The sequence below is a fragment of the Manacus candei genome, unplaced genomic scaffold (assembly GCF_025592945.1).
Source record: "Manacus candei isolate 608988 ecotype Guabito, Panama unplaced genomic scaffold, ASM2559294v1 h1tg000027l, whole genome shotgun sequence".
Taxonomy (NCBI): Eukaryota; Metazoa; Chordata; class Aves; order Passeriformes; family Pipridae; genus Manacus; species Manacus candei.
In genome coordinates, this window is record NW_026138075.1 from 3,055,260 (window position 1) to 3,199,438 (window position 144,179).

Genomic DNA, 144,179 nt, shown 5'->3' on the forward strand with positions numbered 1-144,179 from the left:
AAAAAAGTGTTGCTTCAAGGACAACCTGTTGTGCAGAGTTTCCACTTTTTCATTGCTTTCTGTTGATGCCATTGAACTTCATTTAAAAAAAAAAAAAAAGTCATGGTCTGAATTTGCCCACACTGGTATGACAACGATTAATTGCTAATTCTTTGTCCTCTCATGGAGTTTATTTATGGTAGGCAACTGATAAAGTGACAAGAACTACATGCCTCTGATTTTTAAATATCATTTTGTTCCCTCTGTACTGAAGATTCTTTTCAAGCCCAGTACATCACTCAGTGAATCACTAAACATACAAGAATCTTAGGTCCACACAAAATTTTCAAAAAATAGGTGTAACTAGCTTTTGTACTTCAACTTTCCCCCAGTTCTGTTAGGGACTGGTGTTGCCCTTCTGGTAACCAGACAAATGTCTGGGAATGTCTGTGATCTTTAGAATATAGAATTTCAGCTCCACTGTATTTGTACAAAAGCCAATTCTGCATTTTTCCATAAGACATAGAAAATGTCAAAAGTCATAAGGCACAATGACAGGTCAGAATTAGAGTTCCTGCTACATTATTTATACACATTTAAGATATGCCACAGCAATTGTCCTACATAAAGAAGCTCAAGAAGCTTCTACTTTTAAAGGTCTTCAAGTGGATATTTACATGATAATGCTTGTGAGGACACAGTAGGTGTGTTCTGCTAGGAAAACCTCCTTTCTGCAACTGGCAAGAAGTTTTTACAAAATGTTGTAGGAACGTCTATGAAGTTGTTGTCATGCAGTCAGAAAAAAAGAAAACCCCATATTTTAAGAAGGTTTTATTCATTCACATGAGACTCTAAGGCCATAAATGGCGGTTTTATTCATTCACATGAGACTCTAAGGCCATAAATGGCTCTGCCATGCTGTATGCTTCCATTGGTTCCAAAACTGCTGCATATATTTAGTGAATTGGCCCTTTCCAGTTGCTAGTGCTAGTCAAATCTGACCATTTTTTAACTAAAAGGGGAAAAATTAATTTTGTTTAAATAGACCCCTAAGCTGTGGTCCCCAAAATATATGTTTAGGATCTATCTTATCAAGTCTCTTCTCTAAATTCCAGCAACAATGTAAAGGCAGTGTTTGAGACACACAGCCTTAAAGAAAGTTATGCCAAAGCATTTGAACCACGGGGATTTTGATTCAGCAACAACAAAGATGAATATCCATTCCTGCCTGTTAGTGAGCCACCAGAAGTTTTCTAAAGAAGTTAACTTCCTTGGAGAAAAGCCATAGACTTAAACTGGATAGTAACAGGATAATCTCAACTAACTGAAAGGCATGGATGATGGTTTCTGTGACTGCACAGTAAGGTGGAAGTATCAGACTTTCAGTACATGGGTGAACCTCCATTGTGTTGTGAAGGTATCTGATCATCACTGCCCAAGCAGCTTCAGGGACACCTCCGGGGTTGCTGATCAGCTCTGTAGAGATTGTGCAATATGTCCAGCACGCCTGGGGTTGAGCTTCCTGCATTGTCTGTTGGAGCCTCTGTGAATGGAGACCTGCAACCCCAGAGACTCCTGCTCTCAGATGATCTTGAATATGACCAGTAAGAGTGAGAAGCACTCAGAAACAGATTCATTATCCTTGTTGATTGTTTTGGTCAATTCTTACTGAGTTGTGAAAAGCAGACAAAGGGATCACCTTTATGCTCTTGAAATGTATGTGGTGAGGACAGGCATACATAAATTCTGCCAACAAAGTTAATTTCCATTTTTTCTGCTTTAGTTCTTCATGGTGACCTGTAAAAAAGTCCAATGGGCAATAGAAAAAATACCATGAACATGAGGGAGATGGTCTTATCAATTAGTTGTTCAAATATTTGTTCTTTTTTTCTCCAGTTTTTTGTCAAACAAATGCAAATCAAAATCACATTATTTGAGTGCAATGTCTTGTATGTCATTCTGTATTATTGGTCCTATTGTATTTCTTTAGTAGGACAGAACACACATCAACTACTATTTGCAGGTTTGGAGATGTATGTATTTGTTACATCTTTCTTGAAAGGCTTGAAAATAAAAGTATTTTCATTTAGCTTATTAACATTATGCAAATGACAACATAACTAGTCTTGATTTGCTGCCGCTACCTTGGAAATATTTAAATATTATTATTACTTAGCTCAACCTTTCAGTTTTATCTCTGAAATTTATGCTTTTCGGCTCAATTTATGCCTGTCAACAAATAATGATCATAGATGTGAGCTGGTTCATAATCCAGAGGTACTAGGTTACAATGTGTTGCCATGGAAACTGTGTTTTATTGCATTTTCTCTACTTGATTTAAGACATTTGACAATCATAGCAACTGTTTGCCTGTCTTCCCATATCATAAAATATTCAAAAATACAAACAACCAATGGGGGACTTTCACACGGTTCTTAGACCTCACTATAAAAATAAAAAAGAAATTACAACCTTATATTTAATAGGGACCTTTTGTGAATAGTTTATCTCACAGAATGTCAAAGAGTGTTGGAAAATTCAATCAGAGGTTAGTCATCGAATGGACCTGTCTTGCCTGTGGCTCATTTTGTTTATTGCATCATATATCTTTTATGATCACTGGGACTTTAGCCTGAAACAGCATTTTCTTTAACAAGAGCCATGTTTCCTCTAACGTTGTTTATTGCATCTGAAACATTACTCTTTGAAACCACAGTATATTTTCAATTGAGCAAAGGTCTGTAACAGAATACAGCATGTCTGTGTTTATTCAGGATCCGAGTAAAAAATATCCCAGTTCATGTAACATTAATCACTTTGCCAATGTTCAGCTGAGGTCATTGCCACATTCCTAGCAGTATTAAGCCAAGTCAAGATTAATCACGTACATTAAACCCTGCAAGGAAAGCACGTGCAGCAGATCTGAAATTAGACATTTGGTGAAGGACTAAGAGAGCACTGTAACAAAATATGTTACAGGGCTGTAGCAAGCTTTCAGAATGATTTGAGATTTTTCCCTGCTATGTTCTTGTCAGCTCATCTATATCTAAGGCTTTGTTGTTGTCTCCTTCATTTAACCCATTTTTAGAAGTACTAAATAAAACCACTAAAATCCTTTCCAGATCATATGAATTATTCCCCCCCCTTTTTTTATTTATTCATATATTTTAAAAATAAAAATGCATTAATATATTCTTACGTAACTCATATTTGGCTTCTGGGATTTTTAAAAAACAGGTAATAAATTCCTGCAATATTTTAGGGAAGTTAATAATCAAGTAGTATTTTAAATCAGTTATCCTTTCATACTTTCTCTTCTTTCTGTATGTGCACATACGTTAGTACCATAAAGCTTTGCATTTCATGCTTATGTTGCTGCAAATGTAGGAGATGCTTTTTACACTATAGCTTAATGTTCTACAAGGTAGACTGTAACAATTCCTTTGTCCATTCTTGTAAAATTCCATTAAACATTCATTTTCACTATGTTACACAATCAGAAAAGGATAATTGAAGCACAAATAATTTTCACTGAAAACTCCAAAGAGAAAACCCTATTGTGACATGAAGTTTGCAATCAGTTATCTCTGTCTTGAGAATATATTGACAGGTCAAAAAGACTAGATTAATGTTTTTAAAAAATTAGGGAACTACAACACTGGACAAAAAAATCTGCCTTGGATGAACTGGTGTGTCTTTCCATATTTGGATATAGGTCTCATACCTGCTGTAGAACTTGGGAATGAATTCTGTGGGGCACAATGTTTCAGTAGTATGTAGAATACATATTCTGCCGCAATAGCAGGGATTCGTATTTCTTGTACAGTGCCCTCTCCAAACCCACACTCTGGTGATCTCTTACAAAACAGCTAAGAATTCAATGATTTTGACTGTGCTCCTAGTTCTACCACAGACTTGATACACGATATTTGAACTTGCACTTGTTCATACTATCTGTCTATCTAGCAGTTTGTCTACTAGATATCTCTGTAATATTTTGGGCTTCTGTTTCATATTCTAAAAGGGTGTTTATGATAAATAAACCAAACCAAATCTTTGTGGAAAATAAAAGGTAAGAAAACTTAAAAAAAAAAGAGAAGTGTTAGTCTCCCTTTTCTCTCTTTTGCTGCCAAAAACTTAATTAATGCAAGTTAGAAGTCAACTGACAGGGCTTTGCATGCCTGCAGTGCCACATTTTCTCTGGAAATCAGTTTACCACTGGTTTTATCCCAGACTAAAGTCACAGAATCATAGAATTATAGAATATGTTGAGTTGGAAGGGACCCATCAGGATCATCAAGTCCAGCTCCTGGCCCCGTACAGGACACCTCAAGAGTCATACCATGTGCCTGAGAGTGTTGTCCAAATGCTTCTTGAGTTCTGTTAGGCTTGATGCTGTGAACACTTTCCTGGGGAGCCTGTTCCAGTGTTCAGCCACTCTCTGTGTGAAAAACTTTTTTCTAATAACCAACCTAAACCTTTCCTGGCTCAGCTTCATGCCATTTCCTCAAGTTCTGTCACTGGTCACCACAGAGAAGAGATCAGTGCCTGTTCCCTCAGCTTCCCCTCATAAGGAAGTTCTAGATTGCAATGAGGTCTCCCCTCAGTCTCCTCTTCTTCAGGCTGAACAGACCAAGTGACCTCAGCTGCTTCTCAAAAGGCTGCCCCACCAGACTCTTCACCATCTTTGTGGCCCTCTTTTGGATGATCTCTATCAGCTTAAGGTTTTCTTTCATATTGTGCCACCCAAAACTGTCCCAGTGCAGAGCAGAGCAAGACAATCACCTCCCTCGACCGGCTGGCGACGCTTTGCCTGACGCCCCCCAGGACACAGTTGACCCTCCTGGCTGCTGCCAGGGCACTGCTAACTCATATTCAACTTGCCATTTGTACCAGTACCTGTCCCATTGGCTTTAGATGATGCCATAGTATTATGTAGGGTTGGAATTATTACCACAGTTAAAGTTCCATCACCATAACAACCTGACAATGTTTTTCTGCGTCTTTTTTTTTGTGTGTGTGTGCGTGTGTCCTTTTTTTTTTTTTTAGTGATTGATTGATTAATTGAATGCCTGATACCCCATTATGGATTTGGAATAAATACTAAGTCTATATCAGTCCTAAGAGTTGGGATGCCTTTTAGAGATATTTATCCATGCTCAGCTTTAGAGATGAAGAGACAAAATGAATGTCAACAATGTCACTAAACAGTTCTGGTTTTGCTAAATTCACTGTGGAAACTAAGAGTGTTGAGATCCTCTGTGAAAAAATATGAATCTGTGGCTCCTTGTGTGCCAGTGAATGCATCCCAGATTGCTGCACTGAGTGCCAAGGAAGATAGAGCATGAAATAGTCCTCATGGGTGAGTCCAGTCAACAGATAAACAGCCTGCCTGAGGGCAGTAGTTATAACATGGAAAGAAATCAGGTCACTTTGTGACACACTTCACCCCCAAGTCATACCAAGATTTATTTTAGATTTCTAAGATTTCTTACAATTTTGAAACTTTCTGTAGTCAATAGCCTGGGCCTGAATATTCTCTGTGACTTTTCAACCATTTTTATTCCAAACCATTTACCACCTTCAGCTCAGCTCATCATCTATTACATTTGTTGATCTAACAGCCAAACCTTCCTAGTCTGCTAGGAAAGCCAGTTTATTTCTTCCTTTCATTTGCTTAGGATTTCCCAAGCGTCCATGAGTTCCACCTTGATTTTTTTCCTCTTTTTTTTTTTTTTTTTGAACTGAGGAAGCTATTGCAAAGTATACTGCTGTGAATTTACAGCACAGTCATTCTTCTGCACTTAATCCCTCATAGCGCTGCTGCTCTAAGGACAGAGGCAGATCGTTTTTTACTGTAGCCATGCCAGTAGAAGGGGTTTCTATCCCTAGGGACTGAAAGTTTTTACCTGTTCTTCTGAACGAGATGTTTTTGTGAGTATGTCTCAGCCTGCTTTGGGAAAAAAAGAATGGGACTGGGTTATGTCTAAAATGTGGGAGGGTTTTTTTGTGGGTTTTTTTGCAATTTGACCCTCAGATCTGGTGATGGCAGGTCTCTGTCCTTTGGTACAGTGAGATGAAATTACATCAAATCCAATTTGATGGTTTACTGCAACTAAAAGGAGTGGTCTTACTCTGTTCAGGCCTCCATTTCCTCACACTCACTCCCACTACATGCTACCACTGACATCTTTAGAGGTGACGCATCTTGTCCTCTGACTGCGGAGTGCGCTCATTCAGTTCACTGAGCCAGCAGCAAAGTAACCCCACAAAACAGTCAACAGTTTTTGTTGGCTTAACAAACTCCACTGACTCACTTAGGGGTCAAATGAGTGCCAGAGCTGTGCAATGGAGAGGATGAGACCACACAACTTGAAGGGTTGGAGAAAAAGTGGGAAAACGGGGCCCTAGAGAATGGGACTGCCCCTTTTGGCAGCAGCTAGCAGTTAGAGCAGCTGAAGTGTCTGTGTGACCTGCACCCTTGCCACGCACAGAGGATGCCGACATGAGAAAATGCAGTAGTGTGCTGTAAAGTCACCCCCCCCCCCCCCCTGCATACTTTGCAGTAACTACACTTGATCCATAGGTCTTTTGTTTTGTGTTTGTTCTCCAAATTCCCTCCCTTCAGGCAGGTAGGGGAAGTAGCTGATCTCTTTAGCATACCTATTGTCTGTCTAAAGTACAGTCATCATGTTCAACAAGCCTCCACTGTAACGAGTCTGGGAGAGAGAAGACACAATGAGTTGTACACCCATTTGCCAGGGCATTCGGAAATACAGCTAACCTGCAAGCTCACCACACAGAGCAGAAATCCTAAATCTCTCCCATTCATCCCATCGTTGCATTATGTCAGAGTTCAAATTACTAGACATTGATTAGGTAGGAGAAAAGTTTGCCAGAAACTTTTCTGGCTGAATGCACATACATTGCACAGCAGAACATGTCGGGGCCCTTATCTAACTAATTCTGTAATTAACAGACTTGCCCTGTTCTGGAGAGATCAGCCTTTTTGTGAGCACAAGTAATACCAGTGACTGGAACAGAAAATGTGGGTTCGAATTAAATTTTCAGTGACCAGTTTTGACCTTATTCCCTCTAGTAATTAGCAAGAATATTCTACTAGAATCAATGGCTTAACAACAATAGAGGCAGCTCGAGGATATGACTATTGGGCTGTAAACAACCATTGCAGATGAAATAGAATTATTTTCTAAGTCTATTGCGACTTGTTTATCACTGTACTCCCATGTCTCTTCCCAGAAATATTAAATATCACCTCTTCCAGTAAAGAGCCGCCTCTAAATCACTTCTTCCTAAGTGGATTCAACTACTTAAACAGTGGGGAAAATAGTTTTGCTAATTTGCCTCATTTTGGTTGGAATGATCTAGAGACTCTTCAGCTTAAGGGGGAATACGACATACCAACCCCAGGCACAAGACAGGCTGTACCTCTTCCACTGGGACAGCGATTGGCTGAGTAAATGTCCATCTCCATTGCTGCAGTCTCCCAGGGAGATGACCAGTGATATTTTCAGAGTAAGAAACTTTTAAGGAGCAATTAGATATATATTGGTTAAGCCATTGAAACATTTTTTTTCATTTTAATGATCTGCATCTGGAAGAGGATGTAAATTAGTAATGGCTTATCAAATTTTACAGTTGAAGTTATTTAAAAAGACCTCTGAATAGTATGTGATTTAAAAATTATATATATGTATGCATATATAGAGAGTCACACAAGCACACACACTGCAGGAAGAGCTCAAATCAGCTTAGGATTTTTTTTTCTCTCATAAAAGAAATGGTTCACACATGTTATCCAGCTTGAAAATTTCCAAGAGAGCTGATTGCCAGAAATTATTTTATAATTTATGGTGCATTCTTTCACTCTATATTTGGTTTTGTTCATATGGAGTGCTCAGTGCAACACAAAGGTCTGTAGAGGTTTGGAATTCTTAGATTCCTCCTGAAAGCTTGCTATTAACAGAGCCTGCTTAAAAGAACTTTTCCATAGCTGCTGGATGTTCCTGAAATGAAAGATTTCAAGGAAAAAAACAAAACCCGAACAAAAAAACCAACAGAACCGGAAACAAAACAAAACATAACAAAAAACCAAACAAAAAACCCAAACAAACAAACAAAAAAACCTGCCCAAAAAAACCAAACAAAACCAAAAACCAACCAACCAACCAAAAAAAAACCAAAACAACAACAACGAGAAAAATCCCAAACCAAAACAAACTTAAAAAGGAAAGGACACTAATTTTCCTCATTCTGAGTAGGAGGTATAATGTCTTTATAAAGTAATAATTAAAAAAAAAAAAACAAAACAATGACTGGTGTCTTATCTGGACCTTGCAGCTGTACTTCCCAGTTTTGCATTAGCAGTGTGTGTTCTAAGGTTATGAAAAACCATGAAAATTGCAGCTTAAGAGGAATTTTATTCTTTTTCCTAGGATTTGATTGAAACAGACAGCTACATTTTGTGTATATATAATTAGGCAGTAAAATAGGCTTTGAAGGCAGATTTCTGTTTAGTATGTGAGTCACACGCACAACAGTCTTTCATTCAGCAATGAAAGACTGATCTTTTTAATGCCTCAACTCACTCAACATGTTTTCTGAATGCTACATCTTGCAGGAGGGAAAATAAAAAAAAGGAGAGAAGGGTAAAAAAATACCCACCAACAACCCAAGCAGCTTTAAAGCCGTATTTCTCTACTTCTTTCTATTTTTTCCTTGTTTCCCCAAATGAAAAACAGTCTGAAAAGCCAATCTAGCTAGTCTGTAGTGATTTAACCTTATGACAAACTGATTTTTATCGTCTTTCTTTCCAGATTGTTGTCCAGGGCAGCATTGAATGCTGCACCAGCTCTAGGCGTATCTAATCCTTCTCATAAAAGGCCATTGTGGTAGTTAAAACTGAGACCAATGGCTTTTTCACTCTCCACATCTCAGCTCTCCAAAGTAATGGCAATGGGGTCTTCTCTTCATGTTTTTCTTTTCAGATGCATAATTTCTCCTTTTAATAAGGCTAAAACAGAAAGAAATAAAAGGAACACAATCACTTTTTCCTCAAAGCTCTTTCTATAAATACCCTCTGGAGAACTGAACTTAGGAACAATTATTTGTATTCTGAGTTGTTGTGACACTGTATGAATATAGCGAAGAACTCGTGGAAATTTCTGATCATTATGAAGTATGTGAACATATTAAAATGTTGGGCAAATATTACTTAGGGCTACGTATTTTCTGCTTAAGGTCATGCTTTGGCATTGTTCTTCATCCTAAACCCCGTGGAACTATTAATATGATAAGGGCAGTGCTCAACACTCATACTTATTTCTTGCAAAATAATCAAGTAGAAGCAATTGTCCACTTTTTTTCTGCACTTGCAATACATTCTTGTCAACAATATTTTCCCCAAAAAAGAACCTCTATTTTTAACAAAGAATAACCAAGAAGCGTAGACAGCAAATATTCTCCAAAAAAAAGTGCATTTCCCTGTTTTGATTTGTTTGTTTTTTTTTTTCCTTGACCTCAATGCTAAATGTTTTCATTAATAATATGTTAACAGATTATATTTCAGAACTAGTTCACCATTCTGAGCAGCAGTACAAGAGAGAGTTGGCCTGCATTTGATTACAAATTTTTATTTGACCTCAGGGGAATGCTTTTAACCAGCAAAATACAGTGTTAGATGAAAAGATTTACAACTAGAAACAGTTCACATGAACTCGTTTCTCCAAATAAAAACAACTTCATTTTAATACACCTGATTAAAATTAATGTACTTACAGATATATTTTAATATCACCATTAAAATTAAAACCCAACAACACTGTTTAAATGCTATAAAACTTTGCTTTGAGCAAGATATTAACACACATGTTTTAATTCTGAGGGCATTACATTTGGGTACTTATAGAAGTGTAAAATTAAAAGGCAAAATTTTATAATAAAAATCATTTTAATCATAATAATAATTTAGCCATAATTTAATCCTAAATTTAAAATCTAGAGAGAAAGAGAAGGAGTGTACTCTGCAAAATAATATTCCATGATCCAGAATATGGAATAGTTCATAAGTATCCTTGTCTTTTAAGTACAATTTGGAAATCCTCTGGACATTTTTTATAAATACGAGCTACGATACAATCTGCAGAAGCAGTGATCCTCACAGAATTTCTTCTAGATTCTTTTATAGTCTCTCTGTGGGAAGATGATTGAAACAGCACTTCCGGCTCCAGGACACCACAGAAAACCTTAAGGTCCAGAAACATTCCTATACATCTCCAAGGGACTCAAGATTTCTTCCACTGGAATCACAAAAAGTGCATCAAGTCTTTCTTATTTCTACATCCGCAGGCAGTTCAGGGATCAAGACAAAAAGTCTGCTGCCGTCTTTGCTTAAAGGGTTTGAAAGCAGAGAGCATCTTTACATAAGACAGATAAAGCTGAGAGTCCTGTGTGACTCTTGGGACTTGTCATTCTTTTCTCTAGTCCCAAAGAAGAGAGTAGTTTCAGTCACTGGAAGCTCTGCTTTAATAGTAGCTATTTGCAGTACATGTCTAAATCTAATGCAGATGTTCTTAATCACATTACACTTGATCTCAATATGCTTAACAAACACAGTCCTCAGGGCACCCTGTAAGGTAAGTAATCACTGTTACATGAAATTACAAGCGAGGAAGCAGAAGCTCTGTAATGAGAAGACCCCCAGGTTTCAAAGTCCAGATTGTCAGCAGCCAAACAGATCACCTCTGCCTTGTTGTCTGACACAAACAGTGCCAGCTTGAGCACATGTCACTGCTCTAAATCAGACATATATGATACATTCAGTTTAGCTACAATCACAACTTTTTTCCCTAATAAGAAGAATGATCAAGCAGGTATGATGATGTTTGTTACTTTCTTGTACCACAGCTGTTGTGTGTAATTGATTCATGGTTGGGCTTCGCAAACGAAGATTTGGGAAGGGCTCTACCCACCTTTGTTGCAAGCGTGTTGGTGGCTAAAAAGGCCAGTACGAGATAGACATGTCCAGTTGCAAAAGGCACAGCAGAAAGACTCCTTAGATGGTATATTCTTGCAAGGTACGATTCTTTCTGTGTTGTTTTTTCTCCTCAAGGGTGATCCTGCATGGTTTCTCAAAAGCATCAGCAGCGTTATAGACGGTGTGTCTCCAGACCTCCCAATTGGAGGCCAGAGTAGACCAGTTATGTTGATCAATATGGCCAAGGCTGAGATGTTGTTTCAGGGCTGGAAGTCAGCTTAAAGAAGACAGAACTTCTCCATCAACCAGCACCTCAGGAAGTCTTCCTTCATCGCCATATCACCACTGACAAATCAGAGCTCAAATCAGTCCAGAAGTTTAATTACCTAGGCAGCCTCATCTCCTCGGACAGTAAGATTGACAGCGAGATAGAAAACAGGTTAGCAAAGGCATATAGTGCCTTCGGAAAGCTTCATAAAAGAGTTTGGCGAAATAAACACCTGAAGAAAAGTACAAAGATCAGTGTTTACAGAGCCATAGTGCTGTCTACTCTCTTATATGGATCTGAATCGTGGGTCATCTACCACCACCACCTGTGACTCCTAGAACGCTTCCATCAACTCTGTCTCCGTACAATCCTAAACATCCACTGGTCAGATTATGTGACCAATACATCTGTTCTAGAACAAGCAGCAGTTACAAGTATTGAGGCCATGTTGATGAGAACACAGCTGCGCTGGGCAGGGCACATCTCCAGGATGAAGGACCACCGCCTCCCTAAGATCTTGTGCGTAATACCAGCTAAGCTTCATGGCCCCTGTTGTCATACAACTACTTCTTACTCTGCGCATTGTTTGGAGATTTTTTTATTTTTCTCTTTATTTATCAGGCTTCTTCTCTTTTTAAATTAAACTTTTGCAACCATGCCTCTGCAGAAAATATCTAAAGGCTGGATGAGTCATCTCAAACTTCAAGAATACAGTTCTCTAATGTTTCCGGTGGCTCCTTAGAGAATGTAAACCTTGAAAGCGAGTAATGTATTACCTGACAGTGTCTCATCATCCACTCAAAAACATAGCTGCATTATTTTTCGCTAAGGAATTCAGGATGTTCTAACGTTCATGTATTGCATTAGTTACCATTGCAAGGCAAGATGGCCAAGTCACAGGACCATGGTCACATGCACGACACAGCTGAGAACAGACTGCCCCAATTCCCCATCCTCCACAGTAATGAGATCATTCTTCCCTTTTTGTATTTACACTGTCCTCTTTATTGTCTCCCTCACTTGGTCTCAACCCCTCCCCCCTCCTTTCCTACTGTCTTGCTCCCTATCTTCTCATGTTTCTTTTCCAGCAGGTCCTTTTTTGTGCAGTTGACAGAAGGAAGCGCTCTTTGTGTTTCTCTCCTGCCTCAATACAGCAAAGGAAACAACAACAGACCAACAAGGACAGTCAGGAAAGTAAGAGGGCACAGTTGCCTGCTCTGGTACACGCAGACACATTCTTAGGGATAGTCTCTCCACTTGCAGCTCCAGTAGCCCACATACTTACTTTGTTAAAATGCTTCTCATCCTGATTATCAAGATCTCTCTCAGGAATTTTTCTTCTTCCACACTGCTGCAGTTTTTAATTCTACCAGGTGTCAACTCCCAAATACATTCTGATAACTTCTTTGGTGAGTTTTCAAGGCTCATTCCTCTTCAAGCTCCTTTCTGTCAGAAATCTAGCAGGATGTTTCCTCCTTCCTCCCCTGAGGATGATATACCTAACCTTGGCTTTGAAAACTTTGAGTCATTCCTCACTTTGCCGGACATTCCACACTCTGTGACTTAGTCAACTTTATCTTGTTCCTTGTATATGATATCTGATCTTATCTCTGGTCTTTTCCTTCTGCTTATCAAACTTTATGCTTCTTGTTCTTCTTTCACATTGGATAAATCCCTCTCAAACCCACTTCTCCTACAGACTCCTTATGCCTAACTGGCTATTTCTCTGCAAATTCCATTTCAAGACTCACCTTTCCTCTCCCTGGCCCATGATTCCTAACCTTTTCTCTAGTAAAACAATCCGACCGTGTTCACTAAGCCTCAGTTTCATTTCCCCATGCTCAGTAGTTCTCAGAAAATCTGGAGTACGGCACTCGTCACTGTCCTTCTGTATATTTTTCACCTTACCACAACTATAATGCTGCCCTACTAAAATACCGAATATCTGCATCCATAATTTCTATTACAAATTATAATTGGCTGTGAAACACTAAGCTATAGAGTGCTAAGACTATGACAAAAGACAAGTTTTAACATGTATTGCCCCTTTCTTATAGCACACTCTCTATTATACAAGAAATACTTGTTTTTAATATTATCTGAATGTTTACACAAAGCACTACATAAATAAATATGCTGCTTAAATTATTTGACTATAAATTGACTATCTATACAGTGAACCAGAGGCAATACTCATCTCTGGGTAAAAGGTTTGTAGTTCAAATTCTACAGTAGAACTTCACAGAACTGTTAAGTTACAAAATAAAAAAGACTTACTAGGTCATTCATGCCAAAATGGAGTAATTCCCCATAGTATTTATTTCTAGGCTTTTTCTCAGCCTAATTTTCAAATCCTAAACCATGGGATTTAAGAACTTTGGGATATTATTTATTTCACTGATTAGCACATTTCAATGTTAGGATATTTCACTGATTAGCACATTTCAATGTTAGGATTTTCTTCTTCTCTTCTCTTCTCTTCTCTTCTCTTCTCTTCTCTTCTCTTCTCTTCTCTTCTCTTCTCTTCTCTTCTCTTCTCTTCTCTTCTCTTCTCTTCTCTTCTCTTCTCTTCTTTCTCTTCTCTTCTCTTCTCTTCTCTTCTCTTCTCTTCTCCTTCTCTTCTCTTCTCTCTTCTCTTCTCTTCTCTCTTCTCTTCTCTTCTCTTCTCTTCTTTCTCTTCTCTCTCTTCTCTTCTCTTCTCTTCTCTTCTTTCTCTTCTCTTCTCTTCTCTTCTCTTCTCTTCTCTTCTCTTCTCTTCTCTTCTCTTCTCTTCTCTTCTCTTCTCTTCTCTTCTCTTCTCTTCTCTTCTCTTCTCTTCTCTTCTCTTCTCTTCTCTTCTCTTCTCTTCTCTTCTCTTCTCTTCTCTTCTCTTCTCTTCTCTTCTCTTCTCTTCCTTTTCTCTTTTCCTGTGCTCTCAGAGGAATAGTTTCTACACTAGTTAGTGTAGTATTAGTTTGCCTTTTACACTCTTCTCTCCCCCCAAATAAATACACACACACAGAGACTCTTTCATAAATCGTTCTCTCTAGTTGCCAGTTGCCAGGCCATTTTTGTCGCTCTTCAATAAACAACATAGCGGCACTTTGTTTCATACATAACCTATATTTATGTGCTGAAACATCAGAGACACTGACCTCTAGATTAGATATTAAAGTGAGACTCCTTGGAATACACAGATAAATATAAAAGAGTCTTCGAACTGTTCTAAAGAAGAAGGAAACATTGTTACCATTACCAAAAAAAGAAGTGGTATCAGAAGTACCTGCCAAGTGTATAATGACTCCTCTGTACGTTTGTATCACCAGTTCCCACACTCTGGTCTACGGATCACTGGCAGTCAGCAATGCTGTCATAAATTACCCACAATTAATCCGCAGAGCCACTAGTTTGCCCACTTCAATTAAAAGTTCTCCATAAGACTGTGGGTTAGGTCTGATACATTCTGAGGGTTCTAAGGATATGCTAATCCAAAATTTTTGGATGAGTACAATTTCCAGTGTACTATTTTCAAATCTGCTGTGAGAAACCCTTTATGTGCAAAACGTTGTTCGAGAGAGAAACGCCACTTATTGTTTACCCAATTAGTCTAACAAATAAGTCCTAACAAGAAATAGATTTTTTTCCTCTCTTTAGTGTAAAAGTTGAAGAGAAAGAGAACGATGGTTCTGCAGACTCGTCTGCAGACATGTTGTTTGTAACGTCGAGACTGGAAGCACATACATGTACCCGTGCTCCTGCAGGAACAAAGGGGTGCAGTAGAAAGAGGTCGAATGAGGGAAAGTAATTAAGGCTGTGCTGCAAATGACAGTGGGATTGGGTGACATTTTCAGACATCAGTAAATTTAACACTAGTGATCTTAAAGTTCTTCCTATTAGCGCTAAAGGGGCCCCGGCGAGGACTGAAAACAGCCCTTCCCGAAGTTGTCGGTGGACAGGCACTGGCTGTATCCCGCGCTTTACCCGGGAATCCCGCCTGTGGACACAGGTGCCCCGGGCCGCCGGGAGCGCGCACAGCGGGAGCGCGCGGCCACCGCCCGCTCCACGCCCCCGCCCCCGCCCAGCCAATGGCAGCCCGGGAAAGCGATTTCTGGCGCGGTGATTGGGCGCTGCCCGTCGGGCGCCCGGAGGCGCGAGTGGCGCGCGGGCCGCCCCGGGAGAGCGGCGATCCCTAAGGACGAACGTGGGGCTAAACCGCCCGGCAGGGAAGGGTAAGGGCTCTGCACCCCTTCAGCTAAAAACAGACACGTTTGCCGGCAATTTTGCACATGCCTAGCAAGATTAAAAACAAAACAAGAACGAAAGGGGGGCCGGGGAGGGTGGGCGTCTCTTCGGGATTATTAGCGGTGTGCAGCTGCACCAATTAGCGCCGGATTTCCTATTTTAGACAAACATCACTAATTTATTAGCCTTCTGTCTGTCTCGTAAAAGGTACAGGAAAACAAAGTTGTAATTTAATTTGCCGAGCAGGTAGAAACTAAGTCGAGAAAACTACTAAATAATGCAGCGGGCACTGGCCGCTTTTTGAAATACTGACGTTTTCAACCTGACAAGACAATGTGAGTTAAGTGGTCTTTTTGCAGCCGCTCCTGGGAATCGGCTGCTGCAGTCTTCGGGCCTGCGAGCAGTCTTCGTGATTTCTGCCACAGAAATGGACAAATAAAACCCTGCTTCGGTAATCATACAGTACGCTGGGCAGGCTCCTTCCCTGTAGAGTCATACACAAAAGCCAGGAGGGAGAAGGGTGAGAGGGGATGCTCCCCTCCGAATTTGTGATCTGAGGAGGTTTGTAACGATATTTTACCCATCAGTTGTCATCTGTGGTTGAAGAAGCAGCTCTTTCACTGACCATTGCTTTCGAAAATTTAAATGATGGTGTAAGGCAGATAAAGCAGAGGCATTTTTGCAATCTCTCCCAGTGACTGTTCCTTGGCTAGTTAACAGACCATCTATTCAGAAACAATTTTCTTTGGGCTGAAATTATGTGCTGACCGTAGCAGATCACTTCCCATAATACCCCTTCCCCCACCCAATGCTAAATACAAACTGTCTCCTACTCACTGTATAATAATGTGAAAATGACTGTAATTTTGCAGATGAGAAGCAGCCCAAAGTGAAACGTGTCTAAACAGAGGTCGATACTGAAAAATCAGGGCCATTACCTACATCTCAAAAATACATACAGTAGAGAAACAGCAATAGTGATGCACGACTAAGTAGACTAAAAGAAGTAGGTTTGGTGTTGCTGATCTTAAAAATTTTGCTAACCACTGAGTGACATTACCCAAGAGTTATCCCGGGGAAACAGCGATTTTCGATACCTTGTAACATTATGCATGCTTATTCCCCCACGAATTGCAAACGCTGTGGCCCCTCCCTGGCCGGAGGCTCCCAGTGTCTCCAGCCTTCTCCGCTGCCACACCGGCTGGGAAGCGGCCCCTCGGAGGCCCTCCTTGAGAGTATCCTTGGGTTGTCTGAAGGCCCGGGCGGGAGGGCAAGGATGTGTTCACTGTTCACACCTCCGCATTTTTTGTTTCCGCTACACACAAGCCGTGCCCTTTTTTTTTCCCCTTGTCCCCTCCCCCCTTTGTAATGGCTTAAAAATGTAATGCGATCGAGGGCCTCCTTGACAATGAACTTATCCCTGCTAATAAACTCTTCGTTATCAGAACGCTCAGAGGATCGGGAGGGCAGCCTTTCCTGCCGAGGCCCGTGGTCGTGGTGATCTGGTGGGTAAGGCATGGTCGGGTGCCACACCACGGGCGGATTTTACCCCCACACGGCTTGTTTCACGTTCTGTAAAGCCCTCGCTGCGAAGCAGGTTCAGGGAGGTTTGCTCCTCCGGTACCTCTCCGCTAATCGCCCCTCGGATGGGAAGTGTGTAAAACGGGGGCGCGAACGCGCGTGCTTTGCTCAGCTGGATGAGGTCCAAAGGAGGTATTTTGTCACCCTGTCATGGGTGTGCAGGACATCGTAAATGCCACGGTTTGACTTTTCGCCGGAAACCTTGACTTGGGCAACGCGTGCGTTTGGCAAGAAAAACATCCCGTATCGATTTTCACAGGGAGATCAGTCCCAGAGAGATCAAGGGAAAAGGCGGGAGGGGGGAGGGGGGAGAGAGGGAAAAAAAAAATAGACCGTGCTTAAGTGTATGAAAAGGGACAGGGTGCCTGCGGGGCCAGGGGCCGTGTCCCGTCCCGTCCCGCCCCGCCCCCCCCCCCGGTGCCCGCGGGCGGCCGCCGCCCCCACCCCACCCCCACCGTCCGCGAAGGGTTAAACGCAATTTAACGCAGTGGTGTAGCATAATGGCTCCCAACGTAAACAAAAGGAATGATTAAGGGGGATATTTTCGAGCTACACAAAGCCCGATAGGGAAGATTTGTGTTACTAATTCCTGTGAAAGGATGTTCACGTGGTAGTTATAGGGTCGCTGGCATTCACACTTCAGTGCGTGCGGCAGTAAATCAGCAGTCTGGAAACAAAAGGGTTATTTTCTGCTCCCCCTCCTTCCGAAAAAGGGGGGGGGGGGTAAGAAAGGAAGAAAGAAAGAATAAAACCCGACCTGCCTAACTTAAGCCATATTGTAAAAACGAACATGTAATAAAATACGTGAGGAGCTGTAGAAAGTTGATGCAAGAAAGAGGGCTGATTCGAGAGCAGAGCAGCGGCTAGGTGCCCCCCCCCAAGCAGAGGTGGGGGTGCTGCCCTGCCCTGAACCTCCCCTCAGCCCCTTCCTCCAGACACTGTTTGCTTTTCTCCTCCACTAAGCACGAAAATAATCGCACATGTGTATCAGCAGTCCTCTCTCGCTGGCTTCAAGCTGTTATAATCTTGAATGAGGGGGCATTTAAAAATTATGACTGAGATTCTAAATTGCCTCTTTGAAACCGGCACAGAAAAATCATTCATCATCGCTTCGAAAACTGCCCTGAAATTAAATTAAAAAGAAATGAGGGAGTCTTCCTCCCGACATGTGAGTCTTGGCAGAGCTACTCTCCACCTTGGTTTTCTATTTTTTTCCTCCTTCCTCCCGCTCTCTTTCCTCTTTTTTTTTTTTTTTTTTTTGTTCCCCCTCATTTTTTTTTCTCCTCTCCCTAAGCCCTAAATGTTATACAGGATAATTGAAATGGGAAACACGATTTGCAGCTGGCTGCAGCGAGGAGGCTGCCGGCTCGGTGTAGGCTGAGGGCTCCGTAGCGAGGGGCTGCGGGTGTGTGTGTGTACGATGTGTGTGTGTGTGTACGAAGTGTGTCTCAGCGAGTGAGTGCCCGACGTGCGAGCGAGCGAGTGCGTGTCTCTGTCTCTCGCCCTCGCCGGCAGGCAGGAGGAGCGGCGGGCCAATCGGAGGGCCTGGTTTCATAAAAGCGGGGTTCTGATTGGGCGGCAGGGAAAGGGCATCGCGAACAAAGAAAAGTCCCTCTCAGGTACCGCGCGGAGCGGAGCTCCCACTCCCCCGCCTCGGCCGCTGCCGTGGGGGCAGCGCCCCTGTCCCCTGTGAGCGTGTCAGCCTGTGAGGGGACAGACACACATGCCGTTTTTTCCTTCTCTGCCCCGTTTTTATTTTGTTTTATTATATTTTATTTTTGTTGTTTTAATTTTGTTTCTAGAAAGAAAGGAAGGTTCATGGTTATTTGGTGCTCTCTTCTTCCAAACACAATAAATCTGTTGAAGACATTAGATTTTTTTTCCTAAAATAAAAAGCGGCTGCAACAAAAACACACTCAATGCAGTTAGAAGGAAAAGGTCAACTCGATCCAATACAGACCGTAAGTACGGTTGCGTGGTGTGTCTATAGCACTTAGAGGGGATTTTTTTTTTCTCTGCAAAGGGGAGTGTTAAAGAGTTTTGGGAGTTAACTAGGGTTCTTTGGGATTTTTAAAAGAGAAAAAAAATAAATCCCACAAACAGGGTGAGTTATTTGAGGGAACTGAGGGCGAAAGCAGTGTAGCCACACAAATACTTGACGGTGCACTTGGGGGGGCGTTAAAGCGTAGTGCCTTTTTGGGATTTTAACTAAGCGGGGGGGGGGGGGAATAAAAGTGACACCATTACAGACAACCCTGTATAGCTCCCCCGCCCCCCTCGGTCCCGAGAGCACGGCGCTCGCTCGCAGAAGCGATGGGGCACCGACAGACGGGGAGGCACCTCGCCAGTCACACGGAGGCACCAGGAACGCGAGGCTGAAGCTGGGGGGTGCGTGTGTGGGGTCGCCCGTCGGTGGCTGATGCCTTGGCCGATTCCAGCGCCGTCTCGGTCTCCCTAGACCCGAGGCGCGGGGAAGGGAAAGCCCCGAGGTGGCGGCGCCCTCCGGGGAGACGGCGAGGGGCTCCGCGGGGCGTTCCTGGGGGGCAGCCCCGGGGCTCCAAGGAGCTGCCGCCGGCCCGGCGCGGGGGCGGCGGTGAGCGGCGGGGCGGGCCGGGTGTGCTGCTCGGCGGTCAGAGCCTCGCCGGGCCCGCCGGCCGCGCTCGGCTCCCATCTTGGCGGCGGCCAATGGAGCCCGCCGGCGTCACATGACGCGGGCGGCGCGAGCGGGCGGCGGGACCCGCCGCGCCTCCCCCACACCCCCCGCTCCCGCCCTCCCGCCACCGGCAATTCATTACGGCTTTTAGCTTCCCATCGCCGGCTAATTAGAAATACTAAGCTAAAGCTCCGAGACCGTCTGACTTGGGGAAGGGAGGGTGGGAAGGGGGGTTGGGGGGAGGAAGAAAGGATAGCGGTAGACTGCGAGGTTTGCCGAGACAATAAGGTGGGAGCGATCTGTCCTGACAGAAAGGTCGTCTGCTTTATCTTCTCGGACTCTAATTACTGAATTACTTACCGCATGACTGATTAGCCCAAGCTCACGGGTTTTTCGTTGTTATTATTTTTTTTTTTTCCCGAGACAGCAACTCGAAATTCTGATGCGTGCCTGTGCTTTTTTTTGTATTCCTGTTTTTAAAAAGAGCTGATCTAAGGCTGGAAGGGGGAGGGAGGAACGGACGGGGACAGACACCCCTCTCCCCGAAATCTTACCCCTGGGAAAATTTACTTCGTTTGAGAGCACGCAGTCCTTCCTCCCCTCCCACAAAATGTTTTGATAACCGGTTTATCAGATCAGTGATTCCCCCCTCCCGCTCCTCCTCCTCTTCCTCGCCCCCCCTCCCCCTCCCCCACGTCCCCCGCCCGTTTCCCCTCAAGTTACTTCAAGAAATCAGATCTGTCAGGACGGGCGAAAAAAATGCCACTTCCCAACTAACAGGCGGAATCCAGCCCAGATTTTCAGTCCTTTCTTCTTCTTTTTTTCCTTCCTCCCTTTCACTAATTTATCCCGATGTTAGCACATTCTGTCTTGTAACACCCGGGCGCCTGTAGGTTTGTTTCATGGGATCATTACTTACTGATCAGGATGGCTCCCGGGTCCGGGGCTGAAGACGGAGTGTGAAGTTGGGGAAACATTTTTTTTTTTTTTTTTAAATTACTGTGATGATTATTACCTCTCGGTGCTTATTCAGGAAAAGCAAACAAACAAAAATCTGGTCCTTGATGCTTCACTTCTGAATGTGAAATACTACCTACCAGCTGGTAAAGTTGTGAGGCACAGCATTTTTTTTCTTTTTTCTTTCCTTTTTTTTTTTTTTTTTTAAACAAGGAGGAAAAAAGCCTAAACAAACAAACAAAATCAAAAAAGGACTTCTGATCCGTGTGCCAAACTAGGGGGAGATATGTTATTGACCGATTTATACTGGCTGAGATGATACTTGCTTTCTACTTCTTGATCACTTGCTCTTTAAGTAAAATGAGGCACAGAGTTGTTGCTGAGACGAGTGGGAACAGCATTTTGATTTGCTGGTTTAATTAAAAAATTATGAAGGATTAAAGGTAAGCATTATGCATATATATATGTATAAATATTTCGGCAGTCGACTGTAAAAGGGAGAGATCCCTTTAAAAATCGTTTTAACTAAGCTTTGTCAAACACACACTCATTTGCGGTCACTGAGGCCACCTTGGTGCAGATCACTTAAAGTGTATGTCTTAATCAGTTTCCTGTACAGTCAGTAATACTATATTTAACAGACCTAACAATTTTGTGACCTAGGAGTACCTTAGAAATGCTTTTAGAACTGTTATCTTAAGAATATTTTTTAAAGGAAATTTTTATTTCTTCTCTTCTTTTTAACCTATGGAGTTTAATATTTTCCAGTAAACATTTGTGTTTATAGGTTGTTGTTTTTAACAGAAGCTGTATCGTGGCAAGGAAAATGAGGTTTCCCACTTCCCTTAGCGCTCTCTCCTCCCCCTCCCAAGAGATTAAGTGGAAGAGGGGTAAAAGATAATATAGGAGAGTCACAAAACTTCAAGGGTCTGGTTTAAAGCCACAAAATCCATGGAATGCAGTGAGGAGTGAATCCGTGTCCTTCCTTTTTTCTCTTTCGTGCCTAGGTGGTGGTCCAAGGGGTTAGATTACAACATGTGCTCCAACAGCTAGGCACCACTTCTAAGACTGTATTTCCTGAGCTTTGTGGATTTGAATCATGTAGTTAATTTTTTCTTTCTTTTTCTCTTTTTTTTTTTTTCTTTTGTGGGCATAGTTTTTTAAGAGAGACTGAATGTTGGTATACAACTAGATTAAAGATACTCGGTATAAAAGCATCGCAGTCACTGCCTCAGGTTTAGCAAACTTAAGGAAAGAGTGTGGCAATGGTGAAAGATTTTGCTTCCCCCTACCTTACTCTTTTTTTATTGAGTCATGTTTTATTCTGGTAAAACCTAGACAAGAACTATTTGCCTTTTTCCCTCCTCACAGGACAAGGTGGACGTGGACTGCACGTTTTGAGCCTAGACACACCTGAGGGAGGAAGACAAGAGTTGAACTTAAGAGAGAGCCCAACGGAGATAAACGAATGTCCCCACATCTCCAAAGGAAAGTTCATCAGATTTTTACTCTAGAGATCTCATATTCAGGATGTCATTGAACACTTCCACTGCAGGAAAAGGTGTGGATCCAAACGCAGTTGACACTTATGACAGTGGCGATGATTGGGAAATCGGTGTTGGGAATTTAATAATCGATTTGGACGCCGATTTGGAGAAGGACAGACAGAAATTTGAGATGAATAATTCTACTAATACCACCAGCAGCAGCAACACCAGCTCCAAGGATTGTGGGGGTCTGGCTTCCAGTGGGGCTAATGCTACCTCAGCCTTAGCTGATGGCCTAAAATTTGCTTCTGTTCAGCCCTCTGCTCCCCAGGGGAATTCCTCTCACAAAGAGACTAGCAAATCAAAAGTGAAAAGGAGTAAAACTTCTAAGGATGCTAATAAATCTCTGCCTTCTGCTGCCTTGTATGGGATTCCTGAGATCAGCAGTGCTGGCAAGAGGCAGGAAGTCCAAGGGCGCCCTGGAGAGGCAACTGGCATGAATTCAGCACTGGGTCAAAGCGTGAGCAGTAACCCAAACGGCAATAATAACACCACCAGCAACACCACCACCATTGCCTCTTGTGGGAAAAACAAAGAGGAGAAACCAGGTAAAGCCCTGGGGAGCAGAGGCTCCAAGCGGGATAAAGATGCAGGAAAATCCAGGAAGGACAAGCAGCATGACCTACAGCAGGGCCACCCCAATGGCAGTGGGGGTGGCAGCAGCCAAGTTTCCTCTGGGCACCTCTATGGCTTTGGGGCCAAGGGAGGCAGTGGTGGAAGCAGCAGCCCCTTTCACTGCACCTCCTCTGCTGTGGGGGAGGTGAGCAAAAGTACCCCGGATTCAGGGTTAATGGGGAACTCTATTTTGGTAAAGAAGGAAGAGGAGGAGGAGGAGAGCCACAGGCGAATCAAGAAATTGAAAACAGAAAAGGTAGGACAAAGCTCCTCTCCACCTCTTCTGTGTTTCCCTGTGTCTATAATAAGTGTCCCATGACCGTGCGTCTGGCGCCTGTGTCCTTCTCTCTGCTGTGTATTTGTAACATGCATCTGTTCTTCCTCTTTTCTTTAAAAAATCCAAACCAAAACCAACCCAGAGACCTCTTCCCTATACAGAAGACACCATGTTTTCAGTGTGCTGCTCTTCCTTATGATTTCCTCTCCCTGTCCTCAGACTTGGAGAATGTTTCTCTTTTGTCTGTTCCTTTTGATTGCACTCACCCAAAAGGAGAAACCCCGAGGTGACCCCGACTTAACTGGCCCCAGTCTTAGCAGAAAGCAGCGGTACCCGTGGGATGGCATGTGTTCTCAGGCTGGGGTGTGCATAGCTCACGCTCCAGGAGCAGCAGGTCTTGTATGTGCTGACTCTCTTCCACAACACTGGCAGGCATTTGTGGCTGTTCCTCTCCCAAAGTCTAAAGGAACCCCTCTCCCTTCTCTGACCCACTGTCTGGAGCTGAGATTGTGCTTGGGGGAGGAAACAGGAGGTATCAGTGGAGACCAAGGCTCCGCTGTTGCCCTTTGTGGAAATGCAGGATGCTTATCATGTTGAGGGGTCCTGTGGTGCAGGAGCCCCAGAGGCCCCAGAAGCTGGTGTAGCAGACTGGGAGGAAGGAGCTAGCAGACAGGCGGTGCCTCTCATCTTCCTGGAAGGAGGATGCTGGGAGGAGGGAAATGCACTTTGTGCTGAGATATGTGTGTGCAAAACAGCTTTTGGAACAGAGGGGTGCAGTTTGTCTCCTGTCTGGGGGAGTTTTCCTCTCTGAGCTGTGCTGGCTCTTGGATTTGAACTACTTGTTTGTTGAGTGGTCGAAATGTATGAAAGAAATCAGACGGGGGTGTGTGTTTTTATTCCTTTCTATTACATTACGAAGGATGCTTTCTGTAAGAATAGATGGCCATGACTCTATTCTCTGGGAAGGGTAGAGGGAGAGCTTGTTGTCTTTTGTTAACTGCTGGTTCAAGGAGATTCTGGTGTTGGTGGGAATTGTTCTGTCCCTAGGGCAGAAGGCATCTTCTGGGGGACCTGAGGGTGACTGGTTGCCCAGGATTACAACTTCAGTGAATTCTACAGGTTGTTAAACAAAAGTAACCTGGTCTGCCTGAAAAATAAAGCAAACTAACACCTTCCAAACGAACAATCTCAGGATGTTAGAGTGTAACTGTATTGTCAGCTGTTGGTCTTAAATTACCTGCTTTTACAACTTCCCAGCGATGGGAAAACTTTTGGGTTGGTGTTAACTGGCCCGCATGTGTCTGGGAGGGCTGAAGGTCTCGGGGGAAAAGTTATGTCTTTTTACGACCGGGATACTGGCTTTTTGTATTTTGGTCATGTTGGAGTTTTTGTAATACTAAGTCGACTAGAAGATTAGATTTGGGTGTTTGTGACACGAGATATTTGTTAGTACTAGAAGATAATTTCAAGGGCTTTTGTTCAAGGCGAGGAACAAATTAAATTTTATATTGTATGCATATTATTGCTTTTAAGATAGCATATCTGTGGTTGAATTTGAATGAGCCTTGTGACCTTTTCTAAATGCAGATGAGACAACCAGATTGCTGTGTTATTCATGTGTACGTTTGTGCTTTGATTTATGAAAAGTGCTGTTCGCGGTGGAAAGGTGTCCTAAAATCTCATGGTCTCTTTATTAACTTAGTACAGTAGGCATTTACTTCTGTTGCCAATAGTCTTCAAATTGCAGTTCTCTAATCTGTTTTAACTATCTAGATAAATTGCCCTAATCCGGTCTTCACAATGGCTGTGGTTAAAGAGTCAGAGCCATTTGATTGGATTCAGTGGCTGCCTGGAATGTGGGAGGTACTGCCCTTTTGCAACCTCCTTAGCCTTTTAATCTCTCAGCCAAATGTTCACATTCAACAATTTTGTTTAGCTGGCAATCTGAACATTTCAGTATCTCAAAGGCTGCTGCCATGGCAACAGAGATTAGAGGGTGGTGTGGTTTCTCCCGTTTTTGTGTTCTTTCAACTCTATAGTCACACAGGAAATTGTATGAAGAATCTGTAAACGTACGAGTAATCTTATGTGCAATGTAAATGGGATGGCATGCAAATTTAGAGCAAACATGTATGGAGCCGGGTTCAGCGTCAGTGTACACTCTGTGTGTTGTAGATGTCTCTCCAGGAGGAGGTCTGGAGCTTGCATTTCCAGCGACAGCCACTGCTGTTGGCACACACTGGCTTTAACAGAAGCTTTGCACATCAGAGTCGTGCAGCCTTGGCCATTGTCTGGCACAATGGTGTGCTTGCTTTCTGTCTTAAGTAACATCCCTTAGCGTTTTTCCTACCCAGGAATGTTCTCTTTTAGACGAACAGTAATGTTAATAATACAGCTTGTTGCTGACAATGGTTGATACCTGAAGTCCAGCTAGTGGCAATATTAGTGACACTCGAGTGTTTTATGTTTGTTGTTATGGCTTTTTTTTCCTCAAAATGATTAATAATCATTAGGAAGATATTTTTAAGGGGTTTATATTCCCGAAGTGTTATTGCTTTGACTGTTTATGCACTAGAACATACCTGATGTACTTGAAAAAAGCACTTTGTGTCTGTATTTCTGTGATTTTCAAGCATGCATGTTAAAATCAATTTCCAGTTATCTTACTGTTGTGCAAGACATGCCTTGTAAATTTGGAAGTTTCCTCTTAGAATCAAATGAGTTCATGCCTGCTGATTCAAAATCTACAGGTTTTTATATGTGGTGTGGAATATAATATTGCATTTGTTTACTATTTGTGAAAAGCTTGGAACAGATTCCCAGGAGTTGTAGTCACTGTTTAGCTTTCACAGCATGCTTCAATGTCTATTTTTAGTCTATTTATTCTGTTTCCTTGCTGCGGAAAGTCATGTAAAACATGATAAATTGGATCTTATGAAGCCTAATTAAATCAATGACTGTGTTCTGCTGGCTCTTTTATGCGGAATCCGCAAGTATGTTGTAAAAGTCGCCACTCCCCTAATATGTGGATAAAGTCAAAGTATGCTAAGATATTTGAGCTATATTTGTGCAGTCCATTTTGTGGTTAAGCCACCAGTGACATGTCTGAATAAGTAGCTTTGACAGGTAGGCTAACCACTCCTAAGATTTTTGGTGTTAAAACCTGTCTCCATTTTCCATTTCTCATCCATACCATTTTTAGCACAGTTAGTGACTGTTTGTCAGCATGAACTCTTCATCTGTTTCAGCTAAGTTTTTCTGTATTTTTAACAACTGTTATATTGAAAAGTGTTCAGGGTATCTACAAAAACTGCTTTGTGTGCATTGTGAGGAGATTTTGGGATTCAGTCACAGTTTGAGATATGGGAAAACTGTATTTGGTATGGGAAAATCAGTATGTTTACATTAAAATAGTACAGAAGACACAAAGCTGTAATTGGAGGGGTCTAGTTACACTTCTAAATGTATCAGTGTAGTGATACTCCAGGATTGAATTTTTCTCTTTTATTAGCTCAGTGCTTCTCATTAAGACTGCATTTCTCATTTGAAAGTTGTCTTCAACAAATTAACGTTCTTGGCTTGTATTCTTTCATTCTTTATTTTATTTTCACTTTTTTTTTTATTTAAATGCAGGATTTGAGGGTGTTTTGCACTTCATCGGGAATCTCTGGGTGCATTTTCCTGTTGATGTAAATTATTTAAGTACATGCTTTGATTAATGATGTTATGGAGATATGTTTTTCATGTACTTTTCTTGCCGGTCTTGTGTGTAGTTTATTCACTGTGAAATAAAAGGGCAGGGAGGTCACTTGCTGTAATTAAAGAACAAAGTCTATTGTTGTTTGACTGCAAACTGTTTTGAAAGCTACATAAGGGATTTAGCTGTTAAAAACATTGATAACTATGGATGTCTAACAATAAGCACAGCTCAAGGTTCTTAAAGTTCTGTAGTGCTGTCTAGTAGTGTGACGGTGCTTTTTGAGCTGGGTGAAGAGGTGTTGCCCTTTGGCTGAGGAAAGCTTTCCGTGCGAACTTGCTGACCTCTGCCAATATGTATGACCAGGTCTGCTATTGAATTCCTGTGCAAAGCAAGAGTTAGCGTAGCACAATGGAGGCTGGTCTAGAACATCTATCAAATCAAGTAGGGAAGCCGTCTGATAACCGTACTCGGAACCACTGGAAAAATATTTCATTTTGGGCATTGGTAATTTTACAATTTTAATAACTTCATAAATACCCAGTAAAAAGGAAAGGATTGATTGTCCAGATGTCATGAGGTTAACCATGTTCTCCATGTTAAAGGGCTTTCCTGCAAGACTGTTTTAATTATAGCCATATAAAGACTTGTTTTTCCAAAGTAGCATTTTATAGTCCAATAAATGAAATGTATGTTAAAAGTGCTAAGCAAAATCTCCCGTAACCATAGAGGTGTTCAATAACCAGATTCAAGTAACATGGAAAGTACCATCTGTTCCTAGTTTTCAGCATAAGCCCAGGAATTGAATAGCTGAGATTTGTTAGTATTTTTCAACTTTCTTTCTTTTTTTAATTATTATTATCATTATTTTAAAAAGTTCACCTGGCACTTTATAGAAGCTTTCTGAAATGCAATAATACCGGAGAGACTGTGAAAACATGTGTTCGTACATACAGTTAACCAGTACTACTTTCATTTAAAGAGATTTCCAGAAGCCCAGTCATTGAAAAATTTATAATAGTGAATCACCTCCTGCAGGCAAACACAATAAGGGTCAGCTCTTCAAAGGTTTGACTGTTCAGGTAGAATCTGATTTACTGTGTCTTTCCTTACGAAGTAAAAGGAGGGGGAAGGGAGGAACACCCCCCCCCAGAAAAAAACCCAAAAATACACCAAAAAACAAACTCTCAAAGGATAACTTTAGCAAGCTCTTATCAGTCACCTAATTGCATACGATAAAACCATTGACTAAAATTTTCCATGTATATTTTTCTGCTCTTCAGAGAAGTGTTCTAGAATTGTTGATATGGAGAAAATTACTCTTTTAGAGATAACTTGTTCTAAACTGCTAGGCAATGAGATTCTTGGCTGCAGCCTATGAGCCCTGGATAAAATGCCATCCGGCCTTTGTTTGAGGTCTTTTACTGAAGCTAATGACTGGTCTTGTGCCGCCCTGAGATAAATGACATTATCTCTGAGTGGTCTGACAGGAAACAGACATGTTAATGGTGAAGCTGCGGGGAGGATCTGCTGTATCTCTGACAAAAGAGTAAAGCTTGGACCCCTGGTTGTGATCATTAACACAGAATGCATTCCAGCTTCTTCTACGACGGCCTTCATAATTGGAAAGCTATTTTATCGACAACAATGTAAATCATAAATGTGAAATGTGCAGATTTCTTGCGTGCTAAAACTCGTGCCATTTTTGTTTCCTTTTTTTTTTTACCCATAAGAAATGGATGATCTCTGTAGTACTGACATTTCTGGGAGATCTTGGGGTCCGCTTTCTGTTAACTGGACACATCCTTTGCATGTTGAATGCAGGTTACCCTTTATGTGCTCTGTGTTAACCATGTGATTTGCATTTCTGAAAGTAGGTTAAAAGAATAAAAACACCATTGAAATCTGTTTCTCCACATTTCACATGGTTATTGGTGCATGTGGTATTGAGCAAGTATTTTACAAGGATCATCAGAAATATCATCTTGGAGGTACAAACATTTCAGCTATCCTTCAGCTGTGGTTCCATTTTGGATAAGGACATATATTTTGAATTTCTGTTACCCACTCTTGAAAAAGGTTAGCTTGCTTCTGCAGGAATTTAGGCAGCTTTGTGTCATTGCCACATGGTCTGTGTTTCTCAGATGTAGTACTCACTTTTTGAATGGCATGTCAGCTACATGTTGCAGATTTATTTCATGATATATAGTTGGAATTGCTGATTATAATAATGAAGTTTTAGAGCCTACCCTGCTCTGAGCTAAGATACTTTGTACAGATGATCCAACAGCCAGGTTGGATAAGCATAATATTTATGTAATACGCTTAGCATTGTACTAGCTTTGTATTGTACCTATATGATGTTCTAATGTACATGGTGATATATTGCTGTGTTCCCTGAAAGGGTGGAAAGGTTATCTGACTTCTTACCTGTACTTATTTCTTACAACAGAAATACATCCTCCCATGAGTCCTCAGATAGGGTCACACCTGTGGATCTGTGGACGCAGTGACTTCAGTTGTAGGGCTGGCCATTGTTTTTACTAAAAACTAGTGTTTGATTTAGTGTGTTTACATGACAAAGAGTTTTTTATTTCCTAATAATCACAGAAAATACATGGATTTTTTTTTTAAAAATGTGATCTGTACGTAACATTCACTGTTTGATGAAAGAGAGCAAAATGGTCTTCCATGGAAATGACTGATCATGCATAATTGCAAAAAGTAAATACCTTTTTAACAATCAACAAAGGTAGTTTAAACGTTTTTACTCCTTTTGCACCAGAGCGTTTCTGCCTAGTGCAGATCTTTTGCAATGCAGCCTTTCATCAAAGTGAACAATAATGCAAGCTATCCTTCTTTAATTTGCTTAAAAATATGTTTGAAACATGGTAATTTTAATAAAGATGATTACCAGTTTTCATAGCAAGACTTGAGGGGCTTTCTTAAATTAGATTTTAAATCATGAGATTTTTAAAATTATTATTACATTCTTGAATTAAACCCACAATTTACTGAAGGCCATTTGGGCAAATAGGAAGGTCAGGCAATGACTTTTGGTTGTGCTGCAGGATTTCAGTAAGCGCTCTCTACTGCACTTCCTCTTTCAATTCTTACAAAGCGGTCTTGGCAATTGGAACAAGGCCTTTATATTTGAATGAAAGTTGCAAAACTACCCAGAGCCACTGGACTGATGGGCAAGTTCTTTGCCATTTTTGTTTTCTTTTTTTAAAAAAACTGAGAGAAATATCAAGAGGGTGGGAATAGGTTTCCTCTGATGCCCCTGTTTGCATATACATGTACACATCCATAATATATATGCTTACATATACTAAGACTACTTGATTAAACAACCTAAGTGAGCACAGGACAAGTTGCATGGAATGAAGGAGGATTGATAACTGTACAGATAGGTTTTCCAGGTCTAGGGTCAGTGTGGCACCGATTAAATTTTTAAAATCTAATCAAAATAAAAATAAAATATTGCCTTTAGTGACAGAGATTTGTAATATGTCTGCTTTTACTCTAATTTGGCAAATACTGCTAAATCTCAAGATGAAAGGATGAACTTCTCTAGCATCCTCCTGTATGTAACATCTACTGGGAATTAAATAGGAAGCTCTTCGTTTCACTAATTTTGATGTGAAAATGTGCTACATTGAATTATATGTCCTTCATGATAAATCTTCCTCAGCCGATCTTCAGAAAAAGAATACCAAATATTTGGTTCCCTTCTCCTGGTTTCTGAGTCTCCCTAGCCTAAATCTTATTGTGTGCACAAACCCAGCTTGGCCGAGGTGTTTGTCTCCTGAGAAACTCTACCAAATAATAATGTAAGGAAAGAGACCTCATGACGATGTTTGAAGCAGATGCCAATAGTGGCATGTGAATGCAGTTTTTGCAGTCAAAAGAGCAAACTAAAATGTATTGATTGTGGTTACTTGGTGTTTTCAAAACACTAGTATTCTAGTAGTTGAATTGTCATGTTAACCAAGAAGCAGATGGCATAACACCAGAGAAGTGTATTTTTACTTAAAGAAACTTTAGAGGTTTTGATGTGTTTTCTTTTCCTCTTATTTCCCTGATGGCTTTTTTTTTATTGAAGAGTAACATGAGGAGACCTGGTAGCAATTTTATTGCTTTCCCATAACAGTTTGAAATAATAGCTTGGTCTTTGGTTGCCAGTCAAATTTCTACCAGTCAGCTTGATTCTGTTTTTTATCATGTGGCAGTGGAATATAAAAAGTATATGTTTGTAGTTTGCCCTCAGAAACCGGCTCTTTTTTTCATGCTTCAATTAGCAACAGAAGACTAAGCTCCAATTGGTCACACTTTTGTAAACTCCAAGGGCTTGCTTTCTTCATTCTGATAAAAGAAGGCGCCAAGTTTAGGCTCTGTTTCCCAGGAAATTTCGAGGCACATCTGGCCTCTTTAACTGTGTTCACTAGACAGTTTGATTTTGCACACATTTAGTCATTTGCATTATCCATTGAATTAATTCAGGGGTTTTGTTAAGCCCATCCCCCCCCCCAAATACAAGTTCATGCTATTCAAATGCCACCTTTATTGATGAATTTCATTGATGCTATGCTGAACTGTGGTAGAAATAGGACTGTAGATACCACAGTTGCTTGTTACGTAAGCACAGCTTTTACAGTTTTCACCACTTCCCTCAAGCAGTAAGAAGAGTGAAAAGCAACTTGTAATCTCCTTTCTCATAGTGTGTAGGGCCAGACCAAATTATTTTTGGATTTCCTGTCACCTCCTTGGCTGATTTCTGTGGATGGCTTATGTTAAAAGCAACAATAATGTTTGAATTGGAAGGGTTTGGCCTTTGGGTTTTCATTCTTCATGGAGAACTGTTTATTTGAGTGTGGTTCGCCACACTACATGGATAGTACTATCAAATCTGTGCTTTATTATAGGCTTTTAGCAGTAAAGCAATGGCAGTAGTTGCATGTTTCGGGGTTTAATGTTCTTGCCAACTTTTCCTTTTTGAAGGAGAGAAATGAAACTAGATCTGTATCTCTTCAACCAAAGGTAGTAGTTAGAAGCAAATACAATTAGAAATGGACCTCATTACTCCATTGAACTTTGTTTTGCTGGCAGGAGTTTTAAATCCGATTTAGTAAATGTTGAGGGATTTGTTCTGTTAGTTTGCACTGACGACAAGGATCTAATATTCCAGGAGTATTTATGGATATAATGAACATATTTGACATAAAGTTTTACTAGTTAATGCTAGGCACTATATGTTGAATTGCACTAGAGTTCTGGAATTTGAAGAAAAAATACTGCTGCATTTTGAGAACAGTGAAGGTGATTGCTCCACACCCTGTGTTACTAAAAAACCTAAATTCATGTTCTTACTCACTTCAGCCAGTAGTAAGGTGCAGCTATGTAGTAGTGCTGCTCGTTGCTGTTCAAGGACAGGATTGTATACATGTTTGTGTGTGAATATATATCAATATATGCTGATGGTGTATATATATATATATACATACATATATATATGTACATACATACACATGAAAAAAGAGCTGCTACTGTTTTATAAATACAGCAACTGAGTTTTGGCTAATAGTTTTATTTACATTTCATGTCCAGATCTTTTAACAGTCTTTCCTGTGACGCTGCAATGGATGCCAAACACTGAAGGAGAAAGCTAGCAGCTGTTTCCATTACAGCATTGGTACATTAGCCTCTGCACTTTTCATTTTATAATCTCCTCCAACCTTTTCTAATCATGCTCTAAAAAGGCTTTTGCTCTCCTGCCTTTGATTTATCTGTCTGCAGGGTTCTGTGTTATTCTTAGCTTTAAAAATGTAAAATCTGTGTGATTTTTTTTTCTCCTACGAGCTTAAGGCTTTGACTCTTCCTCACACTGAGCAAGGGCTCCTTTCTTAACTCAAGTAACTTGAGTTGTGTCAGTGTAAGTCCTTACTTGAGGTGAATCCAGGTTACAAAACAGGGCCCAGTATGACCAATTTGATTATTCTTGTAGCAACATGAGCCACTGTATGAATTATATTTTTTTGCACACCATCCGAGTAGTGTTTTGTTCATTCTTGCTCTTTCCTTCACCATCTCTCTGAAAATAATTGTTTCATGGCTGTATGCTCTTATTGCTGAGATATGACTGAAAACTGCGTGCAGTACAGTAAGGCACATTCATTTTCATCTAGTACCCGTTTATTGCCTTGAGCACTGTAAATCTGTCAGCTCTTCACGATGCTTTCACCTCTTTCTTCATTTGCTCCAGCTTCTAGTTTGACAATGTTCCCCTGAGGCAGAGTTCTAATCTGCTTTCAATTAGTTGCAAAATGTGACTCAAATTTCCACATTATGGCTGCTGTTTTACTTGCACGAACACATCTAGAAACAAATTAATGTTCTTGAATATTTATTTTTGAGCCTTCAGATTTACTCTTGGGTGGAAAAGTTGCAAACTATTTTTAAACTACCTCCAAGATTTTTATTTTTCCTCAAACTGAAATATTTATTAGAAGTTTAAAATGCCTCTTACTGGTTAATTTTTACAAAACCTTTCCAGCTGGGTAGTAATTACTGAAGATACATTGATAAAGTTAACAATACATATAGTTAGTGCTTAAATTTGGATGTGATTGCTGTGCCAGTTTAGGATAAGAGACACTTCTCTGCAGTGTTAAGCACTGTTTATTTATTTATTTATTTATACCTTTAACTAGTTTTTCAGGACGAACATACTTACCTGACACCTGTCTGACTGCTATCTATTATCTGCAACTCCAGAAGTTGGCATTTGGCTGAGGGGGGTGGAAACAGACTGATGAGTCTTAATAGGTATAGCTAATTAAAAGCTTTTTGTGTGTCCTTTTGTATATGTCTGTGCTTGTGTGTGCATGAGTACATGGGTGTACCTTTAAAATCTTATATATAAACTGAATTTTAAGTGGTTTTCTGTGGTGTTCATGTTCCTACGAGCAGCTGCAGTAGGAGTATGGCCTCTGATGTTGTATTCATTGGGGAAATAGTGAAATTTTGAGTGGAAAGTGTGGAAATCAGGACTAAAACACTGAGGAGAAGATGAATCTAAGTGGAAGTCTGAACTTCCTTATTCAGGCAAAACTAGCATTAGAGGTTCCATGACAATTCTGTTCTATTACCTATCCACCTCTAATGCCTTATGTCTGTAGTTGCCTATACAAACACAGAGTATTTAACTGAAATATAACAGTAGCTAAACTTGTAAGTGAAAATCTTTATGGAGATTAGCACACTAAAGCTTGGCAGATTGATGTCAGCATCTGTAATAGACTTTGAATAGATTTGTGGAATTTTATTGGAAGTATATTTCTTAAGTTGAAGTTGCTAAGTACTTCTCATTTCTAAATGCGATTTACACCTGTAAATTTAGCTTTTCATTTACAATAATTCACCTATTTATAGACATGTTTAAAAAAATATTTAATTGTCTTTATTGTCCCACATTGAGGTGGTAGCCTGATAGCCCCATGCTGTATGTATGAGTATCTGCATGATGTAAAGCACTCACATGCTGTGTTTTGGTTTGTAGTCCCTGAGAACTTATTTTCTACTAAGAACAAAAATGTAAAAATAGAGATAAAGGAGAATTATCTTGATGTTATTTTATTTTCTCTTGAGTCATGAATGACTCTTTAACTGCAGAGATGAAAAAGCTAACATGTTATTTATTTTTCTAAAGGTTTTACTTACTCTAATAGACTCCTGTGATTCATAACATCATTCTGTAAAGAAACAATATTTGCAAACATTGTGAAATACTGCAACAGCATGACATTTTTTTCTCATGCAACATCAAAGCGTTTGAGGTTCAGCTTTGTAGCCACGGTGAATTGCAGTTCCTGTAATTGTCAATTTTTGAGAAAAAAGTACACAGACTATTAAAATTCAAGTGAAATGCATGTATTTGTAGCTTACAATAGGTGACTTAAAGACATCCAGAGTGAGTAACCAAGCCAATATATTAAAAAAACAGCTCCACACATATGCGTACATACATATACACACGCAGCCACAAATTATTAATTTTTCAGCCAAAAGCCACAGTGCTTCAGAGAAGCATTAAATGCTTTTGTTGATAGCTTATAGTTTTATAAACTCTAAATGAGCTTATTGCCTTTTAACCAGCACTAAATAATAGGAGAACCTATGAGCCTCCACATTGGACACCAGCCAAGCAGCCAAAGAAAGAGAGGGGAAAAAAAAGACAGAAGTGAATGGTTTAATTGTAGAGCAAATCATTTGTTTACAGATTAAGACCTATTTGGTAGCTAAATCCTATGGACAAGGAGGTGAAAGAATCAGGCACTAAGGTACAGGAAATGAGCTTTATATTTTCTGACTAAGTCCTGCTATTTTTGCTTCCTCCTAAAGCAGAGGAGACAAGGAAAAAATGAATTGTTTAACAGCAAAGACTGCTGAACAAACTGCACATATTAAGTAGGAACAAAAGGGTGGGAGAAGGGAAGTGTTGCTGCACTTTGGTGCTGACAGGAACCTGACAACTGGAGCTGCTTCCAGCTAAGGGGCACCGGTTGTGGCAAGAAGAGCTGCCCTATTTTGTTTTCTGTCTGAATGGGGTGGGGGAGAAATGCTTCTGTTAATCTGAGCAAACATAATACATTTTCTTGAACCTCCTTCCCCAATATGCAGTTTGGCTTGCTCACTAGAACTGCCCCACCCTTTTTTTTTCCTTCTCTCTTTTTCTCCTCTGTGCTTTTTAAGAGCAAGTTTTTTAAATAGGCCTTTGTTTAAGTATCATAATTAATTAGTTGACAGTTCAAATGGTTAGGAAGTGCTTGTGGTTTCTGCTTTATTGTTGTACAACATTTTTTTAAAGAGTCGCTTACTGGTGGCCTGTAAATTTGAAGATATCATTTTCATGAGTCGTTAGTTTTAAAGATCAAAGCCAAGAAAGCATTATAGCAGAAGTGGAGTAACCTCTGCAGTAAACATTGTTTAAGCTTTTTCAGTTGAACTTCCTTTTTTCAGTAATTTATAACCTTTCAAAAATTTTATCTTTTCTGTTGAATTTTCTGTGGCTTATTCACTGTAATTTTTCTCATGAAGTGCTTAGCAATGCTGTGCATTGTTTCTTTTCATATTGCTTGATTGAAATTCACTGACAGTATATAAAATATTGCTCTCTGCTTATGCATAAACAAATATAGACAGGGTTGCCAGTAGGTTATGCTATTAAAAATATTTTTCCCTCAAATTGTAGTCTACCAAAGAGTAACCTTAAGAACAGTGCTTTTCTTAATAGCATGTTTCTTTCTTTAAATTTAGTTTCTGCTGCATTTCTAGGTCACAAGAATGAGAGAGAGTGCATAGTGAAGTGCATGTAACTGTATTCCCAAGGAACAGGTCACTTCCCCCGTTGTATTTAGGCACAGAATCTGGTTGCTTCAAAATGAGTAGCAACATGAGCACTAACATCTCTGCAAGGAGAATGCTGCCATGAAAGTTATGTAAGAATTGTGTGTTTTATATGTAGTCTAATTATAAACATATTTTTGTATGTTTATGTCCTTCTGTACTCTCAATAGGCTGTGAAATGATTATTTCTGTTGGAACATTAAACCAGACTATTATCTGATACCTGTTTGGTAAAATGAGCATTGACATATTTTAAGTGATTGAAAGCAGTGTTCTATGGCCATTAAAGAACTTTACGTGCTGATATTGTGATTTTGTTCACATCATACTTTAAAACCTGTATAATGTGACTAGCAAAACTATAAACTCAGTCTTTAATAAGAAACTTGCAATAGGAAATTTTAAAGCACAAGTATATAATTTTATTGTTACTACTTCTAACAGATACATGAATGGTCTTCATACCGCAAGTTAAAAATTATAACATTGAAATAACAGGTGAAGTTTCATAAATTCTTAAGACAAAATTATTATTTCTTTTTTGTGGGGGAGGGGATGTGAGTAGGCAAATTCACTCCAAGCTAAGTCTTCCATTTTTGATCAACGTAGTGAAGTATGTAATAGAAAGTTAAGGGATTACTTCAGCAGTAGCACCACAACCAAATGCCTTATAGACGTAATGAACTTGTCTGTATCCTTGGTAGAGTATAACCCATGATTAAGCAATGTTGCCGTGATTGTGGCTCTCAGTAAATTCAAAAGGAAATTTGCAGTCTAAATTAACAATTTAAGACAAGGAAATTATTTAATCTCAGAATTTTGGAAATTTGATACAGGTTTAATTTATTTTTTTTTATTGTTGTTCTTGTACTGGAAGCCAAGAAGATGATTAAAGTCTGAGAAAAAGGAAGTTGCTGACAATTTAACTCAGTAAGTTAACAATAGTTCTGGATAATATGGTGGCATAAGAGCTCCTTTTCCTTATAATTATGTTTAGCATCTTTTAATCCTTTCAGGAAGAACCACGCAAATACAATATTACAGTCAGAATTGAATGTGGAGTGAGTGGTGTAACTTGCACTAACAAATTTCAATATTTTAGAAGGAACAAACCTTTCTTAAGTTGAAATATAGAGGTGAGAGTACAATTTCCTCTGTCTTATTTGGCCTGCATTTTTATTGCCCATAGGTGGTTTTGATCTGATCTTGACACTGTGACACAAAAGAGTCACTGTGTTTGCTTTTCGTGAAGAAAAATAAGCTCAATGAGAAGTGCAATTCCTTTGTGGTTCATTCTTGTACTTTTAGTATTTTCAGTGTTTTGACTTAGAGAGGGTCATCTGATCTGGCAGTTGAAAGTCTACCAGTTTAAAGTCTACTAGGTTTTCCAGGTAATTAGGCTAATTTGTTTTAGTCATTACTAAATTTGTAAAGCATTCACTAACAGGCCAGGCTATGATCAGGGAGGAAATACTTGTTACTTTCAGATTAAGTGAATGTCCTTTTAAATTGCAGCTTTATTTAAAGTTAAACTTATAGCCCAGTTTAGAGTTGAATTTCTGCATTCATTGGTTTGGGGTGCAGTAGCAAAACACCATTACAAGTCTTTAAAGTAGGGAAACATAATTTCTTAGGATGGTTTAAGTCAGGCTGTGCTTAGAGGAACCAGGACTTCAAGACTAACTCCTCTTACAGCACTACAGAAATTCTTTGATATGGCTTCTCCACTGTGGAAATGGGCTGTGGTAAATCTTGTTTTCTTCAGTTCTGGACACAAAAAGTCACATTTTTGCTCAATTCTCCCACAAAAGGTTTTGCACAGTGGTCTTACAAAAGAGTGCCTGCAAATGTCTTGGCTATACCTTAGTCTTTGCATCTGGATAAGCAGTGAAACTGCACTTGTGAAATGTGTAGGAGTGGAGCAGTGCCAGGACAAACTGGAAGCTGATTACCAGAGCATACCTCAGCCTGCAGGTATTGGTGAACAGTTTTGTTAGGTTTCTGAAAATGAAACTTGAGCTGTAATCTCACTCAGGGTGCTAACAGCATCTACCCAGAATACTATCAATAGTCAGCACTGATGTGCATTTCTACAGGGTGGGCCTTTTCTTATCCTGCTTCAAATAGAGGTCCTGGTGATCACAACAGTGTGCTTTTTCATCCCAAATCGATTGGGATGAAAGGTGAGGCTACATGGGCAATGAGAAGGGAAAGGCAGTGATCTCCAGAATAGGTGTGATGGGGCTGGTGATGAGTAGCTAGGCTCATTTCAGTTTACCTCAGCTGCAGCTGTAAAAGGTTATGTGACTACAACCTATATGTATTGAGTTTATTTGAGCATTTAGTCTAACATTTGCAATCTCCTGGAAAAACAGAGCAATTTATTAAAAAAATAAACATCACTGCCTGCTTTCTTTATGAAGGCCATTACATCACATTACGCATTATGTGTAATTATTTCTCCTCCTTTCAACAGGATGAGTGATAATTCTGACTTCTGCTTGCATTTGTGAGATACCAATTTCTTGCCTTTTAATCGTACATTGTTGTACCTTTCTAATATTTTCCGCATCTTTTTTCTCTATTCAGTGGTAGTAGAAGAGGGGGGATATAAGGAGAAAAGTTTCCTTAAGACCCTCCTGTTCATTTGATAAATTATATAAGTAGTCAAGTCTCTAGTTCTCTGGTGTACGCTGTCAGTTTCCCCTGTTTTTTCTGTGGACTTATTAACTGGTTACCAAGGAGAGAAAAGTATTTCCAAATTAATAGGAAAATGTGTTGTGAAACCGCAAAAATGTACAGAAGTCTCCAGGGTAAGCTCTGTATCTGGAATGCTCTCTCAGGGCTTTCCTTTTTAAAAAGCTTTAATTAACCTGAAGGGACAGTGCTTGTAGAAACCTCATTGCTGAAATCCTTGTCTCATTTACTGCCCTGCTTTGGATGTCTCCACCTCTTTGGCACCATTTCATTAGCACCATTTGAAATTTCTTACCTGGCTGTCTGGTGGTTCTGGACCATAACTAAGAATATCACAGCAAGAAGGACAGAGTTTTCAGGCATAATGGTATGAGCTGGAACTTAGTCGCTTTGTGTAAATGAAGCTTACTTAGATAAGATGAAAATTCACCCTTCAGTTCTTCAGGGGAAGCTTTTTTTTTTCTTTTGGAGTGAGGTTAGGGTAGGAGGAGGTTGAGCAACATCTGTCATGTGGTCAGAAGGAGGGGATTTTTTGGTGGTTTTGTTTGTTTGGTTGATTGGTTTTTTTGTTTTGGTTGGTGTTTGTTGTTTTGTTTGGTTTTGGTTTTTGTTTTTTTGTTTGTTTGGTTGGTTGGTTGGTTTTGGGTTTGGGTTTTTTTGGCCACACTTTGTACACTTGCCACTAGACTTTGGAAAACCTTTTTTGTAGCTGGCACAAGGCAGGAACAGCCTTGTCTTTATGGCATGTTTGAGTGCTAAAGAGTTTTTTGGTCCTTCGCTGGTCTGTTGATTGCCCTGTGTACCCAGTGAAATAGTTAATGGTAACCTATGGAAATATGTAAGCATTGAATTCCTTTTGCAAGTATTGCAATTTGACAAATTCTGTGTTTATGTGCAAATCTATGCTGTTTAGGGATCCAGGTGTGACTGTGGAAATGGCATTTTGTTCTTCCACATTTAATGTACATTAGCTAGCTTTCTCTAAGCTATTCCATGATGAGAAATAAAAAGGTACCTCCTTGTAAAGGAAGAGGAAGCAATTGTAAGCCTTTGGCAAGGGATGGACAGTCTCTCCACGAACTGTGTTACCCACTTGAAGTCATGGCACAGAGTGACTCTTGGCTTCCTTGTCCTTCTGTGGCCCCAGCCAGATATTGATGGTGCTGTGTTTAATGCTGAAATGCAGCTTCTCAGTAACCATTATAAATCAACAAACATTTTGTGTGTTCATTCCTCTTAGGTGTGTTTTCACAGTGCAGAGCAGGCTATGCCACTGATTACCAAAGAGTTTGGTTTTTTTTCAGTATGCCACCATTTTCATATAGATGCTTATGTTTGTGGTAACTTGGATTTCAAGCTACTTTCTTCTCAGCAAGAGAAGCCTAAGAAACACAAGAGATATGTATTGATTGTATATGCACTGAGGGCTGAAAGTAAAACACTGTCCTGGTTACAGTTAACCTCTGGTTGAACTCTTGACAGCCTAAAGTGGCACCATTCACATTTCTTTCAGAGCTTCCTCTTCCAAATTTGTACATAAAGATATGGTGGGAGTTATTATGCTGATGACAGATGCCATTTACAGTGCAGTGGAGGGCTAGCTTGTTTGACCTGTCCTGAGAAATGTGCTTTAGGTAGTTGTAGAGACAAAGATATTTAATGTGTGAGGCAAACAAGCACAGTAATGACAGCAGTTACCAGACTGTTATATTTTGTCTAGCCTAATTAATGATCCAGATAGTTGTTTTAATACTAAGCCACAGATATTTATTGTGTAGAGAGCCATAGTTGCTTCCATAGGACTAAGCTTGAAATAGTGTGCATAATTGGAGTCACTATTGTGGTGTGATGCGTATGGCTATAAATCTTGTGCATGCAGAAGGGGAAGGCTATCTTTGGTTTACCTACTGTAGTGGGTTTCTGTGGCTCGGTTTTGGTAGCGGTGTGTGTGTGTGTGGGGGGGGGCTACAGGGGTGGCTTCTGTTAGAAGCTGCCAGAAGCTTCCCCTGTCCCATGGAGACAATGCCAGCCAGCTCCAGGATGGACTTCCTGCCGCTGGCTAAGGCCGAGCCAATTAGGAGCAATAGTAACACCTCTGTGATAACGTATTTAAGAACTGAAGATTGTTGCACAGAAGAAAATTCCAGCCAGGGAAGAGCAGATGAGAACATGGGAACGACAATGCAGACACCAAGGTCAGTGCAGAAGGAGGGGCAGGAGGTGCTCCAGGTACCAGAGCTGAGGCCCTGCAGCCCCTGGTGCAGACCATGGTGGGGCAGCTGTGCCCCTGCAGCCCATGGAGGAGCCCATGCTGGAGCAGGTGGATGCATGAAGGAGGCTGTGACCCTGTGGGAGGCCCGGGATGGAGCAGGGTCCTGCCAGAGACCTGCAGCCCATGGAGAGGGAAGCCCACACTGGAGCAGGTTTTTCCCAGGTAGGACTTGTGGCCCCTGTGGGGGACCCACGTCAGGTCAGCTCATTCATGAAGGACTGCACCCCATGGAGGAGTGACCCACGGGACAGCAGTTTGGGAAGAGCTGCTGCCCAACGGATGGACTCATACCAGAGAGGTCCATCAGGGCCTGTTTCCCGTGGGAGGGACCCCACAGGAGCAAGGGAAGAACTCTCTCCGAGCAGCGGCAGAAACAACTGACCGTAACCCCCATTCCCGGTCCCCCTGCACTGCTGGGCGGGAGGAGGGAGAACATGGAAGGAGGGTGGGGGGAGGTGCTTTTAAGATTGTTTTATTTCTCCTCTTTGGCTCTTATCCTATTAGTTGTGGGAAATAATCGGTTTTATTACAAGCAAATGAGCTAAACAAATCACTAACGTAGGAGTTTTTCTTTACTAACCTATCAGGCGTATCGCGGAGTTGTAAGACGCCGGATTCGGCATGGAACCGGTGTCAGGGAAACATGCAGACGGGAATAGGGAACTGTAATATGAATATTGGTAAGGAAACCCCTTATACCACATGGCTGGTCCTGGGAGCCCCCATGCTGCTGGACACTCCACGTCCCAGCAGGACACAGCCAATCAGGGAGAGGGGAATGCCTCCTCTATGAGGTAAACAGGGCTGAACCCTAAGAATGTTTAAAAAGCGGGACTTTTGAATTGGAAGGTGTGTTCCTGGGAATCCTGCATGCCTAGGACACCCAACACGTGTTGTAATTAATTTTTCCTTTTCGTTTTATTCTTTTTGTTTTGCAAACTTTTGCTGTTTTTCTAAATTTAATAAATGAGATTTCTCTCACATTAGTAATAAATTTAAGTACTATCCCCACTTTGAGTCTGTTTTGCCCGTGAAGGTAATCAGTATCTGACCTCTCCCAGTTGTTAATTCAACTCATGAATCCTTAGCTGTTTTTTTTTCCTCTCTCCTCTGTCCAGTTGCAGAGGGAGAGTGAGAGAGTGGCTTTGGTGGGTGCCTGGCGTCCGACCAGGGTGAACCTGGTACACTTACAAAATCTGTGATTAATCTACTGCATAATAACGTTGCCTTTGATTATCAAACAGTTTCAAAGTATGGTGACATAATGTTTGTTCACAAGCTGTTAACTTTCTGAAAAGTCACTGCATCTCAGTTAATTAATTATGTTTATAGGATCAGTTCAATAAGTAAATTCTTCACATTAATTAAAACGTGTTATAATCTTAAAATACAATTATCTGACCTTTTAAAAGAACTGTTCGTGTGCTACTCCGTGCCACTGTTATAATGAATTAGAAATCAAAATCTAATAATGAGTACGTTTTTTCTCTGATGAAACTAAACGTGGAGATCTTTTCCCTATGTGTCACTGCTGTTACAGTCAAAGGTGTTGTCAGTTTTAAATTTTGAATACCTCCTCCTCAGCATGACGACTCAACCTTAAGGGGAAGGTGGGTCGTCACACTTAGTCATCACCGCTGAATAGAGTTATTTTTGATTGTAACTTTACAGATTAGCAGTTCCTTACTTCCCATATTGCTTTCCAAAGCACGGGGTAGTCTAAAATGGCTGCAGATTATGATGTATGGCTGCTCTTGTGAAGCTGCAGCTGTGAATCTCAAAGAGGATGTAACCATGCAGAATCGCTCTTTTAGATGGTCATTAGCGCTGCATAAGTACAAGCCTCTTTTTCAGATAGCATTTATTCTTCACGGTTCTTCTACTAGTATGTGATGGCAATGTCATTTGCCAAGCATTGAATAACAATGAATGTTTTATTGAAGTACAGTATTCTGAACCAGTGCCTTTTTTAAGCTGTTTAAGTGCTTAATTTTCGTTCGACTGCTCCTTTTCATGCAAATGGGAGTGTAGCAGAAAAAGCCAATACATCCTCCTCCCTTGTGCTTACGTGATGTATTGGACAAAGCTGAAGGCTTCTGTGTGGCAGAAGAAAACACAGCATAATTTTTCAGTTATCCAGTGGCATCCTATCGTATTCCAGTTTCAGTCTCTTTTCTTCACTTTTTTTTAGAACATACACGTCCCCCCCAAAAAAATCCCCCACCGACCAAAACAGAAATCTTTCTGTGTGATACTAAGGAAAAAACTTAGTCAAGAAACAGTCTCTTCCTTGCTTCTAAAAGCCCCCAAACAGTGGGAAGACTAAATACAGTATTCCTTTTTTGGGAATGAAAAATGTAACTGGATCTAAATATTTCAATGCATGGTTATTTCATTCTTCTTCCAAGTATCAAAAAGTACTTGGAGGTATTACAAGTTATTTATGAAGGGCAGGTTTTTAATCTGGTTAGCACCTACAACTATGGTAAGATTTTTTTTGAACAGGCTATCACCTACTTTTGCCATTATGAGAATCTGAGGGGAAACTCATGCGCCTAGTGTGCTTTGTCCTTTTGAACACCTGGCCCCTTGTTTTGATTTGTGAGCTGTATTGAAAATCTGGCATCAGTTCTGGGCTTTAAGTTCTAATTAAATAAAGTACACAATCTGGCCATAAACTTCACAATACACTGAAGGAAGGAGAGGGAAAAGAAAGCTTCCTCATTTTATAGTCAGTGAAATTGAGATGGCAAGATGAGTTATTGAAAATGTATTCAGTATTTCAATACTGAATATTTCAATACTGAATAGTTCCTTCGAAAGTGTCTTCTAGAGCCTAAATATAGACCAAACCAAATAAGTCTGGGATCTCAGAATTCCTAGCTTTTAGAACCACAAAACAAGGATGACGTTATGGCATGAAAATTAGCCGTGCCATGCCATAGGAATTGACTATCCATTCCTGTATTGTAATCAGACTCTTTAACATGATTTGGGAATGTGAAAAGATATTCACTTCTTTCTGGGCAAAACTACAGATATTGTGTTCTTTCTATGGAACAGCAAACAAATACAATTTAAGTGCCACAGTACTAATTTTAATGAAACCCATAATGATTTCCTTTAATTATAAACAGTATTGAAAGCAAGTGTTCAGTCTTCAGAAGATACTCAAGTTAATCCAGTGTAGGGTAGCTTAAATACATATTTCTTTGCTATGTAAGAGTGAAGAGTTTTCTATATCATGCCTATTGAGATCAAAGAAGCTTTTGTTTATCTGATTCTTTTTGTCCCTTTTCCTCTGCGGCGAAGCTAGGTTGAAACATAAAAATGGATATGAAGTTCTTTGGTTACATTCAAAGATCCACTAATTCTGTGTCTGTGTCTTGGATGTCTGTGTATACTCTTTCCAATGTCTCTGTGTGTGTGTGCCTTTTTTCTCTGTCCTCCCACAAGTAATGCATCATCAGGTATCTTTGATCCAGGCTCTTCTGGTTGGCCATTAGTCATATTAATTTCTCAGTAATAAAGAAAGCTTTGTTCTCAATGCAGTTTTAACAGTACAGTATCAAGGTCTGTCACATACTCATTGTTGATATCAAAGAGACTTTGTGAAAACATGTAATTTTGCGAAAATACAAACTGAGTTATATTTCACCTTTTGTATTTGAGCCAGAGAAAGGAAAACTGACTAGGTTGGTTTTAATGTCCAAGAGGAGTGAAATTCCAGAAGCAAGTAAAAACAATGGCAATAAAATTTAACTTTTTAATTTTCAGTTGCCAAAAATATTAGTAATAATACAAGCAAGGTCACTTAATTTTTAATTTGTTGATATTCCTTTAGTGTATTTTACTATTCATACAATTTGCTACATTTTCTGATGGAGTAGCTCCCTCAAATTGAAAAATAAACATGCCATTAATTTCAGCATGTGAAAGTAGTGTTTTGGACCACTTTGTTTGCAAAGTGGCTTTGAGCTAAAATACTGTTTACATACATATTGAGAACCGTTCTCAACTTATTGCACTTTTTAGGTTTTATTGTAGTACGGTACTTGCTTTAATCCATTTAATCCATCCAAGACTCAGTCCAGTAAGAAGGAAAAGAAAAGTAGCAGAGGTGTAATAAACACTGATTTAATTTTTACAGCACAGTATATTATAGAACTATAAAATTGTGTGATTAGCCAACTCATTAACACTGTCTTAAAGCAAGTAATGTTTAGAGCTTGACACAGTGCTGAAAACCTTTCTAATAGTAAATTTAAAAAGTATTCAGTGTTGCTTGGAATTAAGATCGTGCTGCTGTGCATTATCAGGAGCTCTGTATTAGGGCTGTCATCTGATTATTCCATTCTAATGCATTCCCCATTTTACAGCACTCCTGTCTATACTGTTTTGACACTTCCTTGAGAGTGGTGCCACGCAGAACCTGCAGAGCACTTGTACAGGATTGCCACCAAAAATAACTTGATTTGAGTGCTGCCCTCCACTTTATAAAAGGGTTTCTTTTCACTTGTTGTTTTATCCTGCATTTCTTGGTAGTTACTTAGGAGGTATAGTAAGAGCCAATCTAAGAGACATTGCAGCCAGCTAAAATCTCTGTTTTTCTGGTAGGATCCCATTGATCCAGGGACTATGTTGTTTATGTTCTTAAATTTTTCAATGATGATTTACGAGAGATCTAATTGCCTAGTATGAGACATCTGAAAATTCCTGGATTTTTGTGCGTAGATTGTTCGGTGCTTTCTGAAAATGTTGTCTTTAAATCAGAAACTTAAAAAATTGATCCTGTTTTGAGCAGTCTAAAAATAGATAAACAGTCTCTTTTTTTTATTTGGTAGATACTGGGAGGTCACTGCTGTCAAACTTACCTCATGTCACTTTGTGCATTAAGTCCGACATTTGCTATTAGTTTGTAATAGTGCATTCAAATTTGAAAACAATGTTAGAGAATGCTTGGAAGACAAATTTCCTGTCTCAACCAGCTTAACAAAAACATGGCCTCAGAATATTTTGGGGTTTTTTTCACCATTATCAACTGTACAATGGTTGAATCACTCTCTTGTTTCATGATAAACTTAGGAAGTTACTACTTTGGAAGAGATCTGCCTGATAAATGTTTTCCCAGGTTAGCTTTCAAGCACTTGAATTGCAAAATCACTAGTTCACAGAGAGTGACAGAAAGAGGGAACACACTGACATTAAAAACTTGAGATGTTTTTGGGTGAGGCTCATAGCATGGTGTTCTTTCTTGGGTGTATATCACAGAGAGTCTTTTAGAACAGTAGATATACTCCCAAAACATGTCTAGTGTAAGAAAAAATATATTTCTAAAATTGTGTCAGTTGTTAAGCTGCAGGTGATAGATCTTTAAGGACCTGGTGTGTTCCAGGCATTGCTTTTGCTATGGAAAAATAAGTGCAAACCTAAGTCAGCAAAGGACTCTCCTACACAGTATTAAGCTATCAAACATCAGTTGTGCTTAATCAAGTGAGTTTAAGATGTTTCATTTCTCTAGTAGTTGCCATCTCCATGGCTGTGCTGTTAGAATGATTGTGTGAGTCTTCTGTCCCCTTCCATGCAAAGCATACACATAGGTTGTGGTTCCACTTCTGAAACCGATTTCAGACTGAACTATCTCTGTTGCGTTTTCCCATGGACCTTTTTTAATTAACTGGCATGTCAAAATGAATACCACCAAAGTGTGAGACAAGTTGTGGGATTTTATTCTGTCCAGATACAAGTTGTCCACAGATGCAGTAACGCAAGGAATGATTAAAACTGTACTCTTAGTTAAAATTGTCATTACAAGTGTCCCTGAAGCAATAAAGCTGTGGAAGCCAACATTGCCATGGTTGCTTGAGCAAACAGTCTGGGACTGATCTCTCTTTGCTCCAGCTGTTTACTAAAGGGGGAGTTCCACAGTGTGAATCTGGTGCTTGAAACACTTCCTGCCTGTGTGTGCTTCCTTGAGTAGTTAAGACTCTCTTAGCTGTGTCGATTTGACAAACAGTGCGCCATCCTTCAGTAGGATGTGTATGTGTTACATTCCACCTAAGAACAAGTGAAGGAAATGAATGTCTGGAAGACGAAGTGGGTTCATCTGAAAACAGAATATGTATTGTGGAGCTGTGCCTAAAGCTACTGGCTCTGGAACAGCAAAGACAGTTGACAAGGTTTCTGCGTCTTGCTTCCTCTTTGCTCAGAGGTTGATTACTAGCAGTAACTGAGGCAGCTTGTATAAAGGGAGCTCTGGAAAATCCCCAAAAACGAAGTTCTCTCTTCCCTTAAGTACACAGTATTGGTAGAATTGAATGTGGGTTTTTTGCAGCCATTCTCTAAGACCTCTATTTTTAGACCCTTGAGTAGAGACCAGAGAGAGTGGACTCTCACCGGCCAGTGATGGGATTAAACTCTCCAGTTAAACTTGCTGCATTTAAAGTGCCAGCAACAAGTTGTTTGACATCCATCTTTATAGGCATGTTTACTTTTGTGCAGAGGAATAACTGTTGCCTTTGGAGTTATATTCTCGTCTCATTTCCATTCATTTATATGTAAGAAGGGTCAACCACCCTGCATAGAAGTCAGTAAGAAAGGCATAATTTTGGGATTTTTTTTCACACATATGAACACCAAAATGAACCTGAAGATAAATTGGTAGTATTTATACATTAGTTTTTCAAAGTCATTAGCAAAACAGAGTAAATGGATGCCTTGAAGGCTACCTGCTTTGTAAATAGTAAATAGCTCTAGTTTTGAAGGAGACAAAAGTCATCAAGCACTTCTGTGCATGCATGTTCATTTCCAAATATCTGAGTAATAGTTACAGGATTGATACATTCAGGAAAGGAACAGATAGAAATTGTCGCCTTTGTCCACCAAATAGAGCTTTTCCAGCCTTTCACAACTTCCCATATGTTAATGAAAAACATTTTCTGAGAAATTGGCAGCTTCATGCTTTGTAGCTGATGCCAGCTTTTTTCATGGACCAGTTCAAGGCAGAGCAAAGGGAAAAATGCCTTGTTTTAGTGCATGAATTACTCTGACAAGCTTTCACATTGCCCCTCCTCTTATTAATATTCTTTTTGATGTGAGCTTGTAAAACAGAGGATTGGCTGTTAATCTCTGGGATCTCAAGGGCTTTTGGCAGTGGCCCATAATTGATGTGTTCACATGGCTGTTGTCTGACTACTAATGATTAGACAGCAGTGTTATCTCCCAGCTAAATCAGTGTTGCTTATAAATCACACTTGATAAACTGCAGTTTCATTTCTTCAAAGGTTCTGTTCATGTCTGTATAGTTTGATACAAGTGCCAGAGCCATTTCATGATTTCATGACAGCTTAGATTAAGTTTATTTTTTTGAACAAGACATTTGAATTTCTACCAAGCATAAAAAAGTGGTGTTTGTTGTTTTTTTTTTTCTTTGTTATGAGCTCATTATGCAGTGGATAGAATAGAGAGGATATGCACAGTTAGGGCAGAGCATAGACTGGAAGGTGCAAGTAACTGGAGAATATAACACATGAAAAGTGAAATACTTGAGCTGCTGATTTCTTTTGCTTTTATTTGAACAGAAAAGGAGCTTCTTTTGCTGCAGGTGTTGATCACGCTGTTACACTATAAAAATAATCTATGAGAGTGTAAGAAAGGACATACTGAAACACAAGGTGTTTTCAAAAATGGTGTGTGGGATTTTCTGGGTGAAGTGAGGTCCTTTGCTTGCCTGCATTGTTTCTCAGTAAGACAGGAATGATAAGCCCTTACTCTTCAAATATAAACTTTTGTCTGTGTTTCGGTTCCTAGAGAACATGCTAGTGAGGATCTCAAGGTACTAAATCTAAATCACTAGTGAAAAATGTTGTTGAGATAGGGACATGAGAACAGAGATCTCAAGCGACCTCATTCTAAGCCACTGAAGGGACAAGATTTGGCTGGCTGTTAGGTAACCTGTAATCAGATAATTTCATGTTGATAGTGTAGATGCTCTCATGAAAAAGAACTACGAGAACACTAAATCTGGGTTTCTTTACTGAATGGCAAGTGAGTAAGCAAATTTCAAAGGTATTCCCTGCTGATTCCAGTTCTTGTATTTGCCTTCATACTGTAAGATTAATCCATTAGTCTCATTGTTAAGGGTTATTGAACACTTTGCATCAGTATTGTGTTCAGTTTAGAAAAAGGAAAAAAACTAACACTAACCTAGCAATTTGGAGGAAATGACAGTTTCCTCCTCATAAGGATTCTTTTCCTTTTAAGAATCTTCACTGTACGTGTATGATTTTCAGAATTTTTTTTAGAGCTCTTATTTGAAATGCTAAGTGGTAAAACAACCACTGCAGTACAAATGCTGCCTGTAGTTAAGGTTGAGTGGAACTACTTTAGATTAACACCAGCAAAGGTGTACACCAGTTGAGAGGGGAAAAAAACCGAACCATATATTGTCTTCCCTGAAGATAATGTAAATACATCAAACTGCATTTGAGAATTAAGATTTTATTTTTAAGTATAGATATCCAGCAGTAGGCAATTTCAGGGAGAGCTAAACACTAATGCTTCAGCTCTTTTTTCAGTTTGAAACAGGTGGCCAGGCCCAAAAGAGTTAACTAAGAAATTTGGGCCTGCTACCAAGCTACCAACATCCAAAACGATCTGTGCTTGTTCTGTTCTACTTACTGGACCAAAGCTTAAGAGAATAGTACAAGAACATGTAATAGACTTAGAAGCAATAAATTAGAAATACAGCAGGATCAGGTAGACATTTGAATAGAAGAAATAGGCTTGGAGCCAGGGCCTTTTCCAAGCTTCAGTGAGCGGGTCAAGAACAATGGAAAAGAAGAAGGGTCAAGCTGAGGAAGATGAGTTATTGACCCCTGCCCTATGGATGAAGATAGGAACGACTCCTCGAAATGGGGAGCCAAGAGAAGCACTGCCCCAAACTCCGCCTATACTCTACCTATTATTAATATGTATTGATAGATGTTGTAATCGTTTGAATATGCATTTAATCACATCTGAAAATTGTATAAAAGTGCTGATTTTCTGAGGAGCCAGTGAGCAAGTTTGTCCAGCACGAGCTGGCTTGCTCCCAACGTTGAATAAACAAATACCTTGCTGCTTAAAGATAAAAAGGTCTCTGAGCAGTTTCTTGGACCGATTTTTCGGATTCACTTGAACTATCACAGTGAAAAGGAAAGCTGAAAGGTCATTTTAGAGGTGTTTCCTTTAGTGACTTGCTAAATAATAATGTGTACATCCCATTCTTAAAAGTAATAGTACTGTCTTGTCTTTTAAATAAAATTAGGACACAATATTGTACACTTCGTACTGTTTGTAGCTAATACCGTAAAGTTGGTCTAAGTAATATAAAGAAAAACTAACTGATATGGGATCTGTACCCTATCAAAAAGCACAAGCCAGAGACGTATATACAGGAATATATTAGCCAAAGACCCACCTGTCTTGCCTAAAAAACCTTAGGGCTAGATAAATTAAAAATTTTAAGGTCTGTAGATGCCAATAAATATGGGGCCATCAAGTCAAATGCTCTGTTTTCAGAACACGCTAAAAACGTCATCCATAAGAATCTAGTCAGGCAAGTAAAAGCTTTTGGTATACATAGAACAAGAAAGTTCAGTTCATTTCTGAAGATGATAGAGGTTCTTTGACAAGCTTTTGGAAGAAAAATTAATAGTTCAGTTGATTTTTCCCAACAAAATTTTATTGAATTGTGGGAGAACAGCCTGAGTCATAATGTGCGCAACTTCGCACTTGCAAAGTGAGTGGTTGGCAAGTGGCTAAAAGGCAGTTGGCATGCAGAAAGTTAAAAAGGTGCAGGGAAGCCATTTCTCTTCAAGAGTTTTTTTTGCCACTCTATTATACATTGTGCATTCTTGGAAAAACTCTCAGAGTAATATTGATGAAAATTTGTAATGAAACTGTTAAATAGTGCAATCAAGTTAACCATTATCTTCCTATATACAATTAAGAGTGAGAAATTTTACCTTGGTCGTGTGGTGTCTTGATATGTCATAGAGCAACCATGCCTTCTTTCTTAGGTCAAAGTCTCACACTTGATAACAATAAACATTGGAAAATGCAGGATAACATTTATTTGTAATGCTGTGAAATTTCCATAAGAAAATACCTTATCTATTTTCAGGCTCAGAACTCTGAAAGGTTGAGTGTAGCAGAAACTTTGGAAGAAAAGGAGGTGATTGTCATCTTTAAAATGAAGGTTTTTTTTTTCTTTAAAATAAAAAGCTCCTAAAGGGTCACATAACTTGAAAGAGCAGTACCCAGCCCTTACCAACAATGCCTTGATTTTTGCCATATTCAGTTGCGTGACACTGACAGATACTGGACAGCATCTTAATCACGTTCTGTCTAATCCCAGACAGTTCAGAGAAACTCCTTTTTTGACTGTCCAGAAAAATTCATTTCTTGACTGTGGAATACACTGTACCTCTCTACACAGGGCAGGTATCTTGAGAGAATTTTAGTACTTGTTTATTTTATATCAAAGCATGCTGACCGACTGTAGAAAAGTTTGGAAGAACAAATTGAAGAGCTGACCAGAAGAAATCAGGATTCAATTCAGAAAGGTGTTCTAGAGACAATTATCTCAATGAACATGATTTTCTTGGGCTGAATGAGAAAAAATGTCTTTACTAGAAATGTGCAGGTGGTGATCTGGGCATCCTCCCAGGACTCTGCCAAACATTCGAGTTGACATACAGTTTTTCACAGGCGCAGTCTTGGCAGAAGGATATCACTGGCAGCTGTCAAATGCTAATCTTTCTCTCAGTAAAATGGGTGAATGGCTTTGGGAAATCCCAAGCATCTGAGCTAGAATAGGAGATATAAGAGAGGACAAGGAAGTTTTCTTGTCTTTCGTTTAGCACCATTATGCTGCATTAGACCCTACTCAAAGCTTTGACTTTTCATCATGGTCTTGATTGTATATTAGTGTTGTCCTAAAAATAAAATATTAACATTGTCATGTTTGTGGAGGTGCTGCAGATACAATCTCTTAACATCTGAGGAGATTTGAAGGTCAATATGTAGGAAGAACATGTAACTGTGGAAAGATTAGGAGTTTGCAGAACTGTGAGTATTGGTTAATGCAGCTGATGCAGGTGACATAGAGTATCTTGAGTACAAGGGGGATTTTTTCCTTGTTCCATATACTAAAAATTTATTAGCAAGTAAGAGTTTTAAGTGGATATTTTTTTGCTTAATAACAAATGTTCAGAATATTGAAATCATTCTAGACATGATGATTTGCTGCTTTACTAGGAAAAATAGTGTCAGTTTCTGTTAGTGTGTCTTTTTGCTCTCTCCTACTACTCAGTTGATTGGAGAAGTTATTTTTAAGAGTAAAACATACTTGGAAGCTCCAGTTAGATGCTACTTGTGTCAATCAGTTCAACACAATTACACATTAGGTTTCTTGTCTATAATACGATATTTGTAAACCATAAGCTTTTATTATTATTATTATTGAACATATGTTTTTTAAGTCTGAAATTTGTATGCAATTTAGGCAGTGTAAATCTTCTTCATCTTTCTTTTGTATTTAAGCTCCTGTGATTCTCAATTAAGTTGACCAAAATAAATAACATTCTTAGTACTCTGACCTGCCTGTATTTTGAATGTAAGGTTTGTAATGGATATGTCTGCCCTATGACAGAAATTCTTTTCTGCATCTATGTGTTGTAGTATTTCTTTCTTATTTTCTATTCATGCCCTTCATGCCACTGACCTTTTTTTTCCCCAAAAAATTTGATGTAGAACATTTGAAGAAACAAAATATAATTTCTGTTAGGCATGGTGTCAAAATGCTTCTAAGATGGTGTCTAATGTGACTTTATATGTGAGAAATACTGAACTGAGATTAAATTGAGATAATTCAACTGAAATGGAGATTCTTCATAGGGTTAATTTGTGTTAAATGGTAAGAGTATGAAAGAATAGCATTGGTTTTTAGAGGTGTAAATTCTTTATGGGGCAAGATTTGTAACAAGAAGAGTTTTAAAGATCAATGAGATGTCTAGAAATGCAGACACACTGCTGAGCACACAGACATTTTTTCATGTCACATTCTCCCACATTTGTTTTCTCCTGAAGTAGTTTCATTGATTTCATTAGAATTACTTCTGATTTATGATGCTGTGCATGAGATTACAATGAGGTCTTCTGAGGTCACTGTTGCTTTAGAAAATTGAAGTAGAGGCAAGCATACCTTATGTAAAAACAAGCTAGTCTTCCTTTCACCTTAAAATCTAGAGAAAGCAATTTGTAGGAGATAAACCATACAGGGCTGAATTCCTTTATTTCCTGTTTTCTTTTTCAGACATAGTGATTCTTAGAAGTATTAATTATAATTCTAAAGAACTCGTCAATGTCATTTTCAAGGTTGGAAGTTTCTTACTCCTTTCATGCTTTATGTTGGTGTTTTTTTAAAGGAAGGATTTAGTTTTGCAAAGGGTCAGGCTTTGTTTTTTGGGTAGATCCTATAATAGGATTCTGATCTTCTTTTCACATCCTTTCTGCTAATGCAGATGTTCCCACTGAGAATGCTTACAGCAGATTTTTTTTCTCAATTTAAAAAGCAGTACTTTCTGGGAAGGGCTTATGCCTAGCCTTAAACCTGCTCCTCTGCCTTTCTCCAGGCTGTGTATTGCTAGATGGATTAAATGGTTGTTGGCGTGTGCAAAATCACCTGGTGGGTGACACTGCAGTAGTGTATGACCCCATTTGGTCTTAGATTGGTAGACTATGTCATGGTTGAGATGTATCTTCAAAGACATACCTTGATTAAATCAGGAAAGTGAATTTTGATAACCAGAAATTGATTCCAGCATGTAGAGTGCCTGAGCAGCTGAAGGAGAACCTTGTTTATTAGAAAGTCTTGCCTATTTTTAGTTAGAATGATATTTCCTTTCCCTTCCATGTGCTGTTCCTCATACTGACTAATGTTATGCATCCACCAATAGATTTTTCTTTTTTTTTTTTTTTTTTGTGAGTGTTCAGGTAAAGGAATGCTCCATGGAGCAGTGGCTACATTGCTTGGCACGCTGTCTTCATTTTCTGTGAGCTTTCTGCTACTAAGCATCATAGCTCTCTGATGCAGTTAAACACTTGGCAGCAGAAAACTGTCTTGAATAACACTGCGGCCTTGTAGCCTTTGTCAGCAGTCAGTTCTCAAAAGCTCTTGGAATTACGTGAAGTAAATATTACTTGAATATTTCTGTCTTTTTGTGCTCCTTTAATTGTGTATATAAGGAGAGCATCTGTGTAAATAACTTTCCTCAGATTCAGATTTTCAGTCTCATATTGGAATATCTTGTGTGATAAACAGCAAGGCTACTGCTCAATATGCACCAACACCTGGGAATAATAATGAAAAAATAACAGTGAGAAACTGCAGCACATCTGTTCTTGACATTAACTTTCCTCAGTTTAACAGACTGCCACCACCAGATGTTAGTCTTATGTGCCTTTTTTCCACTGGATGTTGGGGGCCTTCCTGCTTCTCTTTGTCTCTAATGGCTTACATCAGTGCCCTTTGGAGAATTCATGAAAACAACTGTGTCACCAGAATGATCGCTAGGAACCACCGCTTTGCTGTGCTGATGTTATGATTATCAAACAACATGGGATAACATTAAAACATGGTAAAAATTGGAGCAATATTTAAGTTTAGCATATTTTTTTTCTTGTGATTAAGGCCGTATTTGTGTAATGAACATGCACCTCGGGGACAGTAAACGTCCACTTAATTCTAGTGTTTTAATTCACAGAGAAACAGCCCCTTTTAGTTCAAGAGCCACTCTTCGACCTTGTCCTCAATGTTTCTAGTGGAAAATATGAACATTTATTAGTAGGTCTAAATAAACCAGAACTGAGCACAAATATTTGTAACAAAGAACTTAATAGGATACACTGTTAGATCCATGCTTTCTTTAGCTCCCTCTCACTGTTTATAATACTGAGAAAATGAAAAACACATCTGCCAATTTAGTCTACATCCGTTTAAAACATTGGCTAGTTTAGAATGACAATAGCAAACATTTTGGAGTTTTTTTCCCTCTGGCTTTGTGATGGAAGAATAATGTTGCATGTGTAGTAGGAGGTTTGCACAACTTAACAAAACTCCATGTAAACTATCAAACAGACCATTCATCAGCAGTTCTTGGGTTTATAAATGGATATGGCTTAGCTTTTCTCAAGTGCTAGGCTCCATTTACCTGCCAGTTACAGATCCAGATTCTCTTCTCATTTCAAGTAAGGTGTCTTAAGAACTCCTCTAAATTCTGCCTGGGGTACACGCTGACCCATTTCGTTGACATAGCATCATTACACAGTCAGTGCCAGGGAGCAGGGCTCTGTGCCATCCAACCATGTGCTTCCACTTGGCATCAGACAGCCAGAATCTGTGTAGCATAGAATCAGTGTCTCCCCATGCTAGGCATAAACAGTTATGGTTTTGTGTGATGCGCACCATTAGATATTGCAAGTAACAGCTGCTCCTGGGGGCCAGTTCATATTTGACTTGCTCGAGTGCGTTCAAGACTGCTCTGCAAAGCATTCTGCCTGTGCTTTAACTCTGCAACTCTGTTGGTATAAAGAGAAGAATAAAGACACCATTGCTTGACTGCAATGTTCTTATGCTGTAGGAACTCTGCTTTAATCAGTTTTGATGGTATGCTTTTAGTATTCATATTTTGTTTTGGTTTCAGTGTTGTCTTTTTTTTTTTTTTTAATTTTTCTTTTCTTTTTTTTATTTGTTTTACCTGAAGATTTAGTTCTCAATAAAAAGAAACCCCTCTAAATGAGGACTAGTTTGGACAAGATTGTGGTTGTAGGTCACTCCTCTCTCCTTCCTAGTTCTAGTGTAATTGAGATTGAAATCCAGGCTGGTCATACAAAGATCATACAAAACATTTTTGCTATGTTCTTGGTAAGTATTTAGCATGCTTAAGACTTGTGTGCACAATTAAAAGCCTTGGCTCTCAGTTCGTATGTATGAATAATGCTCAAAGCAAAGAATTGTCACAAAGGGCAATAGTAACAATTGTTACACTTTTAAAAAAGTTCTTCTAATTTGATTTCCATTTTATTTTCTCATTATGATGAAGTGAGCTGATCTGTGATATGAAAATTTTATAATACAAGGATGATACTCTTTAGTCTGTCCTTCTCTTTGTATCCCCATTTTGCTTTACAAGAAAGCAAAATCAACTTTCATCTACTTTAAGATACATTAGAGGGAAGCCTAGATGATGTACAGCGAGTCATTATGTCTTTTCTGTTGAGTCTACTTGTGACATCCAGTCTTAAAAACTGCAGACTTGAAGATGTGATCATCTATTTGAATGCAGCTAGAAAACAACCATTTAAAAAATCATTAGATTGAAGGGTGATTTCTTTGTGTGATGTCTGTGATCCAGTGGGCCAAATAAACATGAGTTTTAGGTGGTTTAGCTGTTTGAATGGGCACACTTATATCCTCATCTAGCTATCTTTTATGTGGCAAAGGACCTTATGCCATAGTAAAACACTGAAAACTCTTGGGCCAAATCTTTATGCAGAAAATCTGCTACTAAGTATACTGAAGTCATATGGGAAAGATAACTTCTTTAGTTCATATATAGATACTGTCTCTGTGCACTGTCTGTGTACAGACTGCTTGTCTGGCAAGTTGTATTTTTTTAAATACGCATTTTGGAAACTCTGAGAAATTAGATGATTTGGGTAGATTCTTATAAAAGTCCTCATCTGTTATTTCAAGGAGAAAGATGTAAACGTTGTGTGTAAGCTGTTAGGTGGGTGATCCTAATGTATTTTAAATGATTGGAAGACAAGAGATTATATTTGCTGCCATATGGATATTAGAACTGTTTCCACTGCTAATTTCCCTATGATGCACATGAAAGAATGGCATTTATGTCTTTGTACTGTCTTTATAAATGTTTTTTAAAATAGAAAATGAAGTTTCCAGTTGGCAAAATTAATTTCCATCCACAAATCAGTCTCTGTCAGCAACAAGAGAAAAGTGACCTTAATCTTTGTTTTAAAAATTTATTATTATTTTGTGCTAGCAGTCTATGACAACAGGGAATAGTCTAGTAGAAACTTAGCAAGTTGTCTTGTTAAGCATGATAGATATTTTTGTACTAAATTTTTCATGTGCAGCATTTGGTCTGATGTCAAAAAAATTGAACTCATAAGACTGAAATTACTTGTGATAGACCAAATCCCTGCATACAGAAATGTAGTCTCAGCAAACTAGGCTATTACTTTTTTTTTTTTTTTTTTAACTCTCACAGCACCATTATAGTAAGTTTGTCTGTTGTTTTCAGGTTGATCCCCTGTTTACAGTGCCTGCACCTCCACCTCCGATTTCCAGCAGTATCACACCTCAGATTCTGCCTTCCTACTTTTCCCCATCTTCATCCAATATTGCAGCACCAGTCGAGCAGCTTTTGGTACGGACTCGTTCAGTGGGTGTAAATACTTGCGAGGTTGGAGTAGTAACAGAACCTGAATGCCTTGGACCCTGTGAGCCTGGGACCAGCGTGAACTTGGAAGGAATTGTGTGGCATGAAACTGAAGAAGGTAAATTGTTTTTTCCACTAGGTTTGTCTGTGAGATATGTTAAGAAGGAGGAGACTCTGCTGTATGTGCCTTGGTGCTAACTAAAGGCTTACTAGTCTGTTGGGGTGCCATTGTGTACAATGGCAGTCACAGCTTTATTAAGGCTCACCTAGTGAGTTTTTTTTTTAAAAACAAATGGCAGGTTTTTTATTATTTAAAGCAACTGTGTTTTCCAAATGACCTACCATGTAACCCAAGCTAACAATAGAATTGTTTCCTCTTGCTGTATTAAGAAAAGCATATGAAGAAATTGCTAGTAAAATAGCATAAATGTGCTATTTAAATATACATCATGAGGGTGTGTATATGTGATGGGAGTGGATATATGAATATGTTAGATGAAAACTTAGAAAGTTGAATATTTTGGAATTCAGACACTATGATAGGAAATGCCACCATTACATAAAAATAGAAGCCCCAGAGACCCCATGGAAATTTAAGTTGATGTGGTTATTGTTTGCATTTTGGTTATTTGAAATATAACAATTTAAGATGAAAGCATTCTTGCTTGAAGAAAAGTGTTCCATCTGGTGAAGAAGTGCTATTTAAACCAGAGTGATTTCTTTAATATCCTTTGAAGGCATTTGTCCAAGTAGGAGTGCTGGAGAGCTTTGGTTAACACTAAGCATTGATTTGCTATGAATTAGAACAAAGTAGGAAGAGGATTATGCTCTGATATGCAGATTTTTCCATTTTGGTTTTCAAAAGCTCATTATTAAAATACCAACTTTCTCCTGCTAAAAATACTGCATGTGTACACTAAATTTCTGCAATTATTAGTTTAGTAATAGCATATGTCTCCATTTATACCTGTCTGAAAGTCTTCCTGTGATTTTTCTTATGTTGCTTTTGAGGGTTATTTAATTTTTAGTGATCTACCTTCCTCAACAGTGAAAACAAGATTATTTACAAAATCATATAATGACAGAATACAGCACTGTAATGCTTCATGATAAATCCTGACATGCTTCACACCATATGCAAAATGGTATTTGGTCCTTTGCAGTGATATATAAGACCTCACCAAAGTGCTCTGCACTGTCCTTTCAAAAATCAATAGAGTCAGATTTACTTGCTTTTATATGCTTTCATCCATCCATCTTTCTCTCTGTGTATGTCTACAGCAGATTCATAAGGCAGATTGATCCTTTTAGATTGTTTTTAAAGCACAGTATAAATTCTGTTTTAAAATATCCCTGCAGAGATGACTGCCCTTAGCAACTGCAATCTTCCTTGACTGGCCTGCATTAACCAGAGTTGGAATGTGTGGGCGTTAACTATGTTGACATGAAAGAGCAGTAGCTGTTAATAGTGTTATTCTTGCTGAATAAACTAAACTTCTGACCCCCACTGAATTTAAGAAGCCTTCCTTGCGAGTGGTTTGGCACCAGAAATGAAGTATTAAAAAAGAGTTGCATTCTGGTCAGGATAACATTCCATTTAGCAGTATCTCATCACTCTACTGGTTTAAAAACTCTTGTTAGTTAATGGGAATTAACTACCTCAGCTTTTTCCTAGTTTGTCTAAAAAAATTTTCTGAAACAACTCAGTTCAATGATGGCATGCTTGAGCGAAACAGTTTTGAATGTGCCTGTTTTCACAGCTTTACAAATACTGTTTGGCAACACTGCAGCTATGAGTGACTACAAATACAGATAAAAAGGGATTCTAAAATACTCTAGAAATATAGCTAGAATGTAGTTTAAGAGACTGAAGATAATTGATATGATTTCATATTGTGTGGTTGGTACTGTGCTCTTTGTGTTTGACTGTTTCAGACCCTGCTGACTGAAGAAAATAACATAAATTTGACTGTTTATTCCCAATGTTCACAATCAACACTGCATTATGAAAAATGAATTCCTAATGATCATTTTTGCATTTTAATTAGGTTTTGATGTTTAGGGCACACATATATGTATATATTTAGCTGAATTCAAATTTTCTGACATGTTCGTGAAAGCACTAATAGCAACTTGCATGAAGCCATTTCTGCCAAATTCTAGGAAACAGGGTGCAGATGGGTCTTCTATTCATCTTTAAGAGAAAAAAGATTATCAGATATTCATTTACTCTAGTTATGATATTGATTTTAGGGCAGAACATGACCTTTCCTAAACTGGTGTAAATTCAGATTACTCTAACTAAAATCTTTGTAATTAGGCACATCTAAAACCATCTTGATGTTCATAATGACCAACTAACATACAAATTTCTTCTATGATGTTAATATGTTTCTATGGTGTTCACTCCCTTTACTGCTTTTGAAAACTTAATAAAAACATGTATAATCTGACGTTTCTCTAGCTGGCTATATATCTGATAGCTTTTTAACATAAAACAATTCTAGAAAGCTAAGGTATGAAAATTCCTAATCTTGGCTTGTGTTTTGAGATATTGGAATTGTTCTTTCTCTGGTTTAGCTACTCTGTGTAAAATGAGTTGTGAGGTGGTAGGAATAGGCTTGTAGGATGTCTGCATCTGTGGCATATAAGAACTGTGAACCTAATGTGCTGCTGAGCAGCCTTCATGTGCTGCAGCAACTAGGTGTGGGAATGCAAATACAGACAGGATGTGGTGAATCACAGCTTTTACAAAAAGAATAATAGAGTGAATGTAGAAAGATCATAGAATCGACCGGATTGGAAAAGACCTCCAATATCATCAAGTCCAACCCTTGATCCAACACCACTGTGGTTACTAGACCATGGCACTAAGTGCCACATCCAGTCTCATCTTAAAAACCTCCAGGGATGGTGAATCCAGCACCTCCCTGGGCAGCCCATTCCAATGTCTTGATTACTCTCTCTGTAAAAAATTTTTTCCTAATATTCAACCTAAACCTCCCTTGACACAGCTTAAGACCATGCTCTCTTGTCCTAAAATCAAATAGTTTATGTAGAACTCATTATTAGCATAGATGTAATATATACTTCATAGAAGAGAAGGCATATACTGAGAATTTATGTTATGAAGGTATGTGAAATAATGACTTTTCTTTTAGGTGTGTTAAACAAGTAGTCATATTCTGTTGCATTTGTTCTTTGAGGTCAGAAAAAGGAGTATATTTGGATGTACTAGTCATATTTTTAAGATAATCACTCCAAGGGAGGGGTAGGGGAAGAAAATAATTTTGGATTTCAGACGAAACTGTGGAAGATTAAAAAGAGCATTGTTACTACAACTCTTTACATTTATTGCACACCCATCTATTCAGTTAACTTGATTTAATAAATCAGACCTTTTTTTCCAGGGTGTTTTAATCCTAAAATGCTTAGAGGAAAGCTGGCATCTGAAGTCTGTGACATTTAATTACAAAGGTTGGTAACCATAGCTGGTTACTCATATAATTGACTGAGACTGCTGGTTATCATGTGGGTATTTCTCAGTTGCTCTACTAATTTCTACATGTGTATACTGTAGGCATTGTCGTCTGCATAACAATCTTGTTTGGATATAACTTGATAATGTTTCCAAAGTGAAGTTAATGGCGTTAAAAAAGAGCATTGAAGGAACTAGCTGAGGTTTCTCTATAGCAGAGGAATAAAAAATTGTTATAGGCAAGTCAACTTGAAACTGGCAGGTGATGCGGATATTTGACACCAGAAACCATGGTGCTGTAAAAGTCCTTCACAATAAGCAGCTTGGTAGTGTTAATTGGAGTGTGTATTTTGGTTTGTTTGGTTATGTTGATTCTCTGGGAAACAGCTGCTAAAAGTCTGTATTGTTATAATGAGAAAAAAGGTTTATCTAGGATCGGGTACTTACTAAATCATGTAATTACCTTCTGGGAAAACAGATTGAAGAGAACATTAATTGTTTCTTACTGCCTGGAGGAAAAAAAAATGACCCAGAAAAAAAGGGAAACTGCCAACAAACTTTCTGAATTGCTTAGAGCTCACTTTTTGGCTTAGCTTGCCCTAGGTCATGTCCTGTTTTTGGTTCTACATCAAGTAGTAAAGTCTACCTTTAGAAGTGAGAAGCGCTAGTTCTGATGATGTCTTGTTTTCTTGAAATCTGTGTAGGAGACAGCCATCCGTCACCTTGCTGCCTTTGGGTGCAGAACAAGCTGCCTACGTGCGGCATCGGAGTTCTCTCGTTGCTGCACTGACATTCTTCCTCTTTTTGCAGTTTCGGGTACAACCTGCTTTTGTTCAGTAATAAATAATGGGGAAATTAGTTGTATATTTTAAAGGGTCATCTTATTGGGGTTAGCTTGTTGACAAATACAGGAAACAGGAATCTTCTGGATCTCAGAAATCTCAGATGGGTTCATCTCCAGGGTATTCCAAATTTATCATAGCCTCAGTTCTGACACTATTTTGCAGAAATTTTCAGTAGAAAGGAGAAGGCTTTGATGACAAAGAGGCATGCTGATACTTGTGTGTATGGCTTCCCAGCCTGCCACTTTTGCAACTAATATGCATAGATGTTTTGAAAACATATCTATTGCACAGAGCTGATGTGGATTCCTTCCTGCCTTACTATGTGGCCTTAGTTTTGCAAAAACTGCTTTAAAAGAATGGTCTGTTTTGAATGTCTTTGGTTAGATATGCATTTGTACATGTGTATATGAGTAAGGGTGTGTATATGTCAATAGAGACAGAATTAGAAGAATGAGAGGTAGTCTGACAGCCTTTTATTCCTGTTAGCCATTTTTGTGGTTTAACAACCACATTTTCTTCCTTTCATAAATACAAAGGCATGATGAAACAATGAAACTTGTAATATTGAAAGCCATGTCAAATATGTAAGGAAACAAATGTAGATATTAAAAAGTTTTAAAAAATCTGTTTTATCAAAGAACATTACAACAATTCATAGAAATTCAGAGAAACATGATTAAATCACAACTGTTGTCTTGAGCTCAATCAAGGTTTATTGAGAGAGGCAATATCCTTTATTAAACCAAGTGATACAGTTGTAAAAAACAGATACTCCTTTAGACAGGGTGCATTTATATTCTCTCCTTTCTGTGTGATCTAGACCATTGCTTGCTGTGTACAATGAGTGGAAGTTTGGTCTTATTAACCACCATATTTAGTTCAGAATTGAAAGACAGTGGGTATATGTATATGACAGAAGCATAAAGTTAGACATTGTTCAAAAATGAGGCTTTGTTATGTCCATGTTGCAGAGAAGTGGTCTGTGGAGAAAGTAGTGGTTTTTGGCTAGCTACATTAACAGAACACTTAAAACACAGCTATTTTCTAGTGTCGTATGAGTCATCTGCTGACCCAGTATCAACGTCGACCAGTATCAAAATGTCATCTATTCAGAAAAAGCCTTTACATGTATTTATATTTTGAGATGTTTTGTTTAATTTTTCCTCTTTCTACTGTTTGTGATACCAGACCCAGTAAATCAATGGATTTAAGGAGACTGAGATACAAGATTCTTTATAGACTTAAAGGCACTTGGAGTCTGACACCTAGTACGCGTTACACAGAAACTAGTAACAGAAGAGAAATGGGCTGAATCTCACAATGGGAAGCCACACTCTGGCATAAAAAGGTTTGTGGTTTATGGAGGCTCTATGTGCCTTACAAAAGGAGTCTGGAGATTGCACTTTAGTACACAGACTATCTGAGAAAAGTTTCAAGAGTTTAATGTTACAGGATTCAGACTGCAAGACGGATTTAGCTGTAGTTAAAAATCTCAACAGCATGCCCGACCTTATCAGAGTATTTAGGGACATGTTTAAGGACATAAATTCTGACATTGTCCTGTAACTAGCTTCTGCACCGTTTCTCATGAACTTCTTTGAAGTATACAGTGCTGGCTGGTGTTTGAGGTAAGGAGTGCAAAAATAGACTACAAGTCTGTTTCTATCTAAAGTAAATGAAGCAAATGGTAATTTTAGAGTATCCACAGAAGCCCCTCAAATGGTTTTAAGCCACTGGGACTAACTATGAACCAGGTGCACATGGTTGTGATGTGACTCTAATGAGTTGCCATGAATCAGCTGGGCTGTGGTAACCAAACCTTTGCAGGCTCTTTGTTCATAGCAAACAGTAGATAAATCATGTCAGCGTAAACCCTCTCAGTGAAGAAGAAATGTAGAACAGGTTATGGATGGTCTCTGCTGGTAGAGGAAGGGAGATATGTGTCTGATAGGAAATATTTTTACTTCCTTGAGTTTAATTTTGATTCTTTTGCAAAACACTTCTTTTTCCAAAAATGTTCAATTAGTCATTCATTTAAACATAAATTTAAGTTTAAAGCTGTTTGTCTAGGTAATGGAAAGCATCACAGATTAGTGAAGATCTGTAAAAGAAAAAGAAAATAAAAGAAAAAAAAAAGAGTTGAAAGCAGAACCACTGCTATTTCTTAGTCCGGCAGAGAGATTATGCTAGCTCATCACTTCTTCCATTCCTTCCTAACACCATTGATTCAGCTTTCTGAAGACTGCAGACCAACCCTGGAAGAAAATCACTTAGGAAATTTGTGCTGTTAAATGTTAAATTTGGTATTTAAATGTCAGTGTTCCTTCTTGAACATAAATGCACCACAGGGTCTAACTAGTGCTAGTCCTTCAGCTTTGTTTAGAGAGGCTGCATGTCTCTATTACATGGAAGGATGTGAAATTTGTTTACTCCCTAGTGCTTCTCTTGTTGCTTCACTCTTAGGAGTACTGATTTAATGCTAAGCAGAGCATAGCCAGAGTACAGTCATGATAACTGACCAAAAATATCAGAAGTGTCGTATTTACCCTGGGTAGTAATGGCCAGCTTATCTAAAAGGACCTTGCAAATGCCATATTTTACAAACTCAGTGAGAAACTGGGTGCAATTCTCTTGGTATAACCCAAAGCAGAGAATGAAAAAACTTAACAAATTCCAGACAGCGCTTACATAAAACTGTGGATATTACCAGACTGCTACAGAGGAAGACTCCCCGTGCTGCTTGTACATACATAGAAAATTTTTCCTTTTACAAACAAGCATATGGGAGCAGGGAGGGTGCCTAGAAAAACGAAGGAGGATAATTGAGATTGGAAACATTTGCTTGGGGCTATTTGAATGTGAAACTGAGCCTGCTGGAGCAGTGAGGTTATGAACACTGAAGGAGTTGCTTTAAGAAAAGCAACAGTTTTGAGCATTTACTGCTCAAAAGTGAAATCTCAACAGCAGTAGATTGCTTCGAAGTGAGACTGTTCCAGTACATACTTGGAACATGTTTGGATTTGTAGATAGCAGGGGGAGAGATGACTGCTAATGAAGTGTGTATGTGTGCAAGTGTTTTCTTACTAAATAAATACCACTAGAGTAAGGGGTGAAGCACAACTGAAATGGCATATTTAGTTGGTGTGGTTCAGGGATTGAAACACTTATTTAAAATTGTTCTCACAGTCACTCTTAATTTTGTGCATACTTTTAGTTAGGACAAGCTGTTATGTGCCAGTTTTGTTATGTTCCAAACCAGTGCCAGTCTTGTGCAGTGGTAAATGAGAGGTTCTCTCAGTTGCTGGACTACATGTTTTTACTAATACAGACTAATATAAAATTGCAAAATAATCCTTTTTTTCCTCTGTTTCAGGCTACGTAGTGAAAAGTTGCCTTTAGCATCGTGACTAGCTTTCCTGTGTAAGATCAGTGTCTGATCTAACATGCAGCTCTTCATTTTTTACAAAGAGTGGAAACTTATATTTTGTCATCCTGAGGGATATTCATAATTCTTTCCAGTTATTACTGATGTACTACTAACTTTTGGTAATTTTTGGTAGCAAGTGGCAATCCCAAAAGCGGAAGGAAAAACTCAATTTAAAATTTTTGAACAGTGAAGAGCTTTTTGACCTTTAGAGTTAATAAAAAATTACGTCTTATGTTTTTATTCTAAAGGAAGGAGACAGGAAACGTAAAGGTTGAAAATGTAGAGGTTGAGGGTGAAGAAAAAGAATACATATATATAAAAAAAGAAAAGCTCAAGGCAAATACTTTCTTGATTTAGTCCAGATCTAGACTAAATCTAGATCTAGATTTACTAAAGCTAGTGTTGCAATGGAAAATACAATTGAAGTTCATTGATCTTAAATCCCCAAGGGCCATGAAATTTAGTGTTAAAAGAACCGCAGAAGTATCTGGGATAGAAAACAAAAGACCAGTATTAGAGCACTTTGCTTTAATTTGGGTTTTATTTCTTTTTTCTAAGGAGAATCAACTAAAGCAAAATCACTTATGTGTCCATCAAAATTAACACTGGTTTGTATTTACTAGCTTCAAATTTAAATCTCAAAGGAATTTAAAGGGGATATAGCTATGGAAATAAAAGGCTGCAGAATTAATTTCTAAGGGCAGATTTTACCACTCTTATTAAAGATTTAATCAGAATAAAAAAGAATATTTAAGAAAAACCTTCTTTTCCCCTTCTTTTTCTTCCCCTTGTTGTGAGATGTCAGTTACTTCTTAAGCTTAGTTGGTATGTTTACTAGGGCTTTGCTTGGGGCAGTATTTTAGTGTATTTAGTGTTTTGTTTGAGTTTTGTTGTTGTTTCTATTTGAGGGTTAGAGGCGGATCAAGCCGTTTGCTATTTCTCTAGTGATTTAGCTAATAGTGTAAACATCTCCTTTAATAAAATGGAACTGACATTAGTTGTCAGGAGATGGCAGTTCTGCAGCCAGACCCTAACACTGAGGATAAATGTTGTGGAGAATCAGTTTCAAGCAGGGGTAGTTCCAGATCAATCTTCAATTAATCTAGAGGTGTTTTTTTTTTTTTTCCCCACAGTCACTTAAAACTTCTGCATTTAAGTACGTTGAGACAAGTAATTACGTTTTACTGCCTATTTACTTTCCCCTGCAGTGACTGAACCTGTACTTCTTAACCTTGCATTCATACAGAGCTGCCTTTTGTGGGTCTTTGGAAGCCCAAGGCTATGTGATCTGCTCTAGCTGGGATTTAGAAACAGTAAGAAGAGTCTCGGGTTTCACTAAAGGAGCTGTTTTCCTTAGGGAAGAGACAAGCTGATGTCAACTTTTAGCAGAGTATGACTTCTAATGTGTTAGGGATTTTAAAACGAAGCTTACTTTATAGGTTATCCTCTACAGTTTTATGAAAGTCCTGAAAGTTATGACTGTAGGTTCTGTGGAGAAAGTTTGGCAATAAACTAATATTGCTTCTTGAGAAATTTTGTTCAAATGTCACCTGTGACAGTGAAGCCAGTACAAGTTTGTTTCCATCCAAGCCAGTTTCATCCAGAAGAACCACTAGCTATTGGTAGACTTCATGTAGCTTTAGAGTAAAAAGAATCACTGGTTACAAGACTGAGCAATTTAAAAAAAAAAATATTTTTTCCTCTGTTGCAGCAATTCCCAGCTAGAGACCTATGTTTAGAGGTGATAAAATCTGAAGGAAAGACAGTGCTACTAGTGTTCATTACTTAACAAAAATCAGATTATTTTTGTTGAATTCTGAAAGACAGAATGGCATTTCCACATAGCCTGCACACACTTGAGAAAGCCTTTCACTTCACCACTATTATGTGAAAGAAAAAGTTTTCCCTGATAGTCTTATAAAAATTGAGAATTCAGCATTTTTAAGCAAAGCAGACATGTGTGACTTTTAAGTGGTAAAATAATTTAGTTCTCTGACAGTAGCTAATTTTTGAGCTTTCTCAAATTCATCAATTTTTTGCAAACCCCATCTAGGCTGCACTTCTTCCAGGGTGCAGGGCTACTTAAGGTGAGAGTGAAAGATCTTGGGTTTAAAATACAGTGACATAGTAGTTTATTCATTAAACTGGCTAGTCAAGGTTGGTTACAAACAGATTTATCTGGGAAAGTATTCAAACATACTTCAGGGGGGAGAGAAAATGTGGCAGCAGTGGTGTCTTCCCATCCTCCCAAGTATTAATGGAAGGCTGAGATATCTCCACAGTGTTTGGGCTTCTGCTGGCCAGTGCACAGGGGGCATTTATTGTACCACAGGCATTTTCATCCAGTTCAGCTCTTTTGGAAATTTCCTCACTTCCGGGTTTTTTTTCTTTTTTCTTTTCTTTTTTTTTTTTTCTTTTCCTCCTTTATTTTTTCTTTCTTTCTTTTTTTGTTGTGTGTGTATCCTGAAAGCTGGAGAGAACTGATTTCCTTGAATTTTCCTTATTCCAGCACTTCAATTCTGGTGGCCTCAGCGGCTGCAGTCTTATGCCAAAGTACTACTTCTTGCTGAACAGGGAAACTGTAGGTGCCATGGAACCTGAGATGGATTTTAAATGATTGCATCTCCCCTGCGAACACATTCCTGTTGACAGTGGAAATGAAGTTGTATAGCATTTTAGTAATTGATTTCATGATACCCACTGAAGGGTTTTCTACCAGAACTGACAGTCAGTTTCTCCCTTGGATAAAGATTAAAGGTGGCACAGAGATTCAAATTTATCAACTGGTGCATTTTTATGAAACGTGAACGAGTAGGCTAACACCATTTCTTTTTACTTTGATTCTGCCCACACAAGTGGCACATGAAATTAGTAAAAATAAGGGGGAAGAGGGACTCTTGAGGGGCAGGAGCGAATCTGTTCTTGGTTTTGCTTCGAGGCAGTGGGTGGTGATTGCATTACAAATGGTTCTGTTGCTCTAGACAAGCAAGTGACAGGAAATGACTTAGAGAAAATGTTTTTGTATCCCCAAAGCGTTATCTTTGAGAAGCACAGTTAGTAATGCTGTTGTGAAAAGAAACTTCCATTTGGACAGACAGCTTGATGTAGGCAAAGCTGCTAATTTGTTTTCAGCTTCAAGGAGATTTAGAGTCTTTGCATCTTTGGCAGTAACACACAATGTAATTGTTTCCCTTCCCCTTAATCTTCAGCCTAGATGTATTGGCTTAATGTAGCTAGGAAAGGCTGGAATGTTGACTGTCTTTGCTGCACCAGATAGCTTATCCTAACAGGCGAGGAGAAGTTATTCCAGGACTCTTGACTTTCTAGTGTGTGAGGAGAATGCTTACTGTTCTTTTCATCATTACATCTAGTGGTAGAAATGCTGTTGCTCAGAATGGAAAATAAATTGTTGGGTATGAAAGGAGGTGGCAGAATTAATGTTCTTGCACTGGCAATGTTACTCAGTTATTGGGGGCTCTCTGTAAATAACAGCTTTGCTTTCGTCTATTTTCTGCCTTTTTCTTTCACAGAAGTAATTTTGTAACACTACAATTTTTAAGTAGTTTAAAAAAAACCTAACTGTGCACCGGCAGATTTGTTTGCATTCCTATTACTCAGTTTGGCATTGTTTGTGGGCAGCAGCTGCTTACACTTTTGGAATATGTGCCATTAACATACCATTGGTTTAAACCTAGCTCAATTCACCAAAACTACAATCTTCAGAGAAGGAATATAGCACATCATGGTGCAATTAAAATATTTAGTCAATCCAGTAGTTAAGCTTGGGTCAGCTTTGAAGGGCAAATTTCATTGCTGGGATACATTCTTGGCTATGAATGAATGCATGAATAATCTGTCTTTGAACCTTAAGATGCACAATAGACACAATAACTCTTGAGTTGAACTCCTGAGAGTGGTTGATTTATGGGCAGCTGTTGAAAGTGCTCCCAGTAAAATTATTTTTTAATCTGTGAAGTAGAAACCTGTAGTATATTAATTACTGTATATCATTGCAATGTAGACAGAAAAAAGCTGTGCATGTCTTTACGACACATTTTTAATTTATAGATTAAGAGGAAAAAGTAATGATTCTGACATGGTACATTGCCATAAACCAAAAATCACTTGTCAGGGCTCCACCAGCCAAATAGCTGAAGGCATTGTTGACCTCAACTGCTCAGCCAGTTGATCTGTGTAAGTTACCTTCCATTTAGCAGAGGCAACAGCAGGGATTGTGTGTTCTCCCCAGTGCCAGGAAGTTCACAAACCTCATAAGCCAGGTCTGGTTTCATTTACATTAATGTTGTGACCAAGGATCTGACACACATTGCTCCTTTCCCTGCTCCAAGGTCCATAGCCTCAAGCAAAGGGCTGGGGCTCATGTACAGGAAGGTGTAACATTCACTTTGGCCAAGTTGATCTGCTGGAGGGCACCGTTTGCTAAAAGAATGAGGATGTCTCTTGTGTGAACAGCAACAGTGGCCTGGCACAGCGTCTTTTTAGTCCTGGGGAGGAGGGAGCTGTTCTTGACTCAATACTGCTTTCTAAGCTATTGTGTCTACATTGCAAAGTGCTGGCAATGTTTATTGATTGTTTTAAGACATTTTGTATTATAAAAATTGTGTCATGGAAGCTGGTTTTTTTAGCTAATTCTAAGAATTTGTTACAGAAGGAGCAATTTGATATTATTTTCTTTCAGCTAACAGGCCAAGCAGATGGGAAAGCAGACCTGGAGTAGTTTTGCTGGCTGGCTGCCACAATTCTGTAAATTTTGAGTTGTATGGATATGTAACAGTTTTATTTTTCCCTTTTTGGAAATGTATGCCTGTAAGTCTTCGGGAAATTAATCACTGGTTTCCTGTGAAATGTGCACTTTTGAAACAAATGTTGTAGCAGTGTGCCATGCAGACTCTGTGTTGTGTCAATTAGGAAGTGTGACATCAGCAAACTCCATAGACTGTTAAAGGCTAAAGCACTTTTCAAAGCATCATTCCTTCACAATTCTCTGGAGAAAGGATTAAAAAATGACAGAAATTTGAACTGCAGTACAGTATAGAGTTATTGTTTGCCTTTGCCACTGAAAAGGCACAGGGCTTGTAATTCTACCCAAATGAGATTTTTAATGCCATTTGACTTACACTATTTTGTCTTTGAAATTAATAAGACATTCAGATTTTCAAACCTGTATTAATAACTGTGAGTTGATCAAAGCTTGGAAATCCTAAATTTAACATTCCACAGAGGGAAAGAAGAAAAATACAACCCATGTTTCAACTTTGGGCTCTCCCATCACTTCGTACCACTCCCTGCATCTCCACAGCAGAATGACCAGCAAGAAAAGAGTTACTTAAGCATTTATTAACTGTGGTATTGATGATGACATAGCCACTAATTACACACCGAGAGAGCTACATTTAACAGTAAAAAATGCTAGGGTTTTAAGCACATGACTGACAGCCTGGGTCATAGTTCTTTTTTTGTAGCTTTTTCCCTGGAAATTTAAAGAACTCAGATTCTTACTGCTCAGCATTTGGATCTTCGAGATCAAAAGGCCTTTCCTTCAAAGAGTTTCATGTTGTTATTTAAATGGTAATTGGATCTATCCTCCGTTTGACTTGTGAGCATTTTAACTTTAGTAGACTTGGGATTTTCATTATTTTCAGTTCTGTGCTTCTAACGGAGGAGGTGATTTGGGGAATGACAAACATTAAATGCAAATTTGGAAGCTAGTTACTAGAGACAAGAGCTGATAATTTTTGGGAACGGATATAAGCTAATTCAGCAACATGTGCTCCAGAATGAGTGATTTTGCTGCTGTAATAATCTGTCGCTTTTTTACTGGTGACTTTTGCACCTAGAGTAGTTCCTTACTGACAGGTGAATGTTTCTGTATGATGTGAATTGTGAAGTAGACATAAATTATGGGGTTTGTTGAACTATTTGCCTGCAAAATTATGATTTAATATGGTACTCTCTGGAGAGAAGGTCATGGCCACAAAACTGATCTCCAGGGTGGCAGTGCTTAAAGACAAGTAATCTTTGGTGTACACCTTCTACTGTAATCTTCAGTACTTTCTGGTGTAGAAAAAGTAATGGTCTCGTCATGTGTTTGGGAGACAGAACCAACATTTTGCTTTACTTCATACTCGCTCTTTACTGAATTGGACTTCAGTTCCTCTGTTGTTCAGTCTATTCCTTCAGCTGCCTGTGTGATTAAGAAACATGAAAACTGCTATCCTTGTTATCCAGGAAAGACTAAAATACTTTCCCCGACAAATGTATTGCTGTCTGATATCACTGTTGTCAGCGTACAAAGAACTGCTACTGAAGAGCATGATGAGACATAACTGCATTTCCTGTGCTTGATGACTTGGTTTATATTTTACTTGAGGGTGACCCCAAAACACCCTCAGGTATAATTACTGTTTAAGTGGCTAAACTGTATTCAGGATTAAAATGTCTTTATGCTAAACATTTAACAAGAACCTGCAGACCTGCTTCAGAGAAACAAATAGTTGAACGTGACAGTTTTCAAAATGCAACAATACAATTTTTACACGTAAAGGAAAGAGGCATCTGCAGAGTCTACAGAGAGGTCTTTGTGTTGGTGGTATAGCACTAAGGGCTGCATTAAGAACCTCTGGTGTTTTCTAATAATGTTAGATGTATCTTCCTATTGACAAGTTTATTTTCTATCGACTTTAGACCACCCAGCATCACATCTAACCTGCAGCCGTTTTTCCCCTGCAGTCTCTTTCCTACCCTCCCCCAAATGTATGGTGCATGTGTATTCATGGTTTTGCTTTCTATTCACGAAGGTATCCAGCTGGGAAAATATAGTGTGTACAATACTTTCTGCCTTCAACTGACGTTTCTCATAAATTGCAACAGAAACACTGCTATCAGCAGCTAAATAGCAGGTAGAATACAGCTCTACATAGCAAGTCTCAGCAGGACACAGAAACTATGGTTACCAAATTTCCAAAGAGAAAAGGTGGTGAGGGAGAGTTTCTATATAAGAATAAAATAACTGGGGAAGGGGGATGAGACACATTTAAATTGGCTTCATTGAAAGCTGCCTTTTTAAAAAAAGGGCTTATAGGGGCTGACTCAGTGGCTTCAGCATTCGCTTTTTGCTGAATTGTTGTTTTAGAAGACCTCACAAGAGGTTTCTATTATAAGCAGTGCAAAACAGTCTTTCCTAGTTGGTCCTTAAAAAAAACCCTACCCTCCACACCTATTCCTTCAAATACTTTTTGGAAAATACGTCATACTTAACTGCTGCTGTAGTATAAGGTGTTTATGATAGAAAGGCTGGGTCAGCCACAATGCATTTATGCAGGAAATACAACTTTGGTGGAAATAGGCTAGTAAATAGCATTATGTTCCTAATCACAGGATTTAATAAGTTTCCATTTTGCCCTCAACTATGTTTAAACCCAAATCTGCAAAAGGTTAAAAAACAACCTCACAGCATAGCTTAGAAAATATATCACAGTACTGATTTAGGTTTTTTAGGTCTTTTTCATGTCTGGGTTTTAATTGTTGTTTAGTTGGTTTTGTTGTTGTTCTTTTTTTTTTTTTAGTTGATTGGGGAGGGTATTAAGTCAGCTGAGATCTTGTTTATCTTTGGTAGGTCTGTTCTTTTTGACCATGGCAGAAAGGACAGGAAATAATGATCTTAAATTGTGGCAGGAGAGATTAAAGCGAGACATTAGAAAAGCATGTCTAACAGCAAGGATAATGAGGCTGTGAGTCTATCAGCTTGTGCAGTCTTCCATTAGTAGAAAACTTATAAGAACATTTTTTAGGATAAATAGTGATACTGCTTCAGAAGTGGGAGGGGTGGACTGATCCTCTTAGCTAAGTCCTCTTAGCTCTGTAGTCCAGTTCAGAGATCAGGATAGTTCATAATTTATTCTGTGTTTGGTTTCATTTTTGTTTAGTTGATTGGTTTTTGTTTGGTTTTGGGGGGTTTTTGTTTGTTTGTTTTTTGTTTGTTTTGGGTTTTTGTTGGTTTTGTTTGTTTGTTTGTTTGTTTTACTTCTCACATGGGGATTTCCTAAGCAATTAGGACACGGTGTGTCACCTTCTTTCTTTTTTTTTAGATTTAAAATTAGTTGAAGAGAATTACTGAAATATTTTAAAAAGACCACAAAAAGGAAATTCTGCTGCTTAAACCAGGGCTATATATAAATTATAGCAGACAGCTATTAATCAAGGGCTCCTGGGAACCAAATATGGAACAGAGAACAACTCTCTTATAGACAACCTAGTAATGAAGAGACCAACTGTTGAAATACAGCTGAAGGAAGAAGAAGGAGAGAGTGCAGGTACACTTTGCTGGACTGTTACCCCTATGCTTGGCTTAAGCTTTAATTTTTCATAGCAATACCTAGCTCGTAAATATCTCATTGTAATTTTGAAGGATGCTTCTCCAGTAACCTTTGCTTTTCCGTAACATAATCTTTTAAAGCTGTCTTATGAGCAATGAGGGAAGACAGTGTTACAAACATAGCACAGCACATTGAGATCCAAGAATATTATTGAGTCTGGGTGAGGCACATAAATAACACTAATCTTCCTTCTGAGAGGACAGCCATTTGGTTTCCGTTTGGAGAGTAACAAGGATGTATGACTCTTCTCCTTCAGTTTATCAAACTATTTTCAATGACATATTTTTCCAGCAGTAAATATTTATTAGCATTTTTGTTTGTTTATTTCTTTGAGGGGTATTGGTTGTATGCTGAGTTTTGCTTGGAGAGAAGAAAAAAGACAACTCTTCGAGGTCTCAGAGATATGGTCAGGTCTATTTTATTTATGCAATCTCTAAGACAGTTGGCAGACAGCCCTAAAGAGGCAAAATCTCACTCTTAGTCTTTCCACTTCGCTCATTCTTTCGTATCACCTACTGGTAATAGTATTTAAGGTTTTTCTAGTTCTATGTTGTTTTCCCTATAGCTGACTTCCCTGTGACAGAGAAAGAGTAATAGTGAGCTTTACCAATAATGTCCTCTTTGATTCATCATTCATTTGGGTTCTTTCTGCAGTTTTCCCTTGCACTCCTGAAGTTTTATGAAGTCTAAATATCTCATATGAATTTCTCAGTTGGTCTGCTATATACTTTTGTCAAAGAGCAGTTGTTATCCATTTGGTTATCTAACTGTGAATCTTCTTGGCAGTGAGCAACTGGCTTAGAAATACATTACATTTCTCTCTGTCTACAATCTTGAAGAAAAAGAGGATATTTTCTCATGGACAACAAGAGAAAAGCCCATGCTTTTCTGATAGTATTGAAGATAGATAGTTTACTAGTTTCCCATTGAGAAGACCTTGAAGAAAAGAGATCTTTAACCAAGAACACACAAATTTTGATTGTGACTGCTACATTCTCTAGGCAGGACACATGAGATGTAGAATCAGAAAAGTAAGTTTAAAGCAGTTTCATCTAAATACAATTTCATCCTTTATGTCTGCAGTGGCTATCATTGAGAATATCTGAAATCCAGATAAATTTAGATGGTTCTTTTTACAATGTCTTTGCTTTTAAAAACAGAGACCAAAATTGGCTTAGATCTTTTTGGAAGCATTATTCTTGAGTGTCATGGGACTGATAAATATGTAGGTAGGAAATCCTTTGGAGAGAATAAATTATCTTTCAACTCTCTGAATGTTTCTGATAGTCTTCTGCAGAGTCTCCTACAACCTGCTATCCATGGATGTGTGTGGCCTCATTTTCAGCAATTCTCAAATATACTAGAAGTGGATATACTTAACCCCTGATGACAGACATAACAGAGACAAAACTAGGTCTTAATTTATCTAAAACCCTGGCAGTTGATTTGGGAAATTTAAAAGTACTTGAAATAAACTTAGTGGTAATTTTGCATGGAATTATTTCTGAGCTACCTTAAAGTCATGTGCATTTACTTGGCTTAAGGATATTTTACTTCCACTTGCCAGTTTTTCAGGTTTTCCAGATTTGCCTTTTGTCATTTTTCATTTGATATACTGAGTCAAGTCTTTGCACTAGTCTTTAGATGATTAAAGATAATTAAAAAAAAAATCAGTAAAAAAACCGTGAAACTTTTTGAAAGGAATGGTTGTTAAATTCATGTTTAGAAAATACAAATTATTTCATGAGAGTGCTTATACCTTCAGGATCCTATCAGTGTAAACAAAATATTAACAGTCTTTATGATCTCTTTGGTCAAGTTTGCATTTCTGATCGACCAAATGCAGATTTTGATGTTCTCAGAAATAGTTCTCATTCATGAAACAGTTTTATCAAGAAAAGGAAAAAAGGGCCTTTTCAGAGGACAGAAGCTAAAAGTAGTATAAGCTTGCAAAACTTAAGGAAAGTTAGAATGCATCTGTTGGGCAACAAGGAATTTTCGCCATAGAATCCTACTGTTTTTAAAACCTTCAAATGAAGGGTAAAGGTAGCAGCTTTCTACCAGCCTACCAATACTGACAGGTAGAAAGAGATCACAAAAACCTGATGTGGGTTTCTTTAGGTGTAGCTCTTCTGTATCCTCCAGCCTTCTTCCTTGGCTTCTGACTCAGTTCATCAGGCAACCTTTTTATCTCTCTATCCCAGAAGGTTTCCTCCTAAAAAAAGGATGTTTCTGATTGTGCATTGTGCATGGGTCTGTGCAAAGAAAAATAAGGCTTCTTGTAAGTAATGCTGACTGGATCTGGTATACCTGTAGTATAGTGAAGGGAAAAATACATAGCCTTAACAAATGTTTTCCATGGACAATGATGAAAAACCTAGTTTACTTTTCTTTCTTCTTCTTTTTTTTTTTTTTTTTTTTTTTTTGACTAGTCTGGTAGCTATTTTGGATGGTTTCAGATCTTTGTTAAGAATATATCAGTTCCTGTTATTAAATCTGCAGTCCTCAAATCTCCACTGATGTTCCTTGTTTCAAAGACAAGTCTCTTCCTTCTATGGTGTTTTCATAGATAATTTTCTTTCTCAAAATTACATTTGCAGAAGGTCTTCAACCAGAACAGTAAAGGTCTTCTGGGAGAAAACATCCCCTTACCAATGGACACCAGTCCTACTTTTGCTCAGTTCCCAAGAGGCAGAAAGACCCCATGTTCTTGTGTCCCTTAATAGTTAAAACAAATGTATGTTCTTACCTTGATCTCTAGTGCTCTTTTCTGTTTCTGTTACAGAGGGAGGGTCCATGAGAAAGAAACCCCGCCTTTGTAATCTAGGTAACTAAAATACTCAAAGATCATTGGCAGAACCTCTGAACACAGCAAAACTGTGAGGAAAAGGTGCCACAGCCTTGGCTGCCTTCTGGCTGAGGAGAGAGGTTTCTGCCAAAGATCTGAGATAGGCAGCCAACTGTCATTCCTTTCACACCTTCCCAAAGTGTTACAAACTTCTTGTCGTGGCATCTGTTGTTACTGCATTTGGTTGTCTACTGCTCAGAGATGCGATCCATCAACAGGAACCCATGGGTGGAGACATATGGAAGTCTGACCTTTTTCCCACTGCCAAACTTTCTCAGTGCTGCCTTCTTTTCCTGATGAAATGTCCTGAATCTGAGAGAGTCTACTCCATCCTTCCCTCTAAGTGGCCTTAATCTGCTGATGAATATTGCAGAAAAAGTACAAGGGAGCAAAAACAGTACTGTTTTTGCTGATTAATTTTGTGGTTTCAGATGGTCATATAATCATACAGTACACTGAGTTGGAAAGGACCTATGAGGATCATCAAATTCCAACTCCTGGCCCTGCACAGGACTCCCCAAGAATTACACCATGTGCCTGAGCTCATTGTCCAAATGCTTCTTGAGCTTAAGCTTGATGCTGTGACCACTCCCCTGGGGAGTCTGTTCTAGTGCTCAACCACCCTCTGGATGAAAAACCTTTTCCTGATACCCAACCTAAGCCTCCTCTGACTCAGCTTCATGCCATTTCCTGAAGTCCTGTCACTGGTCATGAGAGTGAAGAGATCAGTACCTGTCCCTCCGCTTTTCCTCCTGAGGAAGTTGTAGACTGCAATGAGGTCTCCCCTCAGCCTCCTCTTCTTCAGGCTGAACAGACCAAGTGACCTCAGTCGCTCCTTGTATGGCTTTCCCTCCAGACCCTTCACCATCCTTGTGGCCTTCCCTTGGAAACTTTCTAATAGCTTAATGTCTTTTTTTATACTGTGATGCCTAAAACTGCACACAGGACTCGGGATGAGGCTGCCCCAGTGCAGAGCAGAGCGGGACCATCTCTTCCCTCAACCAGCTGGTGATGCTTTGCCTGATGCCCCCCAGGACGCAGTTCGTCCTCCTGGCTGCCAGGGCACTGCTGACTCATATTCAACTTACCATTAACCAGGACCCCCAGCTCCTTTTCCTCAGTTCTGTACACACAACCAGGGCTTCCCTGTCCCAAGTGCGGAATCCGACACTTCCCTTGTTAAGCTTCGTACAGTTGGCGATTGCCCATCTCTTCATCTTCAGATGACCTTGTGTCCTGAAACACAAAGACTCTATAAGGCAGATAGATGAGTTAAAAGATCCTAACAACTATACAAATAGTGTGGAAAGCAAGGGAGCAGTCTGTCCATGCAGTTGTGTCCCAGCCTAGGGAAGGGTGTATATCCACCTCAGTGAACCCCCACAGTCTCCAGGGATATAAGGAAAAATACATTAGCTAAATGTATTTTTGAAACCACATTCACAGATTAGGACTGAGGTAGCTGGATTTTATAAGGGTTAGATACATCATACTGACATTTCATGAAAGGGGAGGTCTATTTAAGGTATGCAGATTATTCCATTTAGTAAATGATGGCATCATTTCCCTTGCTTCCATCCTGACAGAAGCCATTAGCTGTAGTGGATTAGCTGCTGTCTGAGTGGAAGTGTTCTGACAAAGATGATCATGTAAGGAGTGAGCTGTAGTTTTATATTAGGAGAGAGATCAGAAAATTAATGCATTAGAGGATTTGAAGAAAAAGAACAAAACACTCCCAGAAGCCTTGCTTTTGCAGCCTGTCAGAAGCAGCTTTCTTTGTATGGTCAGAGAGAACATAAACGACAATAAAACATGCAGTGAAGAATTGTATTTAATCTGACTAAATACTATGCATAAAGTCTTCATCAGTCTTCTCTGCTCCTACTGTTACAGGCATATATTTTTGGACATCCAGTTCACTTTCCTCTCTCTCCCTCTTATTTCTAGTCAAGAGTTGCAAAAATTCAAATTTGTTGACATTTTCATTTTCATAAATAGAGGATGAAGGGTAATACTAGTATGATCTGGTGAGTTAACCTGGTTCAGATGTGACATTCCTTTCCTTTTGCCCCGCCAAAAGTTACACTGTGTTGCTAAGCACAATTCACAGTGTAGTGGTGATCTGAGTTCACAAGCACTGTCATCACAAAGATGGGAAATTAAAATATTCCTTGCCAAATTTTATACGGAAGTAGTGGGTGAGGAGTGGAAATCAGAATTAGGCTCTCAGGGCTTTTGGTCAGCGTACAGTGTTCTCCCCAGCACCAATCTACATAACAGAATGAAGGGAAGAATTTGCCTCATTAATTCATGTGACAAGGAAGTGAAACAAACCATGCAGCTTGTACTACAAAGTTTTTATTGCTTCATAAATTTTATTGATATAGAAATTAACCAGTTTCCTCTGTGTTTTAAACAGAGTCAGTTTGTGTTTATTGACACAGGGGAGGTTCATCTGCGTTCAAGAGTAGATCTGTTTTCTGTTAGAAAAGGCTGCACTTCAGAGATATTTTTAATACTGTAGTGTAGTAACTTGACACACCATGCTTAAGAATCTGTGGTTTGGGATTTTTAATGTAACAACAACAGTTTTTCTATCTGATTGGTTTTATGATAAGCAGTGAAGTATCATGAAAGAGGTATCAAATTATAAGAAACCCACTGTGAGCTGCAATGGATGTGCCAAAGTCAAGAAATATTTATATGTGTTTCCAAAATCTTTTCAGCACAGCATCCACATTAGGTCTGCTACCATGTTTACTGAAGCATTTGAACGATGTGTTCCTGATCATTTAGGGAGGAATGTATAAGCATGGGCATCTTACATTGTGGCAAACATATTCAGGAATGTCTTTCATTTAAGCTATATTATTCATTAAGAGTTTTAAGATGCCCTAATACATAAGGAACTTACACAGCTTTATTTGTGTCCATATTTGAAATGGAAGCTTAATGATCTGTGACTATCTGAAAAATGAAAACTTACAGGCAAAGCCGTCGAAACGTCACTGATTTTTTTTTTCTCTATTTATACAATAATGATTGTACAAGATGGGATTTGTAGATCTGAGCAATGAGTTAAATACTTCCAAATTTCCTTAAAATCAATCTTGTGTGTTCATGCATGCAGATTGAAAACCATGACTTTGAGATTTACGTTCTGTGAATAAAATTTACGTTCCCTGAAAAGCAAAGAAGGCTGTCATTTCATGCTTCCTAACCTTCATTGTCTATTTTGCTTCAGCACACAGAAGCCCAGCGCGCCTGCGCATAGTCTAGGGGAGCAGATTTCTGCTCTGTCAATTTTTGTTTTATAAAAGCCATGTTTTCTTTATTGCCTTTATCTATTACATCTGTAAAATTTATTTAAGCAGTGACAGATTTGTCTTTTGGGCCTGGAGTCCAAAGCAATAAGTACCATCAAGCTATTGGTAAAAGATTTGTTGTATATGACTGTTCATTAAATTGCAAGAAGCTGTGGGTAAGGCTAGCTGTCTAAAGCTGCTGAGAGTAGGTGGGTTATGGGCTGTACTTAGTGAATATACATCATCAGAGGGATAAATGCGCTTCAGCAGCCTTTTGTTTTGTTCAGCTAAAATGGGTGTTGATTTTGGAAAGCTCAGCAAAATCACTGTCATTTTTCTAAATTAGATATCATTCATCCTACAGAGCATCCACGAAAAACATCATTTAGGTTAAATATAGCAGCATTACTTTTCAGCTTTATAAGTTGACAAGAATAGCATTACATTTATTTGCCTTAAAAAAAATGCTAAAGCTGAATGCAGTGCCTGTGAGTGAGAGCTAATTGACAACACTGTAAACAGGAATCCTTGCATGCTACAAGTCATGGGTATACAGTCATGGGTGCTGCAGTGCTTACCTTTTCATACTACTTAGACAGTTTTTCTCAACTGTGTCCCTGTAGGGACAAGAACGTTATTGTTGGTACTGTTTTAAAGAAAGAGAATAAGAGAATATCCATAAGGATGAAAACTTAAATTACTAATACAGTGACTGTTTGATCCACAGCAACTACATAAATAAATTGAAAGGCCTGCTGTATTTTTAATTTTTATTATGCTATTCGAGCACCACCAGTGCTTACTGCTCTGTTTGTTCAGGTGTCCACCAAAATAAATGAAACTTTGTCTTCAGCACAATCTGGAAACAAGCTATTTGACGGACTATGAATTATGAGTTCTTCTCATTCTTCTGGGCATAAATATGCTTTCAGCTGAAAGCCTGGGAGGGAAGGGAATCCTTCATTTGAAACAAGCTTTTAGTCTGCACTTGATCTCCTCTGGTTTTGTATGAAAAGCCACATTGGACTGAATGACAGCTGAAAAGGCAAGCTGCTGTGTCAGAGGATTTAGCAGAAGGAAAAGGCTGTTCTTTCAGCCAGCACCTTCCCAGAAAGCTCTCCGAATCCTATACCACTGGTTTCAGTGCCCTTGTGAAGTCAGAGCACCAAAAATACGTGGATAAAACAGTTTAATTGAAAGTATCTCTCATTGTCTTAGTACTGATATGCGGGTTTAAGAAAGTAAATAAATCTTCACTTATGTCTGTCAATTTCTTCTCTGTAATTTAAAATAAGATTATCCTTTCCTAAAAGCTCAGTTAATTAAAAGAAAAACAAACAAACAAACAAAACCCACAAAAATCAAACCCACTCTCTTCCTTCTCTCTCTTCAATATCAAGGAAAACTAATCTCTTGTTACTGCAGTTGTTTTCTGCTGTTTGGTTAAAAGTTCTATTCCTATCAAAACAAGTCCATAAAAAGCAGCCTTTATTTTATTTTGTTTCAGTTTTAACTTTGATAAATAGGGAAAAAGGGCAAGGAAGACTTGCCAACTGTAAAATCTAGTCATGTTACACAGTATTGAAATTCTTACACAAAAATGGTTTTCTCTGTATGTGGTGACAGCAACCTGTTGATGTTAGTAAGATTTATGCATGCAACTGAAATGTTGCATGCATAAACTTAATAGTAATAATAGTAATAATGAAAGGTGAATGTTTTTAAAGACAAGTCAATATTCTTCCATGTCAGACATGCAGGAGTCCCAGATCTTCAGACTGCAGAACACTAGGAAAAATTATGACGTCATGATTAGTTCTTAAAATGTTTTTCCATTTTAAGCACAATGTGATATTGATTTTGAAATAATATAGAGTGACTAAAGAAGAACATATCCATTTGCTCACAGTTAGCATAGCACGATTCCACGAGGGATATTTTTAATCAAATCTGTTATGGTCACTGATTTTCTAATACACAAGCTATGTTACAGTACATGACAACATTTATATGACAGTTCTGTTTGACTGAAAGGTTATCCTTCTTGTTGTGCGTAAAATTATCTTTGGAAATCTTTCTTAGTATGTAATAATGATCAGTGTAGCTGTTTCAGTGATATACCTTTTTTCACACACGTCTGAGTTTTAAGGACTGATCTTTGTTACTGATGATTATTAGCAATTAGGAATGTGTTACTTTCAGGAAAAAGGCTTTTGGGCCATTGTTGTAAGACTCAGAGTCAATAAACTTCGAGCTGCTCATAATAGCCTTTCTTTTTCATTGAAGCCTTGGACTTGCTCTAACTTCATCAGAGCAAAGGAAAAAAAGAATAATGTGAACAATAGGAGCCATGGAGTTTGATTTAGGCTTAATGTGAGGAGGCTGTAAAAGCTGTCAGGGAACTTGATTGATCGGCTCTTGGGTTGCAGTCCTCAGTGCAAAGCAATAATGTTCCTGCCTCTTGTGAGAGGGCTGGATGTGTCACCTGGGGTCAGAGCTTATCAGCCTCCGAGGCCAACATTTCAGATGAGGCCAAAGTGCAGTCAATAATTTATACAGAAATTCGTGTGTAGATTCTGGAGTAAAACAAGCTTTATTTTGAAACTGTTTGTCTGACCAAGGAAATAATTAAGTCATGTCTGAAAGTCCAGTCTTATTTATTTTTTCTTTTAGTGGCATGGGAAAATAGTCTCCCAGTGTTGAAATATTGTTTTCTGTCATCATGTTGGTTCTAGTTTTGATGAGGGTGGGCATGCCTATGATAATCCTTTGAGGGATGTTACGTTGCCAAAATAAATGTAGAGATTTTTAACTGATTCCTAGAATCCTAGTTTTTGTTTACATTTTATGCAACACTGGGCTGTGTTCAGTGTCTAAATAGTTTTGTTTCCAAACTTATGAGGGTCAAAGGTTGACCAGCTCTAGTGCATGAAAAAGCCAAGAGAAGCCGTAGTAGAGTCATAGATCACAGCAAATCTGGGTAAACTAGCCAGGCTGTTATTAATAAGTGGAGAAAATGGGACAGCATGCACAAGGGACACTTAACAGGAAAATTGTTCAACCAGTTGCTGGTGAAAGAGGGAAGCCTCACAGAAACTGTGCTGGTCACTAGTGGGAAATTGTTTTTCTGGGAGCTTGCCTTTGCATTGCATGAGTATAGATGAACAGCTGGAATAAGCCCACTGGTTAACTAGATGTTTTACTAGTTTATCCGCCTGGGAGGTAATTTAAAACACAGGAGGAAAATCAAGGTGAACTTTTCTGCAGAACTTTGACACCTATGGAAGTAGGTTAGTTGATAAGTAGCTCACTTTTGTTCTGTCCCGGCAAAATGACTACTTTGCTTCAGTAGATGCTAACAAAAGCCCTTTTACCTTTCTTTTGCTCAGGGAGAACACTATTAGTCACAGTTCATTAGGCTTATTTACAAAACTGAACTGGTATCTTAAATGTGTAACTGAAATACTCATAACTGCTTGGGGCATGTTTTCTGCCATGAAAATACAGGAGTTTTATAATAGGAGAGACAGCACTGCCTATTATTTTTCAAACTGAAATAACCAGTTTGTAGGACAAGAGCTGTAAAAATTATGTAGCATTTAGCTTTGGCAATGTATAATATTTGTTTCGTGGTTTTCAAATTTAGGAGGTGGAGTTTCAAACATAGTTTTGTTTTTAATCTGTTAATTATAGCAACAGAAGATCCTAAAATGAGGTTACACCAAATCCTAAACTGAAGCAATTGTGTAGGAAGGAGAGTCTCAGATGTGTAAGGTTCTCGATCTGCTTTTCCTAGGCAGAGGAAAAAGTGGAATGCTAGGCCTTACCATGCTAAATTGATTCCTGTTTGATGCGTGGGTGGGAAAGAGGTAGAAGAAGCAGAATTCCTCATTTACAGTTGCAGTTTTCATAGAACTCTTATATACACACAATTCTTGACTATACACCACTTTTATCTTTATGTATTTTACTGTGAAGTTTCATGGTGGCATATTATTGTATTAAGATTTTAATAGAGCTTACATCTACAAACATAAAAGAAAGATGTGTCACTGCAAGTCCCACAAACTGAAAAAAAGAAGAAATACTTGTCTCCTGTTAGCCATAATAAGAAAATCCTAGGGAGTTCTGCAAAAGAAATCCCAAATGTTTTTTTTTCCCTCCCCTTTGTTTTGGTTGTTTACCTATCCTTTTCCATGGCTGAATACAGCTAAGTTTTCATGAAATAAGTGAAGCTTAATGCAGAGAGAGAGATGTAAAATGCAGTTCAGTAGATTTCAGTGTTTTCAGCCACTGCTTTAAATTGCTATTTTAAATTACAGTGAGTGGAATAATAGAGAAGTTATCATGTCTAGTAACTGCAGTTACCCTTTGTAAAGGATGGCTTGTTAGGAGGCTTTATGATTTACTGAGGCCACAGCTGGCTGCCAGCAGAGCTACAGGAGTGTGTTCTCTCTTGGGCCTGGTAGCTAGAGATGAAAAGGATCCAAAGCTGGCACGAAAGCAAATAAATGCTTTGACTTTAAATAAAGCATCATAATTTATAAGGGGCTCTGCATCTCAATCCCAATGAGGTACATGGATCAGCAGCAGCTCTTTGAGGTCGAGCAGAATTGTCTGCCTGACTCAATTGAAATTCTGGTATCTGCAGTCTACAGATTTGGAAGCATTTTCATAGTTTGGAATGGGAATTGTTTCTTTATTCACACTGTTTCTTTTCCACAAATTTGCTCTCTTCTGACTTTCATTCCTTTATGTTTCATTAGCTACTCTACTGTTTGTACCAGTGTTTGCACCTGGCAGCTCTTTATCATGATGTAGAGCACTGAGAAACTACTCACCAAAGACTTCTGAAGGTTTATAGATGCATTTAGTCATCTATTATTTGCTTGAGTTTTACTCATCAAGTAAATTGTTCCTAGAGTAGCAGAGTTCAGAGGGGGGACACAAACTTCTGTTGAGAAGTCCTAATACTTACGTTAGGAACAAAACCAAAAATGTATGGGCTCCTTAAAAGGTTTTGGGGTTTTGGTTGGCCTTTTTTTTTAATGTATACACACACACACACACACACACACATACATAAATTTATACCAGCTTCCCTATTTCTGCAGCTGTTTCTCAACAGTCTGCTGATGAAAACAGTATTTCTGTGGTCTGGTGTCTGAGATGAAGAATAGAAATGAGGCAGATAATTCTTAAAAGGAACTCATGAATGCTTGTCAGGGTGAGAAATATTGTTTTGGTTTTCCCTTTTTTTGGTCTTACTTCTCATATTAAAATAATAGCGCTTTTTCCCACAATCCAGGCTTGTTTTGCTTTGTTATTTACTTTCTTTTAAAGGAGAAAAAGTTTGGGAGAGAAGTAAGAATACCCTGTAATTAATATAAAGTGCAGGAAGCAAGTGTGACAGATTAGCTGAAAAGCCCTATGTTCTATTGCTTATCTCAAGTGACATATGGTCCTAAATTAAAAGAAAAGGCAGTGGATCGTGAGGCTTCTTTTTCTTTTGCTCTACAAGAAGTCGGAAGAGTGTCCATGTGTTCAACAGGCCAGCAATGTAGGAGCTGAAATAACACTCCTTGAGAAGCGAGTGCAAAATTCAGGGGACTACAGAACAGCATTTCCTTTTTCTAAATTTGAGACTATGTGACACTTTTCAGTGACAGGCAATGTGAATCACAGTTACAATTACTGAACTAAAGGAGAAAAAAATCTGCTAGAAACAAAATACTTTATTTCTGAAGCAGATTTGGTTTTCTTCAGAACACACAGATGTTAAATGATTTTCAACTTGCATTTTTAGTATCAGCTGAAATAAAGTAAGACAGCAGTTTCCTTCTCAAGTTGCAGTAAAACAGAAAAGCGGTTCAGTTACTCCGGCCAAAGAAAAGGTATGGTTTGCCCAAAAATAAAATCTTTAGTTGTACTCCGGATGTCAGAAACCTATGGTTAGTTTATGATAATAATAACTGCACATTTTCCTGTAAACACTGCAAACATGGTCTGTCATTCAAGAGGTGTAACAGCCATTTATCCAAAAGTTTTCCTAGTTCTGCCAAAATCTGATCAGTTTGATATAAATCTGGCAGGAGAAAATTGTGTGGGTCGCTGTGGCTTCATAGTTTTCGAAATCACCACTCTAAGTAGCTCATATTTTAGTAGAGCTATTTAGTTGTGGATTAATCAACAAGCCATTTGGGAACCAATCTGATGTACTTTCTGGGGCATTACTCTGTTTTCATTGAGTCTTTTATTGGTCTTTTAATGAGTGTGAAATTTAGTCTTTTATTTGATTAGGACTATTAATATTTCTTTCAGCTCTTCATTTGCGTTTAGATCTTGGGCATTGGTTATTTGTTAAGCAGACTGTCTTTAGGAGAAGTGTACACTGAAAAAAAAATTATATTGTCATTGTTATTGTGACTAGTAAGGGACATGAGCTCTTTGATTAGATGCTGTCTTGTTTTCCAGAGCCAACCTTTTTCCAGCATTTCAGTCCTAGCTTAGTCCAGAGTAACTACCATTTCAACTTACCCTCAGCAGTATGTCTTTCGAACATGGTGGGGGGTTTTTATACTAAAGCTGGAAAAGGGTAATGTTGCTAGGAAGGCAAGAAAAAGAAATGAAACCAGAGCTTCTTTTAGCTGACCATTCAACTGAATATTGACCAGCTGTCTTCATGAGAAAGAAATAGATGGTGGTGAATAAGCTAGAGTCTAGTTTTCCAAGAAGTTCAATGATTTTCCCAAATCAATACAGCCCATCAGGCTTCAGAACAAAGGCTGCAGGAGACATGACAGTGATAAAAGTGGCTTGTGTTCTTTTGTGTTTTAAGCACATGGGCTCACAGGGAAACAGGATTTCTTCAGTTATTTCAGTGTTTATTCTTCCATCTGCATTGGGGTAAATTTCTAGATTAAGAAAATCTGTTACAGTTATTATTAGATGGAATGAAAAAGTTGTTGACTCCTTTATGGTCCAACTCCATGTTTTCAAGAGGTAATGCGCATTGTATAATTCCTGCTGCTTTTTTAAATGTTAATGGGAGTATGTAATGCAAAAGCAGGGAACATATGCCGTGTTTTTATATTATTAAAGATATAACAGCTTACTTTCAAACTAGGGCAGTGGCTGCTACTTTCAATATATTTTACCAATGACTTCATAATGATGGAGAAAAGAAAGTGTATCCATGAAATTTAGGTTATTGTTACTCAAAACTTAACTGGAAATCATACAGATATGAACCTACTTTGTTATGCTGTTGCAGAAGCTGCTGTAGTTTAAAGCCCAGCTTTAACCACCAGGGCAACAATGTTAGCAGGGCAAGATTAACTAAAATAGCAGGTTTTAGCCTCTCAGCCCAGTAACCTTTAAGCTTGCTATGCTTTCATAAAATACAAAATTAACACCACAGCTAAGCGCCTCAAAGGTTTATGACTGTGCCAGCAGTATTTGATTATGCCTCTTTTCCTTAATGCTATCCAATCTTCTCATCTTCGTTGCTGTACAGTATTTATTCAGATAAAGTCCAGTGCTCAGGATGACTAATTGCAGATCTGTGCTCCAGATGGTTTGATTACAGGATGTGGTTAGAGTGACTTTTCAAACATTCAGCACAGCAGTAGGGCTCTTAAAAAAAAAAAAAAAAAAGGCCCCCCTAAACCCCATAAACAAAACAAACAAAAAATCCCCACTAGTCTTGCATTTCCAGGCCACCTGACAATCATTACATTCTCAGGCTTGCTGATGTTGATGCCTGTTACACGTGCACCTGCTGTAGCTGTAGTTAAGTTCTTGTGCCATGCTAGACCGAGAGTGTGATTAAAGTAGTAAATAAATTGTATGTCTACCAGATCAGCATTCAGTGTAAAAGACTTGGTTTGATATGTAAAATGTTCACTATTATTTTTAGAGTTCTTTCTTGATGGAAGTAATCAGTGAGAAATAAGCCATTTGCACCGCAAATCTTATATAAACATTGTTCTGTGGTTTTTACGCCTGGATGAATTGCAGGTGTATGTGCGGATCTGGGATTGATGATGATGTGGTGGATATGATGGCTGTGAGGTAAATGAGTTATTATGCCCTTACTAAACCAATGGCAATGAAAAAGCTTGAGATAATCCTAAGATTGTAGATTTTCATCTTGCAGCTTTTTGCACTTCATATACTTTAGTTATTGCTAGAAAGTGATCTCAAATGTAGGACTAAGAAAATTGAAGTGCCAGATGTAGACTAAAACATGTTTAATCCATGGTGGTGGTGTACTCACTGATGACAGTTATGTCATGGTTTGGCTATCCAAGGCATGTCTGTATTATTTGTACTTGGCAAAATTGGGACAAAAGGTAAATGGACTTTAACTTGCAAACAAATTTGTGGATTCACTAATCACAAAGATGCAAGGAGTTGATTTTGCTGTAATCATCAAGTGGTGTAATCATCTCAATACTGAGAATTGCATCTCAACCTTAAAGAACTATTATGCCACAGAGATTTTTACTACAAGAATGTGTCATATTAACTTTTAAAGAAGTAATCTTACAAAAAATACTGCAAAGCATAGTATACTTTGGAGATCTTCTCTGGCATGAGCAAAAGTTGTCTTAAAATGATACTCAGAATAGTAAAGACAGTATGCAGAATGGAATTCTGAGCACATAGGACTCCACTTACGTTTAAACGTGACTTATGTGGCTTTTTAAATATACATGATTTTTTAAACATACATGACTTTTGATGACTGAAAAGCAGACAAATGATTTCTAGTTTTGAAAGGTCATTTAAATATTCTTCAACAAATCATTTACAGAAGTATTCAGAAAGATTTTGTGCAGATCTGCTTTTTCCAGAATTTTGCAGATACTTTTAGCCAGATTCTCTGCTAAGAGCAGAGAGAACAGCTTCTTTTACAAAATTGAAAGCCTACCCATTCACCCATGCAGATAACTGGTCTTCTGAGTTCTCTGGGAAAACAATCAACTTGAACTAAAATAGGATTTTGTAGCTTTTGCTTTGATCTGAAAAAAAAAACCAAAACAAAAAAGCAGCCTATGCTGTGAACACTGTCAGGCTTTCCAGTCACATTAACTGAGTAATGTCTACTTATATTGGAATTTGAACAAGTTTCTTTTCTAAAGCAAGAATTTTCAAAAACTGGGGCCTGCATTTAAGATAGTAATGTGATAATTTGATTCCTGACCACATGATCTCATTTTCAAAGTCTTGAATACAAAGCCTAAAAATTAGTGGCTTATGTTCATTGCAGAAAACAGAATCAAGAATGCAAAGAGATTAAAATCTGTTTTAGACTAGATACTTCAGTCTTTTTTGTTCTTGAGATGACGGAACACCTGCAAGAGTAGATCCTTACAAGCCTAAGGTGGCTGCTAGAAGTGCAGTGCCAAAGTAGTCAACATGAATGGTACCCTTGCTTGGGTACTGAAGGTGCCTTGAGATTGTGATGTCAGAGGCTTAGTTAGTTCATTTCCAATTTGTGATGGCCTATTTCACTCTATGAATACAGTTAATGTTAAATAGCAAATTTTAGATCTGACCTGTGTTATGCAGTTGCTGAGAAGGAGGAAGAGAGAACAGGAAGGAGAACAGGTACATCACATCCACAGAACTCATAAAAAGTACTTCCTTCTGTGGGTTTCTGAAATTATTTTATTACAGTTCGCTTTTGTGACATGTAGCCTTTCATACCATAATAAAATGCATACACATTGTCACAGTTGTTTTGTACATTTTATCTACCAGAATTGCTTATGTAAAATGGTTTTGTGCTCCTCTAGGCATGTGTTGTTTTTTTCCTCTCTGGGAAATTTTTTGCCATAAACATTGTGATTATGAATATGATGAGTTAAGAAAAATAGCTTATAATAGTACATGCACTGTGAAAGAAAACAGCAAAATACAGAATCTTTTCTTGCTCCTCATAGGCTAATGAGATTACCTCTGATATAAAGGAGGGGCTTCTATTGACAGTGGTGGACACCAGGTAACATACCGTGTGTGCCATTGTCATACATTAATGCTCTTGGGTATGATCCTGCCTTGGCTAAAAATGGATTTTGGCAAAAAAGGTACAGTAGGTGAACATGACACCATTTTCTTGTCTTACCCCACATATAAAACTCACTGCTTACTGTGTCTACTCCTTAAGGATAAAAAGTTGCATAGGTAGTAACTTTAGAACTTTTAATTTTCTTACTCTTGATTACTTTAATTCAGGACATATGATAATAAATACTGTAGAAGATATTACTAATTTCAAATATACTGTAACTGTGAATAGATACATACTTTGCAAGTGAAATGATAAACCAAATTAACCATGAAGTTGACACTCTCATTGGGGAGATAAGTTTATTGCATCTGACTCTTGTGAACTGTCCTGTGGTAATTGGCCAAACTCTTTGAGTTGACACCCTTACTTGGTCAAAGAAGCATTTGCATGTAGTCTAAATATATTCACTGTTGTTTCATCCAACTTCACAAGAACAGGATTAGGTATTTATCTAGGTTTCCTCCTGAACCGGAATCTTAAAGTGTGCCCTCAGGTACACTGCATTAGAAGCATGTGATTTTTTTTTTCCCCATCCTTCAGTAATAGGTATTTTAAAAAGTTTAGCCTTTGGGGCTTTTTTAAGGGGAAAATACATATCTGTATTCAGACAATATGAAACTTCTGGGTTCCTCAGACTCTTTGAATTTTCTCTCTTGTTCAGGCAATGCTAAATAAATTATTGTTATATGATGTGTAGTCTAGTGTAGAGTGTAATATAAGAGGAAGTCTCATTACAGGGCCTTATGACTTGACACAGCCCCAGTGAGGTTTGATCCTGTGTGTGATATGTTACTTCACAAGATGGAGGAGATATGTGGGCAGCTATGCCCCAGGACACACATGCACAAAGAGAGAAGCTCTAAGTAACAACTTAGAGAAGGGTTAGTGCATCTGTGACTGTGTGTGCAGTGTACTCAGAGGCAATACTTGGAGATGAGGTGAAGACTGCTCTAGTACTATTCTTGTACTGTCTCTGAGACAGAGCAGTCTCAGCAGAGGTTCTTATTTGGAGCTTGAACTCTGTGCCAGGACAAATAATACACCCTGACTTGGTGCAGCAAGAATAACCCTTTCTCTTCAGGACTACATTACCACTTCAGTTATCATTTTCCAGTACTTTGGTCCAATAAGCCTCAACCAGTTGCATGTTTTGTTAGATCAGTCTTACCTCCCATGTTACCTTTATTCTCTTAACCCATTTCTATGATAATCTTAAAAGAGTAAATGAGCTACCTTCGCTGCCACTTCTGTGGAACCTTACTTATGGCTGAGCAATGTGCTGTCCAAAAGGGAAAGGAAATTTATTACTTGCCACTCAAACACAGCATAGACATTAATATTCTCTCCAACTTACATGGGACCTTTTCTAAGACTAACAAACTTAATGAGATGCTAATGTAACTAACTTTAAACAAGGAACTTGAGTTTGCTTTTGAAATACTGACTTTCTTACACTGGAAGGTCACTTGAATGTCTGCTAAGAATTACTGAAATATGTATTGATTTCAGAGGCTTTTATTATTATCCCTATTCTATGCCTTCTACTTTGTCCTCTTTTCTATCAATAGGTAAATGACTATCCCTAGGTTTGGTATATAAAGTAATAAATGAATAAAGTGCACAGAGATCAACAAGACTACAAATATCAGGGAAGATAGATGCTTCAGTCAAAATAAACCTTTATTAAAAAAAAATCCCACACCCAAAAAATCCCCCAACTCAACCCCTCCCCAAAAGTAACAAAGGGATAAAGGTGAACTATCTGAGGAAAAATAAATGGCACAGATAATTCTCCAGTGATACGCTGTGGGATGTCAGAAAGCCCTCCTTGCTTTGTCCATTTAGGAGACTGGACAAACACTGGTATGTGGGCAGGAGGGAGCAACAGTGCTGCTGCAGAGAGATGGGCTGCATGACATAATAGAATTTAACAGTGAAAAATACCTGTGATTTTCTCTTGGAGCCTTATGGAGTCACAGATGACAAGTTGTTACAGTGGAAGGAGGTCATTGAGGTTACTAGAGAAACACCTTTTTAATCTCCCCTCTCTAGTGTGTGAGTGGCAGGAGGGAACATAGCTTGGAGCTGCTCATTGCAAGAAATGCCATTTCCACCAACAGGTATTTCCTCTGTGGATGTACTGGGGTGTTCTCCTCCTCCTCCTCCCAACCCCCCAGCACCCTAGGCTGCCTCCACACCTATGGAGGGGGTGAGGCTAAAGCACCCTGGGAGTCTCTGCAGGCTGCCTAGTTGTCATGGGTCGTAAAAATACAGCATGGTGTTTAAATCCTGATAACAGAATCACAGGATCAGTTTGGTTGGGAAAGACCTCTGAGATCATCGAGTCCAGCCTAGGACCAAACACCACCATAACCGAACACCACCACGCCAACTAGATCAGGGTACCAAGTGCCATGTCCAGTCTTTTTTTAAACACCTCCAGGGATGATGACTCCACCATGATCCTTCTTTGAGCCAGGTATTCAAGTTCTGGCTCTGACCCTGGCTGGAAGCGCTCTTTATCTTTCTTGCTTCAGACCAGGTCACCGCAGCAGAGAAAAGTCCGGTCATGTAATCTTAATCGCAACGAAAAACCGTATGGGGGATAAATTTCAAATCTGTTACAGAGACTTTTCGAGGAAATCCCTTCTTCCCTGGTACCTCTGCTAACAACACTTAAAATTACTTCCCTGCTGCTAAAAGACCCCCAAGGAAATAAGCGGCTGGTTGTGTGTTAACTTCACCTCGGTGCAGCAGAGAGGGATGGTTTTAGTGCAAAATTAGAAATTGTGCTGGTAAGACAAAGCAAAAAGACAGGCTGGAAACATTCTGGCACAATGCCATCATCATATCTGTTACAGAAACACTGCAGATAGAATAAGGGAAGTGTAGAGGAAAAACAAGTCACAAGGCTGGCAGCTGCGAGCTGGTGTCTTCATACCTTTCATAAATTGGGAGCATTTTGTATTGTGCCTTTCTTTGTTAGGTAAAATATAATTTTTATTACAGTGTGCATTCTAATGAGAAGAGATGTCTGGTTCAATAATATTATCTTGTATTTATCTGTGGCTGTTAATGAATTAAAGGGGTCATTGTGCTGGCTAGTCCATAAACATGATAAATTATGTGAAGAAGCGTTTGAGGACAACCTGAAAACATTTGAAAGACATCCCCCACATTTATTTTCTTGTTACTTATGATATCCTTACCATTCACACATTTTATAGGGATAATACAAATAAACCAAAATTAGAATTCTGCTTTAGATGAACAAACAAATTTGCATTTAATGAGCATCAAAACTGGAAAAGCAATTAAATTACAGTATGGTTTTAAAGGATCCCTCTTCCTATGTATATATATTGCAATTACTCTTAGCTTTACTATATGTTTGAAGTTTCATGTCTAGTCCCTTGCTTTCCACAGAAGAAAAAGCAAGGCAAATAATACATGTTTTCAACTGTATCTGCTGAACAAAACATGCAGTGCATATGTGTGTGTGTGTGTGTTTGTGTGTTTGGATATGTGCAATTTCAAATAAATAGAAGCATCATTATCATATTGTTCAAAGCAAAGCAGATTCTTCTCAGTCACCTACTGATTTAAACACTGTATCTGGTGCTTAGTTTATGCTGGCAGGCTGCCAAGTGAAAGCAATTTTGTGCAATAATAGCAAAATTAAGAGGTGAGTGTTGCTGTTTTACAGCAGGACATGGCAAAACCCATTTCCTTCTGTCAACTCTATCTTGATTACACACACGGTCACACAGACACGCTCTCTTACACACTTACATGTGTGTGCACATGCTCTTGTTCTTTTTGCTTGCTGTTTTTCCTGTGGGTTTTAACTTGAGGTCACTGAAACCAGAAAAGAGGAAGAGTATATACCACAGTGTTTGAAAGCAGATGAGAGTAAAGGTCTCACTTTGTGAGGAAGGAGAACCAAACAAAAAAAACCCCAAACAAACAAACAAAAGAAAACCCAAAAAAACACCAAGAAAAGGAAAACAAAAAACCTACCCCGATTATTGTTCTAACTGTGATAATACTTTCTTTTGCTCCCACTGGCAGGTGTCCTAGTGGTAAATGTTACATGGAGGAACAAGACTTACGTGGGAACACTGCTGGACTGCACAAAGCATGACTGGGCCCCTCCTAGGTAGGCAAACATTGTGATTCTGTTTTTTCTCTGTTGTATTTTAACCCCCAGTCTTGGCCAAGAGACTGTACAGAGATTAATAAAACACAACTGGTTATAATTGAAAACATGCACCAGTGAAAAGAGTAGTTCCGGATTACAATGTGGGGTGGAAATTCTTTTTTACTTTTCTTTTGTATTTTTGAGAAGGAAGGGGAAATACAGGGGAGTCAGTCAGATGGCAATTACTTTAGAAATGCATTTATGTAAGTTTTGAAAATTTTTCACTCCATTGTTCTAATTAGTTGGATGTGTCCTTACCATTTTTGTCCTTTTTTAATGACTTTCCCTTTGAGACTGTAGCACTCTCATTTTATCAGAAGGATATAATTCCTTTAACATGTATGAAGATTCTGTTATGGGAAGGGGTGGTGTTTTTTATTTTTTTAGTTCATGATTCCTGATGATGAAATCTCTTGTTCGTGCAGGTTTTGTGAATCACCCACAAGTGACCTGGAAATGCGTGGAGGACGGGGCAGGGGAAAGCGGGCAAGGTCCGCTGCAGCTGCCACTGTACCTGGTAATGATGCAAGTTTTGCAGAGTCCAGAGGGCTTCAGAATAAGAATCGAGGTGGTGCCAATGGGAAGGGGAGGAGGGGCAGCCTTAACTCCAGTGGGCGCAGAACACCCCCCAACTGCGCCATGGATGAAGTAAAAGCCAGCCCCTCGTCCACGAACAAGAGGAAAACTAAGCCTCCTATGGAGCTAGATTTGAACTCCAGTTCGGAGGACAATAAATCCGGAAAACGTGTTCGTACTAACTCTAGAAGCACTCCCACCACCCCACAGGGGAAACCGGAGACTAATTTTTTGGACCAAGGCTGCTCTTCTCCAGTGCTGATTGACTGTCCTCACCCCAACTGCAACAAAAAGTACAAGCACATTAATGGATTACGTTATCATCAGGCTCATGCACATTTGGACCCCGAAAACAAGCTGGAGTTTGAACCTGACAGTGAAGACAAAATTTCAGACTGTGAGGAAGCACTGAGTAATGTGGCACTTGAATGCAGTGAGCAAAGCACAAATTTGCCAGGCTTTGATCCACTAAAAGCACCAACATCTCCTTCCTCCATTGCTACCCCAGGGACTCCCAAGGGAAAGAGGGAACTGACCAGCAATGGCCCTGGTTCAGTTATCAGTTCCAAAACTGGAAAGAATTCTGGCAAAAAGAAGGGTCTGAACAGTGAACTGAACAGCCTTCCAGTAATTTCTAATATGGCAGCCACACTGGATAATTGCTCAGTAGCAGATGGCAATTTACAAACTGAAATGCCGAAATTGGAGGCTGAAGGCTTAATTGACAAGAAGAGTTTGGGTGATAAAGGCAAGAAATCGAACAATTGCAAAGTGGATAAAAACCTTTCCAAACTGAAAACAGCCAGGCCCATTGCCCCAGCGCCAGCACCAACTCCTCCCCAATTAATAGCTATACCTACTACAGCCTTTACAACCACCACTACAGGGACAATACCGGGATTGCCCTCTCTAACAACTACTATTGTTCAGGCTACACCAAAGAGCCCTCCACTGAAACCTATTCAACCAAAGCCCACAATTATGGGAGAGCCAAGCACTGTAAACCCAGCTCTCACATCACTCAAAGACAAAAAGAAAAAGGAGAAGAGAAAGCTGAAGGACAAAGAAAGCAAGGAGACGGGCAGCCCCAAGATGGATTCTAAGCTGGGAAAGCTGGAGGATTCAAAAGGGTCTGGGAAAGACTTATCTGGACATTTTTTAAAGGACCATCTCAACAAGAATGAAGTGCTAGCTAATGGACTGTCAGAGTCTCAAGAGAGCAGGATGGCAAGTATTAAGGCTGAAGCTGATAAAGTTTACACGTTCACAGACAATGCGCCCAGCCCTTCCATAGGGAGTGCCTCCAGGATGGAATGCAGCACTTTGGTGAATGGACAATCTGCTATGGCGCCACTGCATGTGTTGACACAAAATGGTGCAGATAGCACAGCTGCCAAAACCAACAGCCCTGCTTACTCAGATATTTCTGATGCAGCTGATGACGGTGGCTCTGACAGCAGGTCAGAGGGCATGAGGTCAAAGGCCAGCTCTCCGTCAGATATTATTTCTAATAAAGATGGTGTTGTAAAAGGACATTCTTCAACCACAGCACAATCGGCTCAAGCAAAAGAGTCTCATTCTCCCTATTACCATGGCTATGATCCTTATTATTCCCCAAGTTACTTGCACTCTGGACAGGTCAGTGCCCCAGCAGCTGGGAACAGCAGTACCCCACAGACACTGAAGATCAAAAAAGAGGCTGAGGAAGAGGCTGAAAAGAAAGAGAAGGCAGAAGCATCAGATGCCAAGAAAAGTGAAAGCACTTCCTCTAATTTGCAGCCGCCACAACATCAGTCGGTAATAACGCAAAGGCACCCTGCACTTGCTCAGTCACTTTATTATGGACAGTATGCCTATGGGCTCTATATGGACCAAAAGTCCTTAATGGCCTCTAACCCTGCTTACAGGCAGCAGTATGAAAAGTACTACGAGGACCAGAGACTAGCAGAACAGAAAATGGCACAAACTGGGAGGGACTGTGAAAGGAAGAATGACCCCCCCTTGAAGGAGATTGGGAAGGATGACAACAAGCAGAAGAATATTCCATCTGCCACTATTTCAAAGGCCCCTTCAACTCCGGAGTCCAGCAAAAATAACACTAAAATAGGGTCATCAGTTCCTAACAAAGGTGAGGAGACAACCAAGTCACAGATCCTTTCCAATCACCAGCAGCAGCTTCAGTCGGAGAGTTTCAAAGCAAAACAAATGGAAAACCACCAGCTTATAAAGGAGGCGGTGGAGATGAAATCTGTTATGGACTCCATGAAGCAAACAGGAGTAGATCCGACCACAAGATTTAAACAGGTGAGATCACAAGAAGTGGAACAAGAGAGTCTTGATTTATCTTTAAGTCGTGTGAGATTTTCTCCCTGGTTCTGATATGTTCTTCTACCTCTGCAGCCAAACAAGCTCCACCATCCTTTTTTTACGCCGTATGGTATTGTAGTCTGTGAATAGACCAATAGACCTTCCAGTTGAGCTACTTGAAAAGAATAAAAAAATAAATTAAAAATTCTAGTAAGGTGGTGACAGAACCTAGGTTTAAGACCTGAATAGACTTAAATTATATGCATGAATGAAATAGAATTAGATTTCTCTTTTAGATGTAAATTCTAAGCATTTTGCTTAGTTGAGAAATAAGAAATTTCAGGAAAAATAAGCAGTTTCATTGCGAGAAGACTTAAAGCAGATTTGAAACATGGTTTGAAGTGTTTCTTTTTTTTGTTAAAAGACAGTTGGCATTTACTAAAGATGGGTGAGCTGGTTCTTTGAAGAGTTGACTTGAAGCATAGCTCTTTATCTTAACCCAAGGTGACCTTTTTGAAGCAGTTAAGTTCCCCTTCTCCCCTCAACCAACCTCAAGCCCCTACAGACCTACACAATGGATGAAATCCTCTCTCCACTGAAGTCAGTGATAGTTTTGCCATTGATTTCAGTGGAACCAGAATTTTATCCAGTGGCTTCATGCTGACCTTCCTAGATGTCTTCATTTGAGGCAATGCGACTGTCTCTGTGCATTGAACTGGAGCCTCAATGCTTGATGCTTTCATGTTCTGGTGTATGGTACATCCCAAACTTTAGCCTTATGCACTGTCTTTCAAGATACAGTATGGTCAGGGGAGTGGGAGTTAGCCCTAAGCAGGAGAATACTTTTGCTGATTCAAATGAGTATTTGAACCAGACTGTCCAAGCTTCTAGTTGTGTGCTTATATTTTTGTGGCATGTGCCATAATGTCTGTCAATTGGAGAAAATGTTTACAGTTAACTTTTGCATTTTCTGTGTTAGAAAAAGAAGTTTTCCTGTTAATTCTTGGTACTGATTTGGTGTGATATTTTAAAGAAATCACATACCTATGATATGTTTATAAACTGGTGTAATATAATGTGTAAAAAGATATTTACAGTGCCCAGTACATGCTCTTTAAACCATGTGGTCCTAATCCTATAATTTATAATTACCTATCTATAATCCTATAATTACCCATGTGTAGTTTTACGAACTTGAAGTAAGACTGTCAGCTGAAGAAGTCTGCCTTATTGTCTGACTTCTGCTGATTCCCAAATGGGAGGCAGCATCTTTTCAGTTAATCAGTTTTTCATGTGCATTGTTCCAGGTATTCTAAGCGCTCTAGCATAATATTAGCCAGTTTTAATTTTAATTTTGTGGTTCACAGATATTTTTTGCTCTCTAGTGGGAAAATCTCTCTGTGGGCTTTAATTAAAATGTTTTATGAATAGCATGGTTTCAGAACTTTGTTACAATGCATATGTATTTCATGATTAAACTAGTTAAAGGCATGAAGAAGGATATAAGATGAAGCAATTGAATTAAATTTTGATAATAGTCTCTTGCTCCTTCATGGGAATATTGGTTTGACTTTGAGCTCAAGGCACTCTGTAGCAAGCAAACCTCTCTTTTCTGTAATATGGATATGGTATTAAAACAGCTATTAAAAATACCTTAACTGAAGTATGGGAAATATCAATAATGAACTTATTTCAACATCTAAGTTCAGAACAATTTTTTTCTCCTCTGTATTAGGATCCAGATTCACGAACATGGCATCATTATGTCTATCAGCCCAAATACCTTGATCAGCAAAAATCAGAAGAACTTGATCGTGAGAAAAAGTTAAAAGAAGACAGCCCTAGAAAAACACCGAACAAGGAAAGTTCCCTGCCTAACCTTCCTGTCTCATTAGCAAGCATTAAAGAGGAGCCTAAAGAGGTCAAGCGTTCTGATTCTCAATCAGTGGATGAGAGCAAGATAAAAAATGATGATCAAAAGACTCCTGTAAATTGGAAGGACTCTCGGGGTGCTAGAGTAGCAGTTTCCTCACCAATGAGTCAGCATCAGTCATATATCCAGTACTTGCATGCTTATCCGTATCCACAGATGTACGATCCCAACCATCCAGCCTATCGCGCAGTCTCTCCTGTCCTAATGCACAGCTATCCTGGTATGTATTCTGAAATTTGCCTTGCACCAATAGTTACAATTTTCACCCTCAAGTTGCAGTAAAGCCTACATTTTAATATTTCTTATAGTAGCTAGGGTAAATTAGAAGCTTCATGGGTGGCGTTGTATGGCTTGTGCTTCTGCTAGGCAAAGTTCTGTAAATGAAACTGATTTAATACAAGATGGTCCTTTTATGAACTGTCACAGTTCCCAGCTACAAGTTTCTCAACCCTTGACAGTCTGCTATTGCTGTTAGACTGACAGATAGTTTATTGCCTATAAAAATATTCTAAGCACTTACTGTCAGAAACGTTATAGTTACTATTCCTTTCACTTAAAGAGGACCCATAAATGTCTGAAATGGCTATCAACTGAACTCTCTTTATAACCTCCATTCATCAGGGTAAATTAGGTGATGAAATTGAAGAGCGAAGATGCCATTTGATAGTCATGTGATCTACTTTTGCTGTTATGCTCTGTTCTGACATTCCCTCCTCCTACCTTGATATAACCAAAATGTAAAAACAGTAGCTTGATGTGGTATTTATTGTTTACCTGCAGGAGCCTATCTCTCTCCAGGATTTCATTATCCAGTTTATGGGAAGATGTCAGGGAGAGAAGAGACAGAGAAAGTCAATACCAGCCCAAGCATCAATGCAAAAACAACCACTGAGTCCAAAGCACTGGATTTGCTCCAGCAGCATGCCAGCCAGTATCGCAGCAAGTCACCTGTTGTAAGGCTTCCTCAGTTGTTACTGAAGAGGGTTACATATGGGTAGGGGTAGAGAAAGAACATAATTTTAAGAAGCACACAATCTGGCAGCAAGCTGTGAATGCATGAGTCTTCTTTATAGCACTGCTTAAAATAAAAACAATTTATGGTCAGTATGCTTCCGTGGCATAAACTGGAAGTGACACGTAGCACAGTTCTGTCCTCAGAATCTTCCTATCTTGAATGGATTCATACGGAAACAAAGATTCAGAGGTACTTCCTGGGGCATATTTTATATTGTAGTTAAATGGGGAGCTCCTGTTTGGAAACAGATAATAAATAAGAAGTTGGGCTATGGGATTTGGTAATATCCCCTCCTTGTATTTGCCAAGAATCCACATCTTTCAAGGAGCAGATTACCAGCCTCGATTTCTGAAGATTTACATGTTGGAACAAATACTGATATTTCACTTTCAGATAAGTTGGTGCTAGTTTTAATTGTGAGCAAGTCATTGACTGTAATTATAATTTGTAAAAGGTTTTCTGGCTATTCAGTCAGACTTGATCCCCAGAGTGCTATAGAGGCTTGAGAATTCATTTACATCAGCTTTCAGCAGCTCAGCTAGGTTGTCCACACATTGGCAAGCCAGCCAAGCTTCAGGAAAAAAACAGAAGTCATTGTGGTGGCTTGAAGCTGCAGTATGTTGCCTCAAAATCTCTGTGCCTTGGAAAATCTTCCATTAGCTAGAAAGACTAGCTTTAGATAAGAATCAAGTGCAAATAATCAGCTTTATCATTAGCTGATAAAATTAGCTTTATCATTAGTATTCAAAAAGTGTTTGACAGGTATGGATAAGTGTGGTTTTCTTGTGATTTCATCCCTTCTAAAATTCCCACATCAGTTTTCTTTCAATTTCTATTACTAGCCTGTGGAAAAATCAGCAGCTGAGCGTGAACGGGAAGCAGAAAGGGAACGAGACCGCCATTCTCCTTTTAGCCAGCGGCATCTCCATACACACCATCACACACATGTTGGAATGGGTTACCCCCTCATACCTGGACAATATGACCCATTTCAAGGTGAGCAGAAAATTTCCAATGGTGGGATTGGCTTGCTTGTAGGATTGTTGCCTTGACGTTGGAAATCATGCCTACATGAAGCACTTTGAGCAGAGATCCCACTGTTAAATCAGAAGTGCTGATTTAGGAAGAAGGCTTGAAAATTCACAGCATGTACTAAGAGTATATTAATAGCTTCATGTCTGAGAAATGCCAACTTTTGTTTCCGAAACTGGGTGTCAGAGCATTATTAAAGATGTACCAGTTAGGCTGTCATTCACATGAATGTTTTGATTCCTCCTGCAAACTGACATTAACTGGCTGAAAGGCAGTAAAAAATCCAAAGCAAATAACCTCCTTTTTGTATAATGAGGGTTGTGTAAGCAATGGAGAAAGTGTAGCAAAGACAAAAGCTTTTTATACTGAACATATTTTATGTACAAGGCATTGCAGTCACAAGGGTTTGCGCTTGTTATAATTTGACCATCTGAAAGAGGACTCTTTGTATTTTGGCAAATGCCGTGCACAAAATTGCAGTCAGGGAAAAAGCACAGTAAGATGCGATTTATTCTCCCTAGGTTTTATACCAGTCTTTGAATGTTTTTTCTCTAACTATGGACTCTGGCTGAATGAAAAAGAGATTTCCTCCCTTGCAGCAAAGTATGTGCTACCACAATCGGTGGCTAAATGACGTTATTTCTTTATGTTCACTTGATGCCTCAGTACTTATTTTTCCTCTGTAAAAGTCTTGACATTTCTCAGTTTGATTCAGTGATTCCATGTGCCTTTTGGGATGCATTATGCTTGTTCAGTGGCAAAACTGTAAAAATTGTAACTTATTATGAAAGTATTGTATTCTGAGCAGCTGGCATGTCGTTTCTGTAATTCACTGTGTCTTTTGATTCTTGTTGTTTCCTAGTACCTGCAATTTCTACTGAGCTTCCTCAGGAACTCATACAAACCACTTAGCATCATGCAGTGCAGTATTTGGAAAGGAATGCAGTACAAGTTGAAATGCTGTAATTTCTTGTAAAATATCTGTCAAGGACAATTCAGTTTATTAAATAAAGTTATATTGATCACACTGGACAGACTGTCTTAACGCTGTTGCCTGGAATATTTGCCATTTATATAGTGTTAAGCCCCACTATTTTCTGGCTTTTTGCCCTAGAGATGCTTCCTATGATTTCTTTGAGCACAAAAATCCATTAAAACCAGACGTACATCAACATTCCTTTGTTTCTTCTTTCCCTCAGGATTGACCTCTGCTGCCCTTGTTGCCACTCAGCAGGTGGCTGCACAGGCATCTGCATCTGGTATGTTTCCTGCACAAAGAAGGTAAATAGCCAGTAAATTATATATCATATCATTGAGAGGAGAAAGCAAATCTTAGATTTTTTAGCCTGATGGTCTGCAGTTCGTTATATGACACAGTTTTTAAGGTTGAGGAAAAACTTGTTATTTTGGGTTAATTGCAGTTTTGTTCTCTTTAGGGTGACATTTTGTCCTTAGTTGTGTCCTGTAACTGTAACGTAGATCATTAGGAAAGAATAAGTAGTCTGTCTTCTGAGATTTTCCATAGAGAATCCTTTAAGTGTTTGTATTAAGATAAAACAAGTGATTATGAAATATAATTTAAGATAATAATAATATTAAGATAATAGTAAGATCCAAATTTTTATAAAACTAGTTTAAAATTAATGTTCAGTTGGTTCTATTTATGACCAGGAAAACTTAGGATTTTATCTATTCTGCAGGTCTGCCTCGTTTGCTGATTTTCCTTTCAGAGAGGTTTGCTTGGGAGCTCGTTAGTGATGACTCTTATTTAAGTTACTTCCACACATTTGCTGCTCAGTTATTTTCTAGGTTTTCAGTTGAATTTACTCTTCAATTATCATCATTACTCTTCAAGATTACATCGCTGCCATGTTAAGCCTCAGAGTTTAATGTATTAAATAGTGCTGAAAATTCCAGGGTTATGGATTTCCTTCTGAAAGCTAACTCTGAAGACAAGCAACCGTGAAAGGCTCTTAGCTGGAATTATTTGAGTGAGAAAGGTTTGTAGCCCTTAAAGAGCTGATGGATAATAGGGCATCAGAATCCATAAGATAACTTCCAGCACAGGTTACTTCTCCGTATGTTGTTCCTGGCAGGGGAGGGATTAGGACATGGCTTGCCATTTCTGCTACTTGAGTTTGAGAATACTAGTTCAGATTTCATTTCATGATGTATCCAAAGTGCAGAAAAAAAGTAAGAAGAAGGAATGCTGCCTACTAAAACGTTCTTCTTTCTCTTTTCAGAGAATGATGAATTTGGGGATGAACATTGTCATGTGACTGGATCACATGAGGAAGCGCTTTATTACAGACATCAGTTCCATGGTGTTAATTTGAAATGCCTTAATGGCAGGCAAAAACCAGTCATTTCATTTTTGTAAATTGCAGATTTTATCACAGAGTAACAAATGTTGCTGTAATTAGACTTCTGTTTTTATATATATATATGCGTATATATATATATACATATATATATAAAAATATATATATATTCTTTACTTTTTTTGTATCAGTACCAAGGCTCGCACACAGGGTCTGCTGCTAAGTTGCGAACCACACAGTAAATGGAGATATGTATTTGTCACGTTTAGAAAGCGTTAACCGCAAAAGGCTGTTGTTTCTTTTCTTCCTTTTCTTTTTCTTTTTTTCTTTTTTTGATTTCCAATTGTAAATAAATAATGTTATGTATCAGTGTGCCTGAACCTTGCATACCCTTCTGATATTTCCCACAAGCTCTCAGAGAGGCTAACTGTGATGACACTTTGGTACAATGTAGATGTCTATTTGGTGGTTCCTATTAAGATGCATCAGTGTAAAATGTTACTGTATTCACTGTTTCATTGTAATTGTGTATTGTGAAAAATATACCTTTGGAAGGCATGGGGATTCTAGTACCACAAAAACTGTGTTGTATATAATGTATAGATTTTAAATGGAGATAATGAGCATCTGTGAATAATGAAATGTCTTTTTTGATAATCTTGAATGGCAGATAACCTAATAGCCTGCATACAAGAAGACATCTGTGATTGTTCTATTACTTGAATAGTCCTGCAGTCTTTTTTTTAATGTTTACAATTACCCAGATTTAGAGGAGAGACTTTAATGCCATTACCTGTTTACTTGTTTTATGCTGTAATCTAGTTTATTTTATGTAAAACGTATATCGAATGCTTTCATTTTTTTACTTGCCTTAAATAATTCGGCAATCAGAATAAAGAAAAAAAGTTGCTTTTTTTTTTTAAATTTCTGGATGTCTACGGGCCACTTTGAAAGATGTGTCATAGCTGTAGATAGCAGAGGCTGCAGCAACGACACAGCTACAAGTTGTGCTCCTGCTGGGCCTGTGCTGTTGTCCTGTCCCAGCAGGCGATGCGGAGCCCAGGCCAGATGGCTGTGGGCCTCTTTCAGTTGACCCTGATAGGTTCAAAAAAGGCCCATAGTAACACTTTGGGTGGTATTAGTGGAACTGAAATCTCTAATACCTGTTTTAGAGCAGCTCTGTATGCTATAAATGATAGGCAAATTTTTCCTATTATGTCTGTATTGTCCCCCTTCCCCCCATTTTGAATAGATGCCTAAAAGCAGAGGAGCTGTCAATTAAAAAAAAATTCCTTTGCTGTGCTTAATCTGCATTACCACAAAATATTTATATTGTTTTGTTACAATGTGGTTAACACAGCACATAGTAATATGAAATCACTAATCATGACATGAAAAAAAATCAGATTTACTGGTCAGTATTTGAGGCTTTAATTTTGGTCCTTTTCTGCATATCCCAGTTAACGTTGATTGTCAAAACTGTTTTTTAAAGTTTTACTGTTTTTTTTTTGTTTTGTGTTTGTTGGTGGTTTTTTTGACAGGGTGAATTACTGCAACTTAAAGGTTGTTCTTGAAGTCAGTTCCGTTTCTTCTACCTTGTGAACACTTAATACAGAAGGATGAATTAAAGATTCCCAACAGACAAGCACACTTGGACTTTTTATATTACTATGATGAATCTGCCATTAATATTGCTATAATTGTTTTATTTTTATAGGCATAAAATCAGTTCCCTTAGTGAATAGTTATAAGGTTTATTGATTTTTACTACACATCATTCATCTGTGGCTTACTATTATTGTCTTGTTCTGAACACATTCAGAAGTCTCATAGTGGTGACATACTACAAGTTAGCCTCATAAAAAATGGGAAGGAAGGGGTGTTTTCTTTGAAAAAGGGGATATTGTGAATGCAGGGCTCTTGAAATAATAAATGCCTTATTACTTCTATAGTAAAGGCTCAGATGGCTTTTGTGTTGAAATGTACCACTGATTTTTTTTTCCTGCCTAGACCAGTAATGCTTCCAGAGCAAAACACATCTTATAAATTCGCACTATTGGTGATTTTGATTTAGTGTGGTTTGAGTGTAATAAGTAACTGGAATGAATTACTCTGATTGATACAGGGTAAGCAACAGTTAAAACTGCAATTATTGTTATAGCTTTATTGTATCCTTGAGGTCTGTAAGAGTGGCTAACATCCATTGCCATTTATTGTCTTCCTCCACTTAAGATTATTGTCTTCCATCTGGTTTTATTGTCTTCTGTTTGGTTTAACACTTGCCATACTGACCTCCTTAAAGGCTGTGCCACAGTGAGCGTGACTCTGTGGTTCAGCACTCCCCAAAGCCAAAAGGTATCCATGTCCGAGCATAGAGGTGCAGCTACTTGGTCATCTCACCACTGTGTGAGCATCCAAAGGATGAGTAAACAGAAGCAGTTACACAAGGAACACAATTTACACACGTGGGAACTACAGAGGCTGCTCACTGAAAAGGGGCAGCAGAAGCATCATGATACAGATATATTTGCACTCTGTTTTCCACAGGATGGGCTTATACTTTTTATTACTTCTAGCTGACACATTTACCACTCTGCCCTTCCAGCAGCAGCTATCAGCGACCTTGCTCCTGTTCTCCAGGTGTTGCTGGATGTTTTGAAAAGGTGAAGCTGGGCTTATGCATTACACTTAACTTGAGTTTCTAGCCTGTTCATGCAAATGCAGCTAGAGAAATTAAAGGTCTGTCAGTGCAAGCCCATCAGACCAAAAAATCCAGCGGGGACCTACTGCCTGTGGCGCTTGCACTGGGGAAAAATAGATGTGAACAGAGAAGGGGGGTGTGTGTTTTTTTAACAATTATGTAGCTCTAGGGGCTGAAAGAGGACAGGGCTCTAACTGAGAGAGCTGGCTAGCTATCAGGGTTAGACTAGATATGGTAAAAATGGGGACTAGGAGTAACATTTCTCCAGTTTTGTAATTTTAGATCCCCTGGTGGCCTTGGGTAGCACCTGAGAAGTCACTGAGCTAATTCTGTGCCATACCATCCCTTCCTTGTTTCTGACAGTTGCACTGGTTAAGCTTAACCATTGGGTCAGTAGTCCCACTTGTCACACTGACAAATGCTGTCAGAACAAGGGCCTCCAAAGGACATGAAGTTAGAGAATCCCCAAATCCATCCTAAAACACACACCAGGGATTGTTGATTGCACAAAACCTGGCATAAGCACAGGACACCACAGTGGCTTTCTGTAGCTCACCACCGTGGCTCTTCTCATGGAACCAGTGGAGTCAAGCAGGAAATCTAGTTCATATTTCCTTCTGGCATCACCTGTCTTGTCACTATCTTTATTACAACTAGCAAATGTATTGTCCTCAGCTTTCTGTCTCATAATCTCACTCTAATGTTTACTTGCCACAGTCTCTCCTCCTTTCTCCTCTCCCCTCCTTATGTCACTTGCCCACTTAAGGAGCCCTCTTACATCCATCTGATGTTATCAAAATTCTACTTGCACATCTAAAAACCTTCTGCATGTATTTGTTATCTTGACCCTTGATTAGTTTCTCTTTCCTTTTATCACGCTTCTTCCTTTAACTTGTGCCTTTTTCTGTAGCTTACACTGTGCCTCTCTTTAGCCTAAAGTATTTGGGACAGAGAACATATCTCACTTCAAAGTCATACAACACAGTTCATATCTATAGTTACCTCTGAATAATAGCTATAGCATCTCATAGATGATAGCACAAGATGCCATGAGTAGCTAGTACAGACCATTATTAACAAGAAGCTTAAGGTAACTGACAAAAAACATTACAGTTTTCAAAGGTATTTTGAAACCATCTAGTCTCAAAATTGTGAATGATACCGAGCCCACATAGGAAGTCTGAAGCTGTATCTGCCTGCATCAGAGGGAACTGGAGACATACAGTCATTACTTAATGTGCCAGCTTTGTTCTGCTTTAGAAAGAGAGCTCTGATTTCAGTTTTAGCAATTTAGGTAGCTTTCTCTAGTAAACACTCTAAAGCATCAGTGTTACAGTGCTCCTTTGTGAAGTTTTTTTTCTTAGGTTATTTTTGGAAGTGGGGTGGAAATCTTACTATGACCAAGAAATGCAAGAAGCGTTCATTCAGGAGAGGAGACGTTAGCTAAAGATGTACATGTTCCAGTGGTGTAGAGATAGACACCACTAAAATTCTTGCATTGGCTGTTAGTAATTTTTGGGCAATGTATGCTAAATAAGGCTTTTAACTTCAGTAGCAATTCTGAAATTTCTTCTCTGCACTGATAAATTAGCAAACTTAAGGATTTAGCAACGGTAATTATTATTTGCAGCCTAACAATATTTGTCATGCAGAAAACTTAGTCTCCACCATAATATGATAGAGAAATGCTCTGGGGAGTTCGAAAGCAGATTTTTTTTATTGGCAAATGAACTCCAGCAGACCAAGCTGATACCTGTAGTTCAGTTCCAGAAGCCTCACAGACGTTTCAGCAGCATTCTCTGGTCATTTTGGATGGTATAATGATGTATGTTAATTAATTACATGATTTCTGTCATTTGAGTTTGCTAATGGTAGGATACTGCTTACTTACTGCTATGAGCATAATGCTGTAGGATTTACTCAGGAAACAGTGCAGCAATACCTGATAAAAAAATAGAATTAAATAAGTAGGCAAAGACTCCCTGAAAGCCTGTTTAAACCCTTAATAGGGGAAACTAATTTTAAAGCATCCATCTTGACAAGTAGAGTAAATTACTGCAGTTCTCTTAATTGTTTCCAGTGCCCTGAGGGCATTTTACTCAACCTACCCAGCCTCCCATGAAGCTTCCTTCCCCCATCCTTCCTCGGCCCAGGTCTCCCATTTCAGTTTAGGCTGTCTCTGTTCATCCCTAACCCAGGGATAAAGATGCCTTGGGCTAGAGCTGCACTGTAGTTGTCTTGGCCCCTGACTGGTGTTGGTGAGATGGGACCTGCTAGCCTCCAGGAGCCCCCAACCCTGGCTGAACTTTCAGAATGAACAAGGATGTGCCATTTCTGCTCTTATGGCTCTTGGGTTTAGGCTGTTTCTTTTAGAACAGTATGCAGGGAAAGAGCTTCAGTGAGTCCCTTGCTAATATTGTCTTAAATAGACAAATATAAGGTTAAAGAGAAATTTTGTCTTTATGTGTTTCAAACCAAACTGTTGCAGAACAGTGGAAACGAGATGTGGAATAAAAAGCCCCAAACTGAAGAACCTCCTGCATAGTTAATGACAGTCATGAAAAAGACAACCCTTTTTTAACTTAATTTCTAACCCTTTTTTCCTCAATCATATAAACTTCTGTTTAAGAGTCTGAGTGAAACTAGAGATAACTTAAGGGTAGAGGGGCATTTTTCTTCCAGTGTGGATGACTGAAAAGGACAAGATTTGCAATTAGCTGTAAGAGCAGCTGGCTCTTAATATGTGTACTCAAACTAGGGCCCTTCCTTACACAGAACATATTTTTCGTTGAAAAGTGCCCTATTGACCAGCAGTCAGCTCTGCTAACTCCTTCAGCAAGTTGACTGCCTTCTTCCTGTGTGGTTCTCTGTTCCCCAGAAGAGAGTGGGAGAAACCAGATGCAGGGCTACGTGGACTGCAAGGACGGTTGAAGTTTATGCTTTTCCTTTGCTTATGCTTGCCAGACCAAGGTTTGTGTAGTAATTTGTGCACACCTTTCCCCATTCTGTCACTAAGTTAGTGTAAGTATTTTCAGTGATAAGCCTCATCAAGCCACTGATTTTTAAGTAGAGCTCCAGACAAAAGATCATTAAAATGTCAATGACACAATATGTCTCCCCGCACCATGCGGGAACATAACAATTTAATACCAAGCTTTGCCGCAAGAATCTGTGTCCTAATTCATTATACCCCTACTTGAAGCTAGTTTCCTTTAACAGAGAAATTGCCAAAGACTCTAAATGACTTGTGGCTTTGTTGAAACTACTTGACCACTTTCCCTTGGATCTGCCAAAATCTGTCCCTGTTTCTGGAGTTACTTTCCTAAAGAAACAAGGTGTAGAAGAAAGTGTTATAGAAAGAAAACACTAAAAATAGCAAGACAGAGTCCAGTTCTTTATGATAGAGCAACTCAGTAGACTTAGGCATGCTCTGCTTCTACAACTCAGATAAGGATTTGGTCCCTCAAGGCAGAACAAGTAATTACTATTCAGTGTAGCTCCTTACTTTTTCCTTGAGTACGTGCACATGTAAGTCTCTCTCAGATACTCATGTACTCGCTCTCCCCTTTGTTAGGGGGTCACACATAAATGCATGATTTGATACCAGTTTGCTTAGGGATTTCTTTTGTAGCCCATTGGCAATAAAATAGCTCTCTATGATACCAACGACTGCTCAGCTTTATAGAGTTTTATATCTGCACTTCACACTAGTCACAAGCTTTTAAACCTGTCCTACTTGTAAAAGGGTTAGTGCACATAAACTAAAAATCTCTGTTGTTAAAGAAGAGCAGTAGATATATATGTCAGTGTATTGGCCTGGCAAATCAGTCAAGATATTTGCATACAGAAAGGGGAAGGAACAATTAAAGCTGGCCCGGATGGGTAGGGAGGATGGGAAGCATTGACAGTCACTGGGCAAGCGCAGGTGAGTCCCCAAGCACTCATACTACAAACTGCAATGGGTCCCGGTAAAGGAAGGTCTGGCACTGGACAGGCAGACCTTCCTTATGAAGCTAACATTGGGCAGATCTGACCGTTCTGAAGCACTTGAGTGCTTGCTCCAGGCTCACATGTCACTGGCTTAGGAACTACCATCTCAATATGCTCTGCTTTCGTCAGTAGCACAGGCCTGGAACATCAAGAGACAGGATACTTGCAATCCAAAGAGTGGTGAGAGTTATCTTAATACATCTGAGGAACTTCTGGATAAGACAGGACAAAGCATGAGGTAGTCTTAAAGTTCAAGCATGACCTGGCAACTTTGTCTTTAGAAGGCACTACAGCTGTCCCATTACTTACATGTAACTCCCCTGCCCCAAAGGAACATGATTTCTCTTGCTTCAGGCTGCCATACACCAAAAATATACCTTCTCTCTCTGCCATCTGAAGGCAGGAGCAAATTATAGAGAAACAACTTTATTGCAGAGTAGAAAATTATCAACCAGGAGACCGTACACGGCAAACCAGAAGTGTGTGTCTCCAGTTACACTTCCTCTCGTGGCAGTAAGTTGAAACCTTTGGTACCGTTCTCTTTCATTGTTTAGTATCATTATTAATTCTTACATTCTCTTGAGGCCCATTAAATGGCAATATTATATTACTAGTTACCAGTGTAAAGGGCCCATATCTCCTCATTAATTGGCTGATATGTGTTTAAGAAGCCATTTTGAGTATTTTTCTCTGAAAAAAAGGATATTTCCATCACAAGATATAATAGTTTTGTATGTGCTTTTGTTTTGGTTGCTCTGTTTTTGAGCATTAGCACTTCAGTGTGCAGCTTAGATGAGTTCTCAGCTGAATCTTCAGGATGCAGTATTTTGTATGTTCCTAAGTTCAAAATTGGTACTATAATTTCAAATTAAGTACCACATATAATTAGTAATGTTTTATAGTCTTGGCGTTCTGGGTTTTTTTGGTGGAGGGTTGATTTTTTGGTTTTTTTTTTTGCTTTTTTTCCACAACTTTGACAGTTGGTGATGTTTTTTTGTTCCCCCCCCTTGTTTCTTTTAAAGGACAGAATTAATTCACAGATAATTCAGATTCATGGCAGCATCTGGTAGCTGGTAGGGAAAACAAATTTCAAAAAAAGTCACTGATTTCATGAAGACAGTATTTATCAGTAATACAATTATCCCTCTGACTCACACTAAAGCTCATTGGACTTGTATACAATGATCAGTAAGATAAGAATTGAAAACTTTCTCTATGTTGAATCTGTAAGGCAAACACAGGACACTTTTCTAGAGAAGGTTTTATGGGGTAGCTGATGGCATTTAGGGATGCAGACCACATCCCATCTCCCTTGCACAACGTACACCCCTTTCAGATTATGTTTTGCCCCCAGGTTGCTGCTTATGTTTATTATGCATTAGTCCCTAGTGTTAGCATCAAGGTCCTGTGCTCTGCTTGAATCAACAGTTGAATTACACATCAAAAGCAAATTACTAGTTAATCACCAGGGAAAGGAGACCTGAAGAACTACAAATAGTTCTGTGACCAGTGTAGTTAGTAAAGACCAGTTTTCAATGGCTTTTTTTTCTGTTTGGACTCTCAGATGTTCAATAAAATGTGAACTCCTTAAATTTTTCCTAAATGAAGGCACTAACAGGCCATCTCTTCTTTGTCTTTTTACCAATACTTGTGAAATTAAAGAGTGTCTTTGGGGTACCTAGTTTAATTGCAACTGGTCAACAGGCTAAAATGTTTTGTGCAAGGGAAAGGTTAGAGGGATGGTGTGGTCACACGAACTTTAAATGAGAGCTTTGCAAGGGTCTCCTCTGCATGGTCCTGTTGTGTGTGTCTCACACACTGACCTTAAGAATGTCAGTGAGTATAACATCTTCTTTTCCCCTTACAAAGCTGGGATGTGTTCAGGGCCAAGCATGGACCCTTTCTGTGGAATCACTCCAGTGTCTTGCACCATGCTCTGCATCACAAGATGCAAAACATATCCAGTGTCATAGCTGTTGTATAGAAAAGTAACTGGTTCACAATTTATTTAGGTTTAGGCTAAAATTATGAACAAGAGAAACTGAAATAAACCTAGGGCATGGCTCTTGAATCCTAAATCTCGTCAATAATCACAAGAATATGGAACTTGGAAGTAGTCCTTTATATTTATGTATTTACCTATAGGCTTTATGTGTCACTCGTGTCATTATTATTACACATAGGCAAAAAAGGACCCTGGATTTAAGAAAAACTATGTCTGTAGTATTTTTTAAATCCTTTTAGGTGCCAACAAACAACAATGATTTTTTCTAGTTTAATAATAAGCTAATTAAGATACAAAACCCAACAAAGTTATTTTTAAAAGCTCTGGGTAGTAACAGCATAATGGTTTCATTACCTAAAGTTCAGTCACAAAAAGGACAAAATATCCCTCTTATGTATGCCGAAGAGCTTTTCAGTTTAAAAAAAAAATCAATACTATATTCACACTAGTGTTGGCTTGCATAAAATACTGACTAGAGTCACACTGGTGGTTTTACATAAAGACTTAAAAAGCAATCTTGGTCGTCTGAAAGGTTCTAATTGTTTTTTCCCTTTCCTGAAAGAGTAATGAAAGGACAACTAAAAAGCAGAACTATATAGTTATTTTATAACTGGCACTAACAAATTTCACCAATTACAGAGTCCATTCTGTAAGCAATGAATGTGTGGCTCCCAATTAATCTAGTGTACCTCCAGGCAAGGTCTAAATCAGCTGGATACAGCTAAAGCAATTTGCACACAGCTAAAAGCAAATTGGAAAATAAGTGTTTCACGCTACTGCCTATCTTTTCAAGCCAAATACACAATCAGTATTCTGGCAGCAGCACTCTGTCATGTTATTTGCAACTATCAATTTTAATTATAACAATTATTGATTAGTTGGGAAAGTGAATAATCTAATGTTCAAATGAGGCTGGCGTGGCTGCTGGGGATCATTTTCCCTTTCATGCACATGTGCGTTCAGTGTTAGGAAATATCAAGCAAAGAATATACCTGCACCCCAGTGATGAGCTCAAATAACTATCATTGAACTTGTAGCCGTGACACTTTTTTTTTAATTTTGTTTATAACGAAGCATCCAGTTTTAGAATTCACCACTCTGCTGTACAGAAAGGTTGATATGAATTGAATTAGGGCATAAGAGGTCTCACTGAGGAACAGAGGCAAATACTTTCAAACTTGGGCACCTAAAGCCAAACTCCTATTTTCTTACTTAACCACCCAGAGTGCTCCTGTTGCCCATTGACACCAGCTGTTTTGCTAACCTCTTTACTTTTAGACTCACGCTGTTCCTTGTAGAACAATGCTTCTCTTGGAACAGAGAGAAAGGAAATATCCAGCCCTAGCTGCACTAACAAGAGCTTTATGTGTTTCAGCTAAATAAATAGCTGGGGGAAGAGGACAGCCTGACTTGACCTGGGTTACAGCCACAAAGACTGAACATAAATTTTCTGTATCTGAATTTGTGGTACAGGTTCATCTCCACTACTAACCAGTTGCCTCATGTAGCGTTGCTGAAGACATGCTGTTTCCATCTGAAGTGACCCAGTAAACATTCAGCTAGTAATTACTGTACCCCAAAGAAGCCCTTCAAGTGCTCTGCACGCTGCCTGTGCTGAGAGTGGGAGAGTAATAGGAGAGTTTTCCTGTCACATGTGCTCTACACCCTCATGGCTGAATGTGTCCACTTTGCTGGGGACACGTCCTGTGGCACAGAGCTGCCCACGCCTGCCCCAGGCTGGGGAGGGCTGGGGCACAGCCTCACCACCTGGTTGGCTGCTTCTCACATGGGCATAACTTTCGTTTTTTAAAAAGGTTAGGACAGTAACTGGTGTTTAGCAATATCCTCACCTCTGGGCTGCCATTGAGGTCAGATGAGTGGGATCAAATACAGGATCGCAACGTTGCCCATTTACCTGCTTTTGAGTTTAAAGCCGTGTAATACATATGGAGGATAAAAAACATTCGTGGGGAGTTTTGCAAATAATGGCTACTGAATAACTGGAATAGTAGGTGGTGCATTGCAATATGGTTGGGAAACTGGATGGATGTGAAAGTGGGAAGGTCAGCTGCTACAATCAGGTGTCAAGAGAGAATAATTTCAAAGACCTGCACAAGGATTTAGCTATGCAACTCCCACTGTCTTGACAAAGCCTTCATCTAATCATCTGTTTTGAAAATGTGAGGGAATGCATCCTTGAGTTAGACAAGTAGATCCCTCTGCTTAATCACCAGCAAAAAAATGTGTTTACACTGCCTTATACTGAAATAGAAAAAAAAGGAAAGGAAAAAACTAGCAGAGACATGGGAATGAATCTTGAGTGTACCACACATGGGAAAGCCAGTGACTGATAACAAAAGTGCTCTCTCAGAGAAAAAAAATAGTAGAACAATAGATACATATATGTGAGATCATCTGGGGATCAGATACAGCTTCAGCACATGTGCACACACAGTAATACTGTTGTCTGACATGCCTCCTGCTCTGTCTTTTGTCTTTCTGAACTCTTGTTTGGAGTTTAAATTATTTTACCCTGCCCACCAAAGCTTCCAACCTGCTCAACTTAGTGCTGTACAAATGCATTTACAGAGAGAATCCTGTCCCTAACATTTTCTTTCTTCTATTCTTTCTCTTTTGTTGTGTTGAGGGAAAAAAGCCCCAAATACAGCAATATCCTGTCTAGTAATACTTATCACTATAGTATCTTGTAATAGAGAATCATGAAAAGTTATAGACTGCAGTCCTTTAATCTGGTGTATAACAGTGTGATTTGTATTTTGTTAAACTATAAATTGATAATCTCACAGCCTCTGCATTATTTAAAATATAGTATTAATATTAAAATTGCTGTGCCTGTCCATAACTTTGGGATCAGAAATGTATCTCAAGGGATCCCACTCCATCTGCAAAAAGTGCTTTTCACTTCAGATTAATATATTTTCCTTTACCCTGTCAGCCTATGCAGATGGAGCAGGCCTCAAGCCACACGGGGTCAAGTAGGAGCCCAATTAGGCAGAGTTATTTTTAAGTTCTGGAGGGCACAGGGTCAGCACACTGGAGAGATTTAAGCACCTAAAGATGTAGATAGGTGCCTCGTGTATTTTCAGAAGTGCTATCACACTGAAGTCAAGGGGAGTTAGGCATCTGGCAACTATCTTGTGAAACACATTTTGAGATGCCTGTGAAGAGCCTAAATGCTTTTGGAAATCTAGCTTCTCTTGCCATAGGAAGGTTCAGGCCACACAGTTAAGGCCACCAGTGGTTTCATTTTCCCACTTCCACAGTCTCAGGTCTGCTGTTTAGCTTCATGGCCAAGATTTACATGGCAGCCCCTGGACACGCTTACATTGTTCGGGAGATCATATGTGCACTGGCTATCCTGGGAGTCCAAAGTGCTGGGGACCAGGAGGCAGGAAAGCCGACGGCCATGGGTGAGTCAGCTGCACTCAGACATGGCATGGGGATCTCTAGTCTGCTCTGTACCCTGGATAAGGGAAGATCAAAGAACATAAACCCAACCACTTTCCATCTAGCTCGATCATCAGTAGTGACCATGAGTAAATGCCTAGGGAAGAGCAAGAGTAGAGAATATATCTCAGCTAATACTCTTCCATCTTCTGACTATTTTTAGTCAGGGAGTTTCTAGTGTAGTTTCTCTATGTAATAATTTACAAACCTCTTTTTTTTAACCCCAAAGTGCTTTTTGAATTTTGTCTTGAATTCAGTACGAGCTTTTTGTATCTACAATGTCCCTGTTTGCCAAGGAGTTTCCCATATGCTTTGCCCACCACGCAGAGACCCTCTCTCTGTCCTTGATTCAGTCCTTCTTCCTTTTATTTGATGACCCTGAATTCTTGTACTCGAATTAGCCAAAAAACAATTTATCTCCTAGTCTTCTTCCCTCCATAGCTCTCATGATTTTCTAGACTCTAACATATTCCACCTTTAGTCATCTTTATTCCACACTAAAGACTCCCAGCCCAGTACTTTTTTTATTTTTTCCTATATGGAACCTACTAATGATCCTTGTCATTATTCTCTGAAACTTTTCTGTTTCTAATAGATCCTTTATAATTTTAGAGGCTCATATCTATCCTTCTGCTGTAAAACAGCCTATTTATTCCTACCTTTAAGTTCCTAATTCTAGCAAGGTGTCTTTCCAATATATGTTTTTATAGTTTTTAGTCTCTTTAAAAGGGCAAGGTGGATGTCCCTGTCAAAAGTTTTTTGGAAAGCCAAGTAGACGATATCGTAGGGGCAATCTGGTTGAATCACCCTATTCCATGTGCTCATCGATCCACTGACTGTCGAGAGGTTTGTAAGGCAGGACTGCCCTTGCCAGAAACAGTATGCAGGAACCAAGCTTGAAAATGCAACCAGCATGAAAGGGAAGTAAAGTCACTTAGAGTTGAGGGCACTTTGATGTTTTAATCTTATACTGAGAATTGTCTTGAGATTTTAGATACATTTCAAATAGGGCAAATGAAACATAGTTGTTAGGAGACTTTTTAGAAAACAACTCAGGAAGATGAGAAATGTGTACCCTCAGCCGTATTTTGTTAAATCTACCTCCTTGTTTTGCTCTTAGAATCACATACTACTTCCTGCTGGAAGAGACCTGTGAAGGTGGGTAGTCCAGCATCCAGCTCAAAGAAGTTTTGATTAGAAGAGGTTGCTTGGGGCTGAAGAAATTTATCTTCAGGGATGCAAATCCCACACCTTTCTAGGCTTCTGTTCCAGTATTTCACCACCTTCATGGGGAAAATTACCTATGTCATACCTAGTTGAATTTTCCCATGTTCCAGCTTGTATCTTTTGTCTTTTCTTCTTCCTCTGTCTAGCTTTGGGAAGGGTCTGCCTCTGCTTTCTCTACACCCTTCCATTAGATAGCTGTAGACAGCAGTCAAATCTCCTTTCCTCCTTCCTTTCTCAGGGCTGAACAAACCCAGTTCTTTTTGACCATAAAGAGGTGATGTGGCACAAAGAGGTCTGACTGCACCAGCAGCAGCAGGATGTTTCAGCTCTTGTTCTTAGTAACGAATGGGACAGGACCAGGATGCGAGTGTTATCCACATGGAGTTGAAATAAATCCTTAACAAGTTTTTTAATTAGGTTACTCAAAAATAGGCAGTTAGATCTAAAGAATTGCATGAGAAGTGAGCAACTAATTAATTCCTGGAGCATCGGTTGAATGAAGTAATATCTACAGTACGTACCAGGGCGGAGAGCATGTGCGCTACAAAGTTCAATCTTAATAGAATAATGATCCAGAGGAGGTCATCAAAAGCTCATGGAAATTAAAGAAATGCAGGATACTCCAACTTAGACTGAAGTGATTTCCATTTGAATGGATCTGCAAGGACCAGATGAGGTTTTAACTACTAGTTAGCATACCTGAGGTCTTACAACCTCCAGCAGCTGTGTCTCGCTCTTGATATTCCTGTGGTTTCTAGCAGAAGGGATGGAGCTCTATGGTGGGGAGCCAGAGAGAGTCTTCACCAGGGTGCTGGGTGTTAGATACCACATCTCATAGTTCTCTTCTTAAGCCTACCATCAAGTAAAGTGAGAAGATGAGTCTTTTCAGTTTGCTGATGATACACAGATTCATCAGATGTCTCAAAATCGCCAGCCCTTGTTCTCGTAGGTGACTTTAACCTGCCAGATGTCTGCTGGGAACTCCACAGAGCGGAGAAGAGGCAGTCTAGGAGAGTCCTAGAGTGTATAGGGGATAATTTCCTGCTCCAGCTGGTAAATGAACCTACCAGGGATGGAGCCCTGCTAGACCTCCTGTTCACAGAGAGGGGCTGGTGGGAGATGTGGTGGTCGGTGGACATCTGGGTCACAGTGACCATGAAATAATAGAGTTTTCAATACTCAGGGATGCAAGGAGGGCCATCAATAAAACCTCTGCGTTGGACTTCTGAAGGGAAGATTTCGACCTATTTAGAAGACTAGTTCAGAGTGTACCCTGGGAGACAGCCCTTGGAAACAAGGGGGTTCAGGAGGGATGGACGTACTTCAAGAAGCAAGTTTTGAAAGCACAGGAGCAGGCTGTCCCACTGTGCCGAAAGGCAAACCGGTGGGGAAGACGATTGGTCTGGCTGAAAAGGGAGATTTTGAAAGAAATTAGGGTAAAGAAGAGAGCCTACTGATTACGGAAAAAAGGGCTGACTGCTCAGGAAGAATTTAGGAATATAGTTAGGTCAACTAGAAAGAAAATTAGAGGGACGAAGGCACGACTTGAACTGAATCTTGCCACCTCCGAGAAGGATAACAAAAAAGTCCTTTTATAGATACATCAGTAGCAAAAGGAGGGGCAAGGAAAACCTCCACTCTTTACTGGACATGGGCTGGAATATAGTTATCAAAGATGAGGGAAAGGCTGAGGTATTTAACACCTTCTTTGTCTCAGTTTTCAACAGTAAGACAGGTTGTCCTGAGGACAACTGGCTTCTGGAGCTTGTAGAAAGAGACAAGAATCTGAACACCCCCCCTGTAATCCAGAAGGAAACAGTGACCTACTGAGCTGCTTGGATCCCCACAAGTCTATGGGACCAGATGGGATCCACCCAAGGGTGATGAGAGAGCTGGCAGAAGAGCTCACCAAGCCTCTCTCCATCATCTACCAACAGTCCTGGCTCACTGGGGAGGTCCCAGATGATTGGAAGTTGGCAAATGTCACGCCAATCCATGAAAAGGGCCAGAAGGAGGACCCAGGAAACTACAGGTCTGTCAGCCTGACCTCAGTGCCTGGCAAGGTTATGGAGCAGATCATCCTCAGTGCAATCACAGAGCACCTACAGGATGGACAAGGGAACAGACCCAGCCAGCACGGGTTTAGGAAGGGCAGGTCCTGTCTGACCAACCTGATCTCCTTTTATGATCAGGTGACCCACCTGGTGGATGAGGGGAAGGCTGTGGATGTGTCTACCTGGACTTCAGCAAGGCCTTTGACACCGTCTCCCACAGCATTCTCCTGAAAAAGCTGGCAGCCCACGGCTTGGACAGGGGCACTCTGTGCTGGGTTAAGAACTGGCTGGAGGGCTGGCCCAGGGAGTGGTGGTGAACGGGGCTGCATCCAGTTGGCAGCACCACCAACTAGTGGTGTCCCCCAGGGATCAGTGTTGGGCCCAGTTCTGTTTAATATCTTTATTGATGATTTAGATGAGGGGATTGAGTCCATCATCAGCAAATTTGCAGATGACACTAAGCTGGGGGGGAGTGTCGATCAGCTGGAAGGCAGGAGGGCTCTGCAGAGGGACCTGGATAGGCTGGTGAGTTGGGCTGATTCCAACGGGATGAGGTTCAACAAGGCCAAGTGCCGGGTCCTGCACTTTGGCCACAACAACCCCATGCAGTGCTACAGGTTGGGGACAGAGTGGCTGGAGAGCAGCCAGGCAGAGAGGAACCTGGGAGTTTGGATTGATGGGAAGCTAAACATGAGCCAGCAGTGTGCCCAGGTGGCCAAGAGGGCCAATGGCATCCTGGCCTGGATCAGGAACGGTGTGGCCAGCAGGACCAGGGAAGTGATTCTTCCCCTGTACTCAGCATTGGTGAGGCAGTACACATAACCTGAGTACTGTGTCCATTTCTGGGTCCCTCAGTTCAGGAAGGATATTGAGGTGCTGGAGCAGGTCCAGAGGAGGGTAATTAGGCTGGTGAAGGGACTCAAGCACAAGTCCTATGAGGAGAGGCTGAGGGAGCTGGAGCTGTTCAGCCTGGAGAAGAGGAGGCTCAGGGGAGACCTCATCACTCTCTACAACTCCCTGAAAGGAGGTTGTAGCCAGGTGGGGGTTGGTCTCTTTTCCGAGGCAACTATCAGCAAGACAAGAGGGCATGGTCTCAAGTTGTGCCAGGGAAGGTTTAGGTTAGATATTAGAAGGAATTTCTTTACAGAGAGGGTGGTCAGACATTGGAATGGGCTGCCCAGGGAAGTGGTGGATTCTCCGTCCCTGGAGGTTTTTAAGAAGAGACTGGATGTGGCACTTAGTGCCATGGTCTAGTAACCACAGCGGTAGTGGATCAAGGGTTGGACTTGATGATCTTGGAGGTCCCTTCCAACCCAGCTGATTCTATGATTCTATGATCTCTCAGTTGCTCCACAGAGCACACTGAAGTATGTTTTCCAGAGTCTGAGTACAGTACAGGGTAGGTAAAGACAAATCAGCTGAAATCAGTCTGGAGAACAGCAAAAAAAAAATATCTCTCTAAAAGAGCTGCTTTCATAAAATTCCTGCCATTTTTATAGGAAATACAATTGACAGCTCACATGAGACGCTGACCACAGCAAATCCAACAGTGACTTTCTGATTAGGTTGTGATCCAGGTCTGAAATTTAAAACATTCAGAGCCAAGAATTTTAATCCAGCTGTGTGTCCTCACATCTACAGTTCTGAAATTTATTGTAAATTTTTACCATTTCCAGAAAAGTGCATTTAGTCAGTGTCAGGAAAGGAACAATGCTGCAGATTGCAAACTTAGCTCCAATTTTGGGTTTGTTTTGCAGTTACATACATGACAGTGACTCAGGCCCCAGTGCTTACTTCAGACCAGAAGGTCTGCCTAAACATATATTGACAGCTATTGCAGGAAAAGTGAGCAAGTCCTTATGTGTTTGGCACACAGTTCTGTGACCTTTACATCTGTAGGTACTATCATCCTCTTTTGGCTTCTTCATAAATTCATTTTAGCCCCTATAGGAGTTGTGTGGCAGATAAGTGCAAAAAGCTCCCACAAATCTCCTTTAAAAGTATATCAGTATGAGTTGTATGTGTGTGTGCAGAAGAAACAGTTCTGCCTAAAGGGACCAACTAGAATCTGATCCAGTAATATTTTCAGTGTTGAATATGGCATTATTGCCAAACTGCTTACACTTCATATTTACCTTTGTTCATATTTATTTCAGAGATAATAAGATGAATCTGGTATAATGCTTCATCTTGGCTTTCAGAGATAATGGTGCTAAAAATGCAAAACAATATCAAGCAAATCAGGACAATGTGAAAAATAAATAATAAAAAAAGAACAACCTTTCCTTGACAACATTACTGCTGACAGTGACCCAGCCAAGGTGGCAGGATGCATGCATTTCACAAGAATTTAAGTCTCTTACAAGTGGGTTAGTAATGTGAGAGAGTATAGTTAAGATCTTGTGAAAAAGAGGACAAAATAGGCTCTGATGCAAATTTTAAATGACTAAAGGTTCATTGAAAAGCGTACAGGTAGACCAAATTTCACAGTCAAATGTATTTCTCTCTGCTTTTCTTATTTCTAGTATTATATATATCTATATACATTATATGTAGGTCTACTTTTAAACCGTTTAATGTATAGATATGTGTGTAGGTATGTATACATACACATGTATATGTAAAACTACAACTGATTTTCAGACATTTAAATACATGTTTTATTTTCAAAGGCATAAGTAAAATAATTTGTTAATGTCCCGATAAGTTCAGAAGCCTTAAAGTCTGTTTTTTAAATAAACTATCAAGAATTAAAGAACCTCACGAGCATATGCAGAAAAAGAATATGAATGTAGTAGTGGTGAGCTGCGGCTGACCACTGGTCTAGAGTGCACACACATTGTCTGATGTCTGTGGCAGGTTCCCCCTCTTGCTCCAGAAGCAGTAAATACCACCACTCTCATCACTGCACTGAGAGTGATCCTCTCCCTGCACCCTCCCCGGCAGGGCAGGAACAGTGATCCACTGGGAAGGAAATCAGACAGCACATGCTTGTGGAGAGCTTTGAGGTGACTTTTTATTTGCTTGAAGGACATATTTTAGGTTTTGGGCTGTGTGTTAGGTTTAGAGGATTTTAATATACTGCCTGTCAGCACAGACTTAGCCAATACTCCAGAGTGGTTGTGCCACTTTTCTTCCCCCAGCAGCATCGCTCAGTCTGGGGGGCAGTGCCAGTCAAGGGTTGAATTTGGGGCTGCAAGGATGGCATTTTCTTTGTATGCACAACAACCTTCTTTTCGGTACTTTATCTCCTACCTCCCAGCCATCTGCTCATCAAGTCCATTGTGTGTATGGATCTGTTAATGCAGTGCACATTTTGAGGAGGTAGAAGCTGCCACCACCAACGAGGTTCAAAGGGATGATGAAAATGTTATGGTGGCCAAGTTTATTTTCTTATCCTGACTCTTTTTTTTTGCTACTTCAGCTCCATTCCCCTCTCAGCAGGTGAAGTGTACAGATTTATATTCAGCGTGCCAGAGATGCTGACCTCCCTAATTAATTCAAAATTCACAGCAGTGTCAAAGGTATAGAGGCAACTTGGCCCAGTAGATCAAATGAAGAGTAAAAAATATGCTATTCCCACAGAAATTGATGGAATTTGTTTTCACCTAAAGCAGGGCTGACTGTGGTTCAATGACACTGAATTTCACAGATTTGCATTGATTTGCTAATGAGAAATTTACACCACCGTTTTCTTGCCTTTAAATTTGACCCTTTCACTTCAGCTTGAATTGATGATTACTGTGGGAACAGAAGGAACTGGATGCACTTCTCTGGAGTGAACATAATTCAGTGAGCAAACTATAAAAGAGTTTGAGAGTAAAGTAATCCAAGGATTAAAAAAAGTCAGCAACAAACAGCAACAGAAAGAGGTCTGTCTGGTAGATTGTCACTGTGACTAGTACGTGATCCCTGGCACTCCTGAATGTTGGGGAGCTGCCCCCTCATTGAAAATGAATGCTATTGAGGAGGGCTGGGTGTACACCAGCTGATTTTAATCAGCTCCTGAGAGGGGGTCTAAAATTCAGCCTACTCTCCCTGGCTCCTCTGAGTGTGCGGGCTGCCAGGGCCTTGCTGCAGGGATCTTGCTGGGAGAAGGGTGGCAGGATGCACGGATGCTGGACCCTCGCACACTGGTTGCAGGGCGAGAAAAGCCCTTGCGAGCCACATCCTTCAGGACCTGAGTTGCAGGAGAGGCACTGGGGCTTCAGAAGTGGTTCACAATGTATCGTCACTGAACCTTCCTGCATGGCTGACCTGCTTTAGCTAAAAGGAAGAAAGCCCACATTAGCACGAGAGCAAAGGAAGTCAAAATGATCTCATTCATAGAGCTTTCTCCCATCTATGTTAAGGGGAGTTTGTCCCCACAGAATAGCATGTCTTTCTCTGGGCCACACAGGGCTGTCTGCCTAATTTTCCTCATTCTTAACCTTTGCCTCTCCATGGGACTGAAGTGCAGGACAATGCCAGGATACTGAATTCTTCCCTTATATCTTAGCTACAATAGTGAGGAGGTGGCAGGGTTAAAAATGTTTGCACACCCATGGGACAGCTTGAATTCAGGGAACTGTTCTGGCATTGCTTTCTCTGAGCTACAAGGACTGACCAGCTGAAGTATATGCATCTCCAGTAGAGAGTACGTACAGAGCAGTATAAACCTAAGTGTAAGCTATCGTTTATTGATGATAAAAAATAGCATCTAAATAATAAAAGTCCCCAAAGCAAAACTTTCATCTAATACTACTAATTGCCTTTGAATTAGTTTTCTATAATGCCACATTAGCACAGCAGCGCATTAATTATTGAGCACTATTTAAATCATTCTGAACTAAGTAATGCATTCATTTACTACCTGCTTTAGATGGGAAATACCTCTTGTAGTATGTTATGCTTTTAAAATCTTTATTATTTAAAATAATATCTTTTCTTTGTATTCCACCCATCATAGTTGTGAATTTTTGTGAAGACAATGCTGCAATTGAACTGCAGATTCAGAAGAAAAGTATTTGTCATATTTTTATTCTACTAACTAATATTTTTTAAAAACTATGCCTCTTAGCAAAGTTTTTTTTTTGCTGTATTGTTGGACAGCTTAGCAAATTGCTTTTTAAAAGAGTCTGCCTGGGTTGAATTAATTATATATAATGCTAATAAACTAAGTATTCATAAAACTCTATTGATTGTGCCAACATGGGTCTTGAATCCATCTCACTATTGAATAGCTAATGTTTACATTCCTCTGGAAAAGAATGTAGCCTTTATGTGACTTTATGAACTAACTGTACAGTGTAAAAGGTGAAATTACCTTGCCTAAAAGTAAAAACAGAGATATACCATAGTAGAAGTATATTAGCAACAACTTCATTCCTTTACTATTATATATACCTTTTGTGTTGTCTTATAAGAAATGCACTCAGATATCTATTCAAGTGAATTTATCAAACAAATACCTTCCCCAGGGTTTTTAAGGTGGTTAAACAAGAGATTCAGCTCCTACACAGAGACATCTGAAGCTGCAGGTCAAAATATCATGGCCTGAATAAATAAACACTCCCCAACAGACAAACATATGTTCTCATAGAGGGCAGGCTAGTGAAGGTACCTGCGTTACAGGCCCACCAGACCTCACCATGCTCAGCTTCTGTATCCATTTGTGCATGAGCAACACAATATTGCACATGCAGGAAGTTGCTGGGAAAAGGGGAGAGTTACCATCACTGGTGCTTGTTCTGACATATGTACTGAGGATATTCTTCACAATTTGGACAGTATTTTTAATTTCTTTTTCCTCTATAGCTCTCCCGTTGTTCCATGAGCTAATCTATAGGATACTCTAAGACCTAAGAACCTCCAAAGAGCTTCTTAGGGACAGAATGAGTTACAGGAGCATCTACATTTGCTGTGCCAATTTGCATCATCCATCCTCAAGTGCTCTACACAAACTTTGAAAGAGCCGCCTTTGTGTCCTCCCATTGCATATGGCGTTAAACTGAAAACAGTTAGAAGAAATCACAGTTACCCCGAAGTAGATGCAGATCCAGAATGTCATGAGCTTTACTATTGTCCCTAGCAAAACTGTGGTACAGGTCCTCTAATGAGCTATTGTTTCCAGGCATGTGAAGGACAACAGTGTGACTGGGAAAAGCCAACACATGTTTTCCAAGGATAAATGGTGCATGACCTATCTTGTCACTATCTATGGTGAAACAACTTAGTGGTGGGCAGAGAGCTGAGGATATCACTTTCTTCAATTTTAGCAGGATGTTTGATGTAACCCTCCATAGTGTCCTTGCTGATAACCCATTATAAGGGCTGATCACACAGACCACAAATTGCATGGAAAACTGTGTTACCTGGCTGGTGGTGGTCAGTGGCTCAAAGTCAAACTGTCTGCTGCTCATAAGCAGAGCTCCACAGGGTGAATACTGGGACCAGCAGTGCTCAATATCCTTATAAGTGACCCAGATGCTAGTAATAATGCACCTGTTGCTCCAGGTTTGTGTGTGACGCAACAGGAGAAGCTGTGAATACACAGGAGGGAATAGCCACTTGTAGAGACACAAGATTGGATTGTAAAGAGCTGTGCGAGGTTCAACAAGGGGAAATGGGAATTCCTGCTCCTGGGACACAGTAGTCAAAAGCAAAGGCACAGTCTGCCTGGAGGGACTCTGGGGTTTCTGATGGGCAGCAAGGTGAGCATGAGGTAGCCGTGTGCTTTAGAAGCAAGGCAGGCTAGTTCTGAGCCACATCAGGACAAATTTCATTCTTGACGTGACACCAGTTTAAAATCCGGATAGTCAGACTCATATACCATATTTGACAGGGCCCTATTTCTTCATTCTCAGATTTCTCTTTTCTAATCACTTGTTCCATTCTGTTGCTTCTGATGTTTTATATTCCAATTCTGAACACTTGCAGTGATAATATTGTCTTCCTCTGGATTCCTTACTTCATGCTATTTGCATATAGACCTATGAAAACCTCAGTTTTTATTTCACTGAGATGATATTTTTCCACATAAACTTCTGACATTTAAATCTTCAGGACAATATTCCCTTTGTGAGAAAATCCTTTAACTTCATAACCTCAGCCCTCACTAATATTTGCACTCATGTTGGAACTATGCCCTTTTCCCCAAGCTGTAAATTTCCCCAGGTGATTAATAACTGCAGAATGTTGAAGCGTTTGATGGATTATGAAATTGTTTAGTTGACCCCCTTGTAGGGCAGGATTGGAAGGAACATATGGAAGGAAATCTGAATGTTGTGTCTCTAATTAGAGATCCTTCCATGAATTTGTTAGTCTTATCAGAACTAATGGAACACATCATAATATTGCATAAACATAAAAGCCCTCAGCAGAACTTTCCAACACTAAGTGGGAGACTCCACACATCAATGATATGTTGTTTTGATGGATGACCTCAACAAAGTTGGCAGAAGAAATCTTCCAAAACAGACCTTATAATTTTGAAGCATGAAACGTATTTTTCACAATACTGAGATGATATCATGTAAAGAAGACCCAAAGATAGACATGCCTTTGTAAGCACAGAGGAGTACAGTACAATTTTAGAAGTGTCTAAAGCCTATCATTATATAAATCATAAATTCAATGGTTTTCGAAGTATGCTCACGCTCATAATCAACAAAAAAGGTTTCTGTGTAAGTACTGCTAGAAAGCTTTGCAAAGCTTCAAATCACTGTTTTGAGTTGGGTGAGTATGGACAACTAGCTGTTCTGCAATTGGCACTTTGAGGAACCACTATAACAATCTGCAGTTTGAGTTTGATGAGATTAGTATGAGGGGAACTCACTTCTGAAGACAATCAGAGCCTGGGTCACAGGCCCTAGCCAGGTTTTGCTTCTCTTTTTTTGGTTTGGGGTATTTTTGTTGGTTTTCGTCTTCCCCCCTCCCCCCCACCTCCCACCCCCAGGTAGTCAGTTCAGGCCTGGTTTTTCCATTCTGCCTTGTGTGGCTGTGACTAACACTTCCTGTGGGGGTACATTCTAGGTGAATTTTCAGACTTTTTATTTTCCAGGGGTTTTTCTGAGAATTTATGCCTACAAGGATGTTGATGCACACCTTCCAGCTCTTTCCATATCTGAACTGCCCATAATCCTCAGCTGCTACTACTTCCTGAAAGCCAGTTTGGGAGCTGGCATTATTCAGCACCAAGCAAAAAGAGTAGCTATATCACCGGAGTACTTAGGAGTTACTGTTTTGTTCAGTCTGAAGTACTGATCTGAGGAGAACACCTTTTGGGTAGAAGAAATATTTTCAGGTATGTGACATGCTATTTCCAATGCCTATATGTCATTCATGAAGTAATGTCTATACATTACTGTGCAAGAAAACATGCTGTTTTGTCTGCATCTCTTTTCAGACTGTGTTTCAGGTTCACTGTCCATGACATTTTCCTTCTGGATTGTTTCATCCCACTAAAACCAGGGCACCTAATTATTTTTAGCCTGAATGTAAGAGGTGAAAGGAGATGTCTTGTTCATTGTCTTTGCCAAGAGCAGTTAGACTGGCTAATGGAAGCCAGTTGTCTCAATCTTTCTCTGAGAACAGGGTATGAGCATTTTGACCAGGGTAACAAGGTGGTGAGTAACTTGACAAGTGAGCAAAGTTTTATCAGAAAATAGGCGTCTTCTCTGGACCTACCTGCTCTCTCTCTCTACTTCATTGATGAGCTGATTTTGAAAAACAAGAGAGTAATGAAGAAGAGGAAAGGAGTCCAGCTGCCTCAATCAGAAACTGAGCCTGCAGAATCACTGAGGGGAGGAAGATAAACTCTAATTGAGAGACATACACAGGTATTCTTGTTTGTGGTGTGGTTCCTTTATTGTCTGAGAATAAAGTGTTGTAAAAATTCCTTCCTTGCGTGTTCTTTTCTTTAATGATGGTTTCACAGGAGAAATGCTTTTGACCAGAAAGCCATGAAAGAGAAACCCTTAGAAATCTATATGAACTACCAAGGAAACTTTGTGATGGAGAATATCTTCACCGATGTGTCCAAGACCCTTTTCCCAAGGGAGAATGAGGCTCTCATTGAAGCACTGTACCCAGATTATACACAGGTAGCTCATAAGTAGAAAATATTTGGGATCATTTGTCGGGAGAATCACAAGATCCAAACCCTGGGTAGACTGATTGGCAAGCATGTGGTAAGACTCAGACAGTGCTATGGTGTAAATAAAGCGAGAGGTGAAAGAGCGAGATGGAAGAATAGTATTTCTGTCAGTGTAAAACTATCCTCTGAAGCATGACAGGAAGAAGGAGCTCATCAGGAATGAGAGGGTGGGAGACACCATATGTTGGATAGGAAAAGATGTAGGATTAGGATGTAGGGAAATCCCCTAATGAGAAAGAGATAAAGGAAGGGATTCAATGGCAAGAAAAAGGAGACTCTGGGGATAAAGGACACAGAAAAATCAATGTGGAAGGAAAAAAAAACAAAGAAAGAAAGAGTAGAATGCCATGAAAAGAATCAGACAAAAGAAAATAAGAGAAAGATCATAGGAAAAGGAGAAAAACTGTGTGAGTCAGTAAAGGGTGATAAGCATGAAAGCAGTAAAGACTGAATGAAAAAGAAGTGCTCCTTTCAGAGAGAAAATGAACAAATGTTATTGAAGAGAGGGGCAAGAGAACAACATGTGGAACAATAAAAAACCTCAGATAAATAATAGAGATGTGAGTGAAATTAATCATAACTGAAAAAAAAAGAGAAAAAAGGGGGAAAAGACTGAAAAGAATAAAAAGATAAGTCAATATTCAGAAAAAAATAGATGATGAGTTTTAATGGATTTATTTGTTTGTCAGTATTCGATAGTCTTTCTGTCAGAGACATATCTTCTGAGATTTTGGTATTAAAAGCAGTGGCCACCTATAGACTAATGTGCAATATTTTTCACATTTTATGATTCTAATGCACATGAAATGGTTTTTACTAGTGGTATATTAATATAATCTGAGTAATAAAGGAAATCTGTTGGAAAGGATACCCTATAGGAAGAGTTACACCCCCCGCCTCATTATTCCAATTATTCTTACAGAGTGGAATTGAATTTAATTTGGTATCTTTTAATTAAGGGGCCAAAAAAGAGCTCATCTCTTTTTGAGCTGCCTTTTTTTTTTTCCTTACAAGCCCACTGTTTACAGTTCAGCTGAAATCTAAGGGTCACATGCCTGCTCTTTTGCACACAGCAAAATCAGCAGCTTACATTTAAGATGTTTTGCTTCTTTTCTGAGCCTTTTGCTAGTGTACTTAGAAGAGAATGATTAAAACCTGTGCTTTGTTAGAACTGTTGCAGTGTTTAAACAAGGAAGTCTGTGTTTGTTTAAGAGAATGGGGAAATGGTTATCTTGACAGATTAGACTGAAAAAACAGGACAGCCGCAGTCTAGTACAGATGTCCAAATTTGCCACTTGGCTGGTTTTTTGAGGTCCTCTAAACAAAACTTGCTTGTGTGTTTGTGCTTTTGCTCTGTTTGACACCTAACTGAGGAATGTGATTAAGCACTACTGCCAGGGATTACATGTCTCTTGTGAGCAAGTGTTCACAGGGCTGAAGTATATTCATGTCTGTATAACTGTGTCATAGCTTGCTAAGTGGATGCAAGAGAAACATCTCAAAATGGATTAAAACCCTTGCAAAAAGGTTGGATTGTAATGAAAGTGCTGTTTTGGGCAAAAATCCAGTGAACATTTTTTAGAGCTGAGTTCCCTAGCATCTCCATTCATTTATTGACAGAACTTATTCACTTATTGACAGAACATATGGAAGTGAAAAACATAATTTTTTGGGGAAATACTGGAGCCATTTGTAAGACACATTACAGTCTCCCATATATAAAGTACTTCTTTGTGGAAAGAAATGTTACATCTTTAATCAGTGTAAGAAGATAATTTTCTAATACATTTAATATCCATGCTTCACTTGATAAATCCATACAACTGTCTACTCAAATACTTTATCAACTTCCATTAATATTATCATCTTGAATTAGTTGTTCTAATATTATTTCCATGATAGAAAAGGCACTTTTAAAGCCACTACCATTTAATTTCTTTAAAACCTACTTATATGTAAATAAAGTTTTGCTTGATTTCACTAATGTTAAGCTGAAAAGCAATAACAAGTATTTGATAGATCAAGGCCATTTGCCTACAAGAAGAGATCGTTGCACTGTTCAGGCCTGTGTGTGTGTTAGGGCTTGTGTTTTCACAGTGCTACATGTGAGAAATGCTTTGTTCAGCGTGCAAGATTCCGTGTGTGTACCATACAACCTGGCCATGTACACAGATTTAGTGTACACTGTAGGGCCCCAGAAATATCCCAGAACTCTAGGCTAGATCCAAGAAGAACAGCCGTGCATGGTGCCTGACAATTGGGGTGTATAAATGCCTTTACAGTAATTGCCTATGATTCTAATCTTCAGAAGCACTCTGAGGAAATTCAGTTTTATATGTCTGTGTGATTACAGCAGTTGGTTGAAACTATTAATGGTGAAAAAAACAGTAAGAATAAGAGGGCCCTTTTTTTTTTTTTTTGAAAAGTTACTGAAAAACTGTTGATCAGTCATTTGGACTCCTATTAGCACACTGGTGTTGGACAGGTATTTTATAAAGCACCTGTGCCAGAGGTATTGATGAAAATTTTGTGTCCTTTTTTCAGGTTATCCTATATATAGAGTTCGAGTGTTTTACCAAGATTAAAGATATATATCTACCACAAATATGAGATACCTGATAATCACATAATACATGATGAATGTGAAATGTATGATAAATATGAAAATGAGACTACTTTGGGACTCAAATTTCCACAAAGTCAAAAGGAGTCTGTAAACAATTGAATTTTATAACCTGTAGAGTTGTTCCAGAATTTCAATGAGTGATTTTGATCCCTGCTTGGATAATAGTTTAACTAACTAGCATCTGCTGAAGTATCATGGCACTATTCGAAGCAGTAATGAAATTGAAGGCATAGTCTGGCTCCACCTTGAAGCTTAGCAGGTGATTTAACTTTCTGCTGGGGAGCTGTGGGAACTGTCAGTCTGACATTAGAAGAAAGATGAAAAGGTCAAGACCTTATGGGAGAAAGTGTTTATACCAGGAGACTTTTATTTAGTTGCTGATAGGTTTTTATCTGTTTCTTTTATCACCAGTTTCTGATTTTTATTTTCTTTCTAAACCTTGGGCTTGAAAGTTTCGATGTTGCTGAGGTTATGTGCAAAATATTCTATGAGAGCAGAAATGAGTAAACTGCATAGGGTTGGACTTCTTAACTTGAAATAGCTGACTTGCCACAAGATGCTTAAAAAGTCTCTGAGTTTTTATATTGCACCTGTGTAAGTGTCTAAAAAGGGATTCTTTGCCAGAGCAAAACCTGAAAGTGGACAAATTCTTTTGCATGTCATTGTGCAGAAATAATTACACCACTTTTGCAAGGGTGGGGGAAAAATGGGAATCCAGGGTTAGTGCAGCTTTCTAGCTGAGGCTAGGAGTTGAATTCATATGCAAATTCACAGAATAGTACTACAACAAATGGTAAAACAAACTCTTTGTAATTAGTTAGAAAAAAGAGTTGTGTAACTGTCAATAAAACAAGAACAAATCAAGATAAAATAACCAAATTTTCTTCTCTGATAGGATAGTAAGAGAATAACACCAGATGTTGCCTATCTTGACTGTAGTCAAGATACAAAGTGTGTCAGTTCACACTTGGACTGTATTACACAATGCTCCCAAATACAGGTGAAGGAATAGTGGTGTTCATTAAGCTGCTATAAAGTGGGAACAAACGTGATTGATAGATTCTGTTTGGAAAATAGCTATCAACACTTCTTGGTCCAACTAGTGCGTGGACTGACTGTGGCCTCAGAGCAGCTGACTCCCATTCAGCTGTTCTGAGGCCTCTCTTCAGTACGTTAATCAATAACTTAGATAATTAAATAGAATATATACCCTTTAAAAATATATGATTCCTACCAAACTGGAATGGGCTGAAAGTGCATTAAAGCATGGGAATGGAGCACTAAATGATCTTCACAAACTGGAAAAGTGCAGGGCAAAAGATATGTAAACCATGATGCACAGGTGAGGAATACAAAATAGTGCAAGTAGTGGTTAGATAGTGACTCTGTAGGGGTTTATCATTGATCAAAGTGAACAATGTCAACAATGTCATGGTAATGTGAAAACATCAACACATCATGCTGGGATATGAAACAGCATGGAACACAAAAACCAACAATCCGTCTCTACCGAGCAGTGGGGAGAAGTCAGCTCCATCCCTGTCTGTCTTCTGACCATTACTCTTCAGGCTGTGGTCTGAGTAGAGTGAGTCTGAAGGAGAGTGAGAATGGTAAGAAGTCAGGGATTTCAGTTTTCAGAATAATCTGATCAGAGGTCGAAGTCTTAAAACAAAGAAAAAACAAAACAAAACAAGGAAAGGAACTTTACTTGTTTACAACTGTTGTGGATAGGTTGAGAAGTTAAGGAATGAGGTTCCTGCAAGGGAGGTTTCCATTACTCTGTAGAAAGGCAGAATGTTAAGGACTGTCTTACAAGGTCCTACCAAAAATTCTTGTAGGCCAAAATACTGGCCATCTAGGCCATCATATATGGCTAATTTTTGAAGCATTGTTAAGGTGTAAGTTCTGGAAGCTATTTCATTCTGAGATCTAACCAGATGATGATCTTCTGTCACACACTGGAGGAGTGTTCATGCGAATGTTGCAGATATATTCCTGCTTTCAGTGCATCTTTTTTTATGTCTGAATGTTTCTGGAATTTCATTGAATGACCTTTAGCTTTCTATGCATCTATTAAAAAAACATTTATGTTATTTTGGTTTTTTCCCCAGATATTTTTAATTTTTTTAATTTTTTTTTTTTAAATTGCAATTATTTGTTACAAAATTTTCTCATGCTCAGTTCCATGGGTTTTTTCTTGCTCTGCATAATCACAGATTGCTGGCTTTTTCAGCTCTTGCAAAGTTGCATGATCTCTTAGGAAAAATATTTTACTATTGAATTTCCCAATGGTATATTGAGAGACCAATTAATTAAGCTTTGCTAACTTTCTGTAGCATTTAGTGCTCATTGACTAACCATAGATACAATCCTTTTGTCATCCTGCTCTGGACACAAACAACTCTCCACACAACCAGGTCAGCTAGGAATATCCGAAGTGATTGAATTTTTCTCATCTTTTTTAAAACTTGATAACTGAATACAAGTTGCAGGGAAAGAATTAGGCTGTGAAAGGAATATCTTAGATGACCTGGAAAAATTTAAAAAATATGATTTGACTTGCTCAGATACTTCTGTGGTGACTGTTGACCTTCCTTGTGTTTTCTGGAAGTTTTCTAAATAAAATGAACACAGGAGTAGATTTACTCCCCAGAAAAATTCAGAACCATCAGAAGAAGCTCCCTGAAAATTCTGTATTGCTAAATTAAGGAGATCTGGGGGACCAAGATGAGCACTAGGCTTATCCATCCGTACTGACACATTGCCAGGGCTGCTTCATTCCAGTTTTGGTCCATGCCATCTGCTGGGCAAGAAATGTGGGTGATGCATATACCCATGTTGTAGGTTTGGATTTGGTTATCTTGTTTCGAATGACAGGATAATTTAGAGGAAAGGACGTACTGTTCTGTGTAGGTTGGCTAGAGGATGGCCTTGGGCACATTGAATTTACTACCATGTCTTAGGCCTTCTGTCCTGGAAAGACAGGAAGCCATTCATGCTTTACCTCTAGCAAAGAAGTTTATACCTCAAGGCAAAGGCCAGTGCAAGGTCAGGGTGAAAAGTCTTGGCCTCTAATTGTTTACACAGTGACTACCCTTCCAGTTGGTACAAAATCCACCATCTCCCAATATAACAAATACTTTTGCTCTTGAGAGCACAAATACTCACTAGTGACAATGACAGGAAAAAACATGGAGCTCCTCATTCAGTCTGCTTTTTTAAAAAACAGCCTGGTCTATAGTATTTGACATGTTTGAATGGCACTAAAGACAAAGGCTGGGAAAGCATAGCTAATCTTGTTTCTCAGTAATCACTAGTACACTAAGACATGGGAAGAATAACCTAGCTGATGTTTTATGGTCCAGACACTCTCATAAATTGTAAGCATATTGTGAATGGTGACCATTATGCAACCACTGTCCTCCAGCAAAAATAGTTGTCAACATTGTGCTATGGGTAAATTTTTTTTTTCCTGATTAGAACATTACTAGAAACATGGAAATCTTACAGAGAGAATAATGCATTCCCCTGGAGAGCTGGGATTTAACCTTGAAAGAATATACTGCGACTGAGCAGAAATCTGTCTGCACATCTCTCTAGGTAAATACAGAGGAGAAAAAACAAATGTTCTGAAAATAAAAATTTTACGTATTTCCCTACAGAAATGTCAATATAGGTATTCACATACTGGCCCCAAGAAAAGTTTGGTATGTTTGCTGACAGCACATTAACCTCAAAATTTAATTTATGGCATCAGCTATTTAAATTGTCAGTAAAGCTTCAAGGAATTAAGCTAGCAAAATTCAAATGAACTTTTGGAGTAACATCAGTCAATCAGACAATTGCTTTGTCTAGTGCTCCTAGACTGATAGAGATGAATACAATACCATGCTATTTATTTTATTTAGCAGCCTCCAAAATGTACATGATAAAAATCAGAAAGGTGTGACTGCCAGGCAGCCTTTAGTTTCTTCTGGCAGCCTCTCTGCAGAGCCACTGTTACTGTAGCTGTGTTCTTGTTCCTCTCTTGACCTTAAGTCTAAACTAGCATCATGCTGAGACCCATACAGGACTGCCAGCCCTTGACAGCCATCAGAATAACTCTTGATTGTTTTCTTGCAAAGAAAGTAGATTTTGGTTTTCTAACTGTTAGTGAGCACTTGTAGGTTGGCTGAGTACTGGTTTAGGAGTGGCAGGCTGCTGTTGCTGGGTGCCTCAGTACAAGGTGCTGGGCACCAGGTTCTACAGACTTGTTGGGACACTTAGGCTTGGAACATTAATGGTGGTGAGCATCTGCAGCTCCTGGTCCTTGGGCCACACTCCAATGACTGCCCCACTGCCCTGTGGCCCTGAGCCAAGGCAGCTCCAGGATGAGCTGTGGGGCTGAGATGCTGGAGTATCCCCAGGGATTGGCATGCTCTGGATGAAAGAGTTTGGGGAGGAGGTTGCAGTCTTTGGGGCAGGTGGGCAGAATCTTCACAGGGCCCCCACACATGGTATGCCTGCATGTCCCAAGGGGAAAAGCTGAAAATTTGTGATTGCTGGCAACAGAAGGAAAGCTTCCCCATCAGCAGATGTGTATTTGCAGAATATGAGCAGTGCCTTGGTATCAAAGAACTCTTCTGGGGGATGAGGTGTCAGGAGTGGCTGAAGCAAAGCTGCCAGCACCTATTGGCCAGATCCACTCCCTGCCTCTGCACCGCAGGGGTGCACAAATAGTGGTGACCATGGATGGAAGAAGGCAAAAAGGTCAGGGAAAAGAGAGGAGGAGAGCAGGGTGGTACTGTGAGGACTGCATATGCATCCCACCCAGAAGGCTTCCACTGTAAGAGCAGCATGATTTGTAAAGTGCAAATCTTTTTACTTGTATACAAATCTGCTCACGTTTATCAGGCTCCAAAGTGCAGCTCAAGATCCATGTTCTATGTTTATCTCTGAGTTGGTAGCTCTAACAAAAGAAAGAGGGAGACAGTGAAGGAGATGTCTACTGAATGAGGAGAAAGTAAGGCTGCAAATGTAGAAGGACTTGGTAAAAATAATAGGAAAATAATTTTTTTCTTTATAACATCAATGCTCGATTAATTAATGCTCTATTAATTCTAAGTTCTTAAATAAATACAATTCATGTTGCTCATGTCTGTTAGGGTCCCATTTCACACTGTTTCAGCACACAGACTGCTCACATTCCAGTAAAGAAAACCCAAACCATATGAAAATACTTAAATGACTGTACATTTTGGTATGTTATTGCCTTTTTTGATTGACGATGTGAGATTGCACACCTCAGTGCAAAGTAATGCTTTTAACTTAAATCAAATCAATTCTAAGTGAACATGTTTTATGCATTTATGCTTGCAGTTTGAAAAAAAGTGTTTCCTAAAAAAGAGTACAGGCTTTTAATTATCCAGTGAACAAGTCACTGGAGATGCTTGCATGTCTCAGCTAGTGGGCATTTACCTGTATTGTCATGAAACTGCTACAAGTTTAGGGCTCACAGATCTGCTGTAGTCTTAATGAAGTAGTTAATGATGTGTGAATTATAGATCCTGACAGCCTCTTTTTAATAAAATCAACAGGACTGCCTCCACAGTCTACCATAGCTGCTAAATAATGACAATACCGTCTGCTTAACATAACACAGTATCTTTAAGTAAAGTACGATTCTTGCATTCTTGTACTGAAAAATTCTCGTCAACACAAAGAGGAATGTGAGCAATGAAGAACAAGCTGATACACATGACACTTCATTTCTTTCAGTTTGGGAAAGATATACACTAGCCACAGGGAATTTGCAAATGAAGCATCATGTAAAGCAATGTGTTTTTCGTTGTTATTGTAACAGTATTTCTATGAGATCCTTCAATGACAATGGACTTTTACAATCAAAATTTTACAGGGTATTTTTGGTTTGCTTTGTTTCAGGGTTTTTCTGAAAGCATGTGAACTTTGTCTTCCCAACAGCTTTCAATGGACAATTGTCTTCACAGTGTAGCTATAAGGAATGTAATAGTTCCACACTTATTTGTATGAAAATAGGTAGTATATGTACGTATATCAAGGGATTTTTCCTTACATTTGGCTAGAAGAAAAAGAGAGATTGCTGTAACAATGAAAGGGCTTTTTTTAGTGTTGCTTGTGGTGATCAGTCTCATAGCTAGCTAACAATTCAGGGAAAATTGTATGTCTTCATATTATATATATTCCCTAAATAATCTTTATTGCCTCATAGGTTGAAACCAAACACCTAGGGTTCTGGCAAAATCCAAGGCTACATTACTGTATGTGGTTACTTTTGTTTATGTTTTTTGCCCAAATAGTTCAGGCAGCTGTCTTTCTGTCGCTTGTTTAGCAGATACTGAAGCAAAGAAAAGGGAAAAGATCCAAGTCATATTCACTAGTTCGTGTAATCACTTCATTTACTATCTTGGTTCAGGCAATATCAGAGCATCAAAATAAAAAAAAAGTAACTGACATGTAAAAAACTCCCTCCAAAAATACCCAGCTAAAAAAGAAGAAATTAGCCTATTATGAACTTGTGAATATATTCAAGATACAATAAACCCAGCCTGCTGGGCTGAATTTATCTGACTGAAATTTTTGTTACCAGAAAAGAGAGTACAATCAATAAAGCCTGTTGCAATTATTGTGTGCAAACAAGGCAGGATGATTGCTTGGGGAAGCACAGCTTAGTCCCTAGAAGTTCAAAGTCTGTCTTCCAGCACTGCTGCAGCAGTGTTTGTACAACAAACATTGGCCACTGCTCTTCTCTTGAGCAAAAAAAACTTAGAACTGCTCCCGCATTTGCACCTTTCCACTCCCCTTTATTTCTTTTGTCTCCTTCCTCAATTCTGTGAGTAAATAGATGTGCACACACATTCATGTAAGCAGAGGTGTTTGTATCTCCTTTCTGATTTGTATTTCTTAATTTCCAGCACTTCACACCCCATGACTCTTTCATAACCTCTGTTCCACCCGTCTCTTAACACCTTGTTTAGTCCAACAACAAATAACATCCTGTATCCTCAGGTTCACTCAGCAAATACAGGGAAAAAATGATCGAAATTTCCTGCCTTTCACATCCCTTATGAATTGAGAAACCCACTCCCAATCCTGCCAATGGACCCATTTTTCCTCCCTGATCCATTCTGAATGCATGGGGTTGGATTTGCTGCGTGGAGCAGATATTGCAGAGAAGATGGTGAAAAGAAAGGCAGACCATCTGCTAAAAACATTAATCTTCCAACAGATGTAAACTTTTAGGATGAGGACAGGCCTTTCAATGATTTTTCTCTTTCAAAGCATTTTGCATGGAAGAAAACCAGGGTGAAGCAGGTGTATGTACCTCTTAAGGAAAAAAATAGTATATCCAGTGCTCTGGATACAGCAGAGGTAGCAAAGTAGTACAGTGCTCAAGCACTTTTGAAGTAGTTTACATAGAAAGCTTTGTGTCCCTATGCCAACCAGTAATTTTCTATCGCTGAAGTAAGAAAAAACCCAATAGTTAGGACTCTAAGTCAAAATCTCAGCCTACTAGCTCCTGTACAGCTTCTTTCACTTGTCTCATCGTTAGCATCAGTGGCAGCAAATCCTTTAGAAGCAGCAGTAGTAAAACTGCCATCTAAGAGAGGCTGTGAATGTGTGTTGCTCAGGAGCACATGCAACTAGAACTAAAACAGAGTAAATCTCCCTCTGGTACAACACACCATCCACTTCAGACATCCTGAGTGGTGCCATATGCTGCCAATATTCCTATTCACATCAGTCACTTCCTTGGAGAATAAAGCACTACAGCTCCTGGGAAGTATGGGAAGGGCACAGGTCTTGAACTGATAGTCTCCAACAGTGCAAAATCAGTAACAAATGTGAAAAATCTTAATCTGTGGACAAGATTGAAGCCCGCTTTGTCTTTTTGGTGAGAAAGCAAGAAGTACACTAACATTTTAGTTATTTAAGGTTTTTACATTTAATATTAAGATAAATATTACAAGCAATATTGGGTTTCTTTTATTTTAGACCACCTACCTACAAGAGAATAAGAGATCCAATCATACAATGATCCTTTGCTTCATTACCACACGAAAGAGGTTTAGAAAAGCTTAGGATAAGCGGTGGGATTTGTGAGCATGTTTCTGAGTCAAACCTTAGAGATTTCTGTGGTTTGCTTACAATCCCTTGCCTTTTTCAGTAATCAGACTCTAGAGGACCTTGCAGAAAGTTAGGTCATTAAATGATTCAGTTCTAATCTATAATGGCTTCTATGGATATCAGCAAAACCATATCCCCAAGCAATATTCCCTAGCTAGAAAAATACTTGGTTATCCTGATTTTTCAGGGTGATTTTTTCACACTGGTACTTTTCCTTTTTTTTTTTTTTTTTTTTCTTTGTTTGTTTTGTTTTGTTTTGTTTTTCTCAGTAGTGTATATATTCTCCTGTTGGAATATTGAAGAGAAAGTCATTGTGGAAGTCTGTCTTGCACTGCAAACTATATTAACTGCTTCAGAGCTGGCAGTGTGATGTATGTGATTACAAAGGTGACAGTGTCCTATGGTCGCAATAGAAAAAGCTAAGTGGTGAAAATCGGTAGTACTCAGTAAGCTCTTAAAATTATGTAGGTGCTTTCACTAATGTTAATGTTTCTCAGAGGTCTGAGGGAGCCAAGCATATTTCATATGATTCCGGGACTTTTATAGTGGCATCTCAGTGGACTGCACTGATGTTTTTGTTTAAGCACAGACCTTATTGAGGCCTTATTATCCCTGCTGTAGGGAGTGTAAACTGGCATGACACCACCAAAATGAATGCAAATCTGCTGCTTTTTCTATTGAGAAACCCTCAGATAAAGCAAACTCAGTTCATGTCTTATAATGACAAGGTCATGTACCACATAGAGACACTTTTACATTTGCTTTGGGTAAGCTCAGATGAAGGAAAGTGTGTATCAAAATATACACTAAAAAAAGGAGGCATTGAAGGGTTTGGATGAGTCATTCAGTCTCACCTGAGAATACACGTAGATAAAAGACTGTAGCTTTGATGGAGGAACTAGTGAATTGGTTATGTTTTCATAATGACTTCTTTACATTATTGAATACAATGGGAACTTTAAGGCCAACTGCAATAACAGTTTCTCATGAAAAATTAACAAAGAATTTATGGAAATGTAGCAAAAGTCCCAAAGCAATTAGCTTAGATTTCTCTAGAGTCTGAGAAAAGCCTGGATAATTGCAGACAGAAACTGCTTAAAGTGGCTATTTTCATTATCACAGGATACAGAAAGTCCATTTTCATCACAATGGGACATAATGATGTTAAAGCTAACATGGAGATGTGTTTAAAGAGGTTGAAGCACAGTTTACAAAAGATGAGGTGTTTTTTACCTGTGGTCTTCAAAGCCTCCTGCAAGGTAGGAAGGTAAAATAGATTGCAGTCTCAGGAAGCTAATTGTACATTACCAGTAGAACACACAGGAATTAGTTTAATTTTACTTGAATGGATAAAAGCAAAATTGCAATACAAATTGGTACACTAATACACATATGAAAGTATCCATTTTATGTACGATTATAAGAGCACTTGCAATGCTAGTGCTGCATAGTTTGTAAACAGACCATTCGTGCAGGTTACGGTCAAGTGAAAATCACCCTTAAAATCATAAGAACATTGCTGAGAGCACCTGTAAAACCTCCTCAACCCTGTTTTCTGTTTTGTTTATAATATCCTTTTGATGCATTTTATTTCCCTACTTTTCACATGTTGCGCTCTCTCCGATCTAACTACTCCTCACATGAACCAGAAAGTCATATTCCACCCATGCTTAAATGATTGATATCACGTAACACAAGCAGCCTCTTGTAATCACAGATGTCCTTTGCAATGTCACATACTTTGATCTGCAAAGTATTTCTGCAAAAGACTTCCATGAATGGCTGTAGGTAAAAGTTTTCTATTGCAGCACAGAATAATTTCTACACTATTGCAGTACAGCCCTGTGGTCATTATGCAGGTGAAGCTTACATTGGTCTCCAAGGAGTTTTGATTACACATTCAGTCTTATATGTTCTCACAGCTGAGTAGCACAAATGGCATACAGTTTAGCTGTTAAGCTTGATTATAATCTTGTTCATATCAGTGTAAATCAAAGAAGCTTTGCCAATATTTTGCATCAGTGGAAGTCTGAAGTACAGAGGAGCTAGCAATTTTTTCCACAAGTTTGCCGGTTTTCCTCTCTCTCTGAACACTGACATATATTGCTATCATCGTAACAGTGGCTAATTTAGATCCATTTTACAATAGACTAAACACAGTTAATGTAAGCTAATGTGCAATCCTTTTTTTTCCTGCATGAATTTTTTGATAATATTTGTTTCATATCTGAGCAGGAAGGATAAATGGTTTCAGTGTTTTAATTGGCAGGGACTTAACATCGTAAATTAGAACTCATGGGTAGCTGCTTATCACCTGCACAAGCACTAATATCTACACGTCCAGGTGACCAGTTTTGTCTGTTTTTCTGTTTTCACTGTTTTAAAAATAAATAGGAATATAAAGGTTATATATATTACCCGATGTGATTCTGATTCTATCGTATGGCTGTATTATTAAATAACACTGATAAGCAATACTAAGAGGCAATGCTTAAATACTGCAAATGCTTCTGATTTCTTTTTCTGAAAAGACTGCTTCACAAAAGGGAAAAAATAAAAGAAAAAGAGAACACCCCCACCCGTTCCCTTCAAATAAAAACAATCCACAATAATATTCCTATAAGCAATGACAAAAAACCAATTTGGATTCACTGAACCAAAGGTTTATTTGAAATTGTGCTGAACATGAAACTGGCATTAAACACCCTTGGATCTGAAACTTCTGAATGGTTTAGATACCAGTAGGTCAAATGAAGTCATTGCTCAAGGGCTAGTTTAAAACTACTTGTAACATGTTTTGATTTACAGATTATCAATTCAGCTGAGCAGCAGAGGAACATATTCGGGGAATTGCGTAAACAAATACATTCAACTGTACTGCAGATTAACCTAAAGTGACACATTTATTTAAAAATCTGCCTACTACTTGTCCTCATTGATTAAATGCCCTTAAGAAAGTGAGTCTGATGAAATAGAAGCCATTAAGATTCAGCACACCTCCTCCACTCCTTTTGATGGTTGACACATTTCCTGGAGTAGGAGATTGGATGGCTGATAAGCTAACACTGAATTATAAGCACTTTGTGCAATGTCACCAGCAAATGAAAGATCTACTGTTTTGCTTGCAGAGCAACAGTGCACCTTAACAGCACAAAAATATACAAGATGCAGAACTATTTCATCTGCTGGGCTGAGAATACAAATGAATGTATGTATATGTATTTATATAGATCATGTGTGCACTTTTGTGGAAGAGACCGGCTCATAGTGCAATACAGCTTGTTTGGAGGCACAGTACCATTGATCAGGAAAATAGAAGTGCCTGACAACACTGTTTCTGTGTTGTCAGAAAGCCAAACAAGCATTGTGTGATATCTCCATTGCATGTGCCATGGGAAGATTTTTCTGCAGCCAAGTCAGGGAACAGAGACATAGCAAGGCAGAAGTGTCCTTTGCCCTGAGCTTTACTGTGTTCAAGAGATTGTGCTTGAGTTTTAGGACTGGGTGAAAACAGTTTGGAGATTACTTGGAAAATGAATTTTGGCATTTGGTACAAGTCTGCGCAACCCTCGTAGGCCGTTGGGAGCCATTTCTGCTAATTACAAAATCTTCCATAAAGCCGATGATCTTTAGGTTATTCCAAATGGTCGAATAGCAGAAACTAAAGCTACATTCTTGCAACAATGTGTTTAGTAGCAATGAAGGCACAGAAAGATGAATCTTCCCTTTCATCAGTCACTTATTTTGCTGCCAGCACGGGAGACCACAAGGATGCAAGGTAATCCTGGACTGAGGAGCCAATGCTGCAGAAAAAAACCAAAATCAGATGGGCCCTACCACCAAACAAGAAACTACAGTCTTCATTTTTCTCCGGAGGTTGTTGTGAATTCAGTCCTCTCTGCCACAGAATACCAAAACCAGACAACTTGACTGATTATGCTGGTTTAAAGGTAAACCAACAGGGAAAATGAACTCAACTCAAAGAGAGACCAGAAGTCAGAATAACAATTTAATAAAACAACACAACAAGTATGATTATACAGACAAACAACCGGCTTCAATCCACAAAACCCCAAATGTACAACCCAGCACCCTGGGGCATGAACAAAACGGTGTTCCCCAGGACCCCCTGAGTCCAAAGTAAAGGGAGAGTGGAAAAACCTGCTGGTGGGAGAACTGTTGCACTCCGGTCAAAATGGTGATTGCAGTCCAATCGAGGGTGGTGGTCTCAGTCTGGCCGAGAGCAGTGAGCTGCAGTCTTCCTCTGGATCCCACGAGTGGTAAAAAGGTTCCAAAACTCCAAGTTTATATATTCTCCAGTTCAGGCAGGAATGCTCAGTCCTCCCCTCAGAGCGGGGAATTCCATAAAAGGGTATGAGGATGCTCAGGAACATCTACAGGCCTCTACTGCTAACAATTTCTGAGAAATGGCATGGAAAGCTATAGAATACAGTTTTGGATTACACCCATACCATGATGAACTGGTCTCAGCTGTCCTAACTAGGACACTGATCTCTAAATGGTCTTAGCTTTTGAAGCTCCAAGTATTGCTTGCATTTTAATTGTAGGTAACTAATTGCGGGGTCCAACATCTGCTGTCAGTCACCGTGTTAATACCATATTGGTTTCTCTCAACATTGGTTATTCACTTTGATGTTCAACATATCTGTGGTGCTGAGCCAGTTTTGATAGCTTCAGATCAGTTACCCAGTCCAACTCACCTACTTATTTTGGGCTCCAAATCAGCCCCACTGTACTAAGCAGTAGACATAATTTTTGAAGGATGTGGTGGGACCTTCTCAGTTATTAAGAACCATTGCCAAGGGAAATGTTCTTAATAATTGTGAAGGTCCTGCAGCACGACAAGCTCTGCCCCTAAAAACATCAGTCTAAACTGGCTGGAAAAGGAAGGGCTAGAGGTGAAGGCATGTAGATAAATAGAGTAATCAAGTCCCACATTATTGTTAGTACCATAAGCTTGCTGGTGGGTTGCTACTGCTGTGTATAAAAAATGATTCTCACTGAATAGGAGAATTAATGAAACCCGTTTTTCTACAGGGCAGCATGCTTTATCCTGCACAGTGTCATCCATCTCGTGAGTGCTGCTGCTCCACACTTCTGCCGACCCCGTTGCAGGCAGGACAAGGCTACTCTGGAGCTCCTTGCGCACCCTCTGGCTGCCAGGCAGCACTTGTTATGGCTGAGTATGGATACTCTTCCCCTTTGCAGGGGCACTGGGAATATTTCTGTCCTCTACCCAGCTGCCAATTTTCACACAAGTTCTAGGAACTTTATTATCCTAGATTTCTACTCTGCTTTTAAATTCAATTGAATTGGCGGAATTACAACATGTCTTTTCCTCCTTAGTACTCTAACTGCAAATTTTCCTTCA

At 39.2% G+C, this 144,179-nt stretch overlaps 1 protein-coding gene across 4 annotated transcripts; it reads left to right on the plus strand.

Moving 5' to 3' along the window:
- The first annotated feature begins 18,642 nt into the window (after positions 1–18,642).
- Positions 18,643–105,429, plus strand: ZNF608 (zinc finger protein 608). 4 transcript variants are annotated; one of them, XM_051789318.1, is made up of 10 exons: positions 18,643–19,006; positions 22,027–23,073; positions 57,536–57,791; positions 94,122–94,209; positions 94,677–97,131; positions 98,870–99,287; positions 99,848–100,020; positions 100,925–101,078; positions 102,314–102,395; positions 103,358–105,429. In XM_051789318.1, the coding sequence occupies exons 2-10, from the start codon at positions 22,186–22,188 to the stop codon at positions 103,362–103,364; spliced, it is 4,521 nt and encodes a 1,506-aa protein (XP_051645278.1). In that variant the 5' UTR covers positions 18,643–19,006; positions 22,027–22,185; the 3' UTR covers positions 103,365–105,429. The 4 variants fall into 4 exon arrangements, with proteins under 4 accessions (XP_051645278.1, XP_051645279.1, XP_051645280.1 ...); XM_051789319.1 differs by lacking the exon at positions 18,643–19,006 and adding an exon at positions 19,330–19,433 and having other exon boundaries at positions 103,358–105,416; XM_051789317.1 differs by lacking the exon at positions 18,643–19,006 and adding an exon at positions 20,537–21,098.
- The last annotated feature ends 38,750 nt before the right edge of the window (positions 105,430–144,179 follow it).

Excerpts from the sequence above, each read along its gene's own strand:
- ZNF608 (XM_051789318.1), top strand. The coding sequence starts at position 22,186 with ATGTCATTGAACACTTCCACTGCAGGAAAAGGTGTGGATCCAAACGCA. Across the intron at positions 94,210-94,676 it reads CATGACTGGGCCCCTCCTAG|GTTTTGTGAATCACCCACAA; the intron begins GTAGGCAAACAT and ends TTGTTCGTGCAG. Across the intron at positions 100,021-100,924 it reads ATCGCAGCAAGTCACCTGTT|CCTGTGGAAAAATCAGCAGC; the intron begins GTAAGGCTTCCT and ends TTCTATTACTAG.